At 45.0% G+C, this 137,874-nt stretch overlaps 2 protein-coding genes and 1 pseudogene across 5 annotated transcripts; 2 read left to right on the top strand and 1 right to left on the bottom strand.

Annotated features, from left to right (window-relative positions):
* The first annotated feature begins 36,688 nt into the window (after nucleotides 1-36,688).
* ZNF346 (zinc finger protein 346) lies at nucleotides 36,689-95,310 on the top strand. Of its 3 annotated transcripts, XR_010321027.1 has the most exons (9): nucleotides 36,691-38,217; nucleotides 51,790-51,893; nucleotides 52,445-52,537; nucleotides 54,491-54,635; nucleotides 58,682-58,867; nucleotides 83,016-83,109; nucleotides 85,725-86,528; nucleotides 92,270-92,340; nucleotides 93,336-95,310. XR_010321027.1 is itself a non-coding variant. In XM_003404682.4 (7 exons), the coding sequence occupies exons 1-7, from the start codon at nucleotides 38,064-38,066 to the stop codon at nucleotides 85,810-85,812; spliced, it is 864 nt and encodes a 287-aa protein (XP_003404730.1). In that variant the 5' UTR covers nucleotides 36,691-38,063; the 3' UTR covers nucleotides 85,813-89,067. The 3 variants fall into 3 exon arrangements, 2 of the variants coding, with proteins under 2 accessions (XP_023407534.1, XP_003404730.1); XM_003404682.4 differs by lacking the exons at nucleotides 92,270-92,340; nucleotides 93,336-95,310 and having other exon boundaries at nucleotides 85,725-89,067; XM_023551766.2 differs by lacking the exons at nucleotides 83,016-83,109; nucleotides 85,725-86,528; nucleotides 92,270-92,340; nucleotides 93,336-95,310 and adding an exon at nucleotides 59,578-61,331 and having other exon boundaries at nucleotides 36,689-38,217.
* Nucleotides 60,695-62,131, bottom strand: LOC111751793 (small ribosomal subunit protein eS7-like; annotated as a pseudogene).
* Nucleotides 95,311-112,046: 16,736 nt separating the features above from the next.
* Nucleotides 112,047-119,553, top strand: FGFR4 (fibroblast growth factor receptor 4). Of its 2 annotated transcripts, none has more exons than XM_003404683.4 (17): nucleotides 112,047-112,173; nucleotides 112,803-113,066; nucleotides 113,156-113,236; nucleotides 113,351-113,517; nucleotides 114,081-114,204; nucleotides 114,733-114,923; nucleotides 115,054-115,192; nucleotides 115,571-115,764; nucleotides 115,865-116,010; nucleotides 116,132-116,253; nucleotides 117,443-117,553; nucleotides 117,643-117,833; nucleotides 118,241-118,363; nucleotides 118,482-118,552; nucleotides 118,778-118,915; nucleotides 119,172-119,277; nucleotides 119,407-119,553. In XM_003404683.4, exons 1-17 carry the CDS (start codon nucleotides 112,083-112,085, stop codon nucleotides 119,551-119,553), a joined length of 2,406 nt encoding a protein of 801 aa, XP_003404731.1. In that variant the 5' UTR covers nucleotides 112,047-112,082. The 2 variants fall into 2 exon arrangements, with proteins under 2 accessions (XP_003404731.1, XP_010591078.1); XM_010592776.3 differs by having other exon boundaries at nucleotides 115,571-115,610; nucleotides 115,865-115,960.
* The last annotated feature ends 18,321 nt before the right edge of the window (nucleotides 119,554-137,874 follow it).

The following is a 137,874-nucleotide window of genomic DNA, read 5'->3' on the forward strand; positions in this document are numbered from 1 at the left end:
TTTGTAATAAACAAACCTGCCTGAAAAACAAAACATGTCAATGAAATCAGTGCTGGATTCAGATTCCTTTGTCCAAAAGTATCTACAGAATAAATTAACTCTTATTTCAGGTATGAGTTTAAGGTTTTGGTGCCATGCGAATCCTATAATTTATGGGAAAAATAGATGCTTTGTCCTAGTGATATTTCTCCATATACCCTCTTCTTTAACTCACACAAGCACCAAACCCCAGTACATTATAAATGGAGGTATTATCTTCTCTCCCAACTAATCATTTGACAGGAACTTACCTAGTACATAATTTTCAAGTTTCACAGTTTTAACAACCATTGATAATTCACGTGAGAGATATCATCCATAAACTGGCATTCTTCAGCTCTTGACCATCATCCAAGACCAAAAGAGATGCAAACTATCCCTTAATTGAGCTTATATTTTTCAGTGGAAAGAGTACAATATTTAGCATCTTGGACAATTATAATTGTGAGATGAGCATATTTGGTGATGGAAGCAAGATTTGTATTTTTATTGAAGTGGCCAGGAAAGGTCCTGTTTAAAAGATGAGATCTCAGCAAAGACTTGAAGGAGGTAAGGGAGGGAGCCCTGTGGAAATCTGGGAGAGGAGCATTCTAGGCAGAAGGAAGGGGCATAGCAGCCTGTGTAAGCAAAGTGAGTGATGTGGGGAGAAGTGGGAAGAGGTCAGCAGGCAGTGAGGGAGAGATCATGCCAGGCTTAGCAAGCCACTTCAAGGTGTTTGGCTTTTATTCTGAGAGATACTGGTGCACATCACATAGCTTTTGTGGACTGTGACATGATGCACTTATATTTGCAGGGAATTACTCTGGCTGCTGAATTGATCTTAGAGTGAGCAGTGGACCACAGTAAACAAAGTAGAAGCATGAAAGGAAAATAAGAATAAAGGTAAGAATGGGTTTATAACATGGAGGTCACAAGGATAATGACATTGGCAGCTTTGTAATGATGCTGATATCCGGTTATTGTGGGCTTACAAAGAGTGGAACATGAGGAATAGAGTGGAGTAGATACAACAGTAAGAGGTGCTTTTTTGTAAAGGGAAGTTGACGTGTGGGCTGGCATCTGGAGTTGAACCAAGACTTGTTTATTAATTCTGGGAAAAGATACAGTAGAGAAGAATGAATGAGCTGAGGTTAAGAGGAGGAACGCTGTAACCATGTCCTGAGTAGGGGAAAGGTGACTAGAATACATTTGGGCTGATGAGTATGGCCTTAAATGCATGCAGAGGTGCTCCTAAGTGCCACGTGTCTATGAGATTTCCTCTGTGTGTTCTCGTAATCTGGACCAGTGTCTACGTGGGAATTCTCCCCTTAAGATATCACAAGTGAGTTCAGGTTCTCCATAGGTCCACCTCTAACCAGAGAATACTGCTGGCAAGGCCCCCCACATCATCCCAGTACTGGAAAGTTGTCCTATTCTCTTTCATTGAATTGGCTGCCATGTTTCAATGTGTTTAGCTTATGTGTATGAGAAAATCCAAACACTGAAAAGGATCCCTGGTGTTCGTTCATTGTGCTATCCAAACATGTGCACTGGCTTGTTGATCAGCACTAATGGCGGAATGCCTAAATGCACCTGTACTTTTTTAAAGAGAAGAATTTTCTGTTCTAAATAAGAGTTCATTGGTTGACTGAATGCCTGTGGACTTCTACTGCTATTATGGTTAGGTGTGTGTCAACTTGGCTGGGCCATGATTCTCAGTGGTTTGGCAGTTATGTAACGATGAGGTCTGCTATGAGCAGCCAATCAGTTGAAAGGCAGTTTCCTTAGGGGTGTGATCTGCATCCAATATATGTGGACTTTCTGGCAAAGTTCACTGGCATTTGTTCACTCTGGATCACGCATCTGGTTCCTCATCTGATGTCCGGTTCTTGGAACTTGACCTAGCAGCTTACGTACCAGTCTAGGGATTCATCGGTCTCCTCAGCCTGTGAGCCAGTGGCCCATTATCTGACCTGCCAATATTGGGTTCATCAGCCCCTGCAGCTTTGTGAGTCAGGAGGAGCCTCCACCCTGACCCATAGACTTGGGATTTTCCAGCCTCTACATATGAGCCATTTCCTTGATATAAATCTCAAATTTCTCTCTCTCTTTCTTTATACGTGTGTGTATGTTCTTGTTGCTGTTGTTGTTGTTAGGTGCTGTCAATTCAGTTCCAAGTCATAGTGACCCCATGTATAACAGAAGGAAACACTGCCCAGTCTTACACCATCATCACAATTGTTGCTATGCTTGAGCCCATTGTTGCAGCCACTGTGTCAATCCATCCCGTTAAGGGTCTTCCTCTTTTTTGCTGACCCTCTGCTTTACCAAGCATGATGTCCTTCTCCAGGGACTGATCCCTCCTGATAACATGTCCAAAGTACATGAGATAAAGTCTCGACATCCTTGCTTCTAAGGAGAATTCTGGTCGTACTTCTTCCAAGACAGATTTGTTTGTTCTTTTGGAAGTCCGTGGTATATCCAATATTGTTCACCAACACCACAATTCAAAGGCATCAATTCTTCTTCGATCTTCCTTATTCATCGTCCAGCTTTCACATGCATATGATGTGATTGAAAATACCATGGCTTGGGTCAGGAGCACCTCGTCCTCAAGATGACATCTTTGCTTTTCAACACTTTAAAGAGATCTCTTGCAGCTGATTTGCCCAATGCAATTCATCTTTTGATTTCTTGACTGCTGCTTCCATCAGCATTGATTGTGGATCCAAGTAAAATGAAATCCTTGACAACTTCAAACTTATCTCCATTTATCATGGTATTTCTTTTTGGTCCAGTTGTGAGGATTTTTGTTTTCTTTATGTTGAGGTGTAATCCATACTGAAAGCTGTGGTCTTTGATTTTCATCAGTAAGTGCTTCAAGTCATCTTCACTTTCAGCAAGCAAGGTTGTGTCATCTGCATAACACAGGTTATTAATGAGTCTTCCGCCAATTCTGATGCCATGTTCTTCTTCATATAGTCCAGTTTCTCGGATTATTTGCTCAACATGCAGATTGAATAGGTATGGTGAAAGGATACAACCCTGATATACACCTTTCCTGACTTTAAACCATGCAGTATCCCCTTGTTCTGTTCAAACAACTGCCTCTTGATCCATGTACAGATTCCTTATAAACACAATTAAGTGTTTCAGAATTCCCATTCTTCTCAGTGTTATCCATAATTTGTTATGATTCACACAGTCGAATGCCTTAGCATAGTCAATAAAACACAGGTAAACATCTTTCTGATATTCTCTGCTTTCAGTCAGGATCCATCTGACATCAGCAATGATATCCCTGATTCCATGTCCTGTTCTAAATCCAGCTTGAACTTCTGGCAGGTCCCTGTCAATATACAGATGCAGCCACTTTTGAATGATCTTTGGCAAAATTTTGCTTGCATGTGATATTAATGATATTGCTCAATAATTTCTGCATTCAGGTGGATCACCTTTCTTGAGAATAGGCGTAAATATGGATCTTTTCTAGTCAGTTGGCCAGGTAGCTGTCTTCCAAATTTCTTGGCATAGATAAGTGAGCACTTCCACTGTTGCAGCCGTTCGTTGGAATATCTCAGTTGGTATTCTGTCAATTCCCAGAGCCTTGTTTTTGGACAATGCTTTCAGTGCAGCTTCAATTTCTTCCTTCAGTACCATTGGTTCCTGATCATATGTTACCTCCTGAAATGGTTGAACGTCAGCCAATTCTTTTTGGTATTCCTTTCGTCTCTTTTTGATGCTTCCTGTGTCATTTAATATTTTCCCTGTAGAATCCTTCAGTATTGCAACTCAAGACTTGAATTTTTTCTTCAGTTATTTCAGCTTGAGAAATGCTGAGTGTTCTTCCCTTTTGGTTTTCTATCTCCAGGTTTTTTCATGGCATCCTAATACTAGTCTTCTCAAGTTGCCTTTTGAAATCTTCTGTTCAGAGGGTGACCTTATTCATTGTCCAGCTTTCACATGCATATGAAGTGACAGAAAATACCATGGTTTGGTGCACCTTAATCCTCAAAGTGACATCTTTGCTTTTAACTCTTTAAAGAGGTCTTTTGCAGCAGATTTGCCCAATGCAATGCAAAAATACCTAAATTAAAGTCTATAACATGTATTAAAATCTCATTCAAAACATTCAAAAGTTGTAAAGAGAGTTAAAATAGTAACTGAATTAAATTGTGTCACTAAGGAAAAGAAGAAATCCAGAGTACAAGCAGGATCTTAGAACTCCTGAGTTGTTTTAGTACTAGAAGCATTTGCAGATCCAGATTAACCTTGGATTAATTTTGGCAATATAAAGGACAAGGAGATAAAATTTAGGTGTAAGACTCAAAAAATGTTGAATGTAAAAGGGACTGTCATGGATTGAATTGTGTCCTCCAAAATTATGTGTCAACTTGGCTAGGCCATGATTCCTAGTATTGTGTGATTGTCCACTGTTTTGTCATCTAATATAATTTTCCTGTCTTATAAATTCTACCTCTATGGTGTTAATAAGGCAGTATTAGAGGCAATTATGTTAATGAGGCAGGACTCAGTCTACAAGATTAGATTGTGTCCTAAGACAATCACTTGTGAGATATAAAAGAGAAGCAAGCAGAGAGACAGGCGGGCCTCCTACCACCAAGAAAACAGAGCTGGGAGTGGTACACATCCTTTGGACCTGGGATCCCTGCACAAAGGCATTCCTCAACCAGGAGAAGACTGATGACAAGGATCTTCCTCCAGAGCCGACAGAGAGAGAAAGACTTCCCCTGGAGGTGATGCCCTGAATTTGGATTTATAGCCTCCTAGACTGTGAGAAAATAAACTTTTCTTTGTTAAAGCAATCCAGTTGTGGTATTTCTGTTATAGCATCACTAGATGGCTAAGACAGGGATCTTCATCAAATTTTACTGTAACTGGAGACTTCCAGTCAACATGGCACCATACACAGAAGCACCACGCCGTCCCTCCACAGCAAAGACCCAAAAACCTAAGTAAGACAGAGAAAAACGTCATTCCTGGAACCTGAAGTGTTAAATGAAGAGAGAAAGAATTCAGCCAAACACCAAATGGAATAAGAAACTGACAGCGGACAGAGAGGTGAGATACCAGCTAAGGCAGCGTGGATCTGCCATCTTGGACACCTGTCGGGCATCAGAGGACAGGTAACATGGGAAAGCAGCTTCATGGAGCTCCCAGCAGGAGACAGAGCACCTGGTAATCAGCAATACACACTTTCCCACCTCCCCTCGTCTCCCCACTGTTCTACTTCCAAGCTCCCTGGCTGGCTGCGGTGATTCTGCTGGCCAGGAAGTGCAGCATCTGTGCCGCTTGGATTCGCCCCATCCACATTGGAGATCAGCGGACGGAAAGTACAGGAAAGCAGCTTCACGAAGTTCCCAGCAGGAGACAGAGCACCTGGTAACCAGCAATATATGCTTTTCTAGCCCTGCTTTTCTTTGCCTCCACACTTCAGCCTCCTCTGCTTCCCACCAGCCACAGTCTCTTGACCAGGAGGCAACTGCTTTGGCCTCAGGCTGCTTGGATTCACCCCAACCACACTGGCCAGCTCTCTGAGCTGGTGTCGCTTCTTTCCATTTCTTTTGGTTTCTTCTGTGCTTCCGTCCATCTCCCCCTCCTTTCTCTCGAACACCTGGCTTCTTGTGCCATCTTTGCTTCTTGAAATGCTGTGAAGCCCCACTCAAAAGGGGAACCACTCCCCCAGCCCGCAACACCACACTGGTGGGATCCCTGGGGCTTTATTTATTTATTTGCTTGTTTTGTTTTCTTTTTCTTTTTCTTTTCACAGCTTGGGAGCCCCTTCTAGCCAGGCTGCACCACACAGCTTATGAGCCACTCTCCCAATCTGTGCAGGCACATAGGTGGGATCCCTAGGGGGATTTCTTTTTTTCTTTTTTCTTTTAACTTTCTTTTTCCCTTTCTGTCTTTCTTCATTTCTCAGTTCTCGTCTCTCTATACTTACCTTCTTTTTCTGTCTCCTGAAAACCTGGTGCTGTGTGAGTCTATACCCCCTCTAGCCAGGCTATACTGTGCAGCCTGGGAGCCACTTCCCCGGTCTTTGTGCCCCACTGGTGGGACTCCTAAGGGCTTTTGTTTTCTTTCTTTTCCAAATTTGTATAGTTTTTTTTTTCTTTTTCTTTTCATCATTTTTTGGTTTCTCATCTCTCCATTCCAATGGCAAGTTCCCTTAGCACTTTTTTTCCCTTTGTTTGTATTTGGCTCCTGTTTCTCTCTCCTCTCTTTCCTCTTTCCCATACCTCTATTAGCTCCACACATCACAACCTCCCACCTTTTTCCTGCCTACCTACACCATGCACTGAACATCACACCCCCAAGCAGCACAGGCAAAGTCTACCAGAACCTGCCCAGCACTGATTCCTGGCCCACCCTGTTGACCCTAGTACGTGCCACAAACAACCCATCCCAGCCCCTCCCCTTCAGCTGGACCTTTCCTGCTGCACCATTGCCCCATTTACATCTTATATTTTATAAGCAAAGAAAACAAAAATATTTGATGCACACATACAAAGAAGAAATACTCATAACAATTACAGTCTTTGTTTCTGCAACTGGTCACATGCCCATATCTGGTATTTAGAATTACCTTCTTCCACCATCCATTCCATATTCCCTTTGCCCTCAGCAAGCACTTTAGCTAGTCATGGTTCTTTGCTTGGTGGGGCGACCCAAAACCTTCATTCCTGAAGGGTCTGGGTCATTAGTAGTCATGTCAGAATTGGGTTGCTGTAGTTTTTCACTGACTTTAATCACAGGGCATGATAGTACTAAGAGATGCCCTAAGGGATCACCTACATTCCAGACATACTTTTCATTACCTCCATTATGTAATATCAATCCAATTTCCTCTTGGTAATCAGGATCAATCACACCAGCCAATATGGTAACTCCCTTCTTTGCCTGCTGAGCTAGAGACATAAGGAGCCCAAAGTGGCCAGGTGGCATTCTAAGCTTCTAGTCCCATGTGAGAGGATTTCCCCCTTTGGAACTAACACCTCTAGACCTGTAGAGCATAAGGTCATGAGGACAGGAAGCAAAAATCTTGCCAGTGGGCCACTAGGGATAATAGTGAGTGATGCCACCCCCATTTCCACCCTTTGATTCCTGGATCCATGAATCCTAGCTATGGGAGAAACAGCACCATATATTGGACATTGGTTTAGAGCATATACAGTGTCCTAGAGAACACTACCCCTCCCCTGCAAGGTATTGCCATCTAGCTGGCACCATAATTATGTCTACAGAAGGCCATTCCATTGTTTTATCAAGCCAGCTACTTCAGGATGATGGGAAACATGGTAAGACCAGTGAATTCCATGAGCATGGGCCCACTGCCGCACTTCATTTGCTGAGAAGTGAGTCCCTTGATCCAAGGCAATGCTGTGTGGGATACCATGACAGTAGATAATGCATTCTGTAAGTCCATGGCTGGTAGTTTTGACAAAAGCATTGTGTGTAGGGAAGGCAAATCCGTATCTAGAGTATCTATTCCAGTAAGGACAAAACAGTCCTTTCCATGATGGAAGTGGTCCAATGTAATGAACTTGCCACCAGCTTGCTGGCTGATCACCTCAAGGAAGAGTGCTATATTGGGGACTCAGTATTGGTCTCTGCTGCTGGCAGAGTGGGTGTTAGCCATGTCAGCCTTGGTGAGTTGAAGTCCATGTTGCTGGGCCCCTGCATAATCTCCATCTCTGCCACCATGGCTACTTTGTTCATGAGCCCATTGAGCAGTGACAGAAGTAGCTGGGGAAAGAGGATGACTGGTTTCCACAGAATTTATAATCCTATCCACTTGATTGTTAAAATCTTCCTCTGCTGAGGTCACACTTTGGTGAGTATTCACATGGGACACAAATATCTTCACTTCATTGGCCCCTTCAGAGAGGTCTGTCCACATACGTCTTCCCCATAAATTCTTGTCTCCAATTTTCCAATCATGTTCCTTCCAAGTCCCTGACCATCCAGCCAAGTCATTGGCCACAGCCCATGAGTCAGTATACAGTTGCACATCTGGCCGTTTCTACTTCCAAGCAAAGTGAACAACCAGGTACACTGCTCAAAGTTCTGCCCATTAAGAGGATTTCCCATTAACACTGTCCTTCAGAGAGGTCCCAGAAAGGGGCCGTAGTGCTGCCGCTGTCCACTTCCGAGTGGTGCATGCATATTGTACAGAACCATCTATAAACCAGGCACAGATTTTCTCTTTTTGAGTCAATGGATCATAAGGAATTCCTCATGAGCCCATAAGTGCAGACTGGGAGATGGAAGGTAATGTGACAGGAGTGGAGACCATGGGCATGTGGGACATTTCCTCATGCAACATACTTGTGCCTTCATTTCCTGCTCGGGCCCAATCTCGTATGTACTACTTCCATTTAATGATGGAGTGCTGCTGTGCACGTCCAACTTTATGACACTGTGGGTCAGATAACACCCAGTTCATGATGGGCAGCTCTGGTTGCATGCTGACTTGATGTTCCATGGATAAGCATCCAGTCTCTACTAAGGCCCAGTAACAAGCCAAAAACTGTTTCTCAAAATGAGAGTAGTTATCTGCAGAGGATGTCAGGGTTTGCTCCAAAATTCTAAGGGTCTGCACTGTGATTGACCAATAGGGGCCTGCCAAAGACTCCAAACATCATCTCTATCTGCCACAGATACTTCAAGCACCATTGGATCAGCTGGATCATATGGCCCAAGTGGCAGAGTGGCTTGAACACCAGCCTGAACCTGTTGCAGAGCCTTCTCTTGTTCTGGGCCTCACTCAAAACTAGCAGCTTTCAAGTCATTTGATAAATAGGCTGGAGTATCACACCCAAATAAGGAACATGTTGCCTCCACAATCCAAAGAGGCACACTAGGCTTTGTGCCTCCTTTTTATTTGTGGGAGCAGCCAGATGCAATAACTTATCCTTCACTTTAGAAGAAATATCTTGACATGTCCCACACCATTGGACACCTAGAAATTTCACGGAGGTGGAAGGTGCCTGAATTTTTGTGGAATTAATTTTCCACCCTCCAACACACAAATGTTTTACCAAAAGTCCAGAGTCATTGACATTTCTTCCTTACTAGGTCCAATCTGCATAATAACATCAATGTAATGGACCAGTATGACATCTTGGGGACGGGAAGGGTGATCGAGGTCCCTGTGGCCTAAATTATGAGAGGAGAATTGATGTAGCTCTGAGGTAGGCAAGTGAAGGCGTATTGCTGGCCTTGCCAGCTGAAGGCAAACTGCTTCTGGTGGTCCTTTGAAACAAATATGGAGAAAAAGGCATTAGCCAGATCAATAGCAGCACACCAGGTACCAGGAGATGTATTAATTTGCTCCAGCAATGAAAATACATCTGGAACAGCAGCTGCAATTGGAGTCGCCACCTGGTTAAGTTTTTCATAATCTATTGTCATTCTCCAAGATCCATCTGTTTTTTGCATAGGCCAAATAGGCGAGCTGAATGGGGATGTGGTGGGAATCACCTCCCCTCCATCTTTCAAGTCCTTGAGAGTGGCAGTAATCTCTGCAATTGCTCCAGGTATTGCTTTTGGTTTCCATTTTCCTAGGTAGGGGCAGTTTTAATGGCTTCCACTTGGATTTTCCTACCATAATAGCCCTTATTCTATTTGTTAGGGATCCAATGTGAGGGTTCTGCCAGTTGCTGAGTATATCAATTCCAACTATGTATTCTGGAACTTAGGAAATCACTACAGGATGGGTTCGGGGACCCATTGGACCTACTGCGACACAGACATGAGCCAAGATTCCATAAATAACCTGACCTCCAATATGTCCCCATTCTGACTGGTGGGCCACAGTGACATTTTGGGTCTCTTGGAATTAGCATCAGTTCAGAGCCAGTAACTAGTAATCCTCGAAAAGTCTGATTATTTCCTTTTCCCCAATGAACAGTTACTCTCATAAATGGCTGTAGGTCCCTTTGGGGAAGGCTGAGAGAAAGATTAACAGTAAAAAATTTTGTCAGTATATTGGGGTCCTCCCTCGAGGGGACCCAGCCTCCCTTTCATTCAAGGGGTTGTGGGTCTTTAAACTCACTCAAATCTGGGAATTGATTGAGGGACCATAACTCTCCAGTCTGGTGATTCAAGTTAGACTGCTGTTCACCTGACCTAGAATTCATTCATTTGTACAGATCAAGTAAGTATTTAGTAGATTTCCTATCTATTTCACTTCTAGGGACACCATGACTAAGTAGCCAATGCCATAAATCAATAAAAGTCAGACTATTCTGATTACTACTTTGACTCAGCTGCCCATTACTATAACCACGCTCACCTTGTCTTTGTCAATTGAGTGCAGCCACTTGGCGCCTATTACCACGGGGTCCAATCAGCCCCATTGTAGTTAGGTGTCTTAATTCATTTATGGCAGTCCCCACTGTCAAATCTGATTTACCTGAAATAGCAATCACAGCTGTCTTCTAGGATTGTGAAGCTCCCTTCACAAATTTGTTCCTCACAGTTTTGGTAAAAGGTGTGCCCTCTGGGCACTCCATATGTGGTTCTATGGGTTTAACCTGATAAATCCACTGTAGCATGCTAATTTCTCTAGGCCTTTGGATACCTTCTTCAACAGCATACCAAGGCAGGTCTGGCACTTCAACTTGATCTAGTGTAGGCCACCTCATAATCCATGCTTCAGCAACCCAACCAAATAAACTATTAGCTCCTTTCCTAACTTCTCAAGCTGAAAAACATTGAAAGAAGAATCTATGCTTAGTAGACCCATATAAATTAACTCAGAATGTTCCATCTTTATGGTCCTTGCACCATAATCCCACATCCTTAATAGCCATTCCCACACATATTCCCTAGGTTTCTGTTTGTACCTATTAGAAAAGTCAAGCAGTTCTTTTGACATGTAGCATACCTCTTCCTGGGTCATACTTTGTACTTCACCTTTTGTGCCTTGCTGGGACTTAAGTCAGTCTAGTTATAGGTCTAGAAGGCAGAATCAGTAATGTGGAATTGCTTTGAGAACATTCAGCATTGTCTTGTAAAGCAACTGCCTCAGGCAATGTCCTAGGCAATAACTCAGGCCAGGGCTCTTTAGAGGCAGCCAGGCTAGAGCTAATCTCATTAAATGGGAGTGGAGGGGCTGATGGTTTTTCTGGGCAGGGTGGTTTAGCAGACAAATATGAAATAACCTCTTCAGATGGGACTGGTTCTGCTGGCAGGAGTGATTCAACAGAATTTAGGGGCTCAGTGTCTCCAGCTTCCTGATTATCTGCCCATATGACACCATCCCAAGTTTCAGGATTCCATTTCTTCCCAATCAATGCCCTTGCTTTAACTTCAGACACCTCGCAAGGTTGACAATTGAGCGGGCGTTGTAGTTCAGCCACTCTTACAATAAGACTCTGGGTTTGGTTTTTGGAAATTTCAGCTTGGTTACTACAAGAAATAAGGCTTTCTTTCAAAGCACAAATGGAAGCCTTAAGGTCATTTATGCGGCACTTAGGCTTTGACTCTGAAGCCCTGAGCACATCTCTTTCTTACATTTGTTTGTCTAGTAAAAGTAGGACTAGCCAACCAGCTTCCTTATACTTCTCATTTGGACAAAACTGTGGAAAGATATCACACATGTGTTCACCCAGAGCAGCACTTTTCACCAATACCTGATCTACTGGTGGTGATATTTCACATATTTATATTGCCACCTCACACCATGGATTTGCAGTGCCCTTTTTACTGCTATAACCAGAGTCATCAAAATCTTTAAGACTATCCAGACTTGAGAACAAATTTAGAAGACTCATAATTTGTTTCTCTAGAACCACTCTCAGTACCAAATGTTTTAGGCTGGTTTCTCTAGAGAAGCAAAACCAGTAAAGTGTATAGATATACAGAGAGATTTATATCCAAGAAACAGCTCACAAAATTATAGAGTCTGGAGAGTCCCAAGTCTGTGGATTAGGATAGAGGCTTCTTCTGATTCATGTAGCTGCAAGGGCTGGTGAACCCAAGATCAGCAGTTCGGAAAGCAGGGCTCTTGCTCACAGGCTTTGAATATCAACGAATCCCAAGATTGGCAGGCAAGACCGCAAGGCCTCTCCTGATTCACGTAGCTGCAGGGGCTGGTGAACCCAAGATCGGCAGATAAGCTGATAGCTCAAGTCCCAAGAACCAGAGGTCAGACGAATAGGAGGCAGCTGCAGGATCCAGAGCAAGCAAAAAGCCAGAACATCTGCTTATATTCAGATGCAGGTCACACCCCCAAAGAAACTCCCTTTCAACTGCTTGGCTACTCACAGCAGATTCCGTCATGGGACTGCTCACATATAAACACTGAGAATTGTGGCCCAGCCAAGCTGACACACAATCTTAACCATCACACTTGGGATTTCACTTCCCCCATCTCTGCCCGCTATAGGGTCGCTATGAGTCAGAATCGACCCAACGGCAATGTTTTTTTTTTTAATCTCTGCTTGCTTGCTTGTCCTAATGTGCTCTTATCATATTTTGTAAGATTGACTCAAAACACACCCTACACTAATCCTCTCTCATTAACATCACAAAGACAATCCATTCCCAAATGCGGTTTTAACCACAGGCATAGAGGTTAGGATTCAAAACACATATTTTGGGGGGACACAATTCAATCCATAACATATGGTAATTCTATGTATAACTTTTGAGGAACCACCAAACTGTTTTCCACAGCAGCTGCACCTTTTACAATCCCAGCAGCAATGGGTGAGAGCTGCAATTTCTCCACATCCACACCACCTGTTGTTTTCCATTTTTTTTAATACAGCTATGCAAAAAAAAAAAAAAAATTTTTTTTATGCTAGAATTGCAAAGAATGGGAATTCTAGAACTCTTAATTGTGCTCATGAGAAACCTTTACAGAGATCAAGAGGCAGTTGTTCAGACAGAACAAGGGGATACTGATTGGTTTAAAGTCAGGAAAGGTGTGCGTCAGGGTTGTATTCTTTCATCATACCTATTCGATCTGTATGCTGAGCAAATAATCCAAGAAGCTGGACTATATGAAGAACAGGGCATCAGGACTGAAGGAAGACACATTAACAACCTGCGTTACGCAGATGACACAACCTTGCTTGCTGAAAGTGAAAAGGACTTGAAGCACTTACTGATGAAGATCAAAGACCACAGCCTTCAGTATGGCTTGCGCCTCAACATAAAACAAAAATTCTCACAACTGGACCAATAAGGGATATCACAATAAACAGAGAAAAGATTGAAGTTGTCAAGGATTTCATTTTACTTGAATCACAATGAACAGCCATGGAAGCAGCAGTCAAGAAATCAAAAGATGCATTGCATTGGGTAAATGTGCTGCAAAGGACCTCTTTAAAGTGTTGAAAAGCAGGGGTGTCATCTTGAAGACTAAGGTGCACCTGACCCAAGCCATGGTATTTTCAATCGCATTATATGCATGTGAAAGCTGGACGATGAATAAAGGGAGGTAGAAGAAGAATTGACACCTTGGAATTGCAGTGTTGGCAAAGAATATTGAATATACCACGGACTGCCAAAAGAACGAACAAACCCATCTTGGAAGAAGTACAACCAGAATGCTCCTTAGAAGCAAGGATGTTGAGACTACGTCTTACATACTTTGGACATGTTGTCAGGAGGGATCAGTCCCTGGAGAAGGACATCATGCTTGGCAAAGTACACGGTCAGCAGAAAAGAAGAAGGCCCTCAATGAGGTAGATTGACACAGTGGCTGCAACAATGAGCTCAAGCATAACAATGATTGTAAGGATGGCACAAGACTGGGCAGTGTTTCGTTCTGTTGTGCGTAGGGTCACTATGAGTTGGAACCAACTCGATGGTACTTAACAAAAACAACATGCTGGTATGAAGTGATCTCTTGTGTAGTTTTTGTTTGCATCTCCTTAATTGCTGATGGCTTTGAGCATCTTTTCACGTTTCCTGGTCATTTGTGTATAGACATGGTAATTTTGCCTCAACCTTGTCTCTGCTAGGTGGATCAGGGGAAGATGTCTATTCAAATCCTTTGCCCATTTTTTGATTGGGTTGTTTGTTTTTCTCCTAATTTTAAGAATTATTTATACATTCTGCCTAGCAAACCCTTATCTGATATATGATATCCGAAAGTTTTCTCCCAGTCTATAGATTGTCTCTTTACTTTCTTGGTAAAGCCTTTTCATGAAGAAAGTTTTTAATTTTGATGAGATTCCATTTTTCTCTTTTGTCTTTTGCTGCTTGGGTTTTATGTCTAAGAAGGTGTCCTATCTAAGAACTCATTGTTAACAACTAGGTCAGTAAGCATTATCCCTATGTTTTCTTCTAAGAGTTTTATGGTTTCAGTTCTTACCTTTAGGTCTTTGATCACTTTTTGTGTGTGTGTATTTTAGATGAAGGTTTACAGAACAAACTAGCTTCTCATTAAACAGTTAGTACACATATTTTACGATATTGGTTAACAAACTCATGACATATCAACTCTTTCCCTTCTCTACCTCAGGTTCCCTATTACCAGCTTTCCTGTCCCCTTCTGCCTTCTCGTCCTTGCCCTGGGCTAGTGTGCCTCTTTAGCCTCGTTTTGTTTTATGGGCCTGTCTAATCTTTGGCTGAAGGGTGAATCTCAGGAGTGACTTCATTACTGAGCAAAAAGGGTGTAGAGGGGTCATTCTCTCAGGGTTTCTCCAGTCTCCATCAGGCCAGTAAGTCTGGTCTTTTTTTGTGAGTTAGAATTTTATTCTACATCTTTCTCCAGCTCTGTCCAGGGCCCTCTATTGTGATCCCTGTCAGAGCAGACAGTGGTGGTAGCTGGGTACCATGTAGTTGTACTAGACTCAGTCTGGTGGACACCATGGTAATTATGGTCCATTAGTCCACTGGACTAATCTTTCCCTTGTGTCTTCAGTTTTCTTCATTCTCACTTGCTCTCCAAGGGGTGAGACAAGTGGAATATCTTAGATGGGTGCTCACAAGCTTTTAAGACCCCAGACGCTACTCACCAAAGTAGAATGTAGAACACTTTCTTTATAAACTATGTTATGCTAATTGAGCTGGATATTCCCCAAGACCATGGTTCCCACAGACTCAGCCCAGCAATTCAGTCCCTCGGGGAGTTTGGATGTGGCTATGGAGCTTCCATGACCTTGCCTGGTACAAGTTGTGCTGGCTTCCCCAGCATTGTGTATTGTCTTACCCTTCACCAAATTTACCACTTATCTATTGTCTATTTGGTGTTTTATTGCCTATTTGGTGTTTTTCCATCCCCACCCCTCCCCTCCCTAGTAACCATCAAAGATTGTTTCTTTTTGTGTGTAGACCTTTTCATGAAATTTTATAGTGGTGGTCTCATACAATATTTGTCCTTTTGTGATTGATTTACTTCACTCAGAGTAATGTCCTCCAGATTCATCCATGTTGTGAGATGCTTTGCAAATTCATCATGCTCTTTACTGCTGCATAGTACTTCATTGTGTATATGTACCATAGTTTGTTTATCCATTCATCTGTTGATGGGCATCTAGTTTGTTTCCATCTTTTTACTACTGTGAACAATGCTGCAATGAACATGAGTGTGCATATGCCTATTCATATGACGGCTCTCATTTCTCTAGGATATATTCCTCGGAGTGGGATTCCTGGATCATATGGTATTTCAATTTCTAGCTTTCTAAGGAAGCTCCATATCATTTTTCCAATATGGTTGTAACATTTTGCATTCCCACCAGCAGTGCATAAGAGTTCCAATCTCCCTGAAGCCTCTCCAACATTTGTTGTTTTCTGGTTTTTTTTTTTTATTAGTCATGCCAGTAACGCCAGGGTGAAATGGTATGTCATTGTGGTTTTGATTTGCATTTCTCTAATGGACAGTAATTGCGAGCATTTCCTCATGTGTCTGTTAGCCACTAGAATGTCTTCTTTGGTGAAGTATCTGTTCATTTCCTTTGCCCATATTTTAATTGGATTGTCTTTTTGTTGTAGAGGTGTTGGACTTCCCTGTAGATTTTAGAGATTAGACCTTTGTCGAATTTGCAGTAGCCAAAAATTTTTTCCCAGTCTGTAGGTTCTCTTTTTACTCTTTTGGTGAAGTCTTTTGATGAGCATAAGTGTTTAATTTTTAGAAGATCCCAGTTATCTAGTTTATCTTCTGGAGTTTGTGTGTTGTTGATTATGGTTTGTATCCTGTTAACGATGTGTATTAAGGCCTCTAGCCTTGATCCTATTTTCTCTTCTATGATCTTTATAGTTTTTGTCTTTATATTTAGGTCTGTGATCTATTTTGAATTAGTTTTTGTGTATGGTGCAAAGTATGGGTTCTGTTTCATTTTTTTGCAGATGGACATCTAGTTTTGCCAGAACCATTTGTTAAAAAGACTATCTTTTCCCCATTTGTTGGACTTTGGGCCCTTGACAAAGACCAGATGACCATAGGTGGATGGATTTATACCTGGGTTCTCAATTCTGTTCCACTGGTCAATGTATCTGTCATTGTGCCAGTACCAGGCTGTTTTGACTACCATGGCTGTATAGCAGGTTTTGAGGTCAGGTAGTGCAAGTCCTCCTATTTTATTCTTCTTCAGTAGTGCTTTACTTATCTGGGAATTCTTCCTTTTCCATATAAAGTTAATGATAAATTTTTCCATCTCTTTAAAGAATATTGTTGGTATTTGGATTGAGATTACATAGTGTTTGTAAATTGCTTTGGGTAGAATTGTCGTTTTCACCATATTGATTCTACCAATCCATGAGCATGGTATGTTTTTCCATTTATGTAGATCTCTTTTGGTTTCTTCTGGTAGTGTTTTGTAGCTTTTTTGTATAGGTCTTTTACATCCCTGGTTAGACTCGTTACTAAGTATTTTTTTTAGGGGATATTATAAATGGTATTGTTTTCCTGATTTCCTTTTCATCATTCTCTTTATTGGTGTTTAGGAATCCAACTGCTTTTTGTATGTTTATCTTGTATCCTGCTGTTCTGCTGAATCTTTGTAGTTTTCTTGTGGAATCTTTTTAATTTTCTATGTATTCTATCGTATCATCTGCAAATAGTGACAGTTTTACGTCTTCATTACCAATTTGGACGTCCATTATTTCTTTTTCTTGCCTTAGTGCTCTAGCTAGGACTTCCAGCACAATGTTAAATAGGAGTGGTGATAAAGGGGATCCTTGTATTGTTTCTGTTCTTAGGGAAAATGCTTTCAGCCTCTCTCCATTAAGAATGATGTTGGCTGTTGGTTTTGTGTAGATGCCCTTTATTATGTTGAGGAATTTCCCTTCTATGTCTATTTCATTGAGACTTTTTTTCAGGAACGGGTGTTGGACTTTGTTGAATGCCTTTTCTGTGTCGAGTTAGATGATCATGTTGTTCTTTTATTTGCTTTTATTTTATTTATGTGGTGGATTACACTGACTGATTTTCAAATGTTGAACCATCCTTGCATACCTGGTATGAATCCTACTTGGTCATGGTGTATTACTTTTGATATGATGCTGAATTTTATTGGCTAGAATTTTGTTGAGAATTTTTGCATCTATATTCATGAGAGATATTGGTCTGTAATTATCCCTTTTTGTGGTGTCTTTGCCTGGTTTTGGTATCAGGGTTATGCTGGCTTCATAGAATGAATTCAGAAGTATCACTTCCTTTTCTATATTCTGAAATAGTTTGAGTAGTACCAGCATAAGCTCTTCTCTGACTGTTTGGTAGAATTCTCCAGTAAAGCCATCTGGGCCAGGGCTTTTTTTTGTTGAGAGTTTTTTTTTTTTTTTAATTACCTTTTCAATCTCTTCTCTTGTTATGGGTCTGTTCATATTTTCAACATCATTTTGTGTTAGTTTTGGCAGGTAGTGTGTTCCTAGAAAGTTGTCTGTTTTCTCTAGGTTTTCAAATTTGTTAGAGTATAGTTTTTCATAATACTCTTTACGATCCTTTTTATTTCAGCTGGGTCTGTTGTAATGTCCCCCATTTCATTTCTTATTTGAGTTATTTGCATCCTGTCCTGTTTTTCTTTTGTCAGTTTGGCCAGTGGTTTATCGGTTTTGTTCATCCTTTTGAAGAACCAACTTTTGATTTTGTTGATTCTTTCTATTGGTTTTCTATTCTCTATTTCATTTATTTCTGCTCTGATCTGTATTATTTCTTCTGGCGGCTGTGGGCTTGTTTTGCTGTTCTCTTTCTATTTGTTGAAGTTGTGTAGCTAATGTTTTAATTTTGTCTCTTTCTTCTCTTTTGATGTGTGCATCTATTGCTCTAAATCAACCTCTGAGCACTGCCTTTGCTGTGTCCCAAAGGTTTTGGTATGATGTGTTTTCATTCTCGGAAGTTTTTTATTCCATCTCTGATTTCTTCTACTACCTAGTGGTTTTTAAGTAGGCTGCTATTCAGTTCCCATGTAACTGATTTTTTTTTTTTCCTTGCTCTTCCTGTTGTTAATTTCTACTTTGATGGCATTGTGGTCAGAGAAGATACTTTGTATTATCTCAGTGTTTTGGATTTTGTTGAGGGTTGTTCTGTGGCCAGAATAGTCTGGACACTGTTCCATGTGTGTTGGAATAGTTGGCTGATTGTGTCCTTTAGATCTTCTGTATCTTTGTCGAGTTTCTTTCTAGGTGTTCTGTCCTTTACCAAGAGTGGTGTGTTGAAGCCTCCTACTATTATTATGGAACTGTTAATTTCTCTTTTCTGTGCTGTTAGAGTTTGTTTTATGTATTTTTGAGTCCTGTCCTTTGGTGCGTAGATATTTATTAGAGTTATGCCTTTTTGATGAATTGTCCCTTTAGTCATTATATAGAGCCCTTCTTTGTTTTTTATGGTGGATTTTGTTTTAAAATCTATTTTATCTAAGATTAGTGTTTCTACTCGTGCTCTTTTTTGGTAGCTGTTTGCTTGATGTATTTTTTTCCACCCTTTCATTTTTTATAAATTTACATCTTTGTTTCTAAGATGAGTCTCTTGTAGACAGCATATTGGCGAATCCTGTTTTTTTATCCATTCTTTCACTCTCTGTCTGTTTGTGGGTGCATTTAGGCCATTTACATTCAGTGTAATTATTGATAGGTGTGAGTTTATTGCCGTCATTTTGTAGTGCTTTTTTTTGTGTGGTACAGACATTTTCTTTGTTCCTCCTATTCTCATGTGCTGAATTCCTTTTGTTTCAAGCTTTTTTTTCATGTCTTTTGTTTTTGTAGATTTCGTTTTCACTGAGACTTTATGTTTTCTTTATTTTGATGAGTAGGTTTGTTAACTTTCTTTGTGGTTACCTTGAAATTTACCCATATCTTCCTAGGTTTGAATCAGTCTATTATTACTTGTTATCACCTTGCCTTCCTCTCCATTAGAAAGTTGTATACCTACATTCCCTATTTTATTATTCTGATGTTGTTATCAATTGCAGATTAACCTTTCTGGTTCTCTGTAGTAAATCTCTTGGTTTTGGGTAGTCCCTAAGAGTTCATTTCCAAGGTTGGTATCTGGCTGGTGCGATCTTGCGTCCTAGTTCAGTCTGTGGTCTGATGTTGCTTGTTCTCAAAGCAAAGGACTTCCTTTAATAATTCTTGTAAGTTTGGTTTGGTTTTTACATATTCCTTTAACTTCTGTTTATCTGGAAATGCCCTAATTTCACCACCATATTTGAACAAGAGTTTCATAGGATATATTATTTATAGTTGACAGTTTTTTTTCTTTCAAGGTTTTATATATGTCATCCCATTGCCTTCTTGCCTACATGGTTTCTGCCAAATAATCAGAGCTTAGTCTTATTATTTCCCCTCTGTATGTGACTTTTCTTTTTTCTCAAGCTGCTCTCAGGATTCTTTCTTTGTCTTTGGTTTTAACGAGTGTGATTATTATATGCTTCGGTAATTTTCTTTTGGTGTCTAACCTATATGGGGTTTGTTGAGCTTCTTGGATGGTCAATTTTTCATCTTTCATGGTATTAGGGAAGTTTTCTGTCAGCAGTTCTTCAATGATCCCCTCTGTGTTTTCTGCTTTCTCTCCCTGCTCTAGAAATCTGATCACTTGTAAATTTTTGCTTTTGATCGTATCCCATGTAATTCTCAGGGTTTCTTCAGTCTTTTTTCTGATTTTTCCTCAGAGTTGTAGCCAAGCGTTTGCCTTCAATTTTGCTGATTTTGTTTTCCATTGTTTCAAAGCTGCTCTGTAGACCTTCTATGACACTGTCCATTTCTGTAATCTTGTTGTTTCTCTTTTGGATTTCTAACTGTTGTTTTTGTATGATTTCTAGTTGTGAATTTATTTTGACATTTTGTTCCTGTATTATTTTCCTGAATTCCTCCATTTTTGGGTCTGGATTTTCCATGAATTTGTCTGCCTTTTCCATGAATTTGTGTATTTTTCCTCATTTTTGTCAGATTTTTGCTTCATCTGAGGAATAGATCTGAATATTAGAGATTTGAATTCCCTATCAGGTGATTCAACTGGAAAGTCATCTGGTGTTTTATTTTGGATGCCTACTGGAATCATCCTGTTCTGTTTTTTTATAGTTTTGATATGGTCTGCTGTCTTCGGGACATTCAGGAGTTATTTTCTTCATTTATTGATTGTAGATTTGTTTGTTTTGTCCTGCTTCTTTGTTTTATTTGGTTATATCTGAGCAGGTGAGCTGTGCATCCTTTGTTGTTTGCTCATCTGTGGGCATGATATTTTCACCTCCTTGTCCAATGGTCAGGGCCAGTCACTCAGCTTTGGTGCAGCACGGCAGTTTCAGCTGAATGGGAGCAGCTGGATGAGTTGCTTGTGGCACATACTGAGGCCGACAGGAGGACATGGGGGTCAGTGCAGGGCTGTGCCTGTGCTGCTCAGGAGTGTGATGTTCAGTGCATGGTTCAGGTTAGGCAGGAGGGATGGGGGAGGTTGTGATGTGTGGAGCCAAGATGGGTATGGGAAAGAAGAGAGAGGAGAGAGAAACAGGAGCCAGAAAAACAAACATACAAACAAAGTGCTAAGGGAGCTTGCTGTCAGAGTAGAGAGACAAGGAACTGAGAAATGAAGAAAAGAAAAAGAGAAATAAATAAATAAAAGTTTTTTAATGCCTCCGGTGAACCCACCAGTGACCACAGAAGTGGCTCTGAGGCCTCAGGGCACAGCCCGGCTAGAAGGAGCAGAAATGGCACACAGCACCAGGTAGTCAGGAGACAGGAAAAGAAGGAAAGCAGAGAGTGATGAGAAGCTGAGAAATGCAGAAAAACAGAAAGGAAAGGAGCAAAGAAAAAATAAATTTAAAAAATAAAAAGAAAGGCCCCCAGGGATCTCACCAATGGGGCTACACAGACCAGGGAAGTGGCTCCCAAGCCATGCAGTTCACCCTGGCTAGAAGGGGCAGGGATGGCACACAGTGCCAGGTATTAAGGAGGCAGGAAAAGAAGGTAAGTAGAGAGAGATGGGAAACTGGGAAATGAAGAAAGACAAAAAGAAAAATAATGATAATAAAAAAATTTTTAAGAACGAAAAGTTCCCAGGCATCCCACTGACATGGCTGTGCAGACCGGGAAAGTGGCTCCCAAGCCATGCAGTACATCCCAGCTAGATGGGGTTCCCAAGCCATGAAAAGAAAAGGAAAACAAACAGACAAAATAAAACAAACAAAAAATTCCCTGGGCATCCCACCAGCGCAGCAGAGTGGACCAGGGAAGCAGTTCCCTATCTGAGTGATGCTTCTCAACCTGTCAAGAAGAAGCAAAGATAGCACATGGAGCCAGGTGTTTGAGAGAAAGGAGACATAGGAGGTGAGAGGCAGGGAAGAGACCAAAAGAAGCAGAAACCTGACAGGGAGCACAACACAGAACCCCTGAGGGAGCAGGAGAACAGTGGGATGCAGACCCCAAATTCTCATAAAAAGACCAGACTTAATGGTCTGACTGAGACTAGAAGAATCCCGGCGGTCATGGTCCCCAAACCTTCTGCTGGCCCAGGACAGGAACCACTCCCGAAGACAACTCATCAGACATGGAAGGGACTGGATAATGGGTAGGAGAGAGATGCTGATGAAGAGTGAGCTACTTGTATCAGGTGGACACTTGAGACTGTGTTGGCACCTCCTGTCTGGAGGGGAGATGGGAGGGTAGAGAGGGTTAGAAACGGGCAAAATCGTCCCGAAAGGAGAGACTGGAAGGAGGGAGAGGGTTGACTCATTAGGGGGAGAGTAAGTGGGAGTATGTAGTAAGGTGTATATAAGCTTATATGTGACAGACTGAATTGATTTGTAAACTTTCACTTAAAGCACAATAAAAATTATTTTAAAAAAAAGTAGTGCAAAAACTGATACATGCTACAACATAGATGAATTTTGAAAACCTTATAATGTGAAAGAAATCAGTCATAAAAGACCACATATTAGATGATCCCATTTATATGGAATGTTAGAATAGGCAAATCTATACAGATAGAAAATAGATTAGCAGTTGTCCAGAGCTAGGGGTCAGGGAGGGATGGCTGCTAAAGGATATGCAGCTTCTTTTTAGAGTGATAAAAATGTTCTAGAATTAATTAGTGTATCTCTTTTTTCTTTTAATGGTTGCAGAATTTTGTGATTATACCAAAAACTACTGGAAAGTACACCTTAAAGTGTGAATGCTGTGATATGAAAATTCTTAATAAAGCTGTTATAAAAAAAAAAAAAAAGAAGCGGAAAAAAAGCAACACCACCAACAATGAAATGGCACTGAAGGAGCCAGCCGGTGTGGGCAAGGCAAATCCAAGCAGCACAGAGCTGGCGCCTCCTGGGCTGCACACAGTTACTTGGCCTGCTGGGAAGTGGCAGAGGCTGAGTAGGGGGAAGAAGGGTGGAGGATGGGAAAGTGTATGTTGCTGGTTAGCGGGTTCTCTGTCTCCCGCTAGAAGCTCTGTGAAGCTGCTTTCCTGTACTCCCTACCTGCCAGTCTCCAATAGGGGTCCAGGATGGCGAATCCGTGCTATGTTAGCATTAGCTAATAGGGGACCTCCACTCATATCCCCCTTTGCCTTCTGTTCGCTGTCAGTTTCTTATTCCATTCGGTGCTTGGTTGAGTTCTTTATCTCATTGTTTGACACTTAGGGTTCCAGGACTGATGTTTGTCTTTGTTTTATTTAGCTTTTCATGTCTTTGCTGTGGAGGGACAGCATAGTGCTTCTGTCTACAGCACGTTGTTGGCTCCATCTCCTCTTTGATCACTTCTGAATTAGGTTTTGAATATGGTGTGTGGTTGGGTCCAGATTCACTCTTGTTTGTGGAAATCCAGTTGTCCCAGCATCATTTATTAAAGACTATTCTTTCCCTACTGAATGAGCTTGGCACCCTTGTCAAAAATCAATTAACCATAGATGTATGGGTTTGTTTTTGGACTGTCAATTCCATCCCTTTGATCTATATGCTGATCATTATACTAGTACCAAATTGTTTTGATTACTGTAGCTTTATAATATATTTTGAAATTGGGAAGTATAAGTCCCCTTACTTTATTTTTCTTTTTCAAGATTGCTTTGGCTATTTGGGGCCCCTTGCAATTTCATATCAATTTGAGAATTGGATTTTCATTTATGCTAAGAAAGATGTTGGAATTTTGATGGGTATTGCATTGAATCTTTAAGTGGTAACAATATTAAACCTTTCAATCTGTGAATGTGGAATATTCTAACATTTATTTAGGTCTACTTTAGTTTCTTTCAGTAATTCTTTTTCTTTCAGTAGTGTTTCATAGTTGTCAGTGTACAAGTCTTTCATGTCCTTGGTTAAATTTATTCCTAGGTACTTTATTCTTATAGATGCTATTATAAATGGAATTATTTCCTTAATTTCCTTTTAGAATGTTCATTGCTGACATATAAAATTCTGACTGATTTTTGTGTGTTGACTTTATATCATGCCCCTTTGCTAAATTCATTTACTAGTTCTAGTCGATTTCTGGTGGATTCTTTCTGGTCTTCTATACGTAGGATCATGTCGTATGTGAAAAGGGGTAGTTCTGCTTCTTCCTTTCTAATTTGGATGAGTTTTATTTATTTATTTTCCTAATTGCTCTGACTAGAACTTCCAGTAAAGTATTGAACAGCAGTGGTTACAGCAGGCATCCTAATATTTTTCCTGATCTTAAGGGAAAAGCTTTCAGTCTTTCCCGATTGAGTATGATGTCTGCTGTGGGTTTTTCATAAATTTTCTCTGTCATATTGAGAAATTTTCATTCTACTCCTCTGTTGTCGTCAAGTCAATTTTGACTCATAGCAACACTCTTTAACAACCTGCGATATTCAGATGACAAAAACTTGCTTGCTGAAAGTGAAGAGGACTTGAAGCACTTATTGATGAGGATCAAAGACCACAGCCTTCCGTATGGATTACAACTCAACATAAAGAAAACAAAAGTCCTCACAACTGGACCAAAAAGCAACACCATGATAAATGGAGAACAGATTGAAGTTGTCAAGGATTTCATTTACTTGTATCCACAATCAACGCCCATGGAAGCACCAGTCAGGAAATCAAATGTATTGCACTGGGCAAATCTGCTGCAAGGGATCTCTTTAAAGTGTTAAAAAGCAAACATGTCACTTTGAAGACTAAGGTGCGCCTGACCCAAGCCATGGTGTTTTCAATCACCTCATATGCATGTGAAATCTGGACGATGAATAAGAAACACCAAAGAAGAATTGATGCCTTTGAATTATGGTGTTGGTGAAGAATACTGAATATACCGTGGACTGCCAGAAGAACAAACAAATCTGCTCTTGGGAGAAATACAGCCAGGATGCTCATTAGAAGCAAGGATGGCAAGACTTGGTCTCACATACTTTGGATGTTATCACAAGGAACCAGTCCCTGGAGAAGGACACCATGCTTGGTAAAGTAGATGGTCTGCAAAAAAGAGGAAGACCCTCTATGACACAGTGGCAGCAACAATGGGCTCAAACATAGCAATGATTGTGAGGATGGCACAGGACTGGGGAGTGTTTTGTTCTGCTGTATATAAGGTTGCTATGAGTTAGAATTGATCTGGTGGCACTTAACAAAAACAACAACTTTCCTATGTTATTGAGTGATTTTTATCATGAAAGGGTGTTGGATTTTGTCAAATGCCTTCTCTGTGCCTATTGAGATGATCATGTGGTTCTTTTCCTTTGTCCTATTAATGTGGTGTATTACATTGATTGATTTTCTAATGTTGAACCACCCTTGCATTCCTTGGATAAATTCCACTTGATCATGGCGTATAAGTCATTTAATAAGCTTTGAGATTAGGGTTGCTAGTATTTTCTTAAGGATTTTTACATCTATATTAATAAGCAATATTGTTCTATTGTTTTGTTTTGCTTTTTCCTGTGATGTCTTTGTCTAGCTTTATTATCAGAGTAATGCTAACCTCATAAAGTGTTTCCTGCTCTTCTAATTTTTAAAAAGTTTAAGAACGTTAGGGATCACTTCTATAAATGTTCACTATAATTATACGCTAGTAAAGCCGTCTGGTCCAGGGCATTTCTTTGTTGGAAGATTTTTTATTACTGAGCAAATTCCTTCTAATGTTTTGGTTCTGTTGATACCTTCTTTTCTTCTTGAGTCAATGTCAGGAGCTGTTGTTTTTTTAGGAATTTGTCCATTTCATATAGATTATACGAAATTGTTCAAAGTATTCTCTTATGATCTCTTTTTTTTATTATTTTTATAGAGTCTACAATAATGTTCCTAATTCCATTTCCAATTTTAAATATTTGCATCTTCTAGGTAAAGATTTGTCAATTTTATTGATCTTTTTTTTTAAAAAAAATCAACTTCTGATTTCATTGATTACCTGTATTGGTTTTCCCTTCTCTATTTCATTTATCTCTGCTCTGATCTTTATTATCTCCTTCCTTCTGGTTGCTTTCAGTTTTGTTTGCTCTTCTTTATCTAATTTCTCAAGTTGTAAAGTTAGGTTATTGATTCACAATGTTTCATTTTTTTCTCCTTTTTAAATCTTTTTTTCTTTAATTGTGGTGAAAATATACATGACAAAACCTTCACCAACTCAACTATTCCCACATGTATAATTCAGTGACATTGATTACATTCTTCATGTTGTGCAACCTTTATCACTGTCCTTTTGCAATTGTTCCACCACCATTAACATAAACTCAATTCCCTGTTATGGATTGAATTGTGTCCCCTTAAAATGTGTGTTGTAAATCCTAATCTCTATGCCTGTGGTTATAATTTGATTTGGAAATGGGTTGTCTTTATTATGTTAATGAGGAAGGATTAGTGTAGTGTGTATCTTGAGTCAATCTCTTCTGAGATATAAAAAATATTAAACACAAACTAGCAAGCAAAGATGAGAGAAGATAGATGTCAAGCCTCATGAAGATTGCCCAGGAGCAAAAGCTCAAAAGAGACAAGGACCTTCCTCCAGAGCTGACAGACAAAGAAAGAAAGCCTTCCCCTAGAGTAGAAACCCTGAGTTCAGACTTCTACCCTAAGCTGTGAGAAAACAAATTTGTTTGTTAAAGCTACTTGTCTCAATGTCAGGATATAAGCCGTCATGGCCATCTATTGCACCTAGACTCTCATTCCCATGTGGCTCTGAACATCCATTCTTCTACCCCCAGGGTAGCCTAGCAGAGCCTGGAGTGGCTGGAGTCCCTGGACCACTGTCACCTTGGTCACAAGAAGGAAGAACTTGTCTAAGAACGCACCATTTCATATGTTCATTTTCTATGTGAGCTGTGATGTAGGAAAAGTTGGGAAGCACTAATTGAATCTAACCCAATCCTCCTTTTCCTCCTTCTCAAAATCCTCTGGAAATTCCATCTGCAATCAGAAAACTCCCCTATACCCTCAATCCATCTGTCTTGGTCATCTAGTGCTGCTATAACAGAAATACCACAAGTGGATGGCTTTAACAAAGAGAAGTTTATTCTCTCACAGTCCAGTATGCTAGAAGTCCGAATTCAGGGCGCAGGCTCCAGGGGAAAGCTCTCTCTCTTTTGGCTCTGAAGGAAGGTCCTTGTGATGCATCAGTCTTCCTTTGGTCTGGGAGCATCTCACACAGGAACCTCAGGTCCAAAGGACACACTCTGCTCCTAGCACTTCTTTCTTGGTGGTATGACCTTTCCAACTCTGCTTGCTTCCCTTTCGTTTTTATATTTTGGGAGATAAAAGGTGGTGCAGGCCACACCCCAGGGAAACTCCCTTTACATTGGATCAGGAATGTTACATCCCACCCTAATCCATTTTAACCACAGGGAGAGATTATGATTTATAACATGTAAGAAAATCACAAAATGGAGGACAACCACACATGGCCTAACCAAGTTGACACATATTTTGGGGAGACACAATTCAATCCATTATACCATCCTTAGAATGTCTCTGAATTAAAATCTGGCCATCCCCTGAAGACAGTTTCCCTACAACTCTGAACACACTAAAAGATGACCCAACCTGAGAAGGGGACTAGGGCTGCAGTTTTCCTCAGTAGCATCCCTGCTGTTCTGGATCAATCCCAGGTTCTGGGTCAAACAACACCTCTTCACACCCTGTTAGTAAAACCTAATCTGTAACAACCTCTGACAGCTAGAGATGTGTTCCCAGAAGTGACGAGTAGAAAGACTCATATGAAGTAACCCAGATCCCATCCGTGTCTCCACTATGGATTCAATGCCTCTACCATCCACACTAGTCTTGTCACCTCTATTATAGTTGTTAACACACACTCTCTGGTCTTATGTATATAGTAGACACAGTGAAACCTGTGAGAGGCAGAACTCGATGGAGCTGCCTTATTTTTCTGGGTCTTGCAAGTTTTCCACCTTTGACAGGGTGCAGCCTTACCACTTTTCTATCACTATTAGCGGAAAATAGTTTTCTTCTCTGACAGTTTGCTGCCTTGCACTGGTTCTGGCTTTCGTCAGTTTTACTGTACTTTTATCTCTCTCACTGGAATGCAACCTTTCTGAGAGCTGGAGCTATAATTTACTAAGCTCTGTAGCATGAGTTTGCACGCACACGCGCACACAAAAAATCAGTGTTTACCTGTTCCTTGGTGAAGTCCTTTCCCTGGGATTGTTCATCTCCCATAGCAACAATACACAGTAGAATGTGTTGGAAATACTACTCATTTTCCACAGGGAGAAATACATAAAGTCTGCCTGACAAATATAAGGGATCACTTGCACTGCCAGGTCCTAGCAAGGAGTCCAGGCCTGGGCCACTCTTTGTCCTTACATAAGGACAAAGCAGAAAACAGGTGATAATGAGGGTTATTCAGACACTCAGTAATGTATAGCTCTGGGATCTGCCTCAGCGGCACAAGGAGAGCCACTCATCTCAACCCCGTCGGCATTCATTAGAGAATAAATAAGGCTATTTCGAGCATCTAATTGTACTGGGAGTGGGGGAAGGGGAATTGTTTTCCAAGAATATGTACAGCAACTTAAGTTAGTCCACTCATAGCATTTGTTCCATGTGTTAAAAAAATATCCTTGTGCGTGCTGGGACTTTAATAAAAATGTCCTTTATCCCTTGGGATTTCTGTATGAATAATTCATGCTATTCAAATATAGATGCCTAGAACTCTTCTTTAAGACAAATTAGTAATGTATAATCATTGGCATTTAGGCTGATCATTTGGTAGGGCAAAAGGGCATTGATTTTGAGACTAGAGGGACACCAGAGGTCATGGTCCTCAGACCCTCTGTTAGCCCAAGACTGGAACCATTCCTGAAGCCAACTCTTCAAACAGGGATTGGACTGGACTCTAAGACAGAAAATGATACTGGTGAGGAGTGAGCTTCTTGGCTCAAGTAGACACACGAGACTATGTGGGCAGCTCCTGTCTGGAGGCAAGATGAGAAGGCAGATGGGGACAGGAGCTGGTTGAATGGACACGGGGAATATAGGGTGGAGAGGAGGGGTGTGCTGTCTCATTAGGGGGAGAGCAGCTAGGAGTACATAGCAAGGTGTGTATAAGTTTTTGTATGAGAGACTGACTCGATTTGTAAACTTTCACTTAAAGCACAATAAATAAAAAAATAGAAAAAGGACATGGATTTACAGTTTGAGGACCAGTTTTTAAGCAAGGGCTGTCATTAACTAGCTCCGTGACCCTGATAAAAACTTTGCCTCCCCCAGTCTGTTTCTTCTTTCATCAAATGTGAAAACAATCCCTCATAGGCGAATCGCACTGAGGATTTAAATGTTACACGTTAAAGGTGCTTTGTAAACTAAAGCACTGCAAAAGTATCAGTCATCTATTGCATTAGAAGTTCCAGAACCTGGCATGAGACCTGGCACAGAGATAGTGCTCGATATTTGTAGTATAAATGAGCATATTCCACTGAAAGGCTATGTGACCTCAGCCAAGAAAATTAATCTCTGTCTCTCTTGGGCATCCTCTGATAACACGTTCCCCCTTGATCACTGGGCTACAGCCATGCTGTTCTTTTTCCTGTTCTTTCAACGCACCAAGTGCATTGCTGCCTGAGGGCCTTTGCACCTGCTGTTCTCTCTACCTGAGAAACCCTTCCCCAGGTCTTTGCATGGCTGTCCCTTCTCATCAATCAGGTCTTAGCTCAAATGTCATTTTCTTCAGAGGCTTTCCCCAGTTACCCTGCCTAATGTTCCTCCAACATTATTCACTCAATTTGTATTCCTGTTTTATTTTCTCCTTAGCACTTATTACTTTCTGAAATGCTCTTATCTGTTAACTTGCTTTATTATACTGTCCTCCACTAAAAAAAAAAAAACTCTACTAGAGCTTCCTTGTATGTTTTGTTCACTGCTGTATTACAGTGCCCAAAACATCACCTAGTTCATAGTAAACAATTGAATAAAGTTCAAATAAGGAAATCACATTAAAAACTTTGTTCACTCAACAAGTATTTTATATATACCTACTAAGGGCTGACTTAATTATTGTTGTTGTTAGGCACTGTCGAGTCAGTTCTGATGCATAGCAACCCTATGCACAACAGAACAAAACACTGCCCGGTCCTGCACCATCCTTACAATCGTTGTGATGCTTGAGCCCATTGTTGCAGCCACTGTGTCAATCCATCTTGTTGAAGGTCTTCTTCTTTTCCACTGACCCTGTACTTTCCCAAATATGATGTCCTTCTCCAGGGACTGATCCCTCCTGACAACATGTCCAAAGTATGTAAGATGCAGTCTTGCCATCCTTGCTTCTAAGCAGCATCCTGGTTGTACTTCTTCCAAGACAGATTTGTTCATTCTTTTGGCAGTCCACAGTATATTCAATATTCTTTACCAACACCACAATTCAAAGGCATCAATTCTTCTTCAGTCTTCCTTATTCATTGTCCAGCTTTCGCATGCATATGATGTGACTGGAAATACCATGGCTTGGGTCAGGTGCACTTTAGTCTTCAAGGTGACATCTTTGCTCTTCAACGCTTTAAAGAGGTCCTTTGCAGCAGATCTGCCCAATGCAATGCATCTTTTGATTTCTAGACTGCTGCTTCCATCGGTGTTGATTGTGGCTCCAAGTAAAATGAAATCCTTGACAACTTCAATCTTTTCTCCGTTTATCACGATGCTTCTTATTGGTCCAGTTGTGAGGATTTTTGTTTTCTTTATGTTGAGGTGTAATCCATACTGAAGGCTATGGTCTTTGGTCTTCATTAGTAACTGCTTCAAGTCCTCTTCACTTTCAGCAAGCAAGGTTTTGTCATCTGCATAACGCAGGCTGTTAATGAGTCTTCCACCAATCCTGATGCCCCATTCTTCTTCATATAGTCCAGCTTAATCACTGGAAATACCTTTTTTCAACAACATAAACAATGACTATACAGGTGGATGTTGCCAGATGGGATACACAGGAATCAAATCAACTACATCTGCAGAAAGAGATGATGGAGAAGCTCAATATCATCACTAAGAACAAGGCCAGGGGCCGACTGTGGAACAGACCATCAATTGCTCATATGCAAGTTCAAGTTGAAGCTGAAGAAAATTAAACCAAGTCCATAAGAGCCAAAGTACAGCTTTGAGTATATATTACCTGAATTTAGACACCACCTCAAGAATAGATTTAATACACTGAACGCTAATGACTGAAGACCAGACAACCTGCAGGATGACAACAAGGATATCATACATGAGGAATGCAAAAGGTAATTAAGAAGACAGGAAAGAAAGAAAAGACCAAAACGGGTGTCAAAAGAGACTCTGAAACTTACTCTGGAATGTAGAGTAGCTAAATAAATGGAAGAAATGATGAAGTAAGAGAGTTGAACAGAAGATTTCAAAGGGCAGCTCGAAAAGACAAAGTAAAGTATTGTAACGAAAAGTGCGAAGATCTGTAGTTAGAAAACCAAAAGAAAAGAACACACTTAACATTTTTCAAGTTGAAAGAACTGAAGAAAAAATTCAAGCTTTTAGTTGCAATACTGAAGGATTCTAAGGGCAAAAAATTGAACGGTACAGAAAGCATCAAAAGAAGATGGAAGAGCCCCCGAACGTCCTTTTAACTCAGTGCTGGGGTCACTCCTGAGGTTCGCCATTTGGCCAAAGATGAGATGGGCCCATAAAACAAAACAAGACTGGATGGGCACACCAGCTCAGAGGCAGAGATGACGAGGCAGGAGGAGACAGGAAAGCTGGTAACGGGGAACCCAAGGTCAAGAAGGGGAGAGTGTTGACATGTCATGCAGTTGGCAACGAACATCACAAAACAATATGTGTATTAATTGTTTGATGAGAAACTAATTTGCTCTGTAAATCTTCATCTAAAGTACAATTTTTAAAAAATGCCAATTTAAAAAAAAAAAAGAAGAAGAAGGAAAGAGAATACACAGAGTCACTGTACCAAAAAGAATTGGTCGACATTCCACCACTTCAGGAGATAGCATATGATTAAAGATCAATGGTATTAAAGGAAGAAGTCCATGCCGTACTGAAGGTATTGGCGAAAACAAGCACCAGGAATTGACAGAATATCAACCGAGATGCTTCGACAAATGGTAGCAATGCTGGGAGCATTCATTCACCCATGCCAACAAATTTGGAAGACAGCTACCTGGCCAACTGACTGGGAGACATCCATATTCATGCCCATTCCAAAGAAAGGTGATCCAACAGAATGTGTAAATTATTGAACATTATTATCACCAATAGCACATACCAGTAAAATTTTTCTGAAGATAATTCAAAAATGGTTGCAGCAGTATATACACAGGAAACTGCCAGAAATTCAAGCCAGTTTCAGAAGATGACGTGGAACAAGGGATATCACTGCTGATGTCAGATGGATCTTGGCTGAAAGCAGAGAATGCCAGGAAGATGTTTACCTGTGTTTTATTGACTATGCAAAGGCATTCATCTGTGTGGATCATAACAAATTATGGATAACATTGTGAAGAATGGGAATTCCAGAACACTTAATTGTGCTCATGAGGAACCTGTACACAGACCAAGAAGCAGTCATTCAAACCAAACAAGGGAATGCTGTATGGTTTAAAATCAGAAAAGGTGTGTGCCAGAGTTGTACTCTTCTACCATACTTATTCAATCTGTATGCTGAGCATATAGTTCGAGAAGCTGGTCTATATGAAGAACATGGCAACAGGATCAGAGGAAGACTAATTAACAACCTGCTATATGCAGATAACACAACCTTCGTTCCTGAAAGTGAAGAAGACTTGAAGCACTTACTGATGAAGATCAAAGACTACAGCCCTCAGTATGGACTACCCCTCAACGTAAAGAAAACAAAAAGCCTCAAAACTAGACCAATAGGCAACATGATGATAAACGGAGAAAAGGATTTCACTTTACATGGATCCATAATCAATACTCATGGAAGCAGCAGTCAAGAAATCAAAAGATGTATTGCATTGGGCAAATCTGCTGCAAAAGACCTCTTTGAAGTGTTAAAAAGCAAATGTGTCATTTTGAGGACTAACGTGCACCTACCTACCTCAAGTCATGATATTGTCAATCACCTCATATGCATGCTCATCATGTGTCTGTCAGTTTGTCATACTATAGTGACTTCCATGTTGTTGTGATACTAGAAGCTTTGCCACTGGTATTTCAAATACCAGCAGGGTCATCCTTGGTTTCAGCAGAGCTTCCAGACTAAGACAGACTAGGAAGAACCTGGCAGTCTATTTCTGAAAAAATTGGCCAGTGAAAATCTTATGAATAGCAGCTGAACATTGTCTGATATAGTACCAGATAAGCCTCAGGTCGGGGAAAAAAAAAAAAAATGCCGTTGAGTCGATTCTGACTCATAGTAACCCTGTATGGCAGTCTAGAACTGCCACATAGGGTTTCCAAGGAGCAGCTGTGGATTTGAACTGCCAACCTTTTGGTTAGCAGCCAAGCTCTTAAGCACTATGCCACCAGGAAGGCACTTAAGATATGACTGGGGAAGAGCTGCCTCCTCAAAGTAGAGTCCACCTTAATGGTACAAATGGAGTAAGGTTTCAGGACTTTCATTTCCTGATGTGCATGACTCATAATGAAAAGAGCTCCAAAAATCTGTTAATAATATCCATTAATAATATGAACATGGAATGTACAAAGTATGGATCTAGGAAAATTGGAAGTTGTCAAAAATGAAATGGAATGCACGAAGATTGATATCCTAGGCATTAGTGAGCTGAAATGAACTGGAATTGGCCATTTTGAATCACATAATCATATGGTCTACTATGCCAATAATGACAAATTGAAGAGCAATAGCGTCGCATTCATCTCAAAAAGAACATTTTAAGATCTATCCTGAAATACAACACTGTCAGTGATAGGATAATATTCACACACCTACAAAGAAGACCAATTAATACAACTATTACTCAAATTTACACACCAACCAGTAAGCACAGAGATGAAGAAACTGAAGATTTTTACCAACTTTTACAGTCTGAAATTGATCGAAAAATGCTGTTGAGATGCATTGATAATTACCGGCAATTCGAATGTCAAAGTTGGGAACAAAGAAGAGTTGATAGCTAGAAAATATGGCCTTGGTGACAGAAACAACACCAGAGACCCATGATGGAACTTTGCAAGACCAGCCACTTCTTCATGGCAAATACCATTTTTCAACAACATAAATGGCAGCTATACACATTTTTTTTTATATACACATGGACCTCGCCAGATGGAAATCACAGGAATCAAATTGATTACATCTGTGGAAAGAGATGACGGAAAAACTCAGTATCATCTGTCAGCACAAGGTCAGGGGCTGACCGTGGAACAAATCATCAATTGCTCATATGCAAGTTCAAGCTGAAGTTGAAGAAAATTAGAATGAGTTCACTAGAGCCAAAGTACAACCTTAAGTATATCCCACCTGAATTTAGAGACTATCTCAAGAGTAGATTTGACTCATTGAACATTAATGACTGAAGACTGGACTAGTTGTGGAATGACGTCAAGAACATCATACGTGAAGAAAGCAAGAGGTCATTAAAAAGACAGGGAAGAAAGGAAAGACCAAAATGGACATCAGAAAAGACTCTGAAACTTGCTTTTGAAAACAGAGTAGCTAAAGCAAATGAAGAAATGATGAATTAAAGGGCTGAACGGAAGATTACAAAGGGCAGCTTGAGAAGACAAAGTAGAGTATTATAATGAAATGTGCAAAGACGTGGAGATAGAAAACCAAAAGGGAAGAACACACTCGGTGCTTCTCAATCTGAAAGAACTGAAGAAAAAATTCAAGCCTCAAGTTGGAATAGTGAAGGATTCTATGGGGAAAATACTAAACAACTCAGGAAGCATCAAAAGAAGATGGAAGGAAAATACAGAATCACTGCACTAAAAAGAATTGGTCGACATCCAACCATTTCAGGAGGTAGCATATGATCAAGAATCAATGGTACTGAAGGAAGAAGCCCAAGCCAAGACATTTGGAAGATAGATACCTGGCCAACTGACTGGAAGAGATCTATAATTGTACCCATTCCAAAGAAAGGTGATCCAGCAGAATGCAGAAATTATCAAACAATATCATTAATATCACATACAAGTAAACATTTTGGTGAAGATCATTCAAAAGCAGTTGCAGCAGTATATCAACAGAGAACTGCCAAAAATTCTAGCCAGATTCAGAAGATAATGTGGAATAAGGGATATCATTGCTGATGTCAGATGGATCTTGGTTGAAAGCAGAGAATACCAGAAAGAATACATGTGTTTTATTGACCATCCAAAGGCATTTGACTGTGTGGATCATAACAAATTATGGGTAACATTGTGAAGAACAGGAAGTCTAGAACACTTAATTGTGCTCATGAGGAGCCTCTACATAGATCAAGACGCAGTTGTTCTAACAGAACAAGGGGACACTGTGTGGTTTAAAGTCAGGAAAGGTGTACGTCAGGGTTGTATCCTTTCACCATACCTATTCAATCTGTATGCTGAGTAAATAATCTGAGAAAGTGGAATGCGGCATCAGAATTGGAGGAAGATTAACAACCTGCAATATGCATTAGACACAACCTTCCTTGCTGAAAGTGGACTTGAAGCACTTACTAATGAAGATCAAAGACCACAGCCTTCAGTAGGGATTACACCTCAACATAAAGAAAACAAAAGTTCTCACAACTGGATCAATAACAATAAGCAACATCGTGATAAATGGAGAAACTATTGAAGTTGTCAAGGATTCCATTTTACTTGGATCCACAATCAATGCCCATGGAAGCGGCAGTCAAGAAATCAAACGATGTATTGCACTGTGAAAATCTGCTGCAAAAGACCTCTTTAAAGTGTTAAAAAGCAAAGACGTCACTTTAAGGACTAAGGTGCGCCTGATCCAAGCCATGGTATTTTCAATGGCCTCATATGCGTTTGAAAGCTGGACAATGAATAAGGAAGACAGAAGAATTACTGATGCCTTTTAATTATGGTGTTAGCCAAAATGTTGAATACATCATGGACTGCCAGAAGAATGAACAAATCTGTCTTGGAAAAAGTATAGCCAGAATGCTCACTAGAAGCAAGGATGGCAAGACTTCATCTCACATACTTTGGACATGTCATTAGGAGGGACCAGTCCCTGGAGATAGACATCACGCTTGCTAGCGGGTCAGTGAAAAATAGGATCCTCAATGAGATGGATTGACACACTGGCTGCAACAATGGACTCAAGCATAACAATGATAGTGAGGATGGCGCAGAACTGGGCAGTGTTTTATTCTGTTGTACACAGATAGGGTCACTATGAGTAGTAACCGACTCGACGGCATAACGAACAAAACATATGCATGCAAAAGCTGTATAATGAATAAGGAAGACCAAAGAAGAATTCATATGCCTTTGAATTATGGTATTGGCAAATAATATTGAATATACCATGGACACCAGAAGAACAAACAAGCCTGTCTTAGAAGTAGAGCCAGAGTCCTCCTTGGGGGTGAAGATGGCGAGATTTCATCTCACATATTTTGGACAAGTTATCAGCAGGGACCAGTCCCTGGAAAAGGACATCACGCCTGGTAAGGTAGAGGGTCAGCAAAAAAGAGGAAGATCCTCAGCAAGATGGATTGACAGAGTGCCTGCAACAAGGGGCTCAAACATAGCAACGACTGTGAGAATGATGCTGGACCTGGCAACGTTTTGTTCTGTTGTACATGCCGTCTCTATGAGTTGGAGCCGATTTGACGGCACCTAACAACAAGGCTCTGGGCCAAGCTCTATTTCAAGGTGATGAGGATTCAGCTGAGAACAAAATAAAGAAACACCCTTTCTTCCTTGAGCCTTGCCTTTTAGTGGGGAGACAATAAACAAGATAAAAAGTAAAATATATACTATGTCTAATAATGATGTGTTAAGGAGAAAAAAAAAAGCAGGAAAGGTGGACATGAAGTGTGGATAAAGGGGTAAAATTTGAGATAGGGTAGCCAGGGGAGAAATTTTTGGTAGTGTTGCTGTTGTTAGCTGCCATCAAGTCAGCCCAGACTCATCACAACCCCTGACCATTGAGCTCTATGGAGTTTTCATCGGCTAATCTTTAGAAGTAGATCACCAGGCCTTTCCTCCTAGTCCGACATAGTCTGGACTGAATCCTGTTCAACATCATAGCAACACACAAGCCTGCACTGACAGCTGGGTGGTTGCACCATGAGGTGCACTGGCCAGCAATCCAACGCAGGTCCTCAGCATGGAAGGAGAGAATTCTTAGGTAGGGTAGCCAGGGAAAGAAGCCGGGAATTGCACCTTGAGACCATCTGGGGGAAATGCATTCCAGGAGGCCAGTGTGATCCCGGTAGAAATGAAGGAAGTGTAAGCTGAGTAACAAAGGAAATGAGGCCAGGGAGGGTAAGGGAGTCAGATTGTGGAGGACCATGTTGGTCAAGGTAAGAACTTTGGCTCTGATGAAGTGTGAGATGGCAGCCATTGGAGGATTTGCACAGAGGAGTACTATGATCGTTGCTACAAGAGGAACCCTGGACTGCTGGGTCCTTGATGGCCAAGAAAAAGAACAGTGAGGAGCCTACTGCAATAATCTAGGCAAGAGTTGGTGGCTCCAGAAGATGAGAGGAGGAGCAGGTCTGAGGTTGGAAGATAAAATTTCGGATTTGGACAGTTACGTTGGAGAAGTAGGCAACTGGATGTAGAAGTCTGCAGTTCAGGGGAAGGTCTAGGCTGAGGAACTCGACATATTAGCAGTAATCGAATCATGGAGATAAAGCCACGGCTCTACCACTTCCTAGTAGCACTCTTGATTAAACCAATTCCTGGTTCTGGGCCTCAGTTTCTCTACCAGTAAAGTGGGGAAAATATTTCCAGATAACAGGGCGTTCGTGAGAAAGAAATGCGAGTGCTAAAGGCTGACCGTAGGCAAGATGAGGACCCAGAGCCACGGGTCGCACGTGCCCTTCCCGTAGAGAGAGGCTGCTGTGGCCCCGGACACCGGCTTGCCTACCGACAACCAATGCTCCCAGGTTCCAGTAGCAGCATAGAATAAAGGTGCCACACTGGGCGCCGCGACGCGGTCTGCAGCGCCCAAACCTCGCGAGATTTGTTGGCCGGGCATAGTGGCCCTAGACCCACATCTCGCGAGACCAAGGCGCGTGAGTGGCTCTCGGCCGGTTTGGGCTTGCGGGAAAGATGGAACATCCCACGTTGGGCACCGCGGAGGCCGCGGACGGCGGAGGGGCCGGGCCGTACAACAGCTCGGAGGAGCGGGAGGGCCGGGAACCGGACGGGGCGCGCCGCCTGTGGGAAGCGGTGTCCGGGGCCCAACCTGCGGGGAGGGAGGAAGGTGAGTCCAGGAGCCTCAGCGACAAGAAGCCCGTCACCCGCCTGCTCGGCCCGAGGTGTGTGGCGGGAGCGCCTGGCGGACCGCGGACCACACTCGCGGGTCACAGTCACACCCCCTGGCGCCCGGCCCGCCCCCTCGCGTGACGCGCGCGGTGACTCCGGGGCTAGTGTTCCTCACCACGGCCGAGGCACCGTGAGTCCCCTCCCCCGAAAATCAGGGCCGCGGCACCCCAAGATTCAGGCCCTCGCGTGCAAATCATCAAGGACCTTCTCACCCTCTGGCCACAGGTTTTGTCCCCGCCCTCTTCACCTACCTGAGCGCCGCTCTTCCCTAGACATTTCCCAACATACCTGCAGCGAAGCCGAGTACCCCTCACCATCTCTCCCTGACTCCCCACCATCCCAGTTCCCAGTCCCCCCACCCTTAGTGTCTCTCGTCTTTCTCCTCTCAACCCCCACACTTCCGAGGGCTCTGAAAAATATCTGCTTTCTCTTTTTGTTCTTTCTGGCCTTGGTGACAGCCCTGGCTTACCCCTGTTTCTAGATGTCCAGCGTCTACTGCTGGGTTCCTTTTCTGAGATGGGAGCCAGAAGCCTGAGAAACTGGCTTAAATTTGCTTTGACCCCAGCTTCTTTGGAGCCCACCGCCCTCTGCAGCGTCAGCTAGGTAGTTCTATCCTGCTGTACTCAAACCATCTGGGCTTCTGTGCAAATCCCGCCAGGTATCTGCAGGGAAATTAGGTTTCTCTAATAGTTTGCTTGCTGAGCAGACTAATCTTAGAAAATTTAATGAATTGTTTGTGAACTGATTGCTTTGAGATAAACATAAATTTTTGACCCTATCCAAGGCAGATATGTTTAAATTTGAGGTGATACACAGACTCTACCCTGGTGTGTACTTCTTCAGTTTAAGAACAAGTTTAGTCTGACTTCCAAATTAAGATGTGTAGCATCTCTGTGTTCCAACTCATGCTTTCAAACTTGTTAGGTACAAAGTAACTCCCCTCCTAATTTTCTTTTAATTTGACAAACATTGGCTCATGCCTGCTCTGTTCCTAGCAGTGGCTGGGCATCAGAACTACAAAGATGAGGAAGGTACTGTCCTTGCCCTGGAGAGGCTGCAGTCTAGTCCACCAAGCAGACACCAAAACAGTTTTAAAATGTGTAATGGGTGCAGTTTGGGGGAGCACAAACAGGAAATGACCTTTGGTCTAGGGGGAAAGGGAGGGCATGCTCTGGACCTTGAAGCACTAGGTCTGAAAAGTGAACTGTGTATGTGTGCATGAATGTGCAGTGTTACTTATGACCCAGTCCATCCTCCTATTGTCAGTTCTCCCGTATTTGTATAAGGTCCAGGTAGATAATCTGCTACACCAATTTCTACTCACTTTGGTTGTTTTTGTAACAGCTTTATTGAGTTATAATTTACATACCATAAAATTCACCATTGTAATTGTACAATTCAATGATTTTAGTAAAAGTGTAGAGTTGTGTAACCATTACATCAATCCCGTTCTAGAAAATTTCCATCACTCCACATCACTCCTTTGCGGTAAATTCTCACTCCCACCCCCGCCTTAAAAAAAAAAAAAACCACCAAACCGGTTGTTGTGAGCCAATTCCGACTCATAGCTACCCTATAGGATGGAGTAGAACTCCCCTAAAGGGTTTCCAAGGAGTGGCTGGTGGATTTCAACTGCCGACCTTTTTTTTGATTAGCAGCAGTAACACTTAACCGCTACGCCACCAGGGCTCCCCCCTGCCTTGGGCAACCACTAGCCTGTTTTCTGTCTCTGTAAATAATTTGTCTTTTGGAATCATACAATGTGTAGTCCTTCGCATTTGGCATCTTCTCCTTAGCATGTTTTTGAGGTCCATCCAAGTTGTAGCATGTATTACTGCTTCATTTCTTTTTAATGCTGAATAGAATCCATTATATCGATAGACCGTATTTTGTTTATCCATTCATTAGGTGATGGACATTTGGATTGTTTCCAGTTTGATTTTAGGACCCCTCACGCCCTTTGCACCATCAGAGTCTAATTGTGAATAATTCTGGTATCAACATTTGTGTATGAGTTTTTGTGTGGATATATGTTTTCATTTCTCTTGGGTGTATACCTAGGAGTGGAATTGCTAGGTCATATGGTAACTCTCTTGAACATTTTGAGGAACTGCCAAACTGGTCTAAAGTGAGGACGGCCCTGAGTACCCAGAACTTGCAGGTGGTATCTGAAGGCAGGGCAGTCTTGCAGTCTGTTCTCTCAGACTTTGCAGTTCGGCAAACTCCATTGCAGTTGTCTAAACTCATGTAGTCAATGATAAAAGGGCCGATGCATCAGGAAGATATAAAAATTATTAATATTAAAATTATTAAACATTGTTAATGGCATCACAATGTATGTGGGGTCCAGTTTCTCCACATCTGCACCCACACTTGTTATTATCATTATCTTTATTATAGCTATTCTGCTGAATGTGTAGTGATATCTCATTGTGGTTTTAATTTGCATCTTTGTAAAGACAACAAATATTGAACCTCATTTCATGTGCTTATTTCCCATTTGTATATCTTTTTTGGTGAAAAATATATTCAAACCTTTTACTCATTTTGTAATTGGGTTTTTTGTCTTCATATTTTTGAGTTGTAAGAGTTCTTTATGTATTTGGATGCAAGGATGTGATTTGCAGATTATTTTCTCCCAAACTGTGGCTTTTTTTTTTTTCCATTTTCTAAATGGTGCCTTCTGAAGTGTAAAAGTTTTAAATTTTGATGAAATTCAATTTATCAATATTTTCCCTTAGGATTATGCTTTTGGTGTCATATCTAAGAACTCTATCTTAACCCAGGGTCGTGAAAATTTTCTCTTTTTATTCCAGAAGTTTTATAGTTTTAGCTCTTACATTTAGGTTTATGAACTATTTTGAGTTAATTTTTGTGTAAGATATGAGGTAAGGGTCTAAATTTTCTGCATTGGGTTATCTAATTGTCCTAGGACCATTTGTTGAAAAAACTGTCCTTTCCCTATTGAATTGTCTTGACGCCTTTGTTGAGAATCAGTTGACCATAGATGTAAGGATTTATTTCTGAACTCTCAAGTCTGTTCCATTCATCTTTATGCCTATTCTTGAGGCAGGGCCACAGCCTCAATTACTGTGGCTGTACAGTAAGTTTTGAAATTGTTTGGTGATTCAGGGGTAGAATTCTTACATTCCACCCAGAAGACTCTAGTTCAGTTCCCAGCCAGTGCACATCACACACAGCTACCACCTATCTGTCAGTCAGTGCAGGCTTGTGTATTGCTATGATACTGAACAAGTTTGAGTGGAGCTTTCAGACTGTGATGGACCAGGAAGAAAGGCCTGGTGCTATACTTCTGAAAATCAGCCAGTGAAAACCCCTGGATCACAACAGCCCAATCCCCAACTGATCATGCGCATGACGCAGGACTTGGCAAGGTTTCCTTCTGTTGTGCTTGGAGTTGCCGTGACAGCAGCTAACAGCAACAGTATCCTATTAGGTCCTTTCATCTGCATATACATTTTAGGATCACCTTGACATTTTCTTTTGGGGAAAACAGGCTGAGATTTTGATAGAGATTGCAGTGAATTTATAGATTAACTTTGAGAGAATTGCAGTCCTGACATTGTTGAGTCTTCCATTCCATGAATGTGGAATGCCTGTCCATTTATATGTTGTTGTGTTGTGTGCTGTTGAGTCGACTCTGACTCGTAGCAACCCTATAGGAGTATAGGTTAGGAGTATAGAAGTATCCCTATAGGATACCGGATAGGGTATCCAAGGAGCAGCCAGTGGATTAGAACTGCCAGCCTTTTGGTTAACAGCTGAGCTGTTAACTATTCTGCCACCAGGGCTCTGTCCATTTATTTAGATCTTTTTAATTTTTTTCAGCGATGTTTTTTAGTTTTCAGTGCAAATACTTCTTCTGTTAAGTTTATTCCTAAGTATTTTATTATTTTTGATGCTATTGTGAATGTAATTATTTACTTCATTTCATTATCAGATTTTTCATTACTCTTACATAGAAATTGATTTGTACATATTGATCTTGTAGGTTTACATATTGATCTGGTAGGTGTGTGTGTGTGTGTATGTGTGTATGTGTATTCTTTGGGATTTTCTACATATAAGATCATGTCATCTGTGAAAAAAGACAGTTTTACTTCTTCCATTCCAATCTGGATGGATTTTTTGTTTGTTTGTTTTAGCTCTGTTGCATTGGCTAGAACCTCCAGTAAAATGTTGAATAGAAGTGGCAAAAGTAAATATTCTATCTCAGGGAAAAGCACTCAGTCTTTCACTGCTAAGTATGGTTTTAGCTGTGGGCTTTTCATACATGCTTTTTATCAGGTTGAGGAAGTTCCCTCCAGTTCCTAATTTTGAGAGCTTTTATGATGAGTAAGTGCTGGATCTTATCAAATGCTTTTTCTGTATCTAGTAAGGGGATCATGTGGTTTTGTCCTTTATTCTATTAATGTAGTGTATTACTTTAATTGGAAACCCTGGTGGCGTAGTGCTTAAGTGCTATGGCTGCTAACCAAAGGGCCTGCAGTTCAAATCCACCAGGCGCTCCTTGGAAACTCTATGAGCCAGTTCTACTCAGTCCTATAGGGTCGCTATGAGTCGGAATCGACTTGACGGCACTGGGTTTGGTTTTTATTACTTTAATTGGTTTTCAGGTGTTAAACTAATTTTGCATGTACTTGGTCATTTTTTTTTTTTTTTGGTCATATTCTGAATTATATGTTGCTGGATTTGATTTGCTAATACTTTTAAAGGATTTTTACTTCCATGTTCACAAAGGATATTGGTCTGCAGTTGGTTTTTTGTTTTTATTGTGTCTTTGTCTGTCTTCGACCCCTGGTGGCGCAGTGGTTAAGAGCGCAGCTGCTAACCAAAAGTTTGGCAGTTCGAATTCACCAGCTGCTCCTTAGAATTCCAATGGGGCAGTTCTCCTCTGTCCTGTAGGGTTGCTATGAGTCAAAATCAACTCAACGGCAATGGGTTTTGTCTGTCCTTGGTATCAGGGTAATACTGGCTTCATAACATGATAGAATGAGTTTGAAAATGCTGCATCTATTTTCTGAAAGAATTTGTGAAGGATTAGTATTATTTCTTCTTAAAATATCTGATAGCAGTCGACAGTGAAGCTACTTGGGCCTGGCTTTTTCTTTAATTCAATTTCTTTTCTTGTTTTATATATATATATGTTTAGATTTTTTTGTTTTGTCAGTTTTGATAATTTGTCTTTTGAGGAATTTATCCATTTCCTCTAAGTTGTCAAAATAATTGTTCATGATATTCCCTTATAATCTTTTAAATTTCTATAGAGTTGGTAGTTCTCCTTCATACCTGATTTTGGTAATTTGTTTCTTCCCTATTAATTTTCTTGGTCAGTCTAGCTAAGGTATGTCAATTTTATTGATCTTTTCTAATTTCTTAGGGTGGCCAAAACCCATTGCTGTTGAATCTATTCCAGCTCATAGCCACCCTATGGACAGAGTAGACTGCCCCTTAGGGCTTCCAAGGAGAAACTGGTGGAGTCGAACTGCCGATCTTTAATTGGAAGCCGAACTCTTAACTACTGTGTCACCAGGGCTTCTCTTAAGGTGGAAGCTTATGTTATTGATTTGAGACTATTTTTTGTTTAAAACTATAGATTTCACTCTTAAGCACTCCTTTAGCTGCATACCATAAATTTTTATATATTGTGTTATATACTCAGTTATGTATTCGGTTCAAAATAATTTCTAATTTGCCTTATGTTTTCTTTTTTTGGCCCATGTTGTTCAATTTCCACATATTTGGAGATTTCCCTGATTTATTCCTATTGTTGATTTCTAACTAAATACCCACCGTATTCATAAAATATTCATCGTGTGAGTTCAGTCCTTTTAAATGCAGTGAAACTGGTTTTATAGCCTAATATATAGTTTATCCTGTAGAATGTTCCAAGTGTGCTAGAAAACAATGTATTCTGCAGTTGGTGGAGTGTTCTGTATATGTCATTTGGGTCAAGTTGGTTAATAGTATTGTCCTAGACCCTTGCTGATTTTCAGTAGTTGAAAGTGAGGTATTGAATCTTCAGCTATTATTGTTGGTTTGTCTGTTTTTCCTTTAAATTCTGGTTTGTTTGTTTTTGTTTTTATTTTTTCTCTTTTTACATGTTGAGTCTGTCGTCAGGTGCATATACATTTATAATTTCTATATCTTTCTGATGTATTGACTCTTTTATCATTATGATGGCAAGGACTTTAGCCAGCTGCAAAGTCTTAGGGAACAGCCTCCACAAGACTGTCCTCACTTCAGACACCGGCTGCAAGTTCAAAGGCCCCCACCACTGCTCTCAGTTTTGATGTATCTCTAGAAAAAACTCACTGAAATCAGGAAAGCAGTATACTTATAAGTACAGTTTTATTATAGCAAAAAGATACAAATTAGAACTCGCCAAAGGAAAAGACACATAGGGTGGATTCTGGGAGAGGTCTAAGCACGGAGCTTCCGATCATCATCTCCCTGTGGAGTCATAGACAGCATTGCTTCCTCCAACTATAGTGTGTGGCAGTACTCACAGAGTGTTGCTGACCAGAAAAGTTCGCTTGAGCTTTTGGTGTTCAGAGTTTTTACTGGGCCTCAATCAAATACTACCCCTGTAGCTAATGTTTAGTCTCCAGCCCTTGTTGGAGGTTCAGGCTAGTACTTTTAGTCTTCAGTTTCTCTGGAGCTCAGAACTGATAATGGTGTGTCTCAAATCCCCCATCATAAATCACATTATTAGACTGTCCAAAGCTCCCAGGAAAACAAAGACTCCTATCAGGAAGAACATTCCAGGGGCTACCTCCCAGTAGCCAATAGCAGAGGCCAGACCTCTCTTTGGGTAAGATTAATTCTTATTTTATACAGTGACATGTCCCTCTGTCTCTAATAATATTTCTTGTCCCAAAGTCAATTTTGTCTGATATTAATATAACCACCTTAGCTCTCTCATGGTTACTTTTGTGTGGTATATCTTTTTCCACTCTTTATTCTCTACCTATTTGTGTCTTTGAATCTAAGGTATATCTCTTATAGACAGCAGATAGTGGAATCTTGCTTTTTTTAATCCAATCTGACAATCTCTTGTTTTGAGTGGAGTATTTAGACTATTCACATTTAATTATTGATATGGCTGGATTTACATTTTCCATTTTGGTATTTTTCTCCTTTTTGTCTTCCTCCTTTACTGGCTTCTTTTGTGTTATTTTTTAGTATACCATTTTAATTCCTCTTTTGATTTTTTTTTTTAACTTTTTTTAGAGTTGTTTACTTAGTGGTGCTCTAGAGATTACAGTATGCATCTTAACTCATCACAGTCTACTTCAGATTAATACTAACTTAATTCTGGTGAAATATAAAAACATTTATCTAATATAGCTCCATTCCCTTCACTTCCTTTGTGCTTTACCATATTTTTATGCAGATAACACACACCTTCCACATTTGTTTGCCAACTGCAGCGTCCCCCACGAGGTAGTTTTGTAAGTACACTAGGCTGATTTTTTTTGGACAGCAACATGTGAAAAAAAAAATTGGGCAGCAGCACTTATGAAAACAATTTGAGGGGATAGGGTGTGGTTGGCAAACAGATATAGAAGATGTGTGGCAGTGGGTGGGTTTGTGTGTTATTTGCATAAAAATATGGTATTGTTATGTATGTTACATGTATGTTATGAACCTAAAGATACAGTGTCATAATGATTGTTTTATTTTATACAATGTTGTGTCTTTTAGTTAACCCACGTATTTACCATTTCCAGTGCCCTTTATTTCTTCCTGTGGATCCAAGTTACCATCTGATTCACTTCCTTTCAGGCTGAAGGGCTTCCTTTAGTATTTCTTGTAAGGCATGCCTGCTAGCAATGATTTTTTATTTTTAATGTCTTTATTTTTCCTTTGTTCTTAAAGGATAGTTTTCTTTTTAATAGCAGCTTTATTGATACATAATTTACATACCATAAAATGCACCCTTTTAAAGTATATGATTCAGTGGTTTTTAGTATGTTCACAGAGTTGTGTAACCATCACCACTATCTAATTTTAGGATATTTTCATCATCCTGCAAAGAAACTTGTACCCATTAGGAGTCGCTCCCCATTCCCCCCAACCCCCGGCAACTACTAACCTACATTCTGTTTCTATGCGTTTGCCTATTCTGGATATTTCACATAAATGGAATTACACAGTATGTAGCCTTTTGTGACTGGCTTCTTTCATTTAGCATAATATTTTAAGCATAGTTTTGCTAGATGTACAGTTTGTGGTTGACAGTTTTGTTCTTCATCACCATTTTGAATATGTTACTCCACTGCCTTCTGTTCTCCATTGTTTCAGATGAGAAATTAAGTCATTAAGTACATTGTTGTTTCACTATACATGATGAGTCATTTTTCTCTTACTGCTTTCACAATTTTCTCTCTTTATCTTTCACAGTTTGACTATGATATGTTTAGGTGTAGATCTGTTTGTGTTATCTTATTTTGAGTTCTTAGTGATAAATGTTTTTCATCAAAATTGGGTAAGTTTCAGACATTATTTTTTCAAATTTTTTTTGTCCCTTTCACTCTCTTCTTCCTCCTGGGATTCCCATACATTGATGCGGTTCCACAGGTCTCTGAGGCTCTGTTCATTATTCTCCAGTCTTTTTTAACTCCCTGTTCTTCAGATTGGATATTTTCTATTGATCTGTCTTCGGTTTCACGGATTCTTTCTTCTGTCATTTTGAATCTGCTGTTGGGCCTCTTCGTGGATTTTTCATTTTCATTTATTGTATTTCTCAACTTCAGAATTTCCATTTGGTTCTTTTTTAACATGTATTCTAAGTAGGAAACTTTTAGCATTACATCATTAGTCCCCTTACATTTGCATTCTTCATGCCTTTATCAAATTATTAAAATTTAAGCCTCTTGAGACCATTAACAGTGTGTATTCACAAAATAGGTAGAAGTGCTAAGACTAAGTGACCTTAATGGAACTAACTGTTCACTTAATTCTTGTAGACCACCCTGCCCATTGGACTGTAATGCTTAACCAACCTGAACCATGGGCAGGTAATATCCAGCCTTCTCTTCCTAGAATCTTTTGTCGTTTGCTATTTTCCAACTATACCCATACCTAGAAGCCCACTGCCTCTGGATAAGCCATAATAAGCTGGGTAGTAAATAAGTTTCATCTTTCTCTAAAGACCAGCTGCACTCAATTAGTGAATTTCTAAAGAGATGAGTTGAAAATTCTAAGGCTATATCTAGGCCCAAGGAATAGCAGGTCATAGATCAGCAATGTTCACTGTTCACTTTTGGAATATAGGAGGTGTTTTAGACATTCCGTGACCTGCCCTTCTGGCCCAAAGTCATCCTAAGGCAACTTTAGGCACCCTAAGTCACTCAAAGACAGTTGTAACCTGGATTAAAGTATCATGATCATTTTGTCTCCCAGATACTGCTTCTCCTAAAATTCTTAAGTTTATGAGTTAGCTTATTGTCCTTCACTAGCTCTCTCTAGCCCTACTTCATTGACCCTGTTAAAATCAACCTATGCTTCATAATCTAGATTGCATCTCTCAATATATGCCCCATACATCTTCTAGTTGGCTACAGTATGGATGCAAACTAGATTCTTCCAATCAGATACCATCTCATCAGATTCGGAAGGCAAAAATGCAGTGAAGACTATATTCCTGTGCTTTTGGATATTGTTGCTGTCAAGAAAGATCATGGAACTATGAGATCTTACTTCATCCATGTTCCAGCGTCTATTCATAGGTCGAGAGGCAGGTTAATTGACAGCGGAGGCCCCTTGCTTCCAGCAAGTCTGCAATGGAGACCTCAGAGACAGCAGCTCACCTTTTAGAACAATAAGGTGTTGTTCCTGGAAGCCCAACCTGGGTATCCATTCTTTCAGCCTCTCTAATGATTTTCTAAGCACTTTTATGTCAAATCTTTTCCACTGTGGAAAGGGTGGTAGTTGGTGGTTGGATTAGAGTTGTGCCTGGATATCAGGGTACAGGGATGTGCGGTCACCCCACTTTCTCAGAATCCTGATAATTCATATAGGTTCTCCTTCCCTCTGCCAATTCTTATAGGGCGGGACTACCTTCAACTTCATAAACCTCTCATGGTTGTTATGGGTCAGGAATTCAGTAAAGACTTGGCTGGACAGTTCTGCCTTGTAGTCACGTATGACGTTATAGTCAGATGGTGGCCAGAGCTGGAACAGTAGGGGAATGGAGCTCCTAGGGGCTGGCCAGGCATCTCTCTTTCTCCATGGTAGTCTCAGGACCTCTCCATGTGGTTTTCATGCATAGAATAATAGAATGCTTTGGGCTTCCTCACAGCTTGGTGGCTTCAGAGCAGTGAAACTGCTTACGTGGTGGCTAAGGCTTTAATAGCATTTGGTTCTTTTTTATAATTTTGCCTGCCTTTGTCTGTATTGTTTAATGGTCAGCCAATGATTGGACAGAGTTTGTTTTCAAACACCTGGAACCAGTAAGGCCTCTGTCCTCTGCTGTTGGATCTGTACGTGAGTATGGAAGCACATTCAGAGTTTGGGCCACGTTGAAATCTGCCCTGGCTTTTACTTTGCAGTGAGCCCTTTTGCATCTCTTATGCACATGTATGCAACCTCATGATTGGCCAGGAGTGTGTGGCTAACTTGGACCCTCGCAGGTCTTCACTGTCATGCAGTCTCAGCCAAGGAACTGCTCGCCACAACCACACTGCAACCTCAAGTTAGTAGAGCTGTGGCCCTCCCTGCTCACCTACCTCTGAGATCACCACTTCCACCAACAATATTGCTGGGTATGGGCATTATCCACTGCTCGAAATCGAGTGAGTCCCCCTTCTACTGGGAATCTACTGGTTCTCATAGCCTGCGCCATCCTTTCAGAACCTTATCCCAACTGAATGCGAGGGATGATGGGAGCAGACCCAGGTGAAAAAAAGTTCATACCCAAAGTCCAGCAGTTTCATAAGCATAAACACTTCTCAGATTGTTGTATGCCTCTAGTCAATTTTCAGAGTGCTGAAATGGTTTTTTCAATTTTGTGCAGTTTAATAGTTGCTTTTGGTGGAATGGATAACTAGAAGCCGCACTCCTCTGCTCATTTTCTTTTATATTCAACTTCACTTCCTTTGCCTGACTTCTAAATTCAGAGGCTCCTAAAACTCAGTACCAGGCCATCTTTTCTTCACCACCTACTCTAGGTGCTCTCTTCCAGCTCCACAACTTTAAATGTGCTCGATATACTGATGATTCTCAGTTTTATATCTCCAGCTCTGACCTCTCCCTTAAGCTCCATCTTGAATCTCCAGCTGAGTATTTGACATCTCTACCTGGATGTCTAATAGACCACTCATTTAGCATGGCCAAAAGAATACTTCAGTTTCTCCTCCAAGGCTGTCTGCCTTCAGTTCTCATCTCATGTACTCTCGAGTTCCTGTAGCTTAAATTCAAAACTTAAGATTTATCCTTGATTTCTTACCTTCACCCCCACACCCAATCTGAGAGATTGGGTGTCTCATCTACGTCCAGAATATAATTCCAAATCCTCCACTGTTCTCCATCCCCATTGCCAACCTGCCTAGTTAAAGCTTCCATCATCTATTGCCTGAAAGACTGTGACAGCTTCGTTACTCTTCTCCTTGCTTCCATTCCTGTCCCCGTACAGACTGTTCACTCGACAATCAGAGTAATCTTTTCAAAATATAAACTAGGTCTTGTTGTTCCCTACTGCATTAAGAATAAAATCTGTAGTTCATGCCATGAACATGCCAAACTCATCTCTACTTCAGAAACTTAGCACTGTTTCAGGTTGGACCACTCTTTCCCCAGACTTTCTTGTATCTGATGCCTCCTCAGGGTGGTCGTCACTGCCCCCACTATTCTGTATCACTTATTCTTGTTTTTGTTTTTCCTTCATAACATTTTTTACTCTCTGTCACTGTCTTGCTTATTTATTTACTTTATACCCTGTCTGTCCTCTTTCTGGTCTGGCCCCAGGCTGGCATATAGACAACTCATTGTGAGTGCAGGTATGTAGAATGTGTGAGTATACAGTGCACCCGGAGAATGGCCTCCAGCAGAGAGGTGCAGGTCGTTCATTCACCAGATACCCACTAAGCCCCTGCTGTCGGTCAGGTATTGTACTTGATACTGGGGATACAAAGTCATAAAGGACATGATCCCTGCTTGTTTATTTTATAGGGAACCAAATTCTGAATATTCTTAAAAGGCAACCCCATGTCCTTTACTAAAACAAAATCCAGACTATCTAGGCAAGGAGGGGATAGCTGGGCTCTGATTCCTGTATATCATCTTCCCCATTTAGGCTTCTCATTCTGAGGTACTTCCCTTATACCCCTCCCGTTTTTTTTTTTAAAGCACTGGCCGGAATGTATTCATAGATCGCCTTCCCTCGGTTTTTCTGAGCACAGCTGAAGCAGGCAAGGCCTTTCACAAAAATTTACTAAACAGTGTAGAAGAAAAATGGAAAAATAAACAAGAATCCTCAAGGGCAGAGTAATAGCCTGCCACCTCAGCCCTTCTGCCCAAAAGGACTGGCATAGGTAAACTTTTGATCTTGTGGAGTTCACACCGAGGAGACCTCCCTCCAAGGCTTTTTCATGGTTTTTTGGTTGAGACTAGGAGATAGTAGACTTGTCCTCCCCTCCCAGAGGACTCTGCCTCAGATTATCAGTGCCATGATGGAACTTATGCCTTGGGTCCCTCCTCAGAGAGGAAAAGCTTTGTTTTCCAGGCCAAACAATTAACCAGAGGTTAACACCATGTTTCCTCAAGTGTGAAACTTATGTCACGTTAGGTGATTTAGATGTTTCAAAGTCAGATCAAGAACAGAAAAAATTACTCCCTTTTCAAGTCTTTCAGTCCTTCTGATTGTGTCAGTGGGGGAGTCTCAGTTGAGTGCTACCATGTCTTAACACCGCTCTTTAGCAGTTGTTCTCCTTTTCTTCCTCTTAAATAGAGCTCTAAGCCTCTGGCATCAGTACCTGGCTAGAATTGTCTCATTTTTATTGTATTTGCTTTTATTGGTATCTTCTTAAGATACTAATCTAAAGATTCCTTTTTAAAAGAATTTATTAAGTAGGGAAAGTTGCCTTACGTAAAATTATAAAATAAGTAATAGTATAGTTTGTGTGGAGTCCCAGGGTGGGACAAACAATTAAGCACTCGACTACTAAGCAGAAGGTTAGTGGTTCAAATCCACCCACAGGCGCTCCAGAAGAAAAGCCTGGCGATGTACTTCCAAAAGGTCACAGCCATTGAAAGCCCTTTGAAGCACAGCCCTGCTGTAAAACACGTGAGGTCGCCATGAGTCAGAATCAACCCTACAGCGATTGGTTTAGTTTTATAAGTGGTATGACAACATAGCATGAGCCATAAAGTTAGGAGGGGCTGAGTGATGAGGTTTGCTGATACAGTAGTGTGGCAGGGGTTCAAAGACCATGCTGTTAAGGCAGATGTTTATTAACTCAAAAATTTTGTATTTTCCCCACTGTAGTGGAGCACATGATCCAGAAGAACCAGTGTCTCTTCACCAACACCCAGTGTAAGGTTTGCTGCGCCTTGCTCATATCCGAGTCCCAGAAGCTGGCACATTACCAGGTATGCCTCCGAGCTCCAGAACGACTTTACTTTCTAGGCCCCAACTTCTCCCTGGCTTGCACAGGAAAGTGTAATTCCTTCTTAGCCACCCAGACATTGCCTCGATGCATGTTGGTTTGTGACTTGAAGGTTGACTTAACTGCTCCGAGTGTCATCTCTCCCATCTCAGTCAGGACCATTATGCTTGTATCTTCCCTTACAGCTTCATGTAGCAGGAAGTATGAGCTTCGGCTTTAAACAGACCTAAGTTTGAATCACAACTCTGCTACTTATTTTGGGCAAGAAACCTCACCATCTTCAGCCTCAGTTTTTTCATCTGTAAGATAGGGATGATAATCATTTTCTCACAGATTGGTTGTGGAGATTAAATTGGACAGCATGTAAAGTGCCTTGCACAGAATAGAAGCTCAATAAGCTAGGCTTCTTCCCCCACCCTCTTCTCATCAGAAGTTTTTGTAAGGAGGAACCATATGAAAATCTAGTGTTTCTGAGTGCCTTAGGTATGAAATGGCATTTGGCTATCTTTGATCTTTTTTCCTGGGTTCTTGCAGAGCAAAAAACATGCCAACAAAGTGAAGAGATACCTAGCAATCCATGGAATGGAGACATTAAAGGGGGAAACGAAGAAGCTAGACTCAGATCAGGTAATACAGCTGCCATGTTGAGACTGCTCACTTCCTGGTGAAGCCAGCAGGCAGAATGGTGTGGTGGAAAGAGCATGGGCTTTGGAGTCAGACCAACTTGGCTTCAAATCCTGGCCCTGCTGTGTGACTTGGACCTCGATTCTTCCTTTATAAAAGATGAGGATGATAATACCTTTTACAGCTTTTCCAAACTAAAATGAAAGAGGGTTTATAAAAAGCACCTCACACAGAGCCCGGCACATAGTAGGAGCTCAGTAAATGGAGCCCAGTGGTTTGTTGAGCAGGACAAGAAGCTGCCCATTTATTGCTCAAGGAGAGAGAGTGAAAGGGAGCCAGTCTGCTTGCTTTCTTGAGATCCAGGGAGAAATGCCAGGCTCAGCACTTGACTGTTTTAAACAAACAAATGGGAGGAATGCCTTTCCAAATGCCTGCTCTGATTGAGATGTAATCACATTTGCTTTTTGGCTCAGAAACAATGTGAGAATTATGCTCAAATGATACCCCACCCCAGAGAGAGTACAATTATTTTTATTCCTCGAGAAGCTGTGCAAAGGTCAGCAGCCCTAGGCTCTGTGACCTGCTGCTGGTTGTGTGACTTTGTGTAACCTCCCTAAAATGAACCTAATAATCCCTGCCTCTTAAGGGTATTGTGAGGTAAAGTTCCAGTTCCCAGTAGATGCTCTGTGAATAGGAGCTTACTTTACAAACTGTTTCCTCCTATTATAGTAGCCACAGGTTTGGAAGGGCCTTGCTCATCTCTTCTGTAGATTCCCTGGAATTATCCTCTAGTGGCCCTTCTCCTTATGATTTAGAATTTAGGAAGACAAGAGTCTCAGTTCCCTCACTAGTCAACTCTGTGACCCTGGGCAAGTACCTCTTGGTGCCTTGGTTCCTTCAACTCTTGGGGTGGTCCAGTGATAAAAATGAGACGACATATATGGAAGGATTTTTGAAAACTACAATTCTATGTTTGTAAGGGGTTGTTAACATCCAGCCTCACTCTCCTTCCTGATCTAGGTAAATGATTACTATGTTACAGCAGTGGTTCTCAATTGGAAGCGATTTTTGCCCCCAGGGCACTTTGGCAATATCTGAAAACATTTTTGGTTGTCACAGCTTGGGTTGTGTTATTGACATGTAGTGGATAGAGGCCAGGGATGCTGCTAAATATCCTACTGTATACAAGACAGCCCACAGCAAAGAATCATCCAACTCAAAACGTCAGTAGTACCAAGGTTGGGAAACCCTGTCTTAAATACTGTATTCAGAGATCAGACCTTTTCAGACTTTGGGAACCCTTAATATAGGTATGAAATACATTGTTTTCTAATCTAATCATAATCAGCAAATGAAACCCAGTGTTCTGCTTGCTCAACAAACCCTGAGCATCTCCTGTGTGCCAGACTGAAGCACAGTGCTAGGGCTAGGAGATAGGTCAAGCAGTCCATGCCCAAGTGTTGTACTTTAGTTCACATAAAAGCCTCCTAAGATATGACAGTGGCAGTTTAGGGTGAGAAGTGGTATGCTAGAGGTCTGTTTAAAGCACTCTAGAGATATAGGTGAGGAACAAGATTAATTCTTCCTGGAGTACATGCACATTAAGGGCTTGATATTTGTTTGTTGAATGATTTTCTTGAATGAAGGTCTCCTAAAAGAAATTATTTTAAACTGGGCCTTGAAGGCTAAACAGGCATATGCCAGGCAGGCAAGGAAGGAAGAGCATTCTAGGCAGCAGGAATGGCCCAAACAAAGCAAGCAAGTATCAGAGAACAAAGTTGGGAATGGTGAGTAGAGATTGGGATGAAATAGCTGAAGATTAACCCAGAAGGGTAGGTGGGGGTCAGCTTGTAAAGGGGCCTTGGATGCCCATCCTCCTGTGGGCAGTGGGAAACCATTGAAGATTTTCTGGCTCAGCAGTGGCATGATCAGACCTGTGTTCTCTCTCCCAACCAGAAGAGCAGCAGAAGCAAAGACAAGAACCAGTGCTGCCCCATCTGTAACATGACCTTTTCTTCCCCTGTCGTGGCCCAGTCACACTACCTGGGGAAGACCCACGCAAAGAACTTAAAGCTGAAGCAGCAATCCACTAAGGTGGAAGGTACTGGTTTTCCTGAGTAGTGCTATATGGGCCGGGTGCTCTCAGAAATGCTCACTGGGGCCACAGACTTAGAGAGGTTGAATTGCTTTTGTGGAGCCCTTAAAAATATCAAAATAGACCCAGCTTCATTGAAATGTAGCCTGAGTTGTGCTCACCTAACCTCCCTTTCTTTATTTACATCAGTTTCCCTCAGTAGAAGCTTCTTAGCCCCGAGCTTTTGTCCTAATAATTATAACTCAGGAGTAGCAAGTCCTCAAGGCAGTGCACACAGGGAAAGCATCCTGTCTCCTACCTCTCCCACTTAGATTTGATGCCCCAGCATCCCCCTGCCCTTATCACCATGTGTTCTAAGTTGAAAGCTGAATCCTTGTCTTTTACAAGTGCTAAGGTTACACCCGGTTCACTTTTATCCTCAAAAACCGCCTGTTCTCCTCAAGACAAGGGACTTAACCTTTCAAAGCAGAATACTTCAGTGCTGCTACTATTGCCCAGCAAGCTGTGTCTGCAGCTGCCGTGAATCATTCTCAGTGCAGCGGCTTCTAAAGTAGCCCTCTTTATCTTGTCACCAACTGGGGCTCAGCCCTCACTTTCATCTCATTAACTCCTGACTTTCTGGGGTATTTAATCTCCAGTAACTGCAATTAGTGAATTGAAATTTCTGCAAATGAAAGTTCTTTGATCTTTATTTAATTTTTTCTTCATAATTGTTGCTTCTCTCTTTGCCTTGGAACAAGGAGCATACTACTACTTGTTCTTTTTTTATATATTGGCACTCCAAGATACCAATGTTTTGAAAGACCTTTGAAGATAGGTTGCAAAACCACTCATAATTACACCCTCCTTATCATACCCAAATCCAGTTATTCCTGGTATGAGACAACAGAAATGGGCTTTGAAGTCACAGAGACCTAGTTTTAAATGCTGACACTGTTATTTGCCGTCTTTGGGACTTGACTTCTTTGTGTTAGAGTTTCCTTACCTATGAAACATAGATAATACTCTACTTCATAGGTGGTAAGGACAAAATAATGTGTATAAAGCACCAAGACTGTAATAGATACTCAGTAAATGACAGCTACTACTGTTATTTTTGTCATTATCACCATCATCAAGATAGCCAGTGAATGCATCCCTCCATAAAATGTGGTAGTTGGTAAGTATCTACCACCTGGAGGATGTCATTGGCCTTGTTTATGGTTCATTCATTATTAAGCTCTAATAGTGCTAATTGCTTTTGTTATCTGTAATGATACAGAAAAGATTAAGTATTAGGCCAAGGGAACTAGTTTAGGAACAGAACTTTATAAGGTCACAGACTTTCCTTTCCACAAATGAGAAAGGAATACCTATGCCCAGGAATGCCCTGGCCCTGGAATATGCTCAGTCCCAAAGACTCTACAGTCAGGTTGTTTTCTATATTCACTTTCGGCTTTGCCACATGTGAATATGTTTTTACATAATCCATGTACCATTTGTATTCTGCTTTTTTTCTTTTAATTTAATTTTATAGTTTAAGCATATTTCCATGAGTTTATAACTATACTTCTGAAATTAAATAAATTTTTCTAATGCAAAAATAATATAAGCATCTTATGGAAAATATAGATAAATGGAAAGAAAAGTTACCCGTAATTTTCTCATTATCAGAGATGACTACTGTTAACATTTTGGAATACTGTTTCTCCTTTTAGTCTTCTGTTATGTGTATGTGTATGTGTCTGTGTGTATATTCAGTTTATTTTATATATACCTAGGTTAAATCCATGCATATGTGCATATAAACATAAAAAATAGACTACCTGAAATAACGTTATTGTCTTTATAAAAATGGTGCATGCTCATTATGAATAATTCCAGTTCAAATCATGCAAAAGGTACAAAGAAGAAAGCAGAATATCACCCAACTCCTTCCACCATAGAGAAACAATGTTAATATGCTGGTGACTTTTCAAAATACCAGTATACACATATAGCTTGTGCATATATCTTTTAATAATGATATCATATCATATATATAATTCCTTTTTATACTGTTTTTATTTAATATTTTGCCATGTTATTAAAAACTATTTCATAAGCATTTTTAATGACTGCATCACATCCCATCATACCACAGTTAACTGTTTCCCAGTGTTGAACACTTAAGTTTTTCCCCTCTCTCCTTTTCTTGGTGTTGTAAATAACACTACAGTGAACATTGCTACAGAACACTCTTCATACTTTAGGCTATTTCCTGAGAGAAGACTTCTATAGCTCTCATTTGTATTGGATGACTAATAGCTCATTAAGCAGTTCCACCAACTTAACCATTTATCTGAGATGCTTCTCTTCAGTATCTTTTAAAGTACTTTTATCCCTTAATGACCATTATTACCCCTTTTCTGATATAAAAAATCTATATTCGTTGCAGAAGAGTTGGAAAATACAGAAAAGTACTCTTTAACTGTCAGCTTTTGATCTTTTTTCCATGCATAATCTGTGTTTTTTTGGTTGTGGTTATATAAAATTGAGGATGTAAGAAACATTACTTTAACACCCCTCTTTCCACTCAGCAACATGTACTGAATATTTTCTCATATTATTAAATATTCTGCAACATGTACATACTTTTCAAATGACTCCGTGAAACAAAAATCAGTGGCCAGGGAAATTGAGAGCCTTGGTGGAGCAGTGGTTAAGTGCTCAACTGCTAACCAAAAGGTTGGCAGTTCAAATCTACCAGATGCTCCTCGGGAGAAAGATGTGGCAGTCTGCTTCTGTAAAAATTTGCAACCTTGGAAATCCTGTGGGGCAATTCTACTCTGTCCTACAGGATCACTATGAGTCCAAATTGATGTGATGGCAGTGGGTTTTGGATATTGGAAAACTCCTGTGGGGAAAAGACAGAAAGTTTCTTCTGGATTGCTAGAAATTCTCAAAACCTCCCTGCTGCGGTGGTGCAGGGCTGAAAGAGCATCGAAGCAGCCTGTGCCATCTTGCCTGCCTGGGAATGCTGCCAACTCCTCCCCCCACCAACTAATAGGGGGCCTGGGCCACATCATGGGGACTTGTTAGTGAGCTGCATTATCCGGTTTATAAGGCAGCCGGGTACGGCCTGTAGACAGCCTCAGGAAGTAAGTTGACCCACAAGAGGCTCACACATATGCCCACATCAGGCTCCGATTAGCCAGGCTTGTTGACCAGAGTCAAGGACATTTTCCGAAGGTGAAAGCAGGAGCTATAGCCCTTAGGTCTCGTTGCCTTACTCTGACAAATTGGCATAACAAAGAGGGCATAGGCTTTAGGGCCACACAGACCTGGGTTCGCTCACTAGCTACACGATCTTCGGCAAGCCACTTCCCCCTCAGTTTTTCTCTATAATGTGGCAAAATGATACCAACCTCATGGGGTGGTTATGAGGGTCAAAGGGAAAAATATATGTACAAAGAATGTAACTAAATGGTAATGGCATCCTCTTCTCTCCCCCACTCAGGCTGGAAGGCAATATGGCCTGAAAGGTGTCCGTAGTACGAAAGGCCTTTTCTAAATGACTGTGAGCTCCAGGGCCCCAAGCCCTCAATTTCTGCATCTGTGCGTTGTCTTCCAACTCTCTAGGATACTTTGAGGATGGGAATAAAATATCCAAACTTTTTGTCCCACTTGTATCAAGTTCCAGGGAATTCTGAGATGAAAAGACTGCAAGTATATATATCCCCGCTCTATTGTAGTTTGGCCACTTGATAACAGAAGCTCAGAGCCTCCTCAGAATATGAGACAATCAGAACTCATGTGCCTAAAGTAGTTAAAGCTGCTGAACGGAATAGCTGGTCTTTGGACTCTCCCATGTCTTCCCAGCTTCCCCAGTTAGAGAAGGCGTTCAGTGTGTCATTCACACAGGCAGTGCCACATCTGCAGGTGTGACTAACTAGTGAGTCCAGCCTTTCTTTCCAGTCAGCATACTCAAAAGCCTGGCACCTTCTGGGTTTTTCACTGTTACTGTTTGAACTCTCTCGCCTCAGCTTTGTTGAAACACCTTACAAACCCTTTTCTTGTGGCCTCCACCTTAGCCTTGCACCAGAACAGAGACATGATAGACCCAGACAAGTTCTGCAGCCTCTGCCACGCGACTTTCAACGACCCTGTCATGGCTCAACAACATTATGTGGGCAAGAAACACAGGAAACAGGAGACCAAGCTCAAACTCATGGCACACTATGGGCGGCTGGCGGACCCAGCTGTCACTGACTCATCAGGTGAGGGGGCCCCGCTTACATCCAAAGTGGACACCAAGGGGGCTTGGAGCAGGGCTTGGCTCTCCTGACCAGCCAAGGCTGTGCTTTTCCTGCTTAGGTCTTCCAGCAGGCATTGCAAACTCAGGTGCCTACAGAAGCCAGATAGGAAATGTAAATGAGCCAGAAAGGGGCATGGTCAGCTGGAGCATGCGTGACCCTTCCGGTCAGCTCTATGTGGTATTCCCTTGTCCTTCAGTTCTTCAAGAGAATCTAGAAAGTCAGATTTGAATAGGATCTAATTTTTAAATGTGCAACTAATTTCAAAACATGTTTAAACCCTGTGTAAGTCAAATACTTCCACAAGCCAGTTTGGGCTAAGGGCCACCAATTTGCAACCTCTGATTAAACTCACTAAGTATTCTCAGGGTACCTGCTTCCTCAGCAGGAAGGTCTGCTCGTATCCCTGGGATAAGAATATTAGGCTGTTTCCCTGACCTCAAGATGCTAGTCAGCATCATAGGAGTGAGAATTCACAGAAAGTTAGGAACCCTTCCCATCACAGTAACTACTTGTAGCCTATAATACCCCAGAGAGAGGGAGTATTATCATTTTCTCTTTCAGTAAATATTTGTTTAGCACCTACTGTGTTCCCTCACTGGGGATACAGTAGTGACCAGCTGACACAGTTCCTGTCTCACGGAGCTCACATGAGCATTGATGTTGATTCTCAGGGCTCCCTCGGGCAATGATCTTCCTCCCCGGGCCGTGGAGTTGAGGCCCCCACAGCATCCAGGTGTGGAATAACTTGGTCTCAGAACACTGCTGCCCAGAGTCATCTGTGCTTTTCCCACAGTCATGGAGAAGATGAACACTCAGATGCTATAGATGTTATATGCCAAATATGGGGAGAGAGGGATCATGCCTCTATAATAACTCTGCAGACACCAAAGGCAGCCATACAACACAGGCCATCCCTGAGCTATGCTGACACAGATGAGACAGTGTGAAGCAGCAGCTGGGAAGCAAGGGGAGAAGACTGCAGGCCAGATCCCTCCCGCAAGGTGTCAAGGATTGCTCTTCCAATGCCACTGAAGGACCCTGCTTTATCCTCTTCCAAAAGGGAAGGGGTGGCTAATACTACTCCCACATATAGGCAGTGACATCCCCATTTAACAGAATCTCATATGCTGAGAAAGCAGCCCTGGTGGCACAGTGGTTAAAGCACTCTGCCGCTAACCAAAAGGTCGACAGTTCAAGCCCACCAACTGCTCCACGGGAGAAAGATGTGGCATTCTGCTTGCCGTAAAGATTTACAACCTATGGATCGGGTTTTTTTTTTTAAACAGAGTCAGTATGAGTCAGAATCAACTCAATAGGAATAGGTAATGGGACAGAGGAATGTAGAAACTTCAGAACCCAGTTCCTCAGAACACTTCTTCACAGTGACCTACTTTGGCCTGTGATTGATACGCCAACATTGCATTCCAGCTGGCATGACCAGGGTTCCCTTGCAGCTGACCCTTCTTCCCAACAGCATCCCCTGCTTTACTGGGCCCAGCCCTGGTGATTTCCTCATCTCTTGTCCATTGGCAGGACTCAGGCACTGCAGATGTTTTGACTGCTTATCTTGATTTGTATCCATTCTGTCCTTTTATCTCAAGCGAAAACTTCCTTCTTGAATCCACCCACCTCCTCCATTTGTCTAAGGCTAAATTACCCACATTTACAGGCAGTCCCTGGATTATAAATGAGTTCCATTCCTGTCTGTCCTTAAATTGAATTTATACGTAAGGTGTAAGCCAGTCTGTCTTTAAATTGAATTTACAAGTAAGGTATAAGCCAGAACAGTTAAATATGGTTCTTATCTAACATCAATTAGTCAAATGTTTTGTCTTAGTATATGTAGTGTACCTTTCTATCCATAAAAACATTGAAGAAACACTTCTAGATACACTAAAACATCTTTAATCAATAATAATAATGTTTTGATGCCACAGCAAAGTAGCAGCCATGTTATTAGGAACCATTGTATGTACCTTGAATTTTTTTTTTAATTGCGAATGGTTCTTTATTTAGTCATTTTTGTTTACAATTGAAGCTCTGGGCATTCAAAATTATCGTCCTTGCCTGTGAGCTTCACCAGAAAAAGTTTCAACCTTGTGTTCTAAATGAACTTTTGTAAGCCGGCTGCCAACCAGTTTTACATGGATTCTCTTACCCACGATTTCACGTGGGAAGACCAAGTCTTCAAGGATTGCATCATGCACGGCTGTCAGAGTACAGCTCCTGGGACGCTTCTACTTATTTTTTGTACGACTTTTTCGAGTTGGTTTGGGCAGAATTCTCCTCTGAGCAATAAAGACAATTTGCTTTCCACTGAACTTTTTCTCCAGTTCACGTACTAGCCTCACTTGGATTTTCTGGAAAGACTTCAGTTGAGGAACGGGAACAAAGATTATGATAGCTTTCCGACCACCACCAACTTCAATTTCCTTGGCTGCGGTTATATTCAGTTCCCTCAACTGAGCCTTCAGGTCCGAGTTCATCTCCAGTTCAAGGAGCGCTTGAGAAATGCCAGACTCGAATTCATCCAGCTTTTTGCCATTGGGTTTTACAATCTTTGCGCTTGAACTGAACGTGGCCTTTTCCTTGCTTACAGCCGGCGTAGGAAGGGCTGTACCTTGAATTTTTAATATAATAGGCTTTCTGGGGTTGGTTTGTAACTAGAGGTTGTATGTAAGTCGAATATTTGTAACCTGAGGACTGCCTGTAATCCTAGGATTTAGCCTTGAGCCTTTTTTCTCACTCAAGGCAGCTGACTGGTTTACATATTAACAAAAATCTTTCATGAAAACCTAGGCAGAGGGACAGGAGGATCATGCGCCCCCCTGGTATTAATATACACATTCTAATTTAATACCCGCAGTATTCCTATAAGTAGGTATGACTATCCCATTTCACAAATTCATAAGTTGAGACTCAGAGTGTCTTGTTGAAGGTCATTCTGCTGTTCGTATAATGCTGATAAGTGGTGGCATCAGTATGGGTCTCTACTTAGACTCCTTCCTCCTGCCTGGAAGTTCTGAGTGTCTTTAGCAGGAGGCTTTGTGAGTACAGAATGTCCAGCAGAGGTGCTGAGCCACTCTGACCCGTTATAGAGGTAGGATGTTGACCTAGGATAAGCAGGCAATGTTAACGGACAGGGATGCTGCCTTAGTGAAAGATTTAGATTTGTTAGCAGCTTGGCTTCTACCTACTGGCCTCAGTCAAAGCTTGTTCATTCATCTAGTCGGTCATCTAACACTTAGTAATGGCTGCTGTGATCCAGGCCCTAGGCTAGGTGCTTGTCTTAGTTATCTAGGGCTGCTATAACAGAAATACCACAAGTGGATGGCTTTAACAAAGAGAAGTTTATTTTTTCACAGTAAATTAGGCTAAAAGTCCAAATTCAGGGTGTCAGTTCTAGGGGAAGGCTTTCTCTGTCTGTGGGCCTTCTCATCAATCTTCCCCCAGACTAGGAGCTTCTCTGTGCAGGGACGCTGAGTCCAAAGGATGCGCTCAGCTCCCAGCACTGCATTCTTGGTATGAGGTCCCCATTCTCTGCTCACTTCCCTTTCCTTTTTATCTCATGAGAGGTAAAAGGTGATGCAGGCCATACCCCAGGGAAACTCCCTTTACATTGGATCAGGGATGTGACCTGGTTATGGATAGTGTTACAATCCCACCCTAATCCTCTTTAACATAAAATTACAATCCCATAAGTGGAGGACAACCACACAATACTGGGAATCATGACCTAACCAATTTGACACATTTCGGGGGGACACAATTCAATCTGTGACAGTGCTCTCACATACTGCCTCATTTAAGCCGCACGACAACTCTGTGGTACAAGTTTTATTACTGCCATTTCACAGATGAGGATATTAGGATCAGAAAGATGAAGTGATTTGCCCAGAGTTCCATACTAGGGAGGGGCAGAGCTAGAGCCAGCCTTGAAAACCCAAGTTGATTTCTGTGTTGGGACCAGAGAATAGTTCCCAAAGGGCTTATGGCAACTGAGGATCTCTTCAGATGTAAGAGGCAAAGGCAACTTCTTCCAAGCAGACCAAACAAGTCTTGGAGTTTGTGTTATATGCCAGATCTCACATTTTTCTCATAGGTTTACCCAAGAAGGCCAGAACTAAAACCTGCATGTCATTTGGGCAGTGTCTTAGGCTGGATTCTCTAGAGGAGCAAAATCAGTAAAACGTGTATATCTATAAATATATAAAAGAGAGAGATTTATTTCAAGGAAATGGCTCACGCAGTTGTGGAGGCTGTCAAGTTCCAAATCTGGGGGTCAGGCATCAAGCTGGAGACCTCTACAGATTCACGTGGTTGCAGGGGCTGACAAATCCAAAATCAGCATGTTAGAAGGCAGGCTGCTAGCTCACATTTCAAGAAACGGAGGTCACAGGATGACAAGTCAGATACAAGATAGATAGTGAGCTTTGCCAGAACATCCATATATGTTGTATGCAAGGCACACCTTCGAAGAAAGTCCACTCTCAACTGATTGGCTGCTCACATCAGATCACAAAATGGAGGATAATTTACATACTACCTGCCAAAGGACTGAGAATCGTGGCCTAGCAAAGTTGACATATAATCTTAACCATCACAGTCCACCCCTTGTCAACTTGGCAGCTGTACACATCTGCTTAAACCATATACAATCTGTAAATAAAGACAATTATCAAGTCAAACTTAAACCTAAGATGATACAACTAACATGCATACAGCTGAAAACACAGTAGCCTCATTTGCATCATATATTTTTTATGTATATATATGCATATGTATAACAAAACAAGGAAGAAATACTCAAAACGATTACACTCCTCGTTTCTGCAACTGGTGACATGGTCATAGCTGGTATTTAGAACTACCTTCTTAAACTATTCATTTCGTATTCCCTTTGCCTTCAGCAAGCACCTCAGCTGGTTGTGGTTCTTTGCCTGGTAGGGTGACCCAAACCTTCATTCCTGAAGAGTCTGGTAGTAGTAGTCATGTTGGAATTGGGTTGGTGTAGTTTTCCATTTACTTTAATCACAGGGCATAGTAGTACTAAGAGACATCCTGAGGGATCTCCTGTATTCCAGACATACTGTTCTTTACCTCCATTTTGTGATTATGAACCCAATTTCCCCTTGATAATCAGGATCAGTCCACCAGCCAATATGATTACTCCCTTTGCCTGTTGATCGAGGGGCAGAAGGAGCCCAAAGTGGCCAGGTGGCATTCTTAATTTCTTGTTCTATGGAATCAGTGTTGTGTCTCCTGGCAGGAGCATTCCTCCCTTTGGAACTAAGACCTCTAGACTCACAGACCATATGGTTGTGGGAACAGGAAGCAAAAATTTTGCATATGGGAGCACTGGTGGAGGCAGAGCCAAGATGGCGGAATAGACGCTTCCAGCGAGCCCTCTTTACAACAAAGACCCGAAAAAACAAGTAAAATGAGTATATATGTGACAAATCGGGAGCCCTGAGCTTCAAAGACAAGCTTATATAAAGAACTGAGAGGAGGAAGAGACCATTGAGAAGCGGAGAGGAGTTACCGGACCTGAATCACGGGGAGCCCTCAGGCACCGTTCCCAGAGCAGCGGTGGCAGTGGGCTGGTACTAGCGTTCGCCCGCAGTTTCCTCAGGGAGAAGCAGCCAGCCACACAACCTGCTCACACCTCTGGAATCTGAGCAGAACGGCACTCTCGGCAAAAGCTAAGTACTTGCGTATATTTTATCGCGCCCCCCCCCACCCCCAAGCCAGCTTCAGCAGCTCAATTCCTTGGGCCTGAGATAGGCCCTATTGAGCACCTAGAGCCATCCCCCTGGCCTTGGGGAAAGAAAAAATTTACAGTTGGGGGAAAAGATAATTTGTCAGCCCCACTAACCGGGGGACCTCAGGACAGAAGCAGCTCCTGTCCAGTCATAAACTGTCCATGGACTTTGAGCACCTTTCCCTTCTGCATGGAGCTGTATGGGCCTATTCCAGGAGAATAGGCCCTTGCTTGCAAATTCCAACCATTTCAGCTGTGTGGTAGAGATGTGGGTGTTTGATGTTTGACATTGCTTTGCCTGTTAAACAAGATCCTCACCTACCCATATCAGGGACCTAAGGGCTGGTAGCTCCACTCAGGTCACCCAGCCACCCGCGACACAGGTCCGAAGATAACTGGTACCTCCCAGTCCTTACAACCAAAAACTTTGGGTGCCCATGGTCCGTCTGGAGAACCCACCCACCTGCACACTCTAGGGAACAGGGACTCACTTTCCTCAGAGACACTCAGAGGTTGGTTCTTAGCTGCCTGCCTTGTTCACACCGTGACCCCCTGCTGCAATCAGATACCAGTATATACGCCAGTCACCCCTGCCCCTCTAAGACTGTAGGACAGAGCCTGTACCACACACCTGATGATCAGCTACCTGGAAACCTGAGCTGAATTCATACAAGAAAACTGAATGGACTCCTAGACTGATATACCTGATAACAGCTCTAGCCATCTGGGGACAGAACGTCACAGCTCCAAAGGCGAAAATAATCAAGCCAGCTCACTCAAGCAACCCATAGGAGTATACCAAAACAAAGCAAGAAGCTACAACACAGTAAGCAAGCATAACCTAATACAATAACTTCTAGATGGCTTGGAGACAACAGTCAATATCAAGTCACATAAAGAAACAGACCGTGATCACCTCAACAGGCTCTCAAAACAAAGAATCCGGGGATCTTCTAGATGAAAGTGCATTCCTGGAATTACCAGATGCAGAATACAAAAGTTTAATATACAGAACCCTTCAAGACATCAGGAAGGAAATGACACAATACGCAGAATAAGCCAAGGAACACACAGATAAAGCAATTGAAGAAATTAGGTTATTCAGGACCATAATGAAAAGTTTAATAAGCTGGAAAAATCCATAGACAGGCAGCAATCAGAAATTCAGAAGATTAACAATAAAATTACAGAAGTAGAGAACTCAATAGAAAGTCAGAGGAGCAGAATTGAGCAAGTAGAAGCTAGAATTTCTGAACTTGAAGATAAAACACTTGCCACTAATATATTTGAAGAAAAATCAGATAAAAGAATTTTAAAAAAATGAAGAAACGTTAAGAATCATGTGGGACTCTCTCAAGAGAGATAACCTACGAGTGATTGGAGTACCAGAACAGGGAGGGTTAACAGAAAATACAGAGAGAATTGTTGAAGATTTGTTGGCAGGACTCTTCCCTGATATCATGAAAGATAAGAAGATACCTATCCAAGATGCTTATCGAACTCCACATAAGATCTTAAAAGAAAGTCGCCAACTCATAATCAAACTTGCCAAAACCAAAGATAGAATTATAAGAGTGGCGAGGGATAGACAAAAAGTCACCTACAAAGGAGAGCCAATAAAAATAAGCTCGGACTACTTGGCAGAAACCATGCAGGCAAGAAGGCAATGGGATGACATATTTTAAAAATTAAGAGAAAAAAATTGCCTGCCAAGAATCATGTATCCAGCAAAACTGTCTCTTAAATACGAAGGTGAAATTAAGACATTTCCAGATAAACACAAGTTTAGGGAATTCATAAAAACCAAACCAAACCTACAAGAAATACTAAAGGGAGTTCTTTGGTTAGAAAATCAATAATATCAGGTATCATCCCAAGACTAGAACAGTGGGCAGAGCAACCAAAAGTCAACCCAGACAGGGAAATCCAAAAAAACAAAGCAAGATTATTAAAAAAGAAAAATGCTCAAAACAGGGTAACAACGATGTTCTTATATAAAAGAAGACAACATTAAAATAATACAGAGAGACTAAGAAATGAAATCATACACCTTCCATATGGAGAGGAAGATATGCAGATACAAAGAAATAAAAGTTAGCTTTAAATCTAGAAAAATAGGGGTAAATAATGAGGCAACCACAAAGGAGACAAACTATCCTACTCATCAAAATAAGATACAAGAAAAAAATAGAGACTTACCAGAAACAAAATCAACAACGACAAATATGAGGAAAGGGGCAATATATAATCTACTCAGCACTTAAAAAAAGAAACTGTCAACAACACACAAAAAAAAGACTTCAAAATGATAGCACTAAATTCATAACTCTCCATAATTACCCTGAATGTAAATGGACTAAATGCACCAATAAAGAGACAGAGTGGCAGAATGGATTAAAAAACAGGATCTGTCTATGTGCTGTCTACAACAGAAACACCTTAGACTTAGAGACACAAACAAACTAAAACTTAAAGGATGGAAAAAAATATATCAAGCAAACAATCAAAAAAGAGCAGGAGTGGCAATATTAATTTCTGACAAAATAGACTTTGAAGTTAAATCCATCATAAAGGATACAGAAGGACACTATATAGTGATTAAAAGGGCAGTACACCAAGAAAATATAACCATATTAAATATTTATGCACCCAATGTCAAGGCTGCAAGATACATAAAACAAACTCTAACAGCATTGAACAGTAAGATAGACAGTTCCACAGTAATAGTAGGAGACTTCAACACACCACTTTAGGTGAAGGACAGGACATCCAGAAAGAAGCTCAATAAAGGCACGGAAGATCTAAATGCCACAGTCAACCAACCTGACCTCATAGACATATACAGAACACTCCACCCAACAGCAACCAAGTATACTTTCTTTTCCAATGCACGTGGAACATTCTCTAGAATAGACCACATATTAGGTCATAAAGCAAGCCTTAGCAGAATCCAAAACATTGAAATATTACAAAGCATCTTCTCTGACCATAAGGCCATAAAAGTGGAAATCAATAACAGAAAAAGCAGAGAAAAGAAATCCAACACTTGGAAACTGAACAATACCCTGCTCAAAAAAGACTGGATTATACAAGACATTAAGGATGGAATAAAGAAATTCATAGAATCCAATGAGCATGAAAACACTTCCTGTCAGAACCTTTGGGACAGAGCAAAAGCAGTGCTCAGAGGCCAGTTTATATCAATAAATGCACACATCCAAAAAGAAGAAAGGGCTAAAATCAAACAATTATCCCTACAACTTGGACAAATAGAAAGAACAACAAAAGAAACCCACAGGCACCAGAAGAAAACAAATAATAAAAATTAGAGCTGAACTAAATGAAATAGAAAACAGAAAAACAATTGAAAGAATTAATGAGACCAAAAGCTGGGTTTTTGAAAAAATCAACAAAATTGATAAACCACTGGCCAAACTGACAAAAGAAAAACAGGAGAGGAAGCAAATAACCCGAGTAAGAAATGAGATGGGCGATATTACAACAGACCCAACTGAAATTAAAAGAATCGTATCAGAGTACTATGAAAAATTGTACTCTTAACAAATTTGAAAACCTAGAAGAAATGGATGAATTCTTAGAAACACACTACGTACCTAAACTAACACAAACAGAGGTGGGAAAAAAAATTTTTTTTTTTTTTAACACGAGGTAAAACAACTAAATAAACCCATAACAAAAGAAGAGATTGAAAAGGTAATCAAAAAACTCCCAACAAATAAAAGCCCTAGCCTGGACAGCTTCACTGCAGAGTTCTACCAAACTTTCAGAGAAGAGTTAACGCCACTGCTACTAAAGGTATTTCAGAGTATAGAAAATGACGGAACACTACCAAACTCATTCTACAAAGCCACCATATCCCTCATACCAAAACCAGGTAAAGACACCACAAGAAAAGAAAATTTTAGACCTATATCCCTCATGAACATAGATGCAAAAATCCTCAACAAAATTCTAGCCAATAGAATTCAACAACATATCAAAAAAATAATCCACCATGACCAAGTGGGATTCATACCAGGTATGCAGGGATGGTTCAATATTAGAAAAACAATGTAATCTATCACATAAGTAAAACAAAAGACGAGAATCACATGATTTTATCAATTGATGCAGAAAAGGCATTGGACAAAGCCCAACACCCGTTCATGATAAAAACTCTCACCAAAATAGGAATAGAAGGAAAATTCCTCAACATAACAAAGGACAATTATACAAAGCCAACAGCCAACATCACCCCAAATGGAGAGAGCCTGAAAGTATTCCCATTGGGATTGGGAACCAGACAAGGATGCCCTTTATCACCACTCTTATTCAGCATTGTGTTGGAGGTCCTAGCCAGAGCAATTAGGCTAGATAAAGAAATAAAGGGCATTCAGATTGGCGAGGAAGAAGTAAAAGTATCTCTGTTTGCGGATGACATGATCTTATACACAGAAAACCCTAAGGAATCCTCAAGAAAACTACTGAAACTAATAGAAGAGTTTAGCAGAGTATCGGGATACAAGATGAACATACAAAAATCAGTTGTATTCCTCTACACCAACAAAAAGAACATCGAAGATCAGTGCCATTTACAGTAGCCCCCAAGAAGATAAGATACTTAAGAATAAATCTTACCAGAGATGTAAAAGACTTACACAAAGAAAACTACAGTACATTTCTACAAGAACCAAAAGAAACTTACATAAGTGGAAAAACATATCTTGCTTATAGATAGGAAGACTTAACATTATAAAAATGTCTGTTCTACCAAAAGTGATCTGTACATTTAATGCAATTCTGATCCAGATCCCAATGATATTCTTTAATGACATGGAGAAACAAATCACCAACTTCATATAGAAGGGAAAGAGGCCCCAGATAGGTGAAGTATTACTGAAAAAGAAGAACAATGTGGGAGGCCTTACCTTACCTGATTTTAGAATCTGTTACACCGCCAATGTAGTCAAAAAAGCCTGGTACTGGTACAACAACAGATACATAGACCAATAGAACAGAATTGAGAATCCAGACATAAATCCATCCACATATGAGCAGCTGATATTTGACAAAGGCCCCAAAACAGTTAAATGGGGAAAAGACAGTCTTTTTAACAAATGGTGCTGGCATAACTGGATATCCATCTGCAAAAAAAATGAAACAGGACCCATACCTCACTCAATGCACAAAAACGAGCTCAAAATGGATCAAAGACCTAAATATAAAATTTAAAACAATAAAGGTCACGGAAGAAAAAATAGGGACAACGTTAGGAGCCCTAATGCATAGCATAAACAGCATACAAAACATTATTAAGAATGCAGAAGAAAAACTAGATAACTGGGAGCTCCTAAACATCAAACACCTATGCTCATCCAAAGACTTCACCAAAAGAGTAAAAAGACTACCTACGGACTGGGAAAAAGTTTTTAGCTATGACATTTCCGATCAGTGCCTGATCTCTAAAATCTACGTGATATGGCAAAAACTCAAGTACAAAAAGACAAATAACCCAATTAAAAAATGAGCAAAAGATATGAATAGACACTTCACTAAAGACGACATTCAGGTAGCTAATAGATACATGAGGAAATGCTCACAATCATTAGCCATTAGAGAAATGCAAATCAAAACTACAATGAAATTTCATCTCACTCCAAAAAGACCGGCATTAATCCAAAAAACACAAAAAAATAAATGTTGGAGAGGCTGTGGAGAGATTGGAACACTTCTGCACTGCTGGTGGGAATATAAAATGGTCCAACCATTTTGGAAATCGATTTGGCACTTCCTTAAAAAGCTAGAAATACAACTGCCATACAGTCCAGCAATCCCACTCCTTGGAATATATCCTAGAAAAATAAGAGCCTTTACATGAACAGATATATGCACACCCATATTTGCTGCAGCGCTGTTTACAATAGGAAAAAGATGGAAGCAACCAAGGTACCCATCAACGATTGAATGGATAAATAAATTATGGTATATTCACACAATAGAATACTATGCATCTATAAGGAACAGTGATGAATCTATGAAATATTTCATAACATGGAGGAACCTGGAAGGCATTATGCTGAGTGAAATTAGTCAGTTGCAAAAGGACAAATATTGTATAAGACCACTATTATAAGAACTTGAGAAATAGTTTAAACTGAGAAGAAAACATTCTTTTGTGGTTACAAGAGGGGGGAGGGAGGGATGGTGGGAGAAGGGTATTCACTAATTAAAAAAAAAACTAATTAGATGGTAGATAAGAACCACTTTAGGTGAAGAGAAAGACAACACACAATACAGGCGGGGCCAGCACAAGTGGACTAAACCAAAAGCAAAGAAGTTTCCTGAATAAACTGAATGCTTCAAAGGCCATTGTAGCAGGGGCAGGGGTTTGGGACCATGGTTTCAGGGGACATCTAAGTCAATTGGGATAATAAAATCTATTAAGAAAACATTCTGCATCCCACTTTGGAGAGTGGCTTCTGGGGTCTTAAACGCTAGCAAGCAGCCATCTAAGATGCATCAATGAATCTCAACCCACCTGGATCAAAGGAGAATGAAGAACGCCAAAGACACAAGGCAATTACGAGCCCAAGAGACAGAAGGGGCCCCATGAACCAGAGACTACATCATCCTGAGACCAGAAGAACTAGATGGTGCCCGGCTACAGCCGATGACTGACCTGACAGGGAACACAACAGAGAACCCCTGAGGGAGCAGGAGATCAGTGGGATGCAGACCCCAAATTCTCATAAAAAGACCAGACTTAATGGTCTGACTGAGACTAGAAGGACCCCGGTGACCATGGCCCCCAGACCCTCTGTTGGCCTAGGACAGGAACCATTCCCGAAGCCAACTCTTCAGACATGGATTGGACTGGACAATAGGTTGGAGAGGGATACTGGTGAGGAGTGAGCTTCTTGGATCAGGTGGACACTTGAGACTATGTTGGCATCTCCTGCCTGGAGGGGAGATGAGAGAGTAGAGGGGGTTAGAAGCTGGTGAAATGGACACAAAAAGAGAGAATGGAGGGAGAAGAGTGGGCTGTCTCATTAGTGGGAGAGTAATTGGGAGTGTGTAGCAAGGTGTATATAAGTTTTTGCGTGAGAGACTGACTTGATTTATAAACTTTCACTTAAAGCACAATGAAAATTATAAAAAGAAATTTTTGCAAATGGATCACTAGGGGTAATAGTGAGTGATGCCACTCCCATTCCTACCCCTTGGTTTCTGGACCTTTTGATCCTGGCTGTGGGAGAAACTGCACCACATATTGGATTATAGTTTAGAGCGTATTTATCCTCCCAGAGAACATTGCCACAACCCTGAAAGGTATTGCCACCTAGCTGTCACAGTTAATTGTGTCTTTTGGAAGGGCATTCCATCATTATGTCAAGCCAGCTGCTTCAAGATGATGAGAAACGTGGGAAGATCAGTGAATTCCATGAGTGTGGGCCATTGCTGCAATTCATTTGCTGTGAAGTGAGTTCTTTAATCCACGGCAATCCTGTGTGGGATACCAAGACCGTAGATAAGGCATTCCATAAATCCATGGATGGTAGTTTTGGCAGAAGCATTGCATGCAGAGAAGACAAATCTGTATCCAGAGTGCCCCAGTAAGTACAAAACACTGCCCTTTCCATGATGGAAGTGATCCAATACAGTCAACCTGCTACCAGGTTGCTGGCTGATCACCCCTAGGAATGGTTCCATATCGAGGACTCAGTGTTGGCCTCTCCTGCTGGCAGATTGGGCACTCAGCAGTAGCTGTAGTCAAGTCAGCATTAGTGAGTAGAAGTCCATGTTGCTGAGTCCATGTATAACCTCCATCCCTGCCACTATGGCCATTTTGTTTATGAGCCCATTGGGCAATGACAGGAGTGGCTGAGGAAAGAGGCAGGCTGGTATCAAGAGAATGCATCATCGTATCCACTTGGTTGTTAAAATTCTCATCTGCTGAGGTCACCCTTTGGTGACCATTCACATGAGACACAAATATCTTCAACTCTTTGGCCTATTCAGAGAGGTCTGTCCACATGCCTCCTCTAATACCTCTTTGTCTCCAATTTTCTCATTGTGTTCCCTGATCATCTAGCCAAACTATTGACCACAGCCCATGAATCAATATACAGTTGCACATCTGGCCATCTCTCCTTCCAACCAGAATGAACAACCAGGTGCATTGCTTGAAGTTCTGCCCACTGGAAAGGTTTTTCTTCACCACTGTCCTTCAGGGAGATCCCAGAAAGGGGCTGCATTACTGCTGCTGTCCACTTTAAAATGGTGCCTGCAAATCATGCATACCTATAAACCAGGCACAAGTTTTTCTTCCTCAGTCAATTGATCCTAAGGAACTCCCTGTGAGGCCATAGGGGCAGACTGGGAGCAGACAGGTAATATGACAGGAGTGGAGACCATGGGCATTTGGGCCACTTCCTCATGTAACTTTGTGCCTTCAGATCCTGCTCAAGCCTGATCTTATATATACCACTTCATTTAATGATGGAGTGCTGCTGTGCATGCCCAACTTTATGGCTCTCTGGGTCAGACAATACCCAGTTCATGATGGGCATCTCAGGCCACATAGTGACTTGATGGCCCATGGTTAAGCCTTCAGTCTCTGCTAAGGCCCAGTAACAATCCAAAAGCTGTTTCTGAAAAAGAGAGTAGTTATCTCCAGAGGATGGCAGAGCTTTGTTCCAAAATCCTAAGGGCCTATGCTGTGATTCAGCAATAGGGGCCTGCTAAAAACTCCAAACAACAACTCTATCTGCCACTGACACTTCAGGCACCATTGGATCAGCTGGGTCGTATGGTCCAAGTGGCAGAGTGGCTTGCACAGCAGCCTGAACCTGTTGCAGGGCCTCCTTGTTCTGGGTCCCACTCAAAAGTAGTAGCTTTTCGAGTTACTTGATAAACAGGCTAGCACACCCAAATGAGGGATATGTTGTCTTTAAAATCCAAAGAGGCCCACCAGGCATTTTGTACCTCCTTTTTAGTTGTAGGAGGGGTGAGATGTAACAACTTATCCTTCACTTTAGAAGGACTATCTCGATATGCCCCACACCACTGGATCCCTAGAAATTTCACTGAGGTGGAAGGCACCTGCATTTTTCTCGGATTAATTTCCCACCCTCTAGCACACAAAGGCTCCAGGAATTGAAGGAATACCAATTGAGATGTTTCAACAGATGAATGCAACACTGGAAGTGCTCATTTTGCCAAGAAATTTGGGAGACAGCTACATGACCAGCCTACTGGAAGTGATCCATATTTATGCATATCCCAAAGAAAGGTGATCCAACTGAATGAGGAAATTATTGAACAATATCATTAATATCACATGCAAGTAAAATTTTACTGAAGATCATTCAAAAGTGATTGCAGCGGTACATTGACAGGGAACTGCCAGAAATTCAAGCAAGATTCAGAAGAGGATGTGGAACCAAGGATATCATTGCTGATGTCACATGGATCCTGGGTGAAAGCAGAGAATACCAGGAATATGTTTACCTGTCTTTAGTTAACTATACAAAGGCATTTGACTGTGTGGATCATAACAAATTATGGATAACATTGTGGAAAAATGGGAATTCCAGAACAATTGTGCTTGTAACCTGTACATAGATTAAGAGGCAGTTATTTGAACAGAACAAGGGGATACTGCGTAGTTTAAAGCCAGGAAAGATGTGTGTCAGGGTTGTCTCCTTTCTTCATACTTATTGAATCTGTATGCTGAGCAAATAATCTGAGAAACTGGATATATGAAGAAAAATGGCATCAGAATTGGAGGAAGGCTCTTTAACAGCCTGCATTATACAGATGACACAATCTTGCCTGCTGAAAGTGAAGAGGACTTGAAGTACTTCTAATGAAGATCAAAGACCACAGCCTTCAGTATGTATTACACCTCGACATAAAGAAAACAAAAATCTTCACAAATTGTGTCAGTAAGCAACATCATGATAAATGGAGAAAAGACTGAAGTTGTTAAGGATTTCATTTTACGTGGATCCACAATCAACACCCAGAGAAGTGGCAGTCAGGAAATCAAGACGCGTTGTATCGGACAAATCTGCTGCAAAAGACCTCTTTAAAGTGTTGAAAAGCAAAGATGCCGCCTTGAAGACTAGGGTGCGCCTGACCCAAGCCATGGTGTTGTCAGTCACCTTATATGCATGTGAAAGCTGGATAATGAATAAGGAAGACTGAAGAAGAATTGACACCTTTGATTTATGGTGTTGGCAAGAATATTGAATGTACCACGGACTGCCAAAAGAATGAACAAATCTGTCATGGAAGAAGTACAGCCAGAATGTTCCTTAGAAGCAAGGATGGCAAGACTACATCTCACATACTTTGGACATGTTATCAGGAAGGACCAGTCCCTGGAGAAGGGCATCATACTGGTAAAATAGAGTGTCATTGAAAAAGAGGAAGACCCTCAATGAAATGGATTGACACAGTGGCTGCAACAATGGGCTTAAGCATAACAACGATTATGAGGATGGCACAGGACCAGGCAATGTTTTGTTCTGTTGTACATAGGGTCACTATGAGTTGGAACCAATTCGACGGCACCTGATAGCAACAACAGCATGCAAATGTCTTACCAGTAAGTCTACTTCTTCCTTCCTAGATCCAATCAGCATAATGTCATCAATGTAGTGGACCAGTGTGGCATCTTGTGGAAGGGAAAGGCCATCAAGGTCCTTGCAGACTAAATTATGACATAGAGCTGGAGAGTTGATGTACTCTTGGGGTAGGACACTGAAGCTGTATTGCTGACCATGCCAGCTGAAGGCGATTATGAAGATGTTTCTTCATAATCAGAATCAAGAAAAAGGCATTGGCCTGATCAGTAGCTGCATACCAGGTACCAGGAGATGTATTAATTTGCTTAAGCAGTGAAACCACATCTGGAACAGCAGCTGCAATTGGAGTCTCCACATGGTTAAGTTTTTGAGACTTCACTGTCATTGTCCAAGATACATCTGTTTTTTTGTACAGGCCAGTTAGGTGAGTTGAATGGGGATGTGGTAGGAATGGCCACCTTTGCATCCTTCAAGTCCTTAATGGTGACAGTAATCATTGCAGTCCCTCCAGGCATGTGATATTGCTTTTGGTTTACTGTTTTCCTAGGTAGGGGCAGTACTAATGGCTTCCGCCTGGCTTTTTTTTTTTTTTTTTTTTAGCATAATCACCCTTTACTGCACTTGTTGGGAATTCAGTGTGGAGGTTCTGCTAGTTGCTGAGTATATCTGTTCTAATTATGCATCCTGGAACTGGGAAAATCACTACAGAATGGGTTTGAGAACTCACTGGATCCACTGTGAGATACACCTTAGCTTAGACTCCATTAATAAACTGACCTCCATACACCCCTGCCCTGACTGGTGGACCACAGTGATGTTTTGGGCCTCCTGGAATTAGTGTCACTTCATATCCAGTGTCCAATAATCCCCGAAAAGTCTGATTATTTCCTTTGCCCCAGTGAACAATCACTGTCTTAAAAGGCTATTGATCCATTGGGGAAGGCTGGGAGAAAGATTAACAGTATAAATTTTTGGCAATGTAGTGGGGTCTTTGGCAAGGGGACCTGGCCTCCCCTTCATTAAAAGGGTTGTGGGATTGTAAACTGACTCAAGTTGGGGAATTGATTGAGGAGATGTGACTCTTCTGGCAACTCAAGTTAGACTGCCCTTCAGTTGACCTAGAATTCTTCTGCTTGTACAGATTAAGTAAATATTTAGTAGATTTCCCATCTATTTCACTCCTAGGGACATCATGACTAAATAGCCAACACCATAACTCCGTACAAGTCAAACTATTCTGATTAGTGCTTTGACTCCCCTGTCCATTATGGTAACCATGCCCACCTTGTCTTTGTTGGTTAAGTGCCACCACTTGGTCCCTACCACCATGGAGTCCAGTCGTCCCCATTGTAGTTAGGTGTCTTAATTCAGTTAGGGCTGTTCCCACTCTCAAATCTGATTTACGTAAATAGCAATCACAGCAATCTTTAAGGATGCCGGTGCTCGCTTCACAAATTTGTTCCTCGTTATGGTGAAGGTGTATCCTCTGGGCACCGCATGGTTGGGTTTGTGGATCCAATCTGATAAATCCACTCTAACATGCTAGTTTTCCTAAGCTTTTGAATACTTCTTCTACAGCATACCAAGGCAAGTCTGGTACTTCAGCTTGATCTAGTATAGGTCACCACATAATCCATGCTTCAGTGAACCAACCAAATAAACTATTAACTTCTTTTCTAACTCTCGAGCTGAAACATTGAATGAAGAATGTGTGCTTAGTGGGCCCATATCAATAAACTCAGACAGATCCAACTTTATGTTCCTTGCAGCATTATCCCACACCCATAACAGCCATTCCCACACATATTCCCCAGGTTTCTATTTGTATGTATGAGAAAAATCAAGCAGTTATTTTGCAGTGTAGCATACCTCCTCCTGGATCACACTTTGTACTTCATCTCTTGTGCTTGTCTGGGACGAAGTCTGGTTCTAAGTCTAGAAGCAAAAATGAGTGGTATGGGTGGGTCCTGGGGACATTCACCAATGTCTTGTAAGGTATTGCCTCAGACAATGCCCCAGGCAACACCCCAGGCTCCACCCCAAGCAGTATCTCAAAGACTTCACATACAAGTGGGTTAATCTCATCAAATGGGGGTGGAAGGGATAATGGTTTTGTTGGGGAGGCTGGCTTAGCAGACAAAGATGGAATAATCTCAGATGGGAATAAGAGGGCTGGTTCTATTGACAGGAGTGATTCAACAGAACTTAGGGGCTCAGTGTCCCAGCTTCCTGATCATCTGCCCATATGTCCCCGTCCCAAGTTTCAGGATTCCATCTCTTCTTAATCAATGCCCTCACTTTAACTTCAGACACCATTTGAGTTGGGAATTCAATTGGCATTGTAATTCAGCAACTCTTACAATAAGACTCTGTGTTTGGTTTTTGGCAGTATCAGCTCTTTTATACAAGAAATAAGGCTTTCTTTCAGGACACAAGTAGCAACTTTCAGATCTTATATGAGGTGCTTGTGCTGTGACTCTGAAGCTTTGAACTCATCCCTTTCTTTCACCACTTTGTTTAGCGAAAGTAGGACCAACCAACCAGCTTCCTTATACTTTTCATTCTGACAAAATTGTAGAAAAGTATCAAATACACAATCATGCAGAGCCTTTCACTCACAAATATTTGATCCATCAGTGGTGATATTTTGCATATTTCTATTGCCACCTCATGCCATAGATGAGCAGTGCCTTCTTTACTACTGGAGGCAGAGTCATCAGTGCCTTTTAAGAGTAGCCAGACTTGAGAACCAATTCAGAAACCTCACTCTTATGATTTTGTTCTTATAGAACCACTCTCAGTACCAAATGTCTTAGGCTGAGTTCTCTAGAGGAGCAAACACTGAAGCATATGTATAGTCATGCCTTGCTTAATATGTACGATACGTTCTGTGAAATAGGACATTATGCAATTAGGACACTGTGCAAACACCATACTATATACAGGCAGCCCCCAGGTTGTGTACCCAGACCTGCCTACTCTTCTGTCTGCCTGAGGAGCAGGAACTGCCTGGGCCCATGAGCCCCCGCCACCACCTGCTCGCTAGACAATGCCCAAGCACTGTATCCACTGGATACAGGAGGCCAGCCTTGCTGGGTATGTGGCTGCGGGCCAGGCCAGGGCTGCACGAGAAGCTGGCATCAGGACTTTGCACACATCTGGGCACATGGGGGGAACTCAGAGAGGTGGCCTCAGCCACCAAGCAGAAGCCGTGCGTATGAGTGCCAGGAGCACAGCTGGTAGTGGCAGCCCTGGCTGCTGCAGCCCATTGGTGCAGCTACTTTCTGATCATGTGTAGCTGCCCCTGGAGCTGGAAGACCACGAGCACCCAGGGCCCAGCCAGCGCCTGCAGCAGAACAGGAGGAGCCACAGCAGGCACTGCTCTGCGCTGAGAGTAGGTGGCTGCTGGGCAAGTGAATGAAGCCAGGAGGAGAGGGAGGAGGAGGAGGAGGCGCTACAGGGATTGGAAAGCACCCACTGCTTATTCACTCAGGAGGTTTGAGTCTTTAAAACCATTAGGGGGAAACAATAAACAAAAGAGCTGCTTTCCCTTTGAAAAAAAAAAAAAGCCTTATGGCACTACAGACATGTATGCTGGCAGATGTTGACTAAGTGGATGTTACGCAACGCATACCTGTACACATAAACACACATAGAGAGAGAGATTTGTTTCAAGGAAGTGGCTCATGCAGTTGTGGAGGCAGGCAAGTCTCAAATCCGTGGGTCAGGCGTCATGCTGGAGGCTTCTCCTGCCTCACGTGGTTGCAGGGACTGATGAAACCAAAATCAGCAGGTCAGATGGCAGGCTGCTAGCTTATGTCCCAAGAAGTGGAGGTCAGAGGATGATGAGTCAGATGCAGGATCAAGAGTGGACGAGCTTTGCCAGAACATCCGTATATATTGGATGTAGGCCACACCCCCAAGGAAAGTTCCCTTTCAACTGATTGGCTGCTCACATCAGATCATAAAATGGAGGATGATTTTATAATATCTGCCAAACCACTGAGAATCATGGCCTAGCCAAGTTGACACGTAACCTTAGCCATCATAGGCAGCCAAATCCTTCCAGCCCCCAGGACACTCAGCATCCTCTCTGAGTTATTGAACCCTCCTCTGCCTCACCCTGTCACTTTGTCCCACTACTTAGGGCCTTGCCTTCCACACAGAGCAGATCTGCTTTTTCTTCCCCATGCTGGTCACCCAGTTCTTCAACCTCTATACCTAGAACAGGTTTTTAAGTCTTATTAAATTAATACATAACTGTCAAGTATTTGTTGAACTCTCTCCTAATATGTGCCAGGCAATGTATATAAGGTAGTAAACAAGACAGGTATTCTCCATGTTCCCATGGACCTTAAGAGTCTAGCGGAGAAAACAGATGTTGAGCAGATAATTACAAGTATGACAAGCCTTAGGAAAGGAGACAGATGGGGTACTATGAGCATATAAAATAAAGGGAGATAAATGAAGATGGAGGGAGCGGTGATCAAGGAAGGCCTTTTGGAGGTCAAGGGGCGTGGTGTGGAGCAAAATGAGGCCAGTTAGATAGATGAGTAAGTGTCCAGCCATGGACACTTAAGGACTTGGGCTACATGAGCGCTTAGACTAAGGTAGCAGTGGAGGAGATGGACAGAGTAGAAGGATTCAAGACGTATGTAGGAAGTAGAGCTGTCAGGACTTGGCCATCAAATGTGGGAGGTGAGGGAAAAGGAGCAGTCAAGGATGACCTCTAGGTTTGGGCTTACACAGTTAGGAGGATGACCAGATTTTGTCACATTGAATTTGAGATGACCATGAGGCATTCATATAGAGATGTTAAAGAGGCAATTAGTTAATGTAATTGATATCACTAAATTACATATCCAAAAAATGTGGAATTGGCAAATTTTTATATATATTTTTATAACAATTTCAAAAAAGACAATTGGGTATACGGGTCTAGAGCTCAAAGGAGAGTGGATTAGAGAGAAAAATTTGTGTTTCCATCATATGTTAGGTTCAACCATATAAAATTGATATTTTTTGTAGGTCAAGAACTGTAGAACATTGGTAGTTTTGTTTTAACCTAATAGGCAGTAATTAAAGTTGGAAATGAATGAGATACCTTAGAGAGTTTAGAGAGAGACAAGTGTTTAGCACACACCCTTATGGAGTATCAACATTTATTGGTGGGGAAAACAGGAGACAGCAAAAGAAACTGAAAAGGAGCAACCAGAGGAGGAGAAAAATTAAGAGCCTAGCATGCTGAAAGCCAAGGACTGGGAGAATTTAAAGAAGGAAGGAGTAAATCAGTCTGTCAGATGCTGCTGAGAGGTCATATAAATTGAGGCCCAATAGGCATCCAGTTTGTTAAATTGATATGCGTGGAAGCCACACTTGACCTTGGAAAGGGTGTGTGTGTGTTGGGGGCTTGCAGAGTGACTGAGAAGCATTGAAATGGAAAGCCAAGTGTAGGCAGCTCTTTCAAAAGGCTTGGCAGAGGGAAGAGAAAATAAAAGCAATAGCTGGAGGGAAAAATTAAACAGAAGAAAGACTTCCACCAACTTGAGACAGGCAACATTCTTTTTTTCCCAGACAAGCCAGATCTTTAAATATCAGCTCTAGTGACTTACACTTTATATTGTCACACAGGTAAACCAGAATATCAAACGTTTTATACAACAGTAAAAAAAAAAAAAGGTGAAAATTCATTCTTGTGGGTATTAGACAAATCCATTTTTTTCAGAAACACCAGTAGATTCTGCAGTTGCCCCAAATGATGGTTTGAATCTAGTTCTCAGCTCAGCAGGCAGTGAGCTGAGATCTTGTATCTCACAGGGAGCGTAAGAGAGTCCAGAGACCTGTGGTGTAGAAGGAAGAGCAGGGGCTTCACAGTCAGACCAGGGGACAAATCCCAGCGCTAACCGAGAAGAATCACATCTCTGAGCAGGTTCCCTGCTCTGGTCTTGCAGGGTTGTTGTAAGGTCCCAAGGACATAAATACAGAAAGCCCTGGAATAGTGCGGTGCTTAGGAGATAATAAGTGGGCTGTTGTAACCTGTCGTCGGTGACTGTTAATCATTTGTGGTTGTCATCCTCACACCAGTCCCAGGTTCTGCTTCCACACATCTTTGCCCCGTTAGAATTGAACCATATGTACTGGCCTTAAATGTCTAAAAAGGACCTTGAATTCTGAGAGCCATAATTTTCTCCCTAAATTTTTAAAGGGGTGGATGTGTCTTCCAGGAAACTCCTAAAGATACGAGGAAAACAAACATAGCTGGGAACACTGGCTGACTTAGTAGAGGAGATTGTCGGTTTTCTCAGTAGCTGAAGCTGTTATGAAAGGCTATTTAAAAGATACCCACCACCACTCCTTTGCCAGCATGACTCACAGAGCTCAGAAGAGTAGAATAACAATAGTCATAAGTGTTCACATTTATTGCATACTTACTGTGTGCCAAATACATTTATTTAAATCATTACAGTAACTTTACGATGTTGATACTGGTATTAACGCCATTCTATAGATGAGCCTGAGCCTCAGAGAAGCCCCACTTTTACAAATGAGGAAATCAAAGCTCAGAGAAGTTAGGTAATTGGCCTGGGGTCCCACAGCTAAGAAATGGTAGAGCTGGGATTTGAACCTAGGTGATCTCACTTCAAAGCTGTAAGACTTTAGGGTGGCAGATATTTGTCAGCGCTAGAGAGCCCTTGAAATCATGTGTAGCGGTCTTTCTTATACAGCTCGTCCCTGGCACGCTAGAGTAAGTACAACCTTTGCAGTTGAGTCCAGCCTGAATTTGCCACTTACTAGCTCTGTGTTCTTGAACATGTGACTGTGCCTCGGCTGCTAACCGAAAAGTCAACGGTTTAAGCCTACCAGCCGCACCGTGGGAGAAAGATGTGGCAGTCTGTGTCCATAAAGATTTACAGCCTTGGAAACATTATGGGGCAGCTCTACTCTGTCCTATACCGTTGCTATAAGTTGGAATCAACTCAACGGCAACTCTTTTTTTTATAAAGTAGAATAATGAACCTCATAAAATCGTGTATGCAGGCCAAACAAAATTATATGAAGTGAATGGCATATATCAGGCGTTTGGTAAATAGCGGTTTTGCATTGTAAGTATTTTGATTGTAAGTTGTGGTATAATTGGTTTGCAGTTGAGAGAAGCTGAGGATGAGAGAGGGGAAGGGATTTAGCCAAGGTCACACAAAGGCAGAACCAGAAGTCTAGTGCCATATTTTGGCCCCTGACCCTGCTAGACCTTGTGGGAGAAGGCCACTTGGTTGTTGGAGCAGCCCTGATAGACAGGGTGTCCGTGAGCCTCCAGGTAGAAAGATAGATTGATTCTCATAACAGGCATTCTCATTAATTACTGTTATTGCAAGCCTGAGGAGAGTGGCACCTTCCCAGAGACTCCTCTCAGTGAAAGGCATTCTTAATGAGGCCACTTAGCACAGTCAAGGTGGAGAAGACAATTATACCAAATATCACCTCTTTGTTCTGTCATTATTTATTTACTCAGTAGACAGTTTAGGCTGGGACTAAGGGCACAGAAGAGAGTGAGAACGAGGAGGTTCTCAACCCTGAGGAGCACATAGGCACACAGTGTGCTCCTGAGACCAAGGCTTCTGGGATTCCCTTCAGGGCCTACCACTTGACCTTGCCCCACCCATCAGTCCTCAGAAAGGCATCTGTACATCCTGTCAAAAGCAAGTCCCCAGGTCCTGCTTACTGGATGACTAAACATCTTGATTTTGATGTGTTTCAGCTGGGAAGGGCTACCCCTGCAAGACTTGTAAGATAGTGCTGAACTCCATAGAGCAGTACCAAGCTCATGTCAGCGGCTTCAAGCACAAGAACCAGTGAGTAACCATCCTTTAAAATTCAAGGGTCTGCAGCAGGAACTCAGGGCCTCTGAACCAGAACAAAGCCAACTTCTCAGCTAAAATGGAACCCTAGCAGCTTTTTCTCAGTCAACAGAGGATGAATCAGTTAACAGAAGTGGCTTCTCTGTAAGTTTTTCTCCCATCAGCTTTTTCCCCAATCTTTGGACCTCCTGGGCTGAAGGTTTTAGTAGAGAAGCATAGAAGATTTCTTTGATGGTCCCCTAAGAGTACCTGGATTTCCTGGCCTTTAGCAACCTGAATAGAGATGCATTTTTCACTGGCCTGAAGACCTGTCTTTGCTGCCATCAATGTTGTGGCAGGAGCTCCCTCTACAGGCAATTGCCAAATGGGACCAGGTTCTTTGACTGTTCAGACATTTGTTTATACCTTCTGAGTGGTAACCAAGACAGACCCAGGCCCTGTTCTCAGGACCTTACAATCTGATGGAAGGAGACAGACAATTAGCAAGCAAACAACTAGTAATTATGGATTGTGATAAGTACTTTGAGGGAAACAGGTCTCACAGCTCCTGATAACTTTGAACATGACTAACATTCATTGAGTCCCTATTCTGTTGGAGGCCACATGCCAAGCAAATTCTCTCGGGTAATCCTCACAACAACCCTGGAAGGAAGTAATTCTTATCCTCATATTACAGATACAGGGAACCAGTGTTCCAAGTGATGCCATGAGGCAGAGCCGTGATTCACACAGAGGCCTCCTGGCTCCACAGCCAGGCTCTTTCCTGGGCATTATGCTGAGAAGGGGTCATGGTACCATGTGAGGAAGAGGAGAGAGCCTGCCAGGAGAAGCCCCCATGGTTCTGTTCTATCCTCAGAAGGGAAATGTATGGTGTGAACAGTGGGCCAGGTGTTGAGACATCTTTTTTATTCCTTACAATGTAACCTTCTAAGATCAGAATTATCATCCCTCTTTTACAGATGAGAAAACTGAGTTTCAGGCAGGCAAATCTGCTGAAATGATTGCTTTGACTTTGGTGGTTGATTCTGCATTGCTCATTGAACGAAGTAAATTAAAGGTGTTAGAGTGTTGAAGCCAAAAATGTCCTTGATCCTCTTTACTCTGCTAGAGTCCCCTCTCCCACACTGTAGGAAACTTCCTCTTATGGGATGTTTTTAATTTGGGGGGCCCTTGAGGCTTATCTTAGGTATAAACTTGAGACAAGTCCCAGCAACCCAGCCTGGGGCTCACACAATATTTCAGCACACCTCCCTGCAGCTTGGCTGATGGTGACTTCTGCAGAGTACCTGGATCCAGCCAGAACACCAGCACCTAGGCCACTCTGGTACTGCCATGAGGCCACCCAAACTTGAAAATGCTAGTGTTTTTCACTGCTCTCTTCCTACCACTTTCCAGCTGTGTGACCTTGGGTAAGTCAGTGAACTTCTCAGAGCCTCCATTGCCTCTGCTGTAATGATAATAGTTACCTTTTGTGGAATGCCTAATTCAGTCTCATTTAATTCTCAACAGCAGCTCTGAATTAGGACCCCCGTTGTGCAACCCAAGGAAACAATAATGTCAGGTAGGGTAAGTGACTTGCCCAAGGTCACACAGTTACTTGGAGATAGATCCAGGATTCGAATCTGTTTGACTTCAAAGCCCATTCCTTCTTGCTCTGCCACTAGCAAATGGAACTACTTAACCTAACCCTATAGGCTGATATGACAGTTAGAGAGAGATACAGTGAAACTTGTGAGAGCCAGAACTCAATGGAACTGTCTTGTTTTTCTGGGTCTCGCAAGTTTTCCACCTTGGACAGGGTACAGTCTTACCAGTTTTCTCTGTCTCCTTACTAGTGGAAAATATTTGAGTTTTCCTTCTCTGACAGGTTTCCACCTTCCACAGGTTCTGGCTTTCACAGGTTTTATTATATACATAAAATGTCTAGCCAGGAAGGGAAACTATTAGAGAGAAGCTTTCAGTCATTCAACATGTATTTATTGAGCACCTGTTGTGTGCCAGGATCTGTTTTGGGTGCTGGCACTATAGTAGGAACCGAGATTAATATGTCCCTGATCCTTTGGATCCTCCCTCTTGTGGTAGAAGCAGATCCTAAAAAATCCGTACGCAAATGAGACAATATCAGGTGGTGGAAGGTGCTCAGAGAACGGTATAAAGAGTGGCACAAGAGCCATTGTAGGTTGGGTGTAAGGGGGAAGGTGGTACAGGATGAGGTTGGTGAGGTGGGCAACATCCAGGTTGTCTGGGGCCTTGTAGATCAGGGTAAATGGTTTGGTACAGGGGAAAGATGTGGGCTGCAGTCCTGAACCCACCACTTAAAGGATTACTTTGCTTTGAGCAGGTCACATAAACTTCTGAATTTCAGTTTCCTCATATGTAACATGGGGGTACCGATCCTGTTGCAGAACTGCTATGAGAAAGAAATGGGATGAGGGAAGCAAAGCACCCAGCCTCGTGCCTAGCGTGCAGTGGACCTCAGTGAAGGAGACATACCATGATTATTACTCCAGAGCCCTGGAAGAGCCATAATATTAGAATAAGCTACTTAGAGCACCTTCATAGCCACATCACAGACTGACACTTTCCCTTTGTTCCTTCTCAAATTACAGGTCACCAAAAGTAATGGCATCAGCCCTGGGCCAGATTCCAATGCAAGGGCAACCCATTCAGAAAGACTCCACCACCTTGGAAGACTAGCAGTGTTTCTGCTCAGCACCCCCAGTCGGACCAGCCCTGAGCCAGTGTCCCCTGACTGGTCAGCTGTTGGCTCCCTCTTACTCCTTTCTTAGACCAGAGAGTACATGTGCCTAAGGCAGGATTGAGCCACAGGCAGCCTTTGATTGGTCCAGGCAATTACAGTCATCCACTCCAGTTTGCCGCCACTCCTGTTCCTCCATTTGGTGCAAGCCACTGTAGATCCGGACAGGAGGGATGGGTTTTGAGAGGACTTGGAGTTTCAGCGGGTGGTTCCTACCTTCTCCCTTAGCCCCTCTGGGCCATGTGTTCCAAGACCTCAGGGCCTATCTTTACTCTAAAGGTCAGTTTTGGACCAATCTCTGCAGCTGAAGACCTAAGCTCTCCATGGACTCCAGGCATCTCCAGGGAAACCTACAGCATTCGTGCCAGACTTCGGCCAGAACAGGAAATGCCAGATGGAAGTGGCTGCTACTTGGGAGCTTGGAACTGATGTAACACTCCTCCTTCCCCCAAAAAAGGTAGGCTCTCCTGAGCCTGAAACCAGATGCTGACAGGTTGCACAGGTTTCTAGCCACTGTGCAATCTTCTTCTGGAGCAGTGACACACTCCTGGCAGAGCACTGCTGTCTCTCCTGTCTCTTCTCCACAGTTCCTGAATGGTGCTAAGGAGTTGCAGCAGCTGGGGGCAGGCTGGAGCCAGAGGAGGCCTCAGTACCAGTAAGCTTGTGTGATAGCCCGATGGGGACCTTACCCTGTCCCATCAGAGGCACTCTGACCCAGGGTCATGTGGGAAAGTACCCTACATGTAAATTTCTATGACAGTTCTTTGCCCTTAAGGCAAACTGCCTCATGCCAGCCAGCCCAGAGGTTCATTGCTGCCCTTCAGCCCCGCTGGCCCTCTCCTTCCCATGTGCAGCAAAACCCCCTCCCCAGGGGCTGTGGTGCTAGCCTTTCCCCATCACCCACCAGGGGATTTCTGGGTAGCAGTGAGGCTGATGGGGCCCCCACGGAAAGGAATAGAGAGCGGATGCAGATTTCTGCAATGAGGAAACATGTTCTCAGGCCCCAAGCCCAGATTTCTTCAACTTTGCTGTGTTTGATGGCTCGGTACTTTGCTGGAAATGGATTTCTCCTTTTTGCATTCAAACAAGAATTCTAGGGAGTGTGCCATTGAAGGCCCCGCTTCATAGGGTCAAAAAGCCCCTAGCTGCTCTGGTAGCCTTCTCCCTCACTGCCTGTTCTTTTGCCTGTGAAATGCCTTCGCATATTGCGTGTGGGTGTGTGTGCGTGTGCTTGTGCTCTGCCTCTTGGTCACCGAAGCATCCAAATAAAGAATTTCTCCCATGAGCCAGCCTGCAACTTAATAGACCTGGGATTTGGGGCCATACTGCCATTGGATCTACTGTGTCTGTCTTGACCTGCCACCCCCCAAGACTCAGACTCCCAGGGCCTTCAGGACTGGGCTTGGGAGTTGGGACAGAGACAGATATCCAGAAGACTGCTGGGTGCCCCAGACTCCACAAAACTTTATCCACTCAAAGCCTCAAGGACACCTTAGGAGGAGTTAAGCCAGGGATCAGCTTTCTGTTTTGAAAGGATCACCGCTGTGTGGAGAAGGAATGCAGGGGGGCAGGAAAGGAGTTAAGGAGACTGGTGTAGAAGCTGTGTCCTATATGGCTCTTTCCAGGCTAATGACCCAGCCTCACTCATCTGCACCCCAGTGCCCAGAGTAGGGTGTCATGGAGTGTTTGCTGAATGAATACATGAGCAGAAGTGGCCTTTTCTTGCTTTTCTCCTACTCAGAGGTTTGTTCCGTGGGACTTACCATAGGCCTGGTGGTTCTTAGAAGAGCCTTTTCCATGGCCCAGAAATGTGCTGGGAAAGGAGTGAACATGGTAGCCTTGGGGGCGCTCTTTGTCAGCCTTTATTGCAGACACCCAGATCAGAGACAGGTGCCCAGGCAGCCTCAGCTCCGATTTTCCACTCAGCACACTGCCTAAGCACCCACTCTGTGCCAACTGGGAAGGGACCCACATGGTCTTTGGTTCTCAGCCTCTCAAGCTCAGACTGCCTCAGCCATTCCCCCAGGATCCCTCTACCCTACCCAGGATGTCAGAATTGGCCCCATCTTCCATGCAAGGAAATGAAGGGCAGAGGGGCAAGTGGGCACTAGACCATGAGCCCTTGGCCAGTAGAACCTCTTGGTCTAGAGTCAGGAATCCTTGCCAGCTATGTGCCCAGCCAGTTCTGAGTGTGGCGAGGCAGAGACGAATACTGTCTTGCCCTTGAGAGCTCATACACAATTGAAGATCACTATGAGAGTGTCAGATGCAGGCACTAATTTGGCCAAGGGTATGAAATAAGTTGAGAAACTAGCATTTCAACACTATTATCTCATTGGATGTGCATGTCAGCCTTTGAGCTAGGTGATGATATTCCTATTTTATAGAGAAATATATAAGTTCAAGAAGTACAGTGATTTGCCCAAGGTCTCTCCACGAAGAAGTGATAGACTGGAGAATGGAGTTGGTTCTCTACACTCCTAAACCAGAGCCCTTTCCAAAAAAGGCCCAGAGACCTTCTCATGTGACCCCTGAGGCCTGCCCTCACCCGTCTCTAGGCAGGGCCATGGCCTCAGAGCCATAAGCCACTCAGGGCAGGAATAGCAGCAGCACCCACCAGACAGATGGGATGAAGCTCGATGTTTATTTTTTACTCCAGGCCTCCTCCCGTAGCGCTCATAGTTGTACCCAAGATTCCCAGTGTTGTATATTCCAGTTATAACTGTAAGAAGCCTAACTCAAAGTGGTTAACTAAAAAGGGGAATTTATTGATTTACATTATGGAAACTCTAAGTTCAGGAATAACTTCCTCTAGTTTGCTTTCCTCTGTGTGGCCTCTTTTTCAGACAGGCTCTCTCCAAGAGATGGCAAGATGGCCACTGGCAGCTCCAGGCTTCCTAATAGATTTGCAGCCACAGTGGGAAGAACATCTTTTTCTGCTAATTCCAGCAAAAATTCTGGGATTGACTCACTGGCCAGCTTGGTCCTGTTCCCATCCCTCTACCAGTCATGCTGGCGAGGGGGAAGTGGTGCTCTGATTTGGGGCCTGGGTCATCTACTCCACTCCTAAAGCCAGGAAGGAGTCAGCTCCACCTAAAACACATTGAGAAAAAGGAAGAGTTGCATCCCCAAAAGAAGGAAATTGGGGGGCTCATACCAAATTTGGGGCAGTGGATGCTGTGGGCAAAAACAACTCTTGTCCACCATACCTAGAAATTTACTTATTTAACCATCTCTTCTTTTTTTTTTTTTTTTCAACTTTTTGAGATACAACATAAATTTAGTAATGGGCACCAATTTTTAGGGTACAGTTTGGTGAATCTGTACCCTACACATATTTGATGCATCTTCATAGATGTGTATACCTCTGGACAGCCACTCTCCATATCAAGATACAGAACACTTCCAGTCCGCTAGAAAGTTCTCTCATCCTCCTTCCTAGTCAGTACTCCTCTCTATCACCATGTTTCTGCTTGCTCTTGAACTTTATAAAGTGGAATCGTATTCTTTTCGGTTCAATATTATGTCCGTAAGAGTCATCCATGTTATTGTGTGTATCAGAAACTTGTTTTTATCATGCTGCATAGTAGTGCATTATATGAATATACCACTACTTAGCCATTCTACTGTCGGTGGACAATTGGGTTGTTTCTAGTTTCTGGCTATTATGCATAAAGCCACTGTGAAAATTCCTGTATGTGTCATTTGGTGCACATGTGCACAAACATACCAGGAGTAGAATTGTTACATCATGGAAGAGCTGTATGTTTAGCTTGTCTAGATACCACGAAATGGTTTTCCCACGTGGTTCTGCCAATTTACATTCCCACCTGCCACGTATGAGAGTTCCACTTGCTCCACCTCCTTGCCAGCCATTGGTATTGCCAGTTTTTTTAATTTTGGCCGTTCTGGTGGCACCCAGGTACTTGAACCCAGAAGTCCTGACTTTATATCAGTGCCCCTCTTATTCTAAGCACCCATGAGATCAGCTTTGAATTGCTGTAGCCTGGAATGGTCACCAACATCAATCCCTAGGGCCCACAGTAAACATCAGAGAGAGTCCCTGCCCATGATTCTGGTGGCTGGGGAAGGTCTCTGGGAGGGATCGGCCATGGAGAGGCAATCTGGTGCAGTAGCGAGGAATTCAGGTTCTGGAACTAGGCAGCCAGGGCTCAAATCCCAGTTCTACTGCTGCTGAGCTGTGTGATCTTAGTTAACTTCCTTATGCCTCAGGGTGAAACATTAGTACCTACCTTATTGGGTTATTAGGAGTGCTCGTGGCACGGTGGTTAAGTGCTCAACTGGAAACCAAAAGGTCAGCAGTTCAAACCCACCAGCCACTCCATGGGAGAAAGATGTGGCAGTCTGCTTCTGTAAAGATTGCAGCCTCGAAAAACCTATGGGGCAGTTCTACTCTGTCCTACAGGGTCGCTCTGAGTCAGAATCAACAGTAAGAGGATATTGGGTTATCATGAGAATTAAGAGACTAGAGATATGTGAAATAATTACAGTGCCGAGCATATGAGAAATGCTATATAATTGACGGCTGCTGTTGTTTCTGTTAGTGGCCTGAGGTAAGCCTTAAGTTTTCCTGGAGAGGTGAGTCCATTGGCAGATGGTGCCTCGTACAGCCACCTATATGAAAACCGATGACTTACAACAGAAACCTAATTCAGTCGGATTGAAGGAAAAAAAAAAAAAGGCAACATGTTGGCCAGAGGTGGTTTTTCCCCTGGTCCTCACCAAGAGGTCTTCTGCTGCTGGGGAACCTAGGCTTATTTCTGGCCCCCCAGGCTCTGTGGCTGATGACACCCAAGGAGTAGATAAAACAGGATCGTGCATGTAAAACTCTTAGCCCACAGCTGGACACAGAGCAAGTGCTTGGGAGGTAATAAGCCCTCAGTGCAGACACACATCAGTATATGTACCTGTATAGTAACCATAAGGGGTTGCAGGATGGATACTGGCCTGGGAGTCAGAGGTCCTGGGGCTGGCCTGAGCACTGTCCCCAACTTTATGTGACCTGAGGCCTTGCTGTTCTTCTCAGTGAAGTAGAAGTTGGAAGAAATCACAGTTCCCAACCACAGGTCCTAAGAAGGTAGTGATGGACAGTTAGAGGTTCTTCCCAAAGCAAGTAAAAGAGAAAACCCTTCCCTCACAGCAGACCTGCCACATGAGCTGTTCTTACCCCTAACCAGATCCTATGATGGGCAGTCACTAGTATCAAATACCACAAGAAAAAGTTTCTCCTCTGACTACCTGTCCACCTAACCACCTCATCTATTCTGCCATGTGCCAGGCCTGTATTACAGAGACAGGGCAGACACATCCCTTCCTGGAGCTCCCAGGCTCGCTGGCCACACACGCTGCTTTGTACAAGAACATCAAATGTGGAAGAAACCCTAGGGTTCTGGGAATGGGTCAGCTCTGCAGTGCAATGAGCTCCCTCGCCACTAGGTGGAGAATGCTCCTTTTCTGCAGGGCAGAGTAAATGGGCCTGGGGGCCCTACCGTTTTATTTAATGCTGAAGAAAATAGAGAGTACCTGGGTGGCAAAAGGAGCCCTGGTGTAATGGTTAAGTGCTAGGCTGCTAACTGAAAGATTGGCGGTTCAAACCCACCCAACGGCTCCACAGGAGAAAGACGTGGCAATCTGCTTCCGTAGAGATTAAAAAAAAAACCTTATGGGGCAGTTCTACTCTGTCATGTGAGGTCCCTACAAGTCAAAATTGACTCAAGAGCACCTAACAACAGCAACCTGGGTGACACAATTAGTTAACACACTCGGCTACTAACCAAAACGAAGGCAGTTCAAATCTACCCAGAGGCACCTTGGAAGAAAGGCCTGGTAATCTACTTCTGAAAAAGCAGCTATTGAAGAATCATATGGAGCGTAATAGTACTCTGACACGAACGGGGTCACCAAGTCAGAATCAACTCCACAGCATCTGGTGGTGGTGACCACAATACGCAGAGTATAAAGATCTCTTAATAAATACAAACTTCATAATGAAAACAGGGAAAGAGAACAGGTGACTTTTCCAAGCTCCTGTATTTGATATTTCATTTAACCGTTAAGACAACCAGAAAAGGCTCGATTTCACAGGAGAAGCAAATACAAAGAGGGACAAAGTCTTGCAGCGCTTACACAACCAAGAAGTAGCAGTGGAGAGGTTGGACTCCAGATCCAGCTAGCACCAGAGCCCTCTACTGCACCCGCCACGCTCCTGATTCTTTCTCAGCACCTCTGCTGCCGGTACTTCCTAGGCCAACTCACCTTTCCCTCAGGGATTTCCCTTCAAGAGGACACCTCTTTTTGAGGGCTGTAATTTAGTCACCTGCTTGGGAGCACACGTGCTGTCTTGCCTGCTCATCAGCCTTTCTTTTTTTCCTTTAGGAAAGGAACATCTCTGATCCATTCCTAGATCCTGTGGCTCTGAAAGACTGACCCCAGTCCCTGATTCCAGGGTGAGCAAATGACCCAGGCCTGGGCAATCAGAATCAAAAGTCTGGAGCTGCTAGTGGCCATCTTTGCCACTACATAAGGATGGTCTGCCTGAAAATTAAGCCAAAATAGGAAAGCAGAGCTGAGAAATAGGAAGACAGATTTCTTATGAGTACCTGTATCCAGCCATGCCTGAAGCTGGTACCTCCAGGACATTTAGTTACATGAGTCAAGAAATTCCCTTTTTCCTTAAGTGAGTTGAAGTTGTGCATCTGTCACTTACAATTAAAAGAGTTCTGCCTGATACATGCTCCAGCTCCCCTTGTCAACCTGGAGACCTCCACTCATCCTGAGAAGGCCGTTGACCCCCATGGCTGAGTTGGCTGCCCTCCTTTTGTGCTCCTTTCTACCATGGTACTCAATATGCTGTGTTAAAATGATGTGTTTGAGTCCCTGTACCTTAGACTAAAAGCTCTTTGATAGTAGGAGCTGGGTCTTATTCATTTTACCGGGTCTCTGGGTGCCGTAGGTGCATAGGACTGTGATCATGTTTTAATGACTGCTGAGTGATTGAATGCATCCCTGGTGGTGCAGTGGTTAAGAGCTCAGCTTCTAACCAAAAGATGGGCAGTTCGAATCCACCAGCCACTCTTTGGAAACCCTATGGGGCAGTTCTACTCTGTCCTATAGGGTCACTATGAGTTGGAATCAACTCAACAGCAACAGATTGGTTGGTTGGGTAGTGATTGAATAAGTTGACAGATAAATGCATAAAAGTGAGTGTGGGCTGGTAAGGACCATTGTTGGGATTTCACAGGTAAGATTTCTTAAAGGAGATAAGCCTCCAGTGATTATGCAAGTCAAAGGAGCCAAGGTGGTGTGGTGCGGGAAGGTTAGTGAAAAGACCAGGAGCTGGGTTGTGGGGGCTGGGGCAAATTGTTCCAATAATGGTCGCTAATGAGTCTGGCCTCCCTATGTTCATGCCCTTTGCAATGCCACTGCTGCTCCTCCCATCAAGATGTGGAGTCCATTTCCCAACCCCTTAAATCTGGACTGCCCTTGCAACATGCTTTGACCGGAGAATGTGGTGAAGTGTTATTGCATGACATCTACAGCTAGGCTAAGACGTAAGAGGCCTCGCAGATTCCACCGCTGCCACTGTAAAAGGAAGCCTGGGCTCTACTACGTGGAGAAAGGAGCCAACCACCAGTTCCGTACATGTGAAGGAGGCCATCTTAAACTCTCCCGCGCAGCCAAGTCACCAGCACAAGTGACCCCAGGAGAGACCAGCAGAAGACCAGCCAAGCTGAGCCCAGATAATCCACAGAATCACGAGAAAAAATAAACTGTTTTAAGTCACCAAGTTTTGGATGGTTTGTTACGTAGTAAAGGCTCACAGAGTCACTGGATGTAATAAATATGGGTCGTTTCCTCCTCCAGGTATCTATTTATCTTTCTTCCTATAATAGGATTTTTCTTGAGCAACCCCACCCTCAATTCATGTGGTCTGGGTGGGGCTAACCTCCACTCTCTGGGGCCTTTGTTAGAACTATTGGAAAGAAGTTGTTAAATGAAAAGGTATTGAGCCCAGAGCTGTTACTGTTGGTGGCCTTCTTTGTTGCCTTTTGGGAATCATCTGCTTAAGAATGGAGACACAGGGAAAAAAGCAGAAGAGAATGAGTCTTGACCTCATTGTTAGAAACACCACCCCCTCCCCTCCACCAGGATCCAGCTGTTCCTGAAGCCTGGCCCTCCCCTGGACTTTTCAGTTACATCACCCAGTAAACAAAAAAAAAAAACCCAGTGCCATCGAGTCGATTCCGACTCATGGTGACCCTATAGGACAGAGTAGAACTGCGCGATAGAGTTTCCAAGGAGCGCCTGGCAGATTCGAACCGCCGACTTTTTGGTTAGCAGCCGTAGCATTTGACCACTATGCCACCAGGGTTTCCGCATGACCCAATAGATTCACTATTTTATTTAAGCCCATTTGAGTTGGGATATCTGTTACTTGCAACTAAATGAGGATGCTCACTGGGAGTCTAGGAGTTTGATAGGGGCTGGGCAGTTCCTGGGTAGAGGAGTGTTAGAGTAAGGAAGAGGAGAGGGCCCCTGGGGAGTACGGAAAAGGGAATTAACTTTCCCTCAGTCCCTACCATATGCCAAGGCCCTGGAAATGTGGAGATGAAAGAGACACAATCTCTCTCCTCTAGGACCTCAGGTACCAATGATTCATTATAACCCTGATCAAGTGCTGTAAAGGAAAACACCAGTGCCAAAAGCATGCAACTGAAGGACTGCACCTAGCCTGGAGGTGGGGCAGGTAAGGTCCTGGAGGAAATGAAGTGACATTTGAGTCTTGAAGGCTGAGTAGGAATTAGCCAACAAGGAGGAGGGAGAAAAGAGGAGAGGGATGTTCCAGGCAGAGGGAACAGCATGTGCCATAGCCTTGAGGCAGAACAAGACTTTGTTCGGCATCTTGAAGTAGGGGGGGTGTGCCACCAGGTAAGGAGAGAGGTTGGCAGGAGCCAGATCCTGAGAACATACCATCCTATCAGCCAGCATTTTCAGTGGCAAACAACAGAAATAGACTTCAGCTGGTTTAAGTGCATGGAACCACCAAGCACTTAAAGTGTCAGAGAACTATGTTTGGGCTACGTAACCAGGTCCTACCCAAATCACATCACAGAGCTGGTGCAGGAAGGAAATCACCATTGTCTCTGCCAACACCAAGCACTAGAGACTGCCATTAGCCCAGACACTGGACATGGCCCCCAGTACTACTGCCTTGTGCCCCAGGAGCTCATTATTGTTACCATAGGCATAGCCCCCCACCAGTAAACATTCCTCTTGGTCCTCCCAACCCCCACTCCTGGAGATCACTGTCTCTCTGGAGTGGGTACCATTGATGGGCAGTGCCTAGACCTTAGCTAAGGAGTCCCTGGGTGGTACAAATGGTTAAGCGCTGGACTACTAACCTAAAGGTTAGCTTTTCAAACCCACTCAGAGACACTGTAGAAGTAAAGCCTGGTGATCTGCTTCCGAAAAGTCACTGTCTTGAAAACTCTATGGAGCAGCTCTGCTCTGCACACCGTGAGTTAGGGTCGCCATGAGTTGGAATCAACTCATGGCAGCTGACAACAGGCCTTAGCTGGAAGATAAACTAAGGGAGGGAATAGTTAGCATTTTCAGATTCTACCATGGAAGGTGAGTTCTGCCACATAAAATGGGCTATTCCCCAAACCTAGAAAAAGGTTCAGATGACAAACATTCCCTCTATAGGGCAAGGCCAGGGTAAGATTTGGTCTTGTGGTGGTTCTAAAATATGTTCACAATTTTTTTTAGTTATCACTCCTTCCAAGAAGTCAGGTTTAAAAAGTTGAATTGTCAAAATTGTGTGATAGATACATTTGCAATGACAAAAAAAAAAAAAGAGTAGCTACCAAAGCTGTTTATGTACAATCAAAAACCTCATAGAATTTGGTTTCTTGGTTTGGAGGTTTAAGGTCATGGTTTCATGGAACATTTCAGTTAATTGGTCTAATAACATGTTTAGTGCTTCTTCTGTTCTACCTCCCCCTTGCCTAATGCCTGAGGTCTTAAAAGCTTACCAATTGGCCATCCAAGGCACAACAGTTGGTCTCTATTTGCCTGGAGCAACAGAGGAAGAAGAAGAGTCAGGAATAGAAGGATATGGAAAGTGTGGCTAATTGCCTCCATGAACAACTGCCTCCTTTGCCATGAGACCAGAGGTACTAGATGGTACCCAGCTATCATTACTGAACATTTTGATCAAAGATTCTATAGAAGAATCCTGATCAAAAGCAGGAGAATGCAGGACAGAATTTCAAATTCTCGTGAACTCCAGACTTCCTGGAGCCATGAAGGTTGGCTGAACCCTGAAACTATCGCCCTGAGATAATCTTTAAACCTTAAACCAAAAATATCCCTTGAAGTCTTCTTAAAACCAAACAATAGTTTAGCTTAACTAGTAAAAAAAAAATGTCTACCTTGAGTATTAGGCTCTTTTAAGAACTATCCATTTGGAATCAAGTTGACAACAGCAACTCAAAAGATTAGATTGTAAACATAAGGGACAGTGGTTTATGTTAATTGAGGAGGAACAACTCAGAAAAGGAGGGTGAAAATGGTTGCAAAACTCAAAGAATGTAATCAGTGTCACTAAATGGTACATGTAGAAACTGTTGAATTGGGTGTATTTTTGCTGTGTATATTCTCAACAACAACAAAAAAAAGTAAAATTAAAAACAAAATAAAGAAGTCAAGCTTAATTCCCCTCCCCTTGAGTTTGGGCTGTAATTAGTTGACTCGCTTCTAACTAATAGAAAGAGGTGAAAATAAAGTGTGACTTCTGAGGGTAAGTCATAATGGGTCATTGCAGCTCAGTCTTACTCTCTTCTTGGATCACTTGCTCGGAGGGAAGCCACTTGATATGCCACAAAGACACTCAAGCAGCCCTATGGAAAGGCTCATGTGGAAGAAACAGAGGGCTCCGGCAGCACCAGCGAGAATCTGAGGCCTCCTGCCACTAACCGTACGAGTGAACCATCCTGGAAGCGGATCTTCCAGCCCCCGTCAAGCCTTTAGGTGACTGAAGTCCCGACTGACATCTTGACTACATGAGAGACCTTGAGCCATAGTCAGACAGCCTGTGGAAACTATGAGATAATTAATGTTATTTTAAGCCACCAAAGTGTGGGATAATTTGTTACTTTGCAGCAATAGATAACTAACATTGGTCTTTATCCTAAAAGCAGTGGAAAACCATTAAAGGGTTTTAAGCAAAGAGAAGATGACATAATGAATTTGCTGACATGTAAAAGATGAGTTTTATGGCCAAAGAGCCAACAGATAGTAAGGGCACAAAGGAGGAAGGAGTCAGTTTTACTGGACAGGACATTTATTAGGACACTTTTATGTATGTTGTTGTTGTTATTGGGCACCACTGAGTTGATTTTTGACTCATAGTGAAGCAACCCCATGTGACAGAGTAGAACTGCCCCATAAGGTTTGCTAGGCTGTAGTCTATATGGAAGAAGATCACCAGGTCTTTCTCCTACAGAGGCGTTGGTGGATTTGAGCCACCAATCGTTTGGTTAGTAGGTGAGCATATTACCATTGTGCCATCAGGCCACCATCTTTTATGTATAAAAGGTAAAAATATAAACAGGTCCAATTGTTGTTGTTAGGTGCTGTCGAGTTGATTCCCATTCATAACAATCCCATGCACAAGAAAATGAAACACTGCCCGGTCCTGCACCATCCTCACAATTGTTACGCTTGAGCCCATTGTTGCAGCCACTGTGTCAATTCATCTCATTGAGGGTCTTCCTCTTTTTTGCTGACCCTCTACCAAACATACTGTCCTTCTCCAGGGACTGATTCCTCCTGATAACATGTCTAAAGTATGTGAGACGTAGTCTCATCATTCTTGCTTCCAAGGAGCATTCTGGCTGTATTTCTTCCAAGACAGATTTGTTCATTCTTTTGGCAGTCCATGGTATACTCAATATTCTTCACCAACACCATAATTCAAAGGCATCAATTCTTCTTCGGTCTTCCTTATTCATTGTCCAGCTTTCACATGTATGTGAGGCTATTGAAAACACCATGGCTTGATTCAGGTGCACCTTAGTCTTCAAGGTGACATCTTTGCTTTTGAATACTTTAAGGTCTTTTGCAGCAGCTTTGCCCAATGCAATGCGTCCTTTGATTTCTTGACTGCTACTTCCAAGTAAAATGAAATCCTTGACAATTTCAATCTTTTTTTCTCTGTTTATCATGATGCTGCTTATTGGTTCAGTTGTGAGGATTTTTGTTTTCTTTATGTTGAGGTGTAATCCATACTGAAGGCTGTGATCTTTGGTTTTCATCAGTAAGTGCTTCAAGTCCTCCTCACTTTCAGCAAGTAAGGTTGTGTCAGCTGCATAACGCAGGTTGTTAATAAGTTTTCCTCCAATCCTGATGTTCTGTTCTTCTTCATATAGTACAGCTTCTCTGATTATTTGCTCAGCATGCAGATTGAATAAGTATGGTGAAAGGATACAACCCTGACACACACCTTTCCTGACTTTAAACTATGCAGTATCCCCCTGTTCTGTTCCAACAAATGCCTCTTGATCTATGTAGAGTTTCCTCATGAGCACAATTAAGTGTTCTGGAATTCCATTCTTCGCAATGTTACCCATAATTTGTTATGATCCACATAGTATCCATATGCCTACAAGGAAGACCAGTTAATACAGCTATTATTCAAATTTACACACCAACCACTAAGGCCAAAGATGAAGAAATGGAAGGTTTTTGCCAACTTCTGCAGTCTGAAATTGATCGAACTTGCAATCAGGATGCATTGATAATTACTGGTGATTGGAATGCAAAAGTTGGAAACAAAGAAGAAAGATCAGTATTTGGAAAATATGGCCTTGGTGATAGAAACAACGCCAGTGATCACATGATAGGATTTTGCAAGACCAACCACTTCTTCATTGCAAATACCTTTTCTCAATAACGTAAATAGCAACTATACACGTGGATCTCACCAGATGGAATACACAGGAATCAAATTGACTACATCTGTGGAAAAAGAGAATGGAGAAGCTCAATATCATCAGTCAGAACAAGGCTAGGGGTCAACTGCAGAACAGACCATCAATTGCTCATGTGCAAGTTCAAGTTGAAACTGAAGAAAATTAGAACAAGTCCACGAGAGCCAAAGTACAACCTTGAGTATATCCCACCTAAATTTAGAAACCATTCTCAAGAACAGGTTTGACACACTGAACGCTAATGACCAAAGACCAGACAAGTTGTGTGATGACATCAAGGACATCATACACGAAGAAAGCAAAAGGTCGTTAAAAAGACAGGAAAGAAAAAAAGACCAAAATGGATGTCAGAAGAGACTCTGAACCTTGCTCTTGAACATCAAGTAGCTAAGGCAAATGGAAGAAATGATGAAGTAAAAGAGCTGAACAGAAGATTTCAAAGGGTGGCTCGAGAAGACAAAGTAAAGTATTACAATGAAATGTGCAAAGACCTGGAGTTAGAAAACCAAAAGAGAAGAACACGTTCTGCCTTTCTCAAGCTGAAAGAACTGAAGGAAGATTTCAAGCCTTGAGTTGCAATATCAAAGGATTCTACAGGGAAAATATTAAACAACACAGAAAGCATCAAAAGAAGATGAAAGGAATATATACAGTCACTATACCAAAAAGAATTGGTGGACGTTCAGCCATTTCAGGAGCTAACATATGATCAGGAACCTATGAAGAAAGAAGTCTAAGCTGTATTGAAGGCATTGGTGAAAAACAAGGCTCCAGGAATTGACAGAATACCAACTGAGATGTTTCAACAAATGGATGCAGCACTGGAAGTGCTCACTCGTCTATGCCAGAAAATTTGGAAGACAGCTACCTGGCCAACCAACTGGAAGAGATCCATATTTATGTATATTCCAAAGAAAGGTGATCCAACTGAATCCAGAAATTATCCAACAGTATCATTAATATCACATGCAAGCAAAATTTTGCTGAAGATCATTCAAAAGCGCTTGGAGCAGTACATCGACAGGGAACTGCCAGAAATTCAAGCCGGATTTAGAAGAGAAAGTAGAACCAGAGATATCATTGCTGATGTCAGATGGATCCTGGCTGAAAGCAGAGAATACCAGAAAGATGTTTACCTGTGTTTTATTGACTATGTAGAGGCATTCGACTGTGTGGATCATAACAAATTATAGACAACACTGGGAAGTCACATTAGCTTAAGAAAAAATAATTCTTAGGTACTTGAATAGACATTTCACCAAAGAAGATATACAAACGCCCAACAGCCACATGAAAAGATGCTCAGCATCATTAGCCATTAGATAGATGCAAATCAAAGCACAACAAGAGAAAACAATAATAATAAAAAAACACGAGATATCACTTCACTCCCACTACCCTTGCCATCAAGTCGATTCCGACTCATAGCAACACTATAGGACAGAGTAGAACTGCCTCCTAGAGTTTCTAAGTGGTGCCTGGTGGATTTAAACTGCCGACCTTTTGGTTAGCAAGCTGTAGCACTTAACCACTATACCACCAAGGTTTCCTCACTTCCACCAGGATAGCTAAAATAGAAAACATCAAATATTGGCGAGGATGTGGAGAGACTTGAACCCTTATCCACTGCTGGTAAGAATGTAAAACTATACAGCCATTGTGGAAAACACCTTGGCTGTTCCTCAAAAAGTTAAGCATAGGACTACCATGGTGTTGTTGTTAGCTGTTGGTCGAGTCAGCTCCAACTCCTCACAACCTTATGTATAACAGAATAAAAATTTGCCTGTGCCATCCTCACAATTTTGGTGTGTTTGAGAACATTGTTGCAGCTATTGTGTCAATCTGTGTCACGGAGAGTTTCCCTCATTTTTGCTGACCCTCTCCTTTGCCAAACATGATGTCCTTTTCTAGCAATTGGCCTTTCTTGATGATGTGTCCAAAGTAAGCAAGACGAAGTCTTGCCACCCTCACTTCTAAGGAGCATTTTGTTGTGCCTTCTCCAAGACTAACTTGTTCCTTCTTCTGTAGTCTACAGTATATTCAGTATTCTTCGCCAACACCACAATTCAAATGCATCAATTCTTCTTCGATCTTCCTTTTTCATTGTTGGTTTTCACATGCATATGAGGTGATTGAAATGGCCATGGCTTGGGTTAGGTGCACCTTAGTCCTCAAAGTGACATCTTAGCTTTTTAAGAACTATACCATATGACCCAGCAATTCCACACATAGGTATACACCCAAGAGACTGGAAAGCAGTGATGCAAACAGATACCTGTACACCAGTGTTCACTGCAGCACTATCCCCGATAGCCAAAAGATGGAAATAATCCAAATGTCCATCAACAGATGAACAGATGAACAAAATGTAGTATATACATACAATGGAATATTACTCAGTCATAAAGAGCAATGAAGTCCTGATAAATGCTACAACATGAATGAACTTTGAAAACATTATGCTCAGTGAAATAAGTCCATCACAAAAGGACAAATATTGTATGATCTCACTTATATGAAATATCTAATATATAGACACCAAAGTTTTATTAGTGGTAACCAGGGGCAGGAAGAGGAGCCATTGTTTAGGAAGCAATGAGTATCTGTTTACGGTGATAGAAAATTTGGCAATAATTATTGCTAATGGTGGCACAGCATGACTGAAGTAATTGTTTTCACTTAATTGCACACATGAAAAACGTTGAATTGGCAAATATTGTGTTATATATATTTTTATAACAATAAGTAATAATAATAATTCTTTGGCTCACATGAATGAAATGTTCCAAGAGATAATATTAGCTTCAGGCATGGCTGGATCCAGGCGCTCTCACTCCATCTCTTGGCTCTATTGTTCCCTGCGTACTGGCTTCATTCACAGGTGGGCTCTCCCAAGCAGCTCTAGACCTCCACATTCACAACTCAATAACCTCTGAGAGTTTTAAGTTTCCCATTAGTTCCATAAAAGGCCCAGACTGGCTCTCATTGGCCCTGTTTGGGACATGTGTTCACCACTGATCCCATCTCAGTGGCTCAGGGCATGGAATATTCTCATTAGCCAGATCTGCAGCACACGCCCATCACAAGAGCCAGGGAGAGGAGCTGGCTCCACCCAAACCCTGTAGACTTGGAGTTGGGAAGGGCCAGGGCGTCAAAGGAAAACCGAGGGACTCTTACCAAAGAGGGGAACAGGATTCAGATGTCTAGTTCAGGGTGGTCAGGCAGGTTTTAGAAAAGAGGCAGTACTTGAAGGGAGTTCAGAAAGCTGAACGGCAGGCATCTGGTGGGATGGCTTCAGGAAGGGGAGGAGGGCCAGGCAGGGCAGAGGAAGGACACTCTGGGCAACAGGAGCAGCATGTGCAAAGGCACCAGGAAGCAGTTGGGCACAGCTGGGACAGCCTACCTCGAGCTCTGTGCAGCTGGAAAGCAGAGCAGGGGGCTCTGTAGAGAACAGAGATGGGACAAGAAAGAGCAGCAGAGGCTAGTCTTGAAGGGCCCTGAATGGCAGGATGAAGAGCTGGGGTGGGATGGGGACACCTGTAGCCGTCGAGTTGATTCTCATAGCGACCCTATAGGACAGAGTAGAACTGCCTCATAGGCTTTCCAAGGCTGTAAATCTTTACGGAAGCAGACTGCCACATCTTCCTCTTGCAGAGCAGCTGGTGGGTTTGAACCGTCAGCCTTTTGGTTAGCAGCCAAGTGCTTAACCACTGCACCACCAAGGCTCCTTGGGAAGGGGATGGAGGTTTGTTAAAGCTGAAAGAGGAGTGATTTGGTTAGATCTGCATTTTAAAGAAGTCAGGTAGCTCAGTGGTAGAATTCTCCCCTTCCATGCAGGGGACCTGGGTTTGATTCCTGACCAACACACTTCCTGCACAGCCACCACCTGCTCCTTAGTGGAGGCTTGCATCGACATGGAATGATGCTGAATAAGTTTAAACAAAGCTTATAGACTAGGAAGAAAGGCCTGACAATCTACTTCTGAAAATCAGCCAATGAAAACCCTATTGGACCAAAATGATCTGATTTGCAACCAATCCCGGGTACGGCACAGGACCTGGCAACATTTTGTTCCATTGTGCATGTTGTCACTGTGAGTCAGGGGCCAACTTAATGGCTGCTAACAACAACAACAATGAGGAGATCGGTGATGCCTGCCCAATGCTCAGTCACTGCTTCTTCGTTTTAACAGACCCTGGTTGTGTTAGGGGAAGAGAGTGTGTCCACCAGAATGAATACCCTTCTCAGCCTCCTTTGCAGCTAGAGGTGGCCGTGTGTCCCAGTTCTGGCCAAGGAGATGAAAGCAGGAGTTGTTGGGTGCAGACCCAACTCTTTGTGGCTTCTTCCTGCCTGATCACATATGTGACGGCAGGAGCTGAAGCCATCATCTTGCAACCATGAGGGAAAGAAAGGTCTAGAAAACTGAAGAGATCTCAACCTTGACTTCAGACACACCTTCACCCACCTCCAGACTTGGTGCTAAGTGAGGGATGAATAAAACCCTGTTTTATTTAAGCCTTCATCATTTAGGTTTTCTGTTATTTATGACCAAACAAAATCCTACGTGGTACGGGAGAGATAGGTGTAATCCTCTCTGGGGCTTGTTACTACTTCCTTTGAGACCAAAAAGAAAAACCAGACCTGTTGCTGTCGAGTTGATTCTGACTTATAGCGACCCTACAGGACAGAGTAGAACTGCCCTCTGGTGTTTCCAAGGAGCACCTGGTGGATTTGAACTGCCAAACTTTTGGTTAGCAGCTGTAGCTCTTAACCACTATGCCACCAGGGTTTCCCCTTTCAGAACACTGTCCCCCCTAACCCTTCTTGCCCAGTCTGTTACTACTTCCCAGCTGCCCAGCTCACTCAGCCCCTATCCCCTGCTCCAAACAAATACGCATGTCAAGATCCAGTGGGTGAGAGGTCTGTATGCCCAAATCTAGAGAGAACTGGGCCTGGCCAACCCTGAAAGCCTCTAGATGCCCCCTGTCCTAATAAGCCAGGACATGGGCCCACAGTATCTGGTACCAGTGGATGAGGGGTACCAAAAGTACTACTGAGGCTTTGGGAACCACCAGAACTAGCCTAGACAGAGCTTAAATTCTCCCTAGCCCACTCCCCTTCATCCAGCTTGGTCCAAGGGGCCTCCACAGTGCTCTTCCAGGATGCCAACATCAGCACCAGGCTCCCTGCCTCCATCACAATGCCCTGGGTAACCTGCAACTCATGGCTTTGTTGTCTCCAGAGTGGAAGCTGAACAAAGATGTACTCAGAACCAAGGGCAGATGGGGAGTGAGGAAATATGAGGGCTAGGGGAGGGGCCCTCACAGTCCCTCTCTCTTGGCCCCAGGGGTGTGTTGCTCAGTGACCCCATGCCTTTGGGTAGATCCTGGGCTTCTAATTGCTGTTTGCCAGGCATTGTGCTGTACATACCTCATCATACTGCATCCTCATGGAAGCAATATTATTATCTCCATTTTACAGAAAATGAAACTGAGGCTTGGGGATATGCAATTTGTCCAAGGTCACAAAGCCAGCTAGTTTTCAGGATTCAAACTCAGGTTTGTCTTTTAAAACCCAACCTGTAACCACTCAATTGCTGTCAGTCTTACCTCCATTCTGCCTTCCCAAGCCAGTTCTCCTTGGAACCTGGGGAAGAAGCCAGGGCAGAGAAGGGGCTGGAGAAAATGGTAAAATAAAGATGGTTACTTCTCAGTAGTGGGTGGATGGCATTATTCTGTGTACTTTTTCTATATTTTTAAAATTTCTCAAAATAAAGTTGTTTTGAAAGAAAGGAGTAGACCAACAAGGCTGGCATTAATCCAAAAAACACAAAATAATAAATGTTGGAGAGGCTGTGGAGCAACTGGAACACTTCTACACTGCTGGTGGGAATGTAAAATGGTACAACCACTTTGGAAATCAATTTGGTGCTTCCTTAAAAAACTAGAAAGAGCTACTATATGATCCAGCAATTCCACTCCTTGGAATATATACTAGAGAAATAAGAGCCTTTACATGAACAGATATATGCACACCCATGTTCATTGCAGCACTGTTTACAATAGCAAAAAGGTGAAAGCAACCAAGGTGCCCATCAACAGATGAATGGATAAATTATGGCATATTCACACAATGGAATACTACGCATCGATAAAGAACAATGATGAATCCATGAAATATTTCATAACATGGAGGAATCTGGAAGGCATTATGCTGAGTGAAATTAGTCAAAAACAGGATAAATATTGTATGAGACCACTCTTATAAGAACTCAAGAAATAGTTTAAACAGAGAAGAAAATATTCTTTGATGGTTGTGAGAGTGGGGAGGGAGGGAGGGAGAGGGTATTCACTAATTGGATAGTAGACAAGAAGTAATTTATGCGAAGGGAAAGACAACACACAGTACAGGAGATGTCAGCACAACTGGACTAAACCAAAAGCAAAGAAGTTTTCTGAATAAACCGAATGCTTCGACTGCCAGAGCAGCAGGGGTGGGGGTTTGGACCATGGTTTCAGGGGACATCTAGGTCAATTGGCATAATGAAATCTATTAAGGAAACATTCCGTATCCCTCTTTGGTGAGTGGCGTCTGGGGTCTTAAACGCTAGCAAGTGGCCATCTAAGATGCATCAGTTGGTCTCGACCCACCTGGAGCAAAGGAGTATGAAGAACACCAAGTACACAAGGTAATTATGAGCCCAGGAGACAGAAAGGGCCACATAAACCAGAGACTCCATCAGCCTGAGACCAGAAGAACTAGATGGTGCCCGGCTACAACCAATGACTGCTCTGACAGGGAACACAACAGAGAATCCCTGGAGGAGCAGGAGAGCAGTGGAATGCAGACCCCAAATTCTCACAATAAGACCAGACTTAATGGTCTGACTGAGACTAGAAGGACCCAGGAGGTCATGGTCCCCAGACCTCCTGTTAGCCCAAGACAGGAACCATTCCCAAAGCCAACTCTTCAGACAGGGATTGGACTGGACTGTAAGACAGAAAATGATACTGGTGAGGAGTGAGCCTCTTGGATCAAGTAGGCATTTGAGACTATGTGGGCAGCTCCTGTCTGGAGGGTAGATGAGAAGGCAGAGGGGGAGAGAAGCTGGCTGAATGGGCATGACAATAGAGGGCGGAGAGAAGGAATGTGCTGTCTCATAAGGGGAAGAGCAACTAAGAGTATATAGCAAGGTGTATATAAATTTTTGTATGACAGACTGACTTGATTTGTCAACTTTCACTTAAAGCACAATAAAAATTTTAAAAAAGAAAGAAGTGGAGGAAAGAAGAAAAGAAAGAAACTGGAGTGGGTCAGAGGATGGGGCCAGGGCTAGGGCCAGGCCTGCGCTGGGCTGGAGTGGGGCCTGAACAAGGGCCCGGCTGGCCAGCAGCAGTCCTGCCGCACAAGAACCTCAGTGTTCCCTGGGCCTGGCCCGGCTGCCATCCAAGAGCAACACCATTGGCACCAGGCAACGTCTCCCGCTCCCCCTTGACTCTACTCCCAGGCAGGTAGGGGGTAGGGCCTACCCTCAGGAGTCCCTCTCCGCCCAGCCCGGCACTCCAGGAGCCCAGAGTCTATACACTCCTGCCCATTACTTCATGGGTACTTTGTGCAGAGTGGTGCCCAGCCCAGGCCCCACACACACTCGCCTTCAGGTGAATCTCTAACTTCCCAGGCCACAGTTGGAGATAGAGACAGAAAGTGGACTGAAGTGGTAGCATCAATGATTCCAGCTCTGTGGCGGGTCACCCTGGGCTCTTCCTCCGGGTCCCAAAAGGCCAGGGTTTGAGTCCCAGTTCTGCTGCTTGCTCACTATGTGACCACAGACAAGTCACTCCACCTGCCCAAGCTTCTGCTTCCTCACCTGCAAAATGGAGCTAAGGATTCCCACACCATTTGGCTTGGTGGAAGGATCAAAGGGTATATTTCATGTTCAATTCTCAGTATGGTGCCCGGCACAGTGGGAGCTCAGCCAAGGTGAGGACTTCTTTCCCACTTCCTGTTCTGGTGAAACCCATTCTCATCTGTGGAAACCCATTCCCATCTGTTAACGCATTCATTTCCCCCAAGACTCTGAGAAAGAAGCATGACTGTGCCCATTTTCTGGATGGAGAAACGGAGGCAGGAGCAGGCCAGAGAATCTAAGGATAGCTGGCCCCGGATCCCCTGCTAGATGAGGGGAAGTGGTGTGTGTGTGTGTGTGTTTGAAAGTCTTTGAGAGAGAGATCGCATATGTGACTGGTGAGAGATGGTATGTCTGCAACAGAGTAAGAGAGAGACAGCCTTGGAAGCCTCCCTCAGCACTGTAATGGTTTGTTTGTCCACCTCTCCCCACTACAAAGTCAGCAGCTCCTTAAGGGGTAGAGGCGGGGTCTGAATCACTGCTCCATCTCCAGGATTTATACTGGGCATGCCACATAACGAACCACCAATAAATACTCAGCCAATGAATGAGTGAATGAATGATGCCCTTGTGAAATGAGATTGTGAATGTGAAAGGGAGGAGGTGCCCTGACAAGGGACATGGGGAACACCACTGCACAGGGTCCTAGGAGCAGGAGTTGCCAATCTGGGGGACTTGGGCACCTCAGGAGACAGAGAAATTGCCTGAACTGGGCTATGAAAGCTTTTTGTTTGCCTTTGGCTCAAGTAAACCCAGGAAATATCCTGGAGGTTGAGAGAAAGCTGAGTTGGGTCCAGCTCCTGCCAGCAGCCCACCCTGGCCCCAACAACCACATTGACCAAGGGGAGCTAAGCCTCTCCAGCAGCCCCAGGGGTCTGGCTAGATGCCCTCTGGCACCCCCGGGGCCTGGTGCCTCATCCTTCCTGGGCACTCGAGCAAGGTTGGGATGAGGAGAACCATGAAAGCTGTTCTTGAAAAATAGCCAGTTATTTTCTGGTTTACATTGGGAGCTCTGGTGGCACAGTGGTTAAGCGCTAGGCTGCTAACCGAAAAAAACCGAAAGTTTTGTTCAAACCCACCTTTTTGCTCTGCGGGAGAGAAATGCGGCAGTCTGGAAGCCCTGGCCAGCAATTCTACTCATCTTGTAGGATAGCTATGAGCAACAGGTTTGGCTTGGGTTTATCTTTGGGAGGGGACCATTCTTTTGTTTGAGAACGGGAAAAAACAAATTGCTTTAATTATTTTGATTTTGCAAAGGTAAAACTGCCATTCCATTGAGAATGAGGGTGGAAAGAGCTATACTCCTCTGCATAATAATGGGGAAGGAAGCCGCTTCTGGAAGGTTATCCACAGGGATAACCAGAGGGGGTCCGAGACCCAGGCTTAAGGATTTCCTTTCTTCTTAAGGAGCCTTCAGAGATGCAGAGGACTTGGGCTTCAGGTGAGGGTGGATGGAGGTCAAAGGTCGGCCAGTCTCCTACTCTGGCCACTGTCTAGCAACTCAGGGGAAAAGGGCTTGCAGGTGAGGTGGGAACTGAGCCAGGTGGGGACAGAACTATTGGGGGGGTTGGCTTGAGGTGAGCCACTGGGGAACCTACTGTGTGCCAGGCACTTGAGATAAAATGGTGAGGTCTGCAGGCACAGTTCCTGCCTTTCAGGAACTTCAACATCATTCACCTATTTACATAATTAATCTTTTAGTTACAATTCTGGCAAGTGTAGTGAAGACAACAGGCCCTGAATAATCACAACTAACATTGCAAAGCAAGCGCTCTGTGCCAGGTAGTGTTCTAAAGGTTTTACACACTGACACGTCTACTCTTTGCACCAATCTCTTGATCTTGGTACTATCCTTATACCCATTTTACTGAGGAGAAAATGAAGGCACACAGATGGAGTAACCTGCCAAAGTCGTGTGTGCTGGTGCTGAGATTTGAGCCCACATGCCTAGCCCCACAGTCTGTGCTCTGGGCCACTTCACTCCTGCTTCTCCAAGTTCACAGGAGAGAAGGCATCTAAAGAGAAGCTGGCAAGCCCAGGGGGCTTCCCTGAGAAGGTGCTGTTTGAGCTAAGACCTAAAGATGAGATGGATCTAACCAAGAGGAGGAAGGACATTGCAGGAAGAGGGAACCGCAGTTGCAAAGGTCCAGGGGTAGGGTGAGAACGAAGAAGAAGTGAATGAAGCCTTCATATGGAGACGGGGCCAAGTCAGGGGAATCTTTATATAAAGAGCTATGGGAAGCCATTGGAATTTTAGAGAAAGTGGTTGATGTACTTGAATTTTAAATATTATTTTGAAAGTTGTGCAGAGAACGAATTGGAGGGGGTGGAAGAAATCGCCTATCCTCTTCACAGCAACTACGCAGAAGACAAAGAGGTCAGGCTGGGCCAAGATCTGCAGAAGGCAGCCGGCCCCGACTGTGGGGTCTTATTCCCCGAGGGCTGAAGAGCAGGGGGTATTGCGGGGTAAGGGACTAGAACTGGGAAGCCTGGCCAGGGGCGAAAGAGGCGGAGTCTGAAGGGACGTGCAGTAGGTCTTGGCGGCCCGGGAGTGGGCTGACCCGGTAGACCGCACAGCTGCCGTCGAGTTCGGGCGCGGGGCCCTGGTGGGCGGGGCGCTCGGCTGCCAGAATTAGGAGGCGGGGCGCTGGCGGTCCGGCGGCCACGCCACTGTCAGGATAGAGCTGTTGCAGGTGGGGCAGATCCCTGGGGGCGGGGCCCTGGGGGCGGGGCTCTGGGCTGCCCGCGGCCACGCCGCTGTCGCGGGTGCATTCCTGGCTCTTCGGCCCGGGGCAGAGAAGCGCCCGGGCTGAGTCTGCGGGCTTCGCCGGGCGTGGGGTCAGGCTGGCCGGAGCCGGGAGCGGAACCGCGGAGACGTCAGGTGAGCCACGACCCTGTGCCAGGAGCGGGACCCCGGAGGCTCGAGGTGAGCGGGGACCCTGTGCAGGTCCAGGCTGCGCTCCCAGCCGCCAGGGGGCGAGCGGCGGCAGGGCCCCGGGGGCTGCCCCTTCCCAGCTCTGCGGACATGGGCGTCCGGTCGGCGGGGGGTGGAGGGGGCAGTAAATCAGTAACCCGCAGCGTACACAGGGCCTTTTGTCCCGCTCCGTCCAAAGAGCACCCTGGCCATGGAGCTGGTTACTCATTGCCCACCCGGGCGAGGGCGGGGGCGAGGGCGAGGGTGAGCCGGCCATCACGGGACCCACCAACCCGCCCCTCCCCCCAAGGTGGCCCTGGAGGACCGTCTGCGCTCCCGGTTTAGGGATGAGAAAGCTGAAGTTCTGAGAGATGCAGTTACTTGCCCAGGGTCCCCGAGCGCGTGAGTGCAGGAGGAAGGAGGAAAACCCGAGCATGCATGATGCCAGAGGTGGGCCCTTGGCCCCTTGTGCCAGCTGCCACCTCTGGTCTGGGAGGGCGGTCACAGGCCATGAGTGAGTCCCACTGAGGGCTCTGGGGTCAGGACAGCTTCGGGGTGGAAATAAAACCCCCGGGGCCTCCCTACCCCACTCCCAACCTAAGCTGTGGACCCAGGGAGCTGCCATCCATGCAGAGCAGAGTGGGGTGAAGGGCTTTGATAGAGAAGGCATTAGTGAGCCTGGGGGGACGGTGGCACAGAGGCAGTGGCATCGGAGCCAGGTGGAGAAGGGCAGAGGTATGGGCTGATGACTTTAGTGGTTCTCAAAGTGGCAGAAGGTGAGGCCAACAAGATTGGCATGAGCAAAAAAGGAGGCCTAGGGTGCTGGATAAACAGTGTGGGCTTGATCCTGCAAGCCACAGGTAGCCATTAAGGGCTTGTAAGCTGAGGGGTGACATGCCAGACTTGAATTTTTGAAAGTCCTGCTGGAAGGTGGAGGCTGAAGAGCTCAGGGAGATGTTGCAAGGGTCCAAGCAAGAGATGACCATGACCTGGCCTGGGTCGGAGCAGAGGAGGTGGGATGGACTGGAGAGAGGTTGAGGAGAACATCTAGGATGTGGGGTGTGGTGGACAGGGTTGATGCCTGGGCTGCTGACTCTGTGAGGACAACCCCGGGAAGGCTCAGTCTGAAGGGGAAGATTATGTCTTTGGCCAGAACAGATTGAGTGTCCCCCATCCCAGTCCCAGAGCTGGATGAGGAGCAGTGGCTGAGGAGAGAGGGTGCAATGGGCTTCCTGGGCAAGATAGATCCAGAGATACCAGTGCACTTGGCTGTTACCCAGCCCCAGGTAACAGCCACTAGGCCTCTGGGGCTACAATGGTCACCCTATTCCCCTGACCTAGCTGAGGCTCTGTTCTGAGTATTCCTTTTGGGGTACAGAGATATCCTGGGTGCAGGAGGGTAACCTGGATGAGGAAAGTGTGTATATCACTCTTGACAAACAGCACCAGAAACGGAGATGACTGGCTGAAGGCAGACCCAGGGTAACAGGTGAACAGTCAGCTATATGGACTGGAGGGAAGCAGGAAGAGAATATTCCAACATACTGTGTCCCCAGTCTCTACATACATTGTCTCTTTTATCCTCAAAGCAACTTACATAAGAAAGTGGTCCAAAGAGGGACAGGGACTTGCAAATTTGTAAGAGTCAGGATTTGAACGTGGCTGTGTCTGACATTACAGTCTACCTTCTTTATAAAACCCTGTGTTGCCTTAGATGGAGTTGTGAGGGGACAGGAAGCAGAGGTATCCCCAGGATGCAACTCTGGTTCAGAATAGGAATTTGATCCTTGGCATGGGATGTGCTGTCTTGTTAGTAGTGAGTGCCCTGCCACTGGAGGCATCCAGAGCCAGTCATGGAAATGTCAGCAATGCTCTAAGGACTGCGGGTCAGATCAGACAACTTCCAAATGCTGAAGTTTTGCCTTGTATTATATTTCAGATTTTTTTGGCTCTTCAGCAATAAATTTATTTATTCAGCAAAAAGTAAATTATGTGCGATGAAAGCGAGCAGAAGATGTGTCTCCATTCTCTACTTCCCTCCAAGCAAAGAATCCCAAAACTGTTCTTTCTGTGAGCTTGTGCCAGGGTCCCAGCAGGACCCGAGATGAGCAGGAAGCCCAGCCCCACCATCCACACAACCTGCTGTGGGGAGGCCTTGGGCTCTAGCAACATCAGAGCTGGCTCCATTCTCTGCCCTGTTGTGGCCTGGCTGGGGGCCTAGACAAGTCTGCTGACCATTTCCTGACTCAGTTTCCTCATCAGCAGAGTGGGCATGTGTCACAGGTGGGTGTGTATCAAGAGCTCCTCTCCCTCCCTGTTTCAGGAAAGCAGTCGGTGTGAAGCCCAGCCCGGGTCTGAGTGAGCAGCAGGAAGGAGATGTGGCTACTGTTGGCCCTGCTGGGAGTCCTCTTGGGGGTGCCCAGGGCCCCAGCCTTGTCCCTTGAGGCCTCTGAGGAAATGGAGCTGGGTATGGCCCTGAAGGGGGAAAGGGTGGCAGGGGTGGGAAGAGTGGGCACAAGGAGGGGACTGCTGGCTGAGCAAGGCTGGAGAGGATCCTGGCTCAGGCCCTGAGGGGATGGTGGCAGGGCAGGCCCAGCCATTGAGACTCAGTGTCTGGCTCCCAGCAAGCACCTACCTATCTCTGTGTCCGAGAGCAAGGAGGGCCCTGTGGGGCGGAGGGCCCTGAGCTGGGCTGCAGAGCTGGTGGTGAGCCCCTTGGCTGTGTGTGTGTGAGTGTGTGTGTGCTGTGCACTGAGTGTTGGCATGGGAGCATGTGCAGTGTATACAGTATGAGTGTGATGTACTCCAGAGGCGTGCCTTGTGTGTGGCACCTACAGCATGTGCCATGTGTGTCTTGGGCAGTGTCATGTCCAGCATGTATGGACGTGCAGTACATGTGTGATGTGCCCCTGAGGTATGGCATTTGCCCTGTGCGTAGTACCTGTGGCATGTGGCTGCGTATGTGTCGAGGAACAGTGGCGTGTCCAGCATGTGACACGAGATGCTTGTGCCCTTTTTGTGCAGCATGTTCTCTGTGTGCAGGGGAAGGGCCCAGTGGGCCTGCGGGGCTCACTGATTTCTGCCCTCGGCCCACAGAGCCCTGCATGGCTCCCAGCCCAGAGCAGCAGGAGCAGGAGCTGACCATGGCCCTGGGGCAGCCTGTACGGCTCTGCTGTGGGCGGGCTGAGCGTGGTGGCCACTGGTATAAGGAGGGCAGCCGCCTTGCACCAGCCGGCCGGGTACGGGGCTGGAGGGGCCGCTTGGAGATTGCCAGCTTCCTGCCCGAGGATGCTGGCCGCTACCTCTGCCTGGCACGAGGCTCCATGCTTGTCCTGCACAATCTCACCTTGGCTGTGGCTGGTAAGAAGGTCTGGCAGGGAGCGAAGGACTACCTGAGGAGAGAGATGCCCCACCTGGACCTCAGATGCCACCCTCTATCACTGATGCAGACTCCTTGACCTCCAGCAGTGATGATGAGGACCCCAAGGCCCACAGGAGCCCCTCAAATGGGCACGTTTATCCCCAGCAAGGTCAGTATGAGTCCTCGAGGACTTTTCTCACTACTGGAGAAGAGACCTGTGTTGGAGCAGGTGGTCATCCTGGGGCACTAAGCTCTCCCTCCCTTCCTCACCCCTCCCTTCCAGCACCCTACTGGACACACCCCCAGCGCATGGAGAAGAAGCTGCATGCAGTGCCTGCAGGGAACACCGTCAAATTCCGCTGTCCGGCTGCCGGCAACCCCACACCGACCATCCGCTGGCTCAAGGACGGACAGGACTTCCATGGGGAGCATCGCATCGGAGGTATTCGGGTGAGTCTCCAGGTTCCAAGACCATCTGCTCACTCATTTTCATTCCTTCATCTGTCCCCTCATACCTGTAAATCAAACCCACAGATTCTTCTCTAATGAGGAAGGCAACTGCCTGACCCCAGGATGAGCCAAAAACTCTGGACTTGGATGGTTCTGGTTCAAGTTCCCAACTCTGCCACTCGCTGGCAAGTGATTCCGTTCATAAACTGGAAAGAGTCACTGACTGATGGGTCTAATCAGCTTTATTAGCTCTCATTCTCATAACAAAACCCCACAGGGCCACTCCACTCAATAGTGAGAAAACTGAGATTCAAAGAGGTTAAAGACAGGCTCAAGGTTTGCACAGCTGGGGTGAAGCAGAGCTAAAACTCAAAAGATTCAAACCTAGAGCTCCGGCAGTTCTCAGAGCCTTCTCCTCTGTCCAGGGTCCCTGGCCTTGGCCTGGTCTCTCCAGGGCTTGCAGAGCTTGAGATGAGCCCTTTAGGCAGGATCTATCCTTCCTGTGCCCTGGCCCCGGTGGTGCGTGGGCTGTGGCCCCTCGTGGACACTTCCCCTACCCCCAGCTGCGCCACCAGCACTGGAGCCTGGTGATGGAGAGTGTTGTGCCCTCAGACCGTGGCACATACACCTGCCTCGTGGAGAACTCTGTGGGCAGCATCCGCTACAGCTATCTGCTGGACGTGCTGGGTGAGCGGACTGGCAGGGGAGGTGGGGTGGTGGGGCCTTGACCTGTCTTGGGCCCAGTCCTGCCCTTGGATAGGGCCTGGTCTAGCAGGCAAGATGGGCTTGATCTTAGATGATTAAAGCAGCTCAAAGTGACCAGGTGGGTCAGATGGAAGCACAGGGGCAGTGCGGGCTTAGAGAAACAGGGATCTGTGGGGCGGAAAAGTAGGGAAGGCAGCCCAGCAGAGGGCAGAGGCTGAGTAAAGGCCCCTAGGTGTAAAGACCACAAAGCATCTGGGTGGAGGTACATGCCAGGGGTGTGGCATTTAAGTGAGGAGCCAGACCAGGGAGGGTTTCGAATGCTAGGCTGACAAGTTGGGCTTTATCCCAAGGGCACTGGAGAGCCATAGAGGGTTTAAGCAGGGGGTGGACAAGGTCTGAGCTGCATGTCAGAAAGGTCCCTCCTTCGAGCCAGGGGGTGCCTGGAGGCAGTGAACAGGGTGCCTCTGTGGGTGCCACTGGTCAGGGTTGACGGCCCGGCCTGGCCCCCAGAGCGGTCCCCGCACCGGCCCATCCTGCAGGCAGGGCTCCCAGCCAACACCACAGCCGTGGCAGGCAGCGATGTGGAGCTGCTGTGTAAGGTGTACAGTGACGCCCAGCCCCACATCCAGTGGCTGAAGCACATCGTCATCAATGGCAGCAGCTTCGGTGCCGACGGCTTCCCCTATGTGCAAGTCTTGAAGGTGCGGCCCTTGCTAGTGCCTGAACCCTAACCCGGCCCCCATCCTGGGACAGCCTCCAGCTTCCCTCCTACCCTTGCCACGGGTGGCCCCAGGCCCTACTGTGCCCCCTGAGTATGTCCCCCGCCCCCAGACAGCAGACATCAATAGCTCAGAGGTGGAGGTCCTGTACCTGCGGAACGTGTCCGCCGAGGACGCGGGCGAGTACACCTGCCTGGCAGGCAACTCCATCGGTCTCTCCTATCAGTCAGCCTGGCTCACGGTGCTGCCAGGTGAGCACCCAAGGGGGCCAGCAGAGGCTGCAGGACCAACTCTGTTCCGGCTTGTGTGCTTGTTGGGTAAAGAGTTTTCCCTTAGCCAGTGGAGTCTGAGTTTGAGACACAGTGTGTGTACTTGTGTGTTTGATTCTGTTTGTGGTAATCCCTCTGTACCTGTCCACATGTGACCATGCGACCCTCTAGGGTATAGGTATCTGGGACTGGGGGCTGTGGTTACAGCTTTCTCTGTGTGTGTGTGCGTGTGTGTGTGTGTGTGTTGTGTGTTCCTAGGTGTGTTGTGAGCTGTGAGGGCCTGAGTTAAATGGTTTGGGACTGGCTAGTCTGACCGCTGACCAGTCAGCTTATATGTCTGTGTGTCCACTGTGAACGCAGAGGAGGACCTCACATGGACAGCAGCAGTGCCCGAGGCCAGGTACACGGACATCATCCTGTACGTGTCAGGCTCTCTGGCACTGGCTGTGCTCCTGCTGCTGGCCGGGCTATACCGTGGGCAGGCACTCCATGGCCGGCACCCCCGCCAGCCTGTCACTGTGCAGAAGCTGTCCCGCTTCCCTCTGGCCCGACAGGTACATGCCCGCCCCCTACCCCATGTCCCCATAACAAACCTCACTCGCCCTCCTGCCCCACCCTGACACTAACAAGCAGAGCCAAGTCTCCCCTTTGCAGTTCTCCCTGGAGTCAGGCTCCTCAGGCAAGTCCAGCTCATCCCTGGTACGGGGCGTCCGGCTCTCCTCCAGCGGGCCCCCTTTGCTTGCTGGCCTCGTGAGTCTAGACCTACCTCTTGACCCACTCTGGGAGTTCCCCCGGGACAGGTACACTGATTGGAGTGGGGTGGGGACATAGGTACCATGTAGAACCCGCCCTTGTTGGCAGGGTGCCCAGGGGTCCAAGACATCTGCCCTTAGGCCTCAGCCTCAGCTTTTTCATCTCTAGGCTGGTGCTTGGGAAGCCCTTGGGCGAGGGCTGCTTCGGGCAGGTGGTGCGGGCTGAGGCCTTTGGCATGGACCCCTCCTGGCCTGACCAAGCCAGCACCGTAGCTGTCAAGATGCTCAAGGGTGAGTGTGGCAGCCAGGAAGGTACTATGGCATGGTAACTAACAGAGGATGCGCACGGTGCTACCAGGTGGGCAAGGACGCAACTGGATAGAAACCCAACTCTGCCAGTGACCTTCAGAGGCAAGTCACCTCTGAGCCTCAGTTTCTCCACATGTAATGTACACTAAATAATAGTCCCTACCTCTTAGCCCAAGCGAGGCATGTGGAAAGTACCAGGCACACAATCAGGCTATTGTGGTGATGATGACGATGAGGATTTGGGGTGGCTGGGGCTAGATATCCCCCCTCGGCCCTGGCTCTGTGTCATCAGCCTTCTCTCACATCTCCTTATGGCCTCATAAGCCCTCCACCTCATCCCCTAGGTTTTTCTCGCACTCATGCCCTTGGCCTCCCCAAGATCCCTCCCAGTTCTGTCCCCCTGTGTCCCCTACTCTAAGAGAACAGCCCCTCCGCTTGAACTCTGTCCCGGCCCCCAAGCAGCAGCCCTAAGGTGCTCCACAGGACAAACCTGGGACCCTGCCATTGGGGCCTCTCACCACCATTCCCCAGCTCCCTCGCTGTTCTGCGCCCTCCCTCCTCTCCGCACAGCTGGGGCCACCTGGCACTTTCTGGGAGGCAGAGATTGAGAAATGTGCATTTCAAGTACTGAGGTTTAAGTCATTGGCCCAGGGCCCCAGCCCCTGGTCCTCAGCCCTCTCAGGGAAAGCTGGAGCAGCCTTCTTTCCTGCCTCCCCTCCTGGGGCCCCACTGGCAGCTCCCTGAATTCCCAAGCCAGATGGATGCCAGGCCCTGGTCAGACAGACCTCAGGGCGCCAGCCTGCTTCCCACCCCCAGGAGCTAACCCCATTCAGGGACTAACGCCAGCTCCTCCAGATGGAAGCCTCCTTCCTCTTCAGAGCTCTTCCGCCTCCCTCCTGTCTCCTGGAAGGCCAATACCTCTTTCAGATTCTCCATCTTGTTGCCTCTGCACCTCCCTGAGAGGCGGGCATGACCCAATATTCCATTTCTACAAGAGGCCACTGAGGTTCAGAGAGGTTAAGAGACTTGTTCAGGGCCACACAGCCTAACTGAGATTCAGCCCACACATTCCTGACCACTGATCTGGAGCTCCTTGTTCCCTCCTTAACCCAGTCTGCCTCCCTTGTGTAGCTGGAGGGCAACTTCCTCACCCCAGCTCTTTCCCTTGCAGATAATGCCTCGGACAAGGACCTGGCCGACCTGGTCTCTGAGATGGAGGTGATGAAGTTAATCGGCCGGCACAAGAACATCATCAACCTGCTGGGTGTCTGCACCCAGGAAGGTGGGGCAGGGGCCAGGCTAGGGCCTGGGTGCTTGGGGCCTGAGCTGTAGCCTCAGGAGCCTCCCTCTCCCCCTGCCTCACCTCCACAGGGCCCCTGTACGTGATTGTGGAGTGTGCCGCTAAGGGAAATCTGCGTGAGTTCCTGCGGGCCCGGCGCCCCCCAGGCCCCGACCTCAGCCCAGATGGGCCTCGGAGCAGCGAGGGGCCACTCTCCTTCCCCGCCCTGGTGTCCTGTGCCTACCAGGTGGCCAGAGGCATGCAGTATCTGGAGTCCAGGAAGGTGTGGGCAGCAGGGGGTGCTCTGAACCACTCCCACTCCTCCGTCCCCACACTTTTATGCCCCTGGCACTAAATGTCCCCCCTCCTCCCTCTCCCCCTTTTCGCTACCCTGTCTAAACGTCCCCAAGGCCTTCTCTTCCCCCATTCCTACACAGTTGGCACTGAATGTCCCCCTCCATCCTTCTCACACCCCCTAACCTATAGGTGGAGCATAGGAAGAGGTGGTAAAAGAGAAAGGCCCTAAATTTAGGTGGCCCAGGTTTCCCCTCCCTGAATCTCAACTTCTTCGTCTGTAACGGGTGGATGATCCTTACCTCCAAGGGTTACACTGTTGTGGTGTGTGCATGGCTCCCAGCCCTGTGTCTTAATAAACCTAAGTCCCTTTCCCATCCGCTACCCTGCCCCCAGTGCATCCACCGGGACCTGGCTGCCCGCAACGTGCTGGTGACCGAGGACAATGTGATGAAGATCGCCGACTTTGGGCTGGCCCGCGGTGTCCACCACATTGACTACTACAAGAAAACCAGCAATGTGAGAGAGGCAGAGCTGGGTGGGGGCACTGGAGGAGGTGTAAGGAAGGGCTGGTGTGGGGGTTATGGGCACTGAGATTTGTGGGGCATGGCACCAATGCTTCCTCCTCTCCTTCCAGGGCCGCCTGCCAGTCAAGTGGATGGCACCCGAGGCCTTGTTTGACCGGGTCTACACTCACCAGAGTGACGTGTGAGTCCTGGAACCTGGGGGTCTGGGGTCTCAAAGGCTTTAGGCTCTTCATCCTACCCCCTAGAAAGGTCCACACCCAAGGGCTCCTGCTCAGGCCTGGGACCTGAGTGGGAACAGATTCCAAAGAAAGCCCAGCTCCCTTCCCCTGCAGTGGATCGAGCCTGCAGGACCCCCGCCATAGCCCCGGGAGCAGAGAGCAAAGCTGAGCCCTGGTCCTGCCTGCAGGTGGTCGTTTGGGATCCTTCTATGGGAGATCTTCACGCTCGGGGGCTCCCCATATCCTGGCATCCCTGTGGAGGAGCTGTTCTCACTGCTGCGGGAGGGGCATCGCATGGACAGGCCTCCGCAATGCCCCCCAGAGCTGTGAGGCCTCGCCCTGCCCTCTCCCACTTTCCAGTCCATCCTTCGCCTTGACCTTGATCTCAGGGTTTGACCACAGCTTAGACTGTGAGGGCAGCACTAAACTCTTACCACTGCTGCCTCCTCCCTCCTGATATGGCTTCTATGCCCTTCCACTGAATGGTCTCCCAAATCCTTATCCAGCTCCCCATCCTCTCCCAGGGACCTCCCCCAATCCTCCTCTCCCCCAAGCCTGCACATCCTCCTGCCCCCCTCCCAGGTACGGACTGATGCGTGAGTGCTGGCATGCAGCTCCCTCCCAGAGGCCCACTTTCAAGCAGCTGGTGGAGGCGCTGGACAAGGTCCTGCTGGCTGTCTCTGAGGAGGTACCATACCCCTCCTGTCCCAGGCCTCCCTCTAAGCCCCCTCCCTCTGCTGGCTCCCCTCTGGGCTTTGTCTGACCTGACAACATGGATGGGCAGTGTCAGGGGCTGAGCGGCACTGTTCCCCCACAGTACCTTGACCTCCGCCTGACCTTTGGGCCCTACTCCCCCACGGGAGGGGACGCCAGCAGCACCTGCTCCTCCAACGACTCTGTCTTCAGCCATGACCCCCTACTGCTGGGGTCCAACTCCTTCCCCTTCCCCGGAGTGCAGACGTGAGCAGGGCACACAGCTGTGCAGGCAGGCTGGTGGCAGCCTTGAGCCCCTGGATCAGCCATACGTGGTGCAGTCCTTGACCTTGGCAGGCCCAGGCCCTGACCTCCGGTGCTGTTCCAGATCTTCCGTTCTGCTTTGGGGAGGTCTGTCCTTGGTCCTGGGGCTCCTGCTTGAGGCTTCTTGCTCTGGCCTTGAGTTCCCAGCCCAAAGTTCAACTCCCAGTCTCAAGGCCCTGCCCTTGCCCTTGGAGTTAGGGTCCCAGGGTCCTAATGGCCCAGGTTTTTGGTTCTGCTCAGCCTTCCGGGCCTAGGCACTCAGTCCCTGTCCCCAGGGTTTTGGCTGAGCCTTGCTGCAGGGCTGTCCTAAACCTCTGTTCCCTACGCCTTTCCAACTGAGAAGCTGTGGGTCTTTGGGCCCCATTTCCCTACCCTGGCCTCCTCTGTACACTGCTTGTTCCAGTTTCTGGGTGGAAGGCCCTGGGCCCGTGGAAGCAAATGACCTTTTATAAATTATTTTTTGAAATAGACCTTTGTGCCTGGTGTCTTCCCTGGGGGAGTGGAGGGTGAGGACTGTGGAGGGATCCCCAAACTGGGAGTCCTTCTCTCTGGCCACACAGACCCAGGGTTCTGCACCAGGCCTGGGGTTTGCATCTGTACCCAGGAGCCCATGTGTTCCTCTGTCCTGGTCCTTGTGTCCTGCCAGCACCATCTTGTGCATGTGATGGTATGGTCATATGTGACCATCTGTGGGGTGGGACTCCTGTATCTTCTGCACATGCATGTGCATGCATGCTTGTGTGCACTGTGGCTGTTCCCCAGGAGTTTACGGCCCCCTCCCCCATCTGCTTAGCATTAACAGAGCTGACCGTTAACACAGCATGAAAGCCTGAAACCGAGTCTCGAGGCTGCTGCCTGCTCCCACGCTCCACCACTCAGGCTGGGGGCTCATGGGGGCTGTGCCCGCCCTGCCCCACCCCACCCTGGCCAGTCTCCCAGGCAGCAGCTGGGAGCCGCCTGGCTGGGCTGCAGCTGTCCTTGCCCGCCTGGTCCTCCACTGGGGAGGCCATCATGGCCCTGTTCTCAAACACCCTCTCAGGGGGATCAGTTTTCCAGGGCTCTAAGCCTGGAACCCCGCCCTAGCTCCACCCCAGCAGTCCCTGCTTCTCCCCAGCCCTGATCCCCAGCCTGGGCAATGGGGAAGCTCGGCCCACTGTGCCTGACCCAGTGCTTGGCACTCTCTCCCGCTGTACTCATGCAGGCCCTGGGCCTGGGACAGGGCTACCCAATCAGGCCAGACCCTTTGTGGAGACCACCTGGGTTGCCTCCATGTGCTGAAGATATGCATAGGATCAGGGCTGGGTCCTCAACCTGGGATTGCCCAGAAAGACTTTAGCAGCCCATGACCGTGCTTGTCTCCCCTTCTCTGGATCACCACCCCCCACCAATTCCCTCTCTGACTCACCGTGTCCCAAACTGAACTACTCCTCTTCCCTGCACTGCACCTCCTCCAGGGCACTTCATCTCAGAGAAAGGACCAGGCTAGAAACCAGGGAGCCATCTCCGACCACTTCCTCCCCTTCAGGAGCCCCATTCCCTAATTGAGTGGAAAGAGCCCTAGACTGGTAGCCAGGTTCAAATCCTGCCACTCCAGTGTCCAGCTGTGGCACCTGAGGCAGTGCTGTCACTGCTCTGATAATCACTTTTTTCCTGGGTGTGAAGAATCCCCGGATGGTGCAAACAGTAACATGCTCAGCTACTAACAGAAAGGTTGGAGGTTCGAATCAACCCAGAGGTGCCTCAGAGGAAAGCCAGGGGATCTACTTCTGTAAGATCACAAGTCATTAAAAACCCTATAAGCCCATTGCCATCGAGTCGATTCCTACTCATAGCAACCCTATAGGACAGAGTAGAACTGCCCCAGAGAGTTTCCAAGAAGCACCTAGTAGATTCGAACTGCCGACCTTTTTGTTACCAGCTGTAGCTCTTAACTACTGTGCCACCAGGGTTTCCAAAAACCCTATAGAGTGCAGTTATATTCTGACACATATGGGGTTGCCATGAGTCAGAGTCGATGACAACTTTTATATGAGTAGTTGGCTCCTGCCCTGCTTCCCTCCTAGGGCACCAGGATGAAGAGAAAGTGATCCCGTGGGTGTGCACATACGGAGTGCATGAGTGGTGCTGCAGAGCTTCCCTCAGGACTGGGCTTGGCCCTCTGCAGTCTCTGCAGAGCCCCTCCCCACCCCAAGGTTTCCTGCATCTCCTTCCCCACCCCCCCATCCACCCCACAAGTGGCTCCAAAGGCAGCCCCCAAAAGCAGCTTTTGGCTTAGGCTTCTCCTGAACTCTAGAAACCCCACCTGCTTCCTGGTGCCCCCCAAATTGCTCGCTGGAGCCCCGCTCCCAAACTTAAAGTCTCCCCTTGGAGATCACTGGCTGATGACTATGACCTTCACCAGCCCAGCCAATCACCAGGGAGAGGTGAAGGAAAGGGAATGAGGGATGAGAACCCCCCATTTATTTTCCACTTTCCCACCATGAGCTCACTGCGGTGCCAGGCTCAGCCACCCACCAGCTCTCCCTCACCACAGCCTTGCCGGTTGAAGATGACTTTTCCCATTTAATGACAAAGAAACAGGGATGTGGTGTGTCCCGCGTCAGAAGGATGGGGCTTGAAGAAGAAGTGGGGATGACTCCCCAAGTTCCCAGGAGGTCCTGCCATACATAGGAGACCAGAGTCAGATTGCTCAGAGTGACAGGGGCAGCTGCTGCCTGGTAGGTCCCAGGAGGCAGGAAGGGCTCAGCTGCCCCAGCCTGTGCCCCCTCCCTGCCCAGCATCCCTGGCAGGCACACACTTGCTGGAGCCGGTCCACATTCCTGATGTCCCATGTCAGAATGAGACAGATGCTGCTAATTCCCTGGAGCAGGCTGTGCTGCTCCACCTCCCCTCCTCTCCTACACTGCTCTGGGTGACATGACAGCCACTGGGGCCTGGCCCCCTCGGCAGCCTTATAGCCTTCCTAGCCAGTGACACTGAATGTCTTGGGCCTGCAGGAGAAGCACCAGGTCCACATCCTTGCTCTGTCCCTTTCTGTCTGCATGTATGAATCAGGGCTGCAGTGGGAGCACCAGACAGCCAAGCTGATGTGGGAAGCCAGGACAAAGAACAGAAAGATGCTGGCTGAGGAATCGGCACCTGAGGTTGAGAGTCAGGTTGTCCACAGCGCAGGGAGGGTGATGCTATGACTGAAGCTACCCAATCTGAGCCTCCATTTCTGGTCCTGTAACATGGGTGTGACTCTAAATGTGTGGTAAACAACAGCTGTTGTGTTACAGTTAGGAGGGAATAGACCCCGTTGCCGGGTGGCTGTGCAGGTTCCATGATCTCATTCCCTCCCCAGGGCAACCCTTCTTGTTCCCGTTTCCAAGATGAGGACCTTGAGACTCAGAAGGAGGAAGTGACTAGCCCAGGGTCACATGGGATAAGTAGCAGAGTCGGTCTCATCCCCACATCCCAGGCAGCCCTGTTGCTCCAAGTACCCTGAGAGCTCTAGGTTTGTGTGAAGCAGGGAACAGACATGTGTTAACCAACCATCCAGGCACACAGGCAGGCAGACACTCATGATGCCCAAGCACAGAGGTGCCCAGGCTCCAGCCCTGTGGCCTTCAGTCCTTACCATCTCAGGGTCCTCACACAGGCCATTGCTTCCCCCGGGACCACTCTTCCCCCTCATCCCCACCTGGCCAAGCCTGCTCACCCTTTAGATCTCTCTCAAATCTCATACCTCGGGATGGCCTCCCCTGACCACCCACTCCAGATTGGGCTCCCCAATTCAGAGGCCCCCATCGCTATAAGAAAATGATGGTCTAAGTAGTCTCCTTCCCCAGACTGTGTGCACCAGGAGGCAAGCACCTTTTTTAAAATATAGTTTTACATACAGTTTTTTAAATCAGTAGTTCCGAAACTTTCATATATATCAGAACCACTGGAGGCAGCTTGGATTGCTGGGCCCTACCCCCAAGTTTTCCATTTAGTAGGTCTGGGGTGAAGCCTGAGAATCTGCATTTCTCACCAGTTTCCATGTGATGTGGATGCCGCTGGTCTGGGGACCACACTTGGAGAAGTACACCTGTAAAGCATCAATACATGCACACTGGTTTAAACAACTAAAAAAAAAAAAACTCCAATTGTTCAGAAGAATGGAAAGCAACTCCCACTTTCTCCCCTCCCCAGGGGAAAGTGCCCCATTTTCTGAGTCTTCTTGCAGAGCACCCCCAGCCCCCTTCCATCACATGCTGTGTAGCCCTTGATCCAGGTTAGCCATTAGTGTCCTTGGTTCTCCCACCTTGCCCCCGCCATGGGCAGCCGCTGGCAGAAGTGGGATACAGTAAAGTGTTTGTTGAATGAAAGAAAGAAGGAGACCCAGTCCCAGGTCTAGACACCCTCAGATGTGCACACATTCACACCTGTGCACACACAGGCCTCCATTGCCCACCCCTTCCCACACTCCTGGGACCCTGTGAGCCCTCACCCCCGTCCCTCCACCTGCTGTAGGATTTGGCCTAATCCCGTAGAATGTGTGTGAGGCAGCTGCAGCTCTCTCTGGGAGAGCGGGCTCCTCTCAGGAGGAAATCTCCTTTTATTCTCTTGCTACCGAAATCTGACCTCCGGCAGCACCTGGGCCCAACGGCTCAGGCCGGTCCCCAAGAAGTGGCTGAGGAGAGGGGCGTGAAATTGCCAACAGCTGAACTTATCCAGCCTTTCCCCACATCCTCTCCAGCTGGGTCGCTGCTTACATTCCACAACGCCCGCCCCTTCCAGGCTCCCAGTGCCTGGCACACGGGGCTTACCCTGGCCTGGCCCTGCTAACCTTGCCACCTGGGCCCAGAAGACCGCACCTTGCAGGTCCCACACCTCCAGGCCATCCTTGCACATCCTTCAGTACTCAGCTCAGTTACCCCTCCTCCAGGAAGTCAACCCTGACCTCACAGCACAGGCTGAGCTTTCTGCCTCAATGCACAATTAGAATGACCAGTGTTTCTGGCATGGGCCTCACGGATTCATCTCTGAGAATTCAGACCAGGGCCCTGACACTTGTCAAATTTTTGACAAATTATCAAGGTGATAATGAGGTTCCCAACCAGGGAGGCTCTTGAAAAGAGAGGCCCTTTCCTTCAATAGCTGAGGCCTCTAGGAACCCAGGGATCCCAGTCCTATTTTGTGGAAGACAGTAAGGAGGGCTGGCTGGCAGGGCTGGGACAGAGAGACACATATTGGACAACATAGCTCTAATGCCTTCAAAAGAGGACAGCTTCCAGGTCCTTGTTGCCTGATTGTTGCCAAAGGACTGGAGTAGGGCTTCACCAACAGAGCCAAGTGTGCCTGCCTGCTCACATGGGCGTGGGCCCCTTCCAAGCTACCTTGGAAGACAGGTTAGAGATTAATGATGGTGTGTTTACACAGTGGAATACTGTAGAGCAGGACTGTTCAATAGAACTTTCTGCAATGGTGGAAATGCTCTATATCCAATATGGTAGCTGGTAGCTACATACGGGTTTTGAACACTTGAAATGTGGCTTGTGCAATTGAGGAATTAATATTTTACTTTAATTAAATATAATTTAAAAGAGCCTTGTGTTGGACAGCACAGTTCTAAAGCCTTCAAAAAAGGAGCTGTTCTAGGTGTACTGTGAGGCATTAGTGGTTCAGTGGTAGAATTCTCGTCTTCCATGAGGGAGACCCAGGTTCGATTCCCAGACAACGCACCTCAAGCACAGTCACCACCCGTCTGTCATTGGAGGCTTGTATGTTGCTATGACGCTCGATAGGTTTTCCAGACTAAGACAGACTAGGAAGAAAAGCCTGGCAATCTTTTCCCAAAAATCAGCCAGTGAAAACAGTATGGATCAGAACAGTCTGATCCACAACCGATCATGGGGTTGGGGCAGAACTGGACAGCGTTGTGTTGCATCGTGCATGAGGTCACCATGAGTCAGGGGCTGACTTGACAGCAGCTAACAACAATTAAGTGTACAAAGCCAAGTGCAGAGCGGGCTAACGTTTGCACAATGTATGCATAAGGTTGTAAGAGATGCAATAGCTAGGGAGCTGCACACAGGTGGTAACAATGGATACTTGTGGAGAGGGGAGCCAGGTGGTTGGGAGTAAAGAAGGAAGATGACTTTCTACTGCATACTTTGCTTTTTGTACCTGGTATATGCAAAACTGAAAATTTTTCTAAAAACATAAAAGAAAATATCAGTGAAGAAAAGTATCCTCTCTGGGAACACCAGCTTCCAAAGCTGTCCAGCTCAAACCTTGGGCCTCCCCAGAGCCAGTTTCAGAGTTCCCAGTGCCCAGCGGACTCCTGCACAGCCACATTCTGAGGCCAGGCCACTCTCCCACCCATTTCACACACCAGCCCGGACCAGGAATCAGACACAGCCTGGCCAGACCCTGAGTACTCCCCACTCCTCAGTTATCCCTCTCCCCATCAGGTCTTCAGCCCCAGGGACCAGCTTTCTTTTTCTCTTCCACCCCAAGCTCATACAAACCCCAGGGCCTTTGCACTTGCAGGTCTCTCTGTCTGGAATGCTCTTCTGGCTGGCACTCAGGACACATGTCACCTCCTAAGGGTGGCCTCTTGCTGACCAATCTGGCTAAAGTCCTCTCTCTGTTATTCCATAGTTAAGCCCCATGTTTGTCTGCTGTAATCATCTTATTTGTTCACTCCTTACTGGCTGCCACCTCACTAGAAGGTGAGCTCTGAGAAACCAAGGCTTGCCCTGTTCACTGCTGAACCTCGAGTGTCTACAATGGGGTCAGGAGCACAGTGCTCCATAGATAGTCACGGAACGAACGCATGTGGAAATCAATCTCCCAGATTCAAAATTCAAATCCCAAGCTGATTAGCTGATCCTACGGAGGATCCCAAGGCCATTTAGGAAATGGCAAATGTTTTGTTTCATATATTTAACATAACAACAACAAAAAAAAAACCTTTAGGAGATGGGGCAGTGTCGCCAAAATACATATTTGCCTCCTAACAGGACTACAGTAATGAGCCCCAGAGTGTCCACAGTGGGACCATCGACCCTTTTCCCATCCTCAGGCCTGGGAGCACAGCCCTGATGTGGACCTGGTGCCCTGGAGATGGCTTAGGGCTGACACTGCCCTTGAGGGACCCCCCAGGCTGGGGTGTCCACTTGCAAACCAGGTTTCCCCCATGAAGTGTTAAGCACTGTGTAGGACAGCATGGGGGACCAGGGACCAATACCTGAGGAACGCCTACAAATCCACCAGAAAATATACACCACCATAAGAGAAAGGCTGGGGGAGACGCTGGGCACTGGGGACTCTGAAACTGGCTTTGGGGAGACCCAAGGTTTGAGCTGGACAGCTTTGGAGGCTGGTGTTCCCAGAGACCTAGACTGAAAGGAAAGGGTGAGAGACTGAATGAGAGAGGAAGCATAAAGCCGTTTACACAAAATGACGACACAGAAAACACACATTTTACAAACACACACACAAAACCATTAGAATAGTTCCCAGAGAGGTACGTAGGTGCCCATGCTGAAAAAGAATGAAGAGCTAACCAGGTAGAGGGAGGGGTGTGAGCATGCATGTGATACGTAAGTCAGTAAATATTCACTGACCACCTAAAATATAGCAACCAGTTGCCCTGAGTCAGTTCCAACTCATGATGACCCCATGTGTGTCAGAGTTTAGAACTGTGCTCCATACAGTTTTCAATGGCTGTTTTTTCCTAAGTAGATTGCCAGGCCTGTCTTCCAAAGCGCCTCTGGGTAGATTTGAACCCCCAACCTTTCCGTTAGCAGTCAAAGGCGTTAACTGTTTGCACCACCCAGGAACTCCACCTACAATATGCCAGGCACTATTCTAGCCACTGAGTATACCCAGTGATGAAGACAGGCCCGGCCTCTCCCCTGAGGAGTTTAAAATCTAGAGGTAGAGACAGACACTAAACACTCAGGAATATGCTGAATATAATGAAACACAGAGCAATGAAGTCAATTGCAGGGAGCTGTGGAGCCCTGGTGGCACAGTGGCTAAGAGTTCGGCTGCTAACCAAAAGGTCGGCAGTTCGAATCCACCAGCTGCTCCTTGGAAACCCTATTGGGCAGTTCTACCCTGTCCTATAGGGTTGATGTGAGTCAGAATTGACTTGACAGCAATGAGTTTTGGCAACAGATGAGGGCTTATAATGGGTGGATACTAACCAGGCACCAGAAGGGCTCATGAAAAGTGGTGTGTGAGTCAAGGGAGGGGAGCACTTTGCCTTGGGATGAATGGGAGAAAAAACATTCCAGGCAGAGGGAAGAGTCTCTGCAAAGGTCTGGTGGCAGGAAGGAGCATGGAGAATTTGAAGACTTCAGATTCAGCCATGCAGACATAGCTCATGCAGAGTGAGGGGGAACATTGTGCAAGATGAGGTCACAGCACAGGGAATCTTGTTGACTGCATGCTTCACTGAGGAGACTGAAGATGCCAAACAGCAGGGAATAGCGCTGATCCTGGGAGACTGACCAGCGAGGGGACTTGTTGCAGTGTCCAGTGAGAGACAGAGCCGGGAACTGGGACAGTACCCCTCCCAAGGGGACCACAATAATGAGCCCCAGAATGTCCTTAGAGGGACCACCAACCCTTTGGCCTGGACCAAACACCCTCCTGCACAGCCTTATTCTGAAGGCCCCAAGCTTGGAGGATGGGGGTAGGGTGGTGATGGTGGTGGGGGGAAGTGGAAATTGAAGGGGTCTAAGATGTAAGAGGACTTGCTAATGGGGGCACAAGGGAGAAGGAGATGCTCAAGAACTTGGAGGTGAGAAAGGGCAAAGCCTTGGGTGAACAATTTGTGTTAGTGACTCAGGGCCACAAAGAAAAGCTGCGGAGGTGAGTGGAGAGTCAGGGCAGAAAATGGTGAAAGTCAGACCAAGGAGCTTGGACTTGATGCTGAAAGGCAGCAACAGGGAGCCAGCTCAGTCCCAACTCCTCTGTCCTCACATCTTGCACCCCAACCACTTACCACCCACACCCCAACTCTCCTCTCCCCTTCCGCCACCCTGTTCCTGAGCTTCTTCCTTGTCTCTCCTCACCCACCTCTTTTCCTCTCTGCCTACATTTGTGCCCTCAAAATGGAGGTAGGTGGCAGGAACTTCAGAGGAACTTCTACTTCAAACCCGAACCCCCTTCCCATTCTAAAACAGGGACCCTGAGGTCGCAGCCTCAGTGGAGAGGCATAGGCCAAGGTCACCCAAGGAGGCCAGGGGCCAGGGACACAGCCAAGGGGGCACAGTGTTAACCAGTAAGCCAGATATGCACCAGTTTACATTAGGAAAAATACACATGGGCTTACTTGTATTTATTTACTAATCTATGGTGCACAATTTCGCCTGTTTTTTAAAATTATGCACTACAGATTAGTAAATACGCACAAGTAAGCCCATGGTACCTTGCTTATTGGGTAATCCTTTCTGGAAGGCAGGGAGGTGAACGAAAGTGACACTCTGGGGTGATGGTGCCACCTCCTGGCAGACAAAGGAAATGCAGCATCACACCTCTGCCTCGGGGGTGGGGAGAACCTGGGGCCCACGGGCTGTACCTACAGAGGTCTTAGGTGGGGACCCTGTGAGGGGGTGTCTTCCTTTCCTGGTGGTGATCGCGCTATTCCTGGAGGACCGTTCCGTTCTGGGCGCTTTATTTTTCACAGTGGTGTTAATAAGCCTCTCTCACTCAGTTAAAACTACCTTAATTACCCCTGCTCAAAACCCTCCCACACCTCTCAGGATTGGACACAAGCTTCTAAACAGCATATAAGGCCTTCAGGATGTGACCTTGACTTCCCTCATCTCAGGCACAGCTCATTCCCATTAATGTGAGTCCCCGCCTCCTCTTCGCGCCCCCCCCGCCTCCTCTTCTCGCCCCCGCCCCCCGCCTCAGCGCACGCACGCACGCGCACACGCACGCGCAATCCTCCATCCCTTTGCACAGGTTGTTTCCTTTCCTTGGAACTGTCTCCCCTTCCCTACTGGTTTTCCAAACTTCTACCCTTCTTTCAGGTCTCGAATTCCCCATCTACCACCAGGAGACCTTCCAGCGCCGCCACATTAATTAGGCAAAGGGTGCTCCAGGCGGCGGGGACATTATATGGGAATACCCAGGGTAACTTCACGGAGATGGGAGAGGGCCAGTATGGCCGGAGACCAGAAAGGCTGAGAGCTGATGAGGCTTCGGCCACGGACCCCACAAGGCTCATGGGCCATGGTGAGGGGTTGGATACCCTGTGGGCAGTGGGAGGACAACATTTTCTGCAGCAAAGGACATGGTCAGCCCTGTGTTTGGAAAAGACCCCACAAGGCAGCCAAGTAAGAAAGGCACTGAAGAGGCAAGACTGGGCTTGGGAAGAACAGGTAGGGGCTGCATCGGTAGGAGATGATGGGGGCTTGGGCCCCTGAGCCCCCACTTCGTGCTGGTTGGGCCCCGAGCTGGGCTCTTGGCTATGGGTTCTGGCTTGCCTGGACAGAGAACAGGCCTGCAGAGTGCCAGCCTAATGCCTTTACCTGACCTCCCTGAGGGACCCTGGGTCACCTCAGCATGTTCATCCACACCAGTTCTGGCTGTCTGGTGTGCCCCACCCCCCACCCCATCACTTCTCATTCCTTGCCCAAATGCTGCCTGCCCCTCTGAGCCAGCACCTGGCCATCCCATTTGACAGAGGAGGAAGCTTAGGTTCAAAGTTGGGAAGTCAGTTGCAAGTGGCAGAGATGGAATCTGAACCCGGGTCTGTCTGCCCTCCCACCAGACTAGGTAGCCCAGCAGTTACAGGCGGGGCTCCATTCTTCACTCAGTGTCTGTGTGGCTTTGGGCAAGTTGCTTTACCTTTCTCTGCCACAGTTGCCTCTTCTACAAAATGGGAGTAATCATACTAACCTGACCAATGGGATTTGTGAGGAGTGTGGAATGATGCCCATAAGGGCCCGGCACAGCACTGGGCGCACAGTAGGTGCTCAATAAATAGCTGCCATTCATATAAATACTGGTCCAGAAACTTAATATGCTCACTGGAGAAATGGCTTCAGGCTCCTGAATCAGGGGGAGGACAAAAGGAGCTCCAGGCAGGTCAGGGAGGGAGAGGAAAGCAGAGAGAATATCTCCAGGCAGGTCTGGAGCTAAGTCACCCTGAGTTCCAAGCACAAAATAGGTGTGAAGGGAATCAGCTTTGAAAGGCCTTAAATGCCACACTAAGGAGCCACCAAGTTCTTGAATCAGAGAAGGCATTGCCCAAAGCCCAGGGGTGGTCTCCTCTCTCCCCACAGGTGACAGCAGTGATCTTGGAGTCCTGAGGCATTCTGGAGAGCCGAGGAGGGCACTGGCATCAGGGAGCGTAACTGTGGTCTTTGGAGAGCTCCAAATACCCCTTCCCCAGCCAGGGAACCTCCCCCATGTAATTCCCCAGTTAGTCATGCAGTGGCGATAGTGCACCATGAAACCCTAGTTTGTCCTCCTGAACTATTCCAAAAAATTATTAGTCAAAATAAATGTCTTACAACATCCCATGAGGTAGAGTCTACTAAACCACTTGCCTTCCTGTCGATCTGACTTATGGTGACCCCATGTGTTGCAGAGTAGAATTGCTCCGTAAGGTTTTCAAGGCTGTGACCTTTTGGAAGCAGATCTCCAGGCCTTTCTTCTGGGGAGCCTCTGGGTAGGTTTGAGCCCCCAGCCTTTCAGTCAGTAGTCAAGCACTAACCATTTGCGCCACACACGGACTCCTAGAGTCTAACTAGCATAGGCAGTCCCTGACTAACGGTGGGGTTTCATCAAACCATAAATCATTTCTGATATCAGATACATCTTTTTTTTTTTTTAGTTTTCATTATCCTTGCATTTATTACCAGTATCTTTATAAATCCAATCTTTGTCTTTGGGGGTTACAAACTACATGTAAACATCTGCAAGTGAACATCAGAGAATAACATTCTCAGCAAATGATAACATTGATAGCAAATTATGTACTGCAACATTGTATCTAGTAAAAAAACAGCCAGTCCTAAGTCGGAGACTACCTGTCTACCTGTATTCCAATTTGCAAAGGGAAATGATAGCTCAGAGAAGTTAAATATTATCTCCAAGACCACCCAGTCAGGATTTGAACCCTGGGCTGCAGCAGCTGCCTGTCTGAGGATGGTTCAGTCTCCTGCCCCCAACACTGGGCAGTGCTGCCTTCACTGACAGGCCCAGAGGCCTGACCTGGGACTAAGTATTAGAAGGGAACCAGAAGAGCTTTCACCTTTTCTTTCTCTCTCTGGAGTTCAGTCCACTTAGGTAGCTTTTGCCGGTGGGGGGGTTGCGGAGTAGGGTGATGTGACAGTCTCCATCCCCGGGGGATAGAGAGCAGCTGGGCTGAGGGCAGGCGAGGGCCTGCCTGTTCCCAAACCCCCCGAGCTCAACCCTACACCAGCCTAGGCTCCACACCAAACCACCAAACCCACTGCTGTTGAGTCAACTCTGACTCAGCGACCCTGTAATGATCCTGTAAGACAGTAGAACTGCCCTATAGCATTTCCAAGGCTGTAAATCTTTACAGAAGCAGACAGTCACATCTTTCTCCTGCAGAGCAGCAGGTGGGTTTAAACGACCTTTTGGTTAGCAGCTGAGCACTTTAACCACTGTGCTACCAGGGCTCCTTGTCTAGGCTCCAGTGACTATGACTTCTCAAGGCCAGCTTCAAAAGCGGGAGGGAGCTAACTTTCATCCAGCACCTGCTCAGTGCCAGGTACTATGCCCGCGAATAATAATGAAGCACCTACTGTGTTCTGGCTATGGGTGGTTCAGTACTCCGAGCTCTTGGAAGGCAGCCACGGCTTAATAAACATTTGTTGAGTGAATAACCTACTTTGAGCCTGAGGTACCTGTAAGACATCCAGGTGGTGAGTTTGGAGTTCTGGGAGACACCCACGCTAGAAACTGAGGCTCAAGCGGGGAGACTCGAATGGGGGGCTGACAACCTATTGCCCTGGCAGGGAAAAAGGGAGGTATGGCCATGATTGGAGTCTCTGGGTGGTGCTAACAACACCTCTATGATTTGGAGGCTAGAAAACAGCTTGTCACAGAGGTAGGAAGGGACAGGCGAGAGCAGAACGCCCTGAAAACTTTGTTGGTTCCAAGGGGTCAAGAGAGACAAATGCCACCGGACATGAAGTAGCCAAGCTTATAGAATGTCACAGAATTGGGCCATAGTGGAATTGCTGGACTGAAGCCAGACGTGCGTAGTGGGGTGAAGAGAAAGGAAGGAGGCCTGGGCGGTGGAGGAGTGCCTGGCTGGAGGGAGGTTGAGACTTTTTCTTTTATGAATGGGAGAGATTTGACGCCGTTTGTAGGCTGCCTGGAGGGAGAAGGCAGCAGGATGGGGTTTAAGCTCCAGGGGTGTGAGAGGAGAAAGATGTACAAAGACCCCAGGAGATTTTAGGGCGGAAGCCAGAGCCCATGAGGGCCAGCCCCGTCCACCCTTCTCTTCATTTCTTTCTCCTCCTTGGAGCGCTCCGGCAGGGCTGGTGGCAAATTCATATGAGTTGGCCCCACAAAGGGCCAGTGGAGTCGCTGGTTGAATCTGGGTCACGCTGGGCGTTAATGGGAATTAGCGGCCTTTATCAGGCGCTGCCTAACTCACAAAGACTACCCTTCCGAGGCTCCACGCCCCGCGCCACTTGCTCGGGTTGCACGGCCCACGGGCCTGGCTGCGGCTGAGTAGCCCGGGGGAGACACCTGACCGTGCTGGCCAATCTGAGGCACTCTCCCAGGAATGCGGCCCCGCGTGCGGCCTGGAGCGGAAGCCGCAGGCCCTGTGGGGCTGGACGACCGTGCGGGCCACATGCGGATGCGGAACTCGTAGGCTGAGACACGGCTTCCCACCCCCCGGTGGCCGCCCACCCCCACCCCGGTGCCAAGACCTTATGTCCCTTTGCTAAATCCGTCCCTTCTCAGGGGCCGACTCCTGCGGCTCAGCCCCTGTGGGTGCCCTTGAGTCTTAACTGTTCTTAAGTAGTAGGTTAGCGTGGTTTAGGAAGTAGTCTTGGGGGCTCAATGGTTAGGCGCTCGGGTGCTAACTGAAAGGTTGGCGGTTGGAACCCACCAGCTGGCCGTTCTGTTGGAGAAAGACGTGGCAATAAGTTCCCATAAAGATTACAGGCAAGGAAACCCTATGGGGGCAGTTTTACTCTGTCCTGTAGGGTCACTGTGAGTCAAAATCAACTCAGGCACGTTTAGGAGATTGGAGGCCGTCAGAACCAAGTTCAGTTCACTTGCCTACCATGTGACCTAGGGCAAGTGTTTATCTTCTTTGAGCCTCAGGTTTTCATCTGTAAAATGACCTACCAAGTGACGTTTTGTGAGGATTAAATAGGATGCCGATGGTGAGCTCCACATAAATGGTTGGTTCTATTTTTTTAATGATTGTCCCTATTCCTACCCTTCGGGAACTCCCAATCCCTTCCCTCACTGCCTTAGCTTAAGGCAACTTTTTATTCCTATCCCCCTTTGTTGTTGTTAGGTGCTGTTGAGTCTTCCCCAACTCCTTACCTGTTACCCTTGAGTCAATCCCGACTCATAGCAACCCTATAGGACAGAGTAGAACTGCCCCATAGAGTTTCCAGGGAGCACCTGATTCAAACTGCCCACCTTTCGGTTAGCAGCCCTAGCTCTTAACCCCTGCACCACCAGGGTTTCCAGCAGAACTAAATGTGACCCAGTCCTGAGCCATCCTTAAACCAAAACCCATTGCTCTGGAGCCGAATTCCGACTCAGAGGGACCCTACAGGACAGAGTAAAACTGCCTCATAGGATTTCCAAGGCTGTAAGTCTTTATGGAAGCAGACTGCCACATCTTTGTCCCCAAGAATAGCTGAGGGGTTCAGACTGTCAACCTTTTGGTTAGCAACGGAGAGCTTAAACACTGCACCACCAGGGCTCCTGTGCCATCCTCGCTAGGCTGTAAACTGCTTGTCAGCAAGGGTGTGCCCTAATGCCTTTTAAGTGTAATCTTCCCTCTCACCCCATAATCCCTTCACTTGGTCTGACTAGGGTGAATTTAACCTACAAAATCAGAAGTAAAACAGAATACAAAATCACAGAAAACCCCAGCAGTATGGTGAAAATAATTATAATGCAACTGGGATATACTGGAAGAACATTTGTTAAAAGGCTGCCAAGCCAGCTCTATAAACTCAAGAAGATCTTGACCTGTCTCAGCCTTGTTAGAACAATAATCATGACTACAACTGTTGGAGGACTCACCATGTGCTAGGCACCGTTGTAAGCTCATATTGTCTAACTCTGTCTCTCAACAGCTCCATTTCACAGAGAGGACACACAGGCACAGAGAGGTTCTGTAACTTGGCTAAGGTCACACAGCTATTAAGTGGCAGAGCTGGGGGTTGAAAGCAGACCACTGGGCCAGAGCTCATAATCTCACAGGGTGCTGCCTCTCGGACACCAGTACAGGCAACTGGCACACCAAACACCTACCACACACGACACTGGAGAGGGCTAGGGCTGACAGGGCAAGGCCTTCTACATCCAGGAACCCAAGGAGGCCAGTGTGGCTGAAGGTTGGAGAGTGAGGGGAACAGGGTAGGGGATGAGCCTGGGCTCGCAGGCAGGATCAGATCTCTCTCGGTGACTGTAAGGAGCTGGAGTCAGCACAGAGAAGTGTGTGACTGGGTGTTCTGGGGGGTGTTTCTGATCCCTCACTGCCACAGGCCTGGAATCAGAAGGCAGCAGGGGCCTCTCCTACCATGGCTTCTTTTCAGTCCCTGTCCAGCCTGGAGGCCCAGGGCCCATTATAGCCTTAAGTTCTCTGGCTGCCCCTTGGGCTCCCTACGTGGTCAGGGCTGGAGATGCCACCACCTTGAGGCTGCTCAGCTCTTCCTTTCTGGTCTCACCATCGCCTTAGTCTCACTAATACGAATATTTAGACAGGACTTCTGGTACCAACCACATCCACCAGTACTTCCAGTTTTGATTCTGGAGATGTCCTGTCATTTAAGGCCTCTGCAAATCTTCCTGTGGGGCGCTTGTTGTCAACTCCAGATTCATCAAATGACTTTCCAGGGGAGGGCAGGGTCCTGGGGTTTTTTGGTGGGTAGGGGGGAAGGCAGGGCCTTTGTTGACCATCAGGTCTCAAGTGGTCATCTCATTGGTCCTGTCTTACCCCTGAATCTTCTGGAAACTCCCATCCCTCCTCACATTTCCTGGTTTTTCTTCCTTCCCTTCACCAAAGGCTTCAGATCCTATCTCTTCTATGATGATCCTCAAGGTACTCTCTTGGCTGGTTCTTTCTCCAGATCTTCAGTCCACACTTATGTCCAACTGGTAGCATGACACCTGCCCCTGGATGTCCTTCAGACTCTCCAAACAGAAAATTCCAGAAAACCAATACCTGCCTTACTGAAGAAGCCTTCTCGTCAAAAAGGCTTAGCCCAAATTTAATCAAGTTCCTAACTTAATGTCTAGTTTACAGGAAATACAGGGGACAGAGAAAAAATTAAATGACACTGTAAGGAAGCATACACCAACTGCAGAACATGGGGCATGATCAGGATAACTGGCCCAGTCATTTCAAATGTCGCAGAAAACACGAGGTGAGGAGCATTCTAGATTATAAGTGACTTAAGAGATACAATGACCAAAAGCAAAGTATGATCCTTGATTAGAATATAGTTCAGAAAAACCATCTACCAAAAGTATTTTGGGAGAAATTATGAGAAATTTGACCATGGAAAGGGTATTAGATATTAAGGAATTATGGTTAGATGATGTCTTAGTCATCTAGTGCTGCTGTAACTGGAATACCACAAGTGGATGGCTTTAACAGAGAAAAATTTATTCTCTCACAGCCTAGTAGGCTGCAAGTCCAAATTCAGGGCATAAGCTCCAGGGGAAGGCTTTCTCTCTGTCAGCTCTGAAGGAAGGTCCTCGTCATCAATCTTCCCCTGGTCAAGGAGCTTCTCAGGCACAGGGGGCCCTGGATCCAAAGGACATGCTCTGCTCCCAGTGCTGCTTTCTTGGTGGTATGAGGTCCCCCCACTCTCTGCTCACTTTCCTTTCCTTTTATCTCTTGTAAGATGAAAGGTGGTGCAGGCCACACCCCAGGGAAACTCCCTTTACATTGGATCAGGGATGTGACCTCTGTAAGGGTGTTATAATCCCACCCTAATCCTCTTTAACATAAAATTACAATCACAAGATGGAGGACAACCACACAATACTGGGAACCATGACCTAACCAAGCTGACACATATTTTGGGGGGACACAATTCAATCCATGAAAGATGGTATTCTCGTTATATAGAAGAATGGTCTCATGTTTTGGATATGCTGGCTAAGTGTTAAGAAGTATCATGATGTTTCTAACTCAATTCGAAATGGTTCAGGAAAAAAACTGTATGAAGAAAATATGGCAAAATGTTAGAGAAGTTTGAATCTAGGTAGATATTGGTTTTATATATATATATATTTTAAGTTTTCCATATGTCTGAAAAATGCCACAATAAATATATATATATTAAAAAAAAAAATCTTATTTCCCACCCATGCCTCAGCCTATTCCTGCTGGTCTTCCCATCTCAGTGGTGGATGCCACCATCCCTCCAGCCACCTGGTCTCAGCTAGAAACCCAGACTCACCTTGACTCTTCATATGCCCTCATGTTCCCATCCAGTCTCCAGGTCCTGCCAAGTGTACCTTCTGAATCTCTCCTTAGTCTGCTCTTTTACCACCATTTCCCTGCTACTGCCATGGCCCAGGAAACCCTGGTGACATAGTGGTTAAGTGCTACAGCTGCAAACCAAGAGGTCAGCAGTTGAAATCCACCAGGCTCTCCTTGGACACCCTATGGGGCAGTTCTACTCTCTCCTATAGGGTCGCTATGAGTCGGAATCGACTCAAGTGCAGTGGGTTTGGATTTCTTGGTTTTGGCCATGGCCCAGACCACAGCCTCCAAAGTCTTCATGCCTCCACTCTCATCCTTCACACAGTCCCAGGACTATCTTTCTTAACCTTACACCTTGTCATAGTGCTCCCCATGTCAGCAGAATTAAACCCCAATGCTTTAGAGTCTTTCATGGTCATCTCCTGATGAACTCTTAAAACTCCTCTCTCCTCTCTCTCCTTTAGCCACATTCAACTACTTGGTCCATTTATGTCCTTTGAGAATATCTCCCAAGACCTCCTAAAGGTTCAAGAATGTCACAAATTTTTATGGACTGAATTGTGACCCTGAAAAAATATGTGTTGAATCCTAACCCTTATA

This window comes from Loxodonta africana, chromosome 2, assembly GCF_030014295.1.
Source record: "Loxodonta africana isolate mLoxAfr1 chromosome 2, mLoxAfr1.hap2, whole genome shotgun sequence".
NCBI lineage: Eukaryota > Metazoa > Chordata > Mammalia > Proboscidea > Elephantidae > Loxodonta > Loxodonta africana.

Excerpts from the sequence above, each read along its gene's own strand:
- ZNF346 (XM_003404682.4), top strand. The coding sequence starts at position 38,064 with ATGGAACATCCCACGTTGGGCACCGCGGAGGCCGCGGACGGCGGAGGG. Across the intron at positions 38,218-51,789 it reads ACCTGCGGGGAGGGAGGAAG|TGGAGCACATGATCCAGAAG; the intron begins GTGAGTCCAGGA and ends TCCCCACTGTAG. Across the intron at positions 58,868-83,015 it reads AGCTGTCACTGACTCATCAG|CTGGGAAGGGCTACCCCTGC; the intron begins GTGAGGGGGCCC and ends GATGTGTTTCAG.
- FGFR4 (XM_003404683.4), top strand. The coding sequence starts at position 112,083 with ATGTGGCTACTGTTGGCCCTGCTGGGAGTCCTCTTGGGGGTGCCCAGG. Across the intron at positions 113,518-114,080 it reads ATCGCATCGGAGGTATTCGG|CTGCGCCACCAGCACTGGAG; the intron begins GTGAGTCTCCAG and ends CCCTACCCCCAG. Across the intron at positions 117,554-117,642 it reads GGGTGTCTGCACCCAGGAAG|GGCCCCTGTACGTGATTGTG; the intron begins GTGGGGCAGGGG and ends TCACCTCCACAG.